At 42.6% G+C, this 144,179-nt stretch overlaps 1 long non-coding RNA gene across 1 annotated transcript; it reads left to right on the top strand.

Moving 5' to 3' along the window:
* Nucleotides 1-9,503: 9,503 nt before the first annotated feature.
* LOC144311267 (uncharacterized) lies at nt 9,504-55,221 on the top strand. The gene is made up of 3 exons (XR_013376825.1): nt 9,504-9,671; nt 12,215-12,678; nt 55,089-55,221. It is a non-coding gene; the product is annotated as an uncharacterized LOC144311267 (long non-coding RNA).
* Nucleotides 55,222-144,179: the final 88,958 nt, after the last annotated feature.

Consider the following 144,179-nt stretch of genomic DNA (forward strand, 5'->3'; position numbering starts at 1 on the left):
TCCATTTCTACCCAGTTTTGTTGAAGAGGAACCTATCATTCTTCTGCTTTTCATAATAAGAAGAAATACTCAATCTCTGCTTATAAAGTAACTCCCTGCATTTTGCCTTCTTTTCCATTGTTACAGATGGACTGGTACTAGGCTGAGGTGCTATTTCTTGCCTCTAGCATAAAATATAAGGGGCACCAAAAGATTCAGTAATCAAGGTAAATGATATTTTAATAGAGATTTTAAAAAATCAAAATCAATGCAAAATATCTCGATGAACAAAATATCCAAAATTTAAACAAAGACATGAACAGTATTGATTTCCTTTTCACCTCAGGCTCCAATAGGGCTCAGCACAACAAAGCATATAGATAAGCATTCAATGCTCTTAGCACCAAGAGGGCCAATGGAAAACAGGACAAATATACCCCCAACCCCTCACTAGTGGAACTTCCAATCCTAGTGGAACAGAGAAACAAAAAAGAAAACATCAAAGGTTAATAGTTGTAATCGGTGAGACAAGTAGGATTTGGTGGTGGTGAAGGTTCAGACAAGATTATCTGGGTATATGACACTCTGCTAACCTTGAAGGATGGGAAAGGGCCACCTGTTGTGGGTTGAATTGCATCCCTTCAAAATTAATATCTTGAAGCTCTAACCTCCCGTCCCTTAGAATGGGCCCTTATTTGGAAATAGTGTTGAAGATGTGATTAGTTAAGATGAGATCATACTGAAGTGTGGTGGGCACCTTAATACAATATGCCTGGCTGCATCCTTACAAAAGGGGAAAATTGAACCCAGACTATCCACATAGGGAGAATGACCTAAGTAGATGAAGACAGTGATCAGGCTGTCTTCTCTAGGCTAAGAAACATTAAAGATTGCTGGCAGACTACCCAAAGGTAAGAGAGAAGCCTGGAACAGATTCTCCCCTCAGAGGAACCTACCTGCTGCACCTTGATCTTGGACTTCCAGCCTCCAGAACTGTGGGACAGTAAATTTTTGTTGTTTAAGACCCCCCAGCCTGTGGTACTGTGTTATGGTGGCCCCAGCAAGCCCAGTATACTAGCCATGCAAATAGCAATGATAACAGACATCTCGAGAAAGTGAATAGTGTAGAAGGCCCTTACTCAGCAATCTTTGTCATTGGCAGGGAGGTGACACCACGATCAAGTAGGATTCTCATGTCCAATTTAAGCTTACTTTTACTTGTCTTCTCTCATACCTGCATCACCTCTCACACAGATTCTCTCTCATCAATAAAACCATAGGAGCCTGGAGAAAATATCTAATGGTGATTAGGCATGATTATTCATGCCTAAATTGGTCTTTCTCACCACAGAAACCCTGCCAGTAGGTGGATAATGAGTGACCAGAAGTTAGAGGTCAGAAGTCAGCAATAGGGGTCCCTGGGACTGGGGGGAACCATGAGAAAGGTCTTCTCTTCCAGTCCCCAAAGTGAAGCATGTGGAGCAGTATTGCAGACAGCAGGATTTGGACCTGAAATTACTCCACAGGGTTCAGGGAGGAATTTTGACAAGACACTGCACATCTTTGGAGCAGGCAGTCTCTTCCGTCTCTACAATGAAACAGAGTTTTTTTTTTTTTTTTTTTCAGCTGTTCTGCAACAGACTTCTGCCTGGGATCCTAGAACCACTGTGTTTTTGATCTCTCTCTTCTCAGCATGGACTGCAGATCCCCAGCCTGGAAGCCCTGCCCTGCCTCTCTCTGAACACTGGGGGTCCAGGGAAGCTGCACCCACCTGTGGGTAGCTCCAAGAACTGCTGCATATGTGGATGTGTGTGTGCACAGCAGAGTGTGGGGAGCAGCAGCGTCTTCTGATCTCCTTGAGGGGGACACCAGAGAGTTGATTTATAGTCTCAGGGGAGATTACCTCATCTTTTGACTTGTAAACAGGTAAAAAAGAAGGGAACTGTAGATTTTCCTTCAGCAACAACTCTCTTGCTCTGCGCCTCCAGTAAACAGTACACCCAGATTGGAAGCATCCCACATAATGTATCATCCCACTTTAGAAGTTTCCTGTAACAACAAATATTATACTTGAATCTGATTCTATTATACTGAACTCCACTCTGGCTCCAAATTCTCTTTCAACAGTGGAATTTTGCATTGTTATCAGTCACATTTCCAGATCCCACACTGGAGTTTGCATTTGGTTTTCAGTTCTACAACTGACCAGCAATGTGATCATAGGCAAGTCATTAAAAACTCTTTGATCCTGAGTTCGGTCTACCATAACTTGGGGACCTTCGGTGTGGCTGTCCTAATTCCTCATGGCTACATTGGGAAACAATAAGGTTATTTTGTAAAAGTATACTGTAAACTATAAAAACCCCATCTAATGTTAGCTTATTCTTGGTGGACATCGATCATAATTGGAGAAGCTCTTTGGGCCCTCTGATTATGTGGGGTGACAGTTTGAAATCCAGTCTGACTTGGATAATTCATCTTTTTTGTTTTCTGGGATCCAATAGTCCACTTTCTCCCAGTAACCTTGCATTTCCTTACTAGTTAACTGGGAAGTCTGTTGTACTCACCTTCCTTTGACCTTTGCCTCATTTTTCTTTTGCCTCTCCCCAGATAATTCTGGGAACAAATAATAGAGGTCATATAATTTTGGTGACCATCTGATTTATCAATGCTAGATGAAGAGGAGGAGTCAAGCAGTATACTCAGTGCCAAGTTAGAAGTTAAGGAAAGCTTACTTTATCAAAAAGCTTCTCAGTGTCCATGCATGGTCCACACATACATCTGAAGGTCCTGAGAGCTCACAAGAAGGGTAGATGAGGTGGGCAGGGCTGAGCTGGAGGCAAAGGTCACACTATTAGACTTCTTCCTCTTCCTTTATATTCTGAAACTTATTGTGGGATGTGTTATTTAGAGATGGCAAAGGAGGGAGCACCTGCAAAATGTTGTAATGAGAGAAAAACATTGAACATGTAACTCTAAGTATAAGATACTTTTAGTCAAGATTGGAGACACCCAGAGGCTGCTTCTATGATGCCAGCATATTGGCCATGAATCTTTAAGTTAAACTTTTCACCTTCATGTACCTCTAGTGGGAGTGGACTTGTGGAGGCATTCTGGGGAGCAATCAGGCATGGCTTCATCAAATTAAGTATACACATACCCTCTGACCCATTCATTCCAGTGCAAGAGATATATTGCAAAGGGGGCATGCATGCTCACAACAGTTATTTGTGGTGATGGTGAGGAGTTAAATGCATCTTGGGCATCCATTCCTGAGAGAATGGGAAGGTAACATGTGGTAGATGTATGCCATGGAAGCCTCTGCAGCAATTAGAAGCCGTTGATTATAACAACATAGATGAATCTTAAAAACAGAGCTCATGAAAAGTAAGAACGAGAATGAGATCTATAACACAACATTTACACAAATTAAAAATGAATGCATACAAAACAGTACCCATTTGCATTAATACATACAAATAAACTGATATAGATTGAACCATTAGAATGACTGACTATAGGGATGGGATTGGGGAAGTGAATATGTGAATAGAAGAGAATAGATACATAAAAAAAGAGAGGGGGTTTAATGGAAAAATATAAGAAGTACAATTTACTCAATCTTCTCCACCTGAGGTCCAAATTAAATAAATGAGCAAAAATATGAAATCTGCTAAGTTTCTAAGTTAGTTTGGGCTCTGCAGTTTGTATAGTTCTCAATGACCCAAGGGGACCTCTATTAAAATATGAGAATATTTGTTGAATTAAATAAAACAAAAAAGAACAATCTGTTCTATATTGATTTCTAAGTTGAGTCTTACACAAATCCCTGTTGGTCCCCATGGCTGCTCAACCTTTCTTATATTTTTCTCTTGGATAACCCCTAGTGTTACTCCTGGTGAGCTTTCTTAAAACTCACAACTCTAACCTCTGTTCTGTCTTCTCCCTTACTCTCACATGAGCTCATCTATACCTTCCTGGAGGTCAGTATCATCTGTTCCAGTTAGGGCTTTTGATTGCAAACAACAGAAACTAGCCATTTTGTCTTTAGTAAGACAAGAGATTTATAAGGATGTGGAGACCAACAGAATCCACAGGAGGATGGAGGAGCAAGCTTGGAAAATAATCAGAACTCAAATCTGGTCTAGAGGCTTGGCTGCAGGAGGTATATGATTGGATGCTCCCAGGGCTGCTGCTTCTGACACTATTGCCATCTCTGCAGGGCACTAGTGCTGGACAGCTGACCAGCCATTAGGGACTGTGGTAGCTAGTTCCCCAAATGGCTCCTGATGATCTTCACCCCTTGGTTCTCACACCGCTGGCAGTCCCTGTCTTAACTGGATAGGGCCCTCCTGTGTCTCCAGTGGGATATAATGGAGATGACAGTGTGTGAATCCCCAGAGACATCATGGTTTTGCCTTTCTTTTGGATTATTTATTCTGGGGAAAACCAACTGCCATGCCATAAGGTCACTCAAGAAGCCCTTTGGAGCAGTCCTTGTAGAGAGGAAATGAGGCCTCCTGCTAATAGTCAGTGAGGAACTATGGCTCCCTGTTAATAGTCCTGTGAGTCAACTTCCTTGGGAGTAGATCCTAAACCCCAGTCAAGCCTTCAGGTGATGCCGTCCCAGCCAAAATCTTGCCTAAAATCTCATGAGAGATCTTAAGCCAGAACCATCCAGCTAAGCTACTTCTGAATTCCCAACTAACAGAAACCGAGAGAATAGATATTTGTTGCTCTAAGCTACTAAATTTTGGGTTAATTTGTTATGCAGCAATAGGTAACTAATATACCTCCCCTTAACTTTTAAGTCACATTCACCTCATTGAAAGATCTAGAAGGAGCTTCTGATTGAACATAAGTCATGGGTCATACCTTGGCTTTCAGGGCCTGGTGGGGTAGGGTGAGGTGAAGTGAGGCTGTTTCCCCTCTACCTCTTTAGAGAGGCACTGTCTCAACCACCGCTACACACTGTGGGAAGCCCCCTAACTGGAAAGATCACTGGACTTTGCATAACAAAAATGAAGGAGAATTCACTACCTCTCTGTATCTGAATTCCCAGTGTCTATTCTTCTAATCAGTATCCATCAGGATCATCTTCCTCCCTCTTCCTCTTTTTTTCTTGTCCTTAGGGGAGATGTATCACTCCTTCTCTCCAAAATTATGCTTGAATTCTGCTTGGCTCTGGGACCCCCTCCCCCCATGCCTGATTTTCCACTCAGTGGTTACCGCCTTCTTGGCTTACATTTTAAAATGTTTGCTCTGTGTGCAAGCACACTAGTTTTAATTTCCCTTTGTGTGTAAACATCCTGTTCTGGATTACCTTTCCTTATCTTTCCTCCCCCAGTAAGAACAGTCTCAGTTTGGCTCCAGGGCTTTGTACACACCTTTTCATAATGTTTCATAGTGAACCCCTCCCGCCAGCACATCTTGTCTGGGTGGCAGGGCCTGTGGTGGGGAGTGAGTCATTCTTGAATGACCACAAATCCAAGGTGCATATGCTCCAGGGAGGTGGGAACTGGTCATGGTCAACTGACTGCTCACCAATCTCAGGTGCCCTGCTCACTCCCATCATTCAAATTCAAAGAGAAGTTTTTGAAGCATAGGTGGGGCTACCGTAGTCTCTCTATTATAAGATTCTGAGAAATTTATTCAAGGGAAACTTCTTAAGGAAAGAAATATGCCTTGTTGCCGTTATATCTCAGTGTTTAGCACAATGCCTCAAACAGAACATGCTAAACAAATTGCAGGGATAATTGAGTGAAGAAATGGATGTATGGAATATATGGAAGATGGAGTCACTCTGACCTCATGTATGCATGATTGAAATGGTTTTCCCCAAACAGGTCCTTGAGAGAGGGTGAAATAAAACCTGGCACTGGGGAGGAGTAATGCTGTAACATCAGGTGCCTGGAGGAAGAGTGAGAAGAGGCAGTCCCAGGGCTGAAAGTCCACTGAGATCAGGGGCTTCTGCTCTGTCCTCTGGGAAGATTCATAATCCTTTCATAGCAACTCAAGAATGTGGATACAGGACCTTTCACTGGAGCCTCACTGCTTGGCTGAGACAAGGTAGAGCAACAAAGGAGAGACAGACTGAAGACCATGAGATGGCCTGCTTCCAGATACAGCAGATTCACCTTAAGTGTCTGGTTCACTGCTAGATGACTTCCTGCATGAGCAGAAGCTGCTTCCAGCCAGTACCTGCCAGGAGCACAGGTGTAGGTTCAGGCCTCATTTCCTGGAACCCAGATCTTGGTGGCTGAGACAGAGACTGAAGTCCTACCCATGTGCGTGCTGGTTCTTTCCTGTGGTTGACCCTAGGATTATCTTGTCTGGGGGAGACATTTCTACCCATATAGCAGTAGTCTTTCAGTTGCCAACGCACAGGAAAGCAACACTACTTGTGACATTTCTGAGAGAGAGGCATTTTAGAGCTCTGGATCGTTTTGTGATGATGAATGCTGGCAGGGTCAGAAAGAACTTGAGCCTGGAGGTTAGGACATAGAATTGGGCATGGGTTAAACTTCCTTTCCCCTCTCTCTTTATTTTTCTATTTATTAAACACATTTTTTAAACTTTATTTTTTAAATTTACTTAAAAATTTTTGTCTTTTGCTACTCTTTTTCTCCTTCATCTTTTTTGTTGGGGGTAAGGACACATTTCACAGATATTAACGCGGTTAGTGTGGGGACCCTACCAGGTATATCACACTGAGACTGGCATAGGGCTAGTGGTGCTTGGAGGGCATCTGTTCCTAATAAAATAGTAAAACCCATGATGATACTATCTCTCTTCCCTCTTTGCTCTTCTCATTACCTCTGCTTCCTCACTACCCATCCCTTTACCTTGGACATTTGAGCTTCCATTCCTACCACTCCATCAGAAACATCAGAAATCTACCCTGTGTGCCGAATGTCTTTCCTCACTTCCCTCTCTGTGTTGGTGATGTCTCAGATCTTGCTCTCTATTGGCTTCTATGACCGTGTCTTCTCTTCCAGCACTTCTGACCACTCTCAGTGCTTTCTTCAACTTCTCCTGTTGTCTCTGTTCCCTTAAATGCAGGCCTCCCCTGAAGTTTGGTTTTCAGCCATCTCATCCTGTCTCTGAAGTTCATCTACTTCAGGTGTTTTATGTATCACTCCATGTAGCTGATTGCTAAATCTGTTGAGTCTGGAATTCGCTTCTAAGACCTGGACCCACATTTCTCGTTATCCAAAGGGCATCACCACATGAATATGTTTGTGCAGCACCAAGTCCTTCAGTGTGGCTGGAACGTGGAAGAGTGGGTGGGGGACATCGTGGGGAGGGGAAGGAGGAGGAAGGGCAAGAGAATGAGTAGACAGTAAGAAGTTATGAAGGGCCATACATGCCATGCCAGATGATCAGTCCAGAGCTCACATACCTATAATTGAATCTGCTCTATTTAGTGCAAGCAGTAAGGATTTTAATATAGGCTTTTAGGTGCTACAAAATTATTGGGAGAAATAACAAGTCTTAGAAGCACTCAGCTGTTGGCATGATTAGGAAAACTGCCTCCCCAATTCAGAAAGCTGTTAAATCAGGAAGCACCTCCCAAATTAGAAAGCTATTGATTGCAGTATAGCCTTACCTCTGTCTAATCAGCACCCACAACTGGATGCTCTGCACCCTGCCTGTCTCTTTCTGCTCGCCTCAGTTCTGAAACAAAGGCTCACTTGAGGTGTTCTGATTTGTGGAATCTAAATTCTACCCAGAGCCCCACCTATAAGAGATCCTGGGAAATTTATGGTTTTATTTCCAACCTCTGCCTTCTATACCATGTTGGGATAAATGCTGAGCAAGCCAGTCTATAGTCTCTGCCATGTTGTGTGCATTAGGCCAGTATCTTTCTATTGCAGGTGGCAAGAATCCAACTTTATCTGACTTTGATTTTAAAAAGAAACATCATTGACTTGTAATGAATGCCAAGGAAGGGCAAGGGTTAGTCTGGCTTCAGAGGCAAAAAGCCCCTAGAACTTCCTTTAACTCTGTATGCTGCCTCTGCTTTCTTTTCACTCTATTGGTTCTGTCCTCCCCACCAAAGATGAACTTTCTCTCAGTGAGCCTATAGATGTGGCCATAATGTTCCTAGGCTCCCACCTTTTATCAGGTCACCATGGCAGAGAGAGTGTACAGCTTTTCTTGGTTCTAACTGTAAAAATATCCCCAAAAGACTGACTCTCCTGCTTGAGTCACATCCCCACACCATGTGTGACGGAAGCAGAATTCTATGATTGGTGGCCCCCTTTAAAGCCTCATTTTGGAGATGAGCAAGATGCATATACCCAAAGGAGGGGCTAATAGCATAGTTCTAGCCACTGGGAGAATGATTAGGGGTCAGGAAGCTGCTCAGTTTGTGTCTACCACACTGTGATACACTTTTTTTTTTTTTTAAGTCCTGAATGTGATAGAGAAGTAATGGAAAATCTCAAGCAGTAAAGTGCTATAATGAAATATTTCTCTTTATCCAATTGCTAAAGGGACTAAATGAATTAATGAGTGTAAATCATCTAGTAGGTCCTTGTCTTGGTTTGGATCCCCTGAGAAGCTATCTTTGAAACATGGATTCAAGTGCAATTCATTTATTCGGGAAATGCAAGGATACGAGTAGAGGAGTGCAGGAAAGAAGGCAGACGGTAAAGGCTGTTATTAAAGCCACAACCACCGTGGTTGCCTGGAGCTTAAGCCCATGAGGAAACTCTTGGAAGCAGTACAAAACACATGTCTCAGGATTATCCCACCTGAGGGGTGAAGGAGTTGAGATATTTATATATTAACTCCTGAGAGTCATTGGCTAAGGTCTGCTCCCAGGGGGGTTATTCCTCGGCTCTGCTAGGCTGCTGCCCACGTGGGCAGAGTAGTCTTCTGTGGTCCCAGCCTAAGCACAGAAGGTCCAACAGGCATAGGCAGAGCCTGCGGTGTTTAATATGTTTTAGCTCCTCCCCAGACCCCTACCTCCTTGCTATTAGTTTAAAAGTCCCTTGAGTGTAGGAACCACATCTTATTTATTCTCAAATTTTCACATTACCTAGCACACCATTTAACACATAGTTATGGGCAGTAAATATTCTTTGCTTAATTAATGATATTTGACGGTATCCTTTTCCTGATGATCTATTAGTTTTGCCTCCTTGTATCTTGGACTTTCTGGGATAGGATAGATTTTCTGTCATTACATTTATATCCATTAAATATAATTGAACATGATCTGATTTTTATACTTTTGTGATATTTCTCATATAATTGCATTCTTAAATAAATAAAATCTCTGTTAGACCACTGTTCCTGTATATATATCTCAGCCTTATCTCTATAAGAAGCTATCTCTAAAGGGGGGAAATTTGGAGACTCCTGGTGTGTAGCTTCTTATTAGTTTCCTTGCCTGAATCAGCCTAGCCATCTGCCAGCAATAATAACCTGCCCCCTGTGTGCTCAACCTTATCCAATCCTTGAGCCTTGAGAACCAGGCTTTGTGATGTATTGAGAACTCCCCTCCCTTGAGGGTGAGGGGAAGCATTCTATTTTCCAGGTTAGACCACCTGTCTTCAAAAAGGAATGATCAGACCTTCAGGCACCAGCTAAGCAACCATCTCAACCTCCTCTTTTCCACATTATTATGCATGGGGCCAGTTTCCTCCCAGGACCCTTGTCTTGGAGGGTGGCTCTAATCCCAGGTCAGTAATCCTGGACCCTAATTAACCTTAGTCACATAATATTTTGGGACTCCTCGTCCCCTGGTTACTGTGTTCTAGTTTTGAGAGTCTAGTATCTACCCTAACTCAGAATCCATGTCACCTTTACTGCCTCTCCCAAGAATTGTCCCTGCCTATAAGCCTGGCACTGTGCTTGTCTGTTCCACCAGACAGGACTCCTTAGAACCTGACGATGGAGTTTATTGTATCCTCTCACACTTGGGTGGTCATGGCTGGTCCTAGTCAGTCCATTCAACCCTCAGCTCTTGCCAGCTTTTGCTAGATTTCCATTCACTATTTCTTCTATTCCCCTTGTAGTGGTCTTCCAGCGTGCTTGGAGCTGAAGTTCTTTATTCTGGGACATTATCAGAGCAGACTCTTTTTGTTGCCATTTCCTAGAGTTGGGATTCTGTCTTGTTTTTCTTACCCTTTCTTCATCCTTGTAGATAGGAAAACCCAAGAGATGGAATTCGAAAATGAGCATCCAGCAGCGGGTTGTTAAGAACAACTGGCGTGAATCACAGGGTATGCAGACCAAGTTCAGATCTAGATGTCTCTGCTATGTCCTTTATAGCTTTCCTAACATGTTAATTCCTGAAGAATACCATCTCCACTTGGGGTTGGGGGCAAATAGCGATGGAGCTGTGTCCTAGCACTCAGTGTGGAACAGTTCCCTGTATCCTTGTTCCTTCTTGGATTCTCCTGTCACTCAGTTTCTGATACTGCCTCTCTTCACATTTCGTCCCCTGAATCTTTTCTTGAAACTTGCTTTGTCCCTTCCTCCCTCCCTTCCTTATTTAATTTTTATTTTTTTAAGTGATCAACCCTAGTCCCACTGTTTGTTTTCTCATAATCTTGGTTCCTGTTTCTCTTTGAGTTTCCTTACTCTAGCTCTGAGCTACAATACAGTCCTTGCTATTTCCAGAAAAGTTCAATTACCTTAGTGGTTTTGTTTGTTTCTCAAAGCGTGCACGTATTTCTTGAAAAGCTTCCCAAGAATCAAGTGACATCTCTAAAAACCCAGAACATGGTGCCTCAAGCAGATTCTTTGCAAAGTCACCATCAGAGTCTCCAGAGCTTTGGTTAATAAATACCAAATCCAGGAGACCTAAATAATTATTTCTGGGATTGTATACTTGATCTTGAAATGGTCCTAGCTACTGTCTTACTTGGAGTTTGAGAAGGGAGAAAGGAGGAACAGTCATACAATTTCCATTTAAATTGAGAATCTTTTCCCTGGAAACCCAGAGGCCTCTCTGCTGGCCTCCTGCTGTTTGCTTCCTTTTATGCATCCTATTCGGAGGTGGCATGATTATTCCCTAAACATATTACTGCAGCTCTTCCGGCAGATTCTCTCTTCTAGGAATGTCACGAATGAATTACCATGCGGTGTTGGCATGGGGCCTCAGCCAGCAGGAGCCAATTATTTTAAAAATTTTCAAGCAAATCAGATCAGCATTTCACAAGTTACTGGCCAAGAAGCTTCAGAAAGTCGTGCATCATTCCTTTGCTATAATATGTGTTGCTGACCTAAATGTGTACGAGTCGCATCATCCCAGGGTCCATACTCCTGGCTCTGGGGGTTTCGTTAGGACACCAGCTCACACCCATTTGCAGTAATATAATTGGGTAATTTCACTTATCAAAACTGTAAATGGATGTTTGATCCGATCAGATCATTAAATTTTCTAATTAGGCAGCATAGACTCCCTTGTGCCAGATGGATTGAGCCACACCTATTTGTGACACAACTTAATCACACTTTGCCTTGCTGTCAAGGCCGTGTTTCAGGGAGGAAATATGTTCTCTTGGCTAGATTAAACATACGCCGTCCAAACCTGGCATCTCCAGCTAAGAGGAAAAGACTTCGCTGAATTGGAACATGTAAGAATATATGTCGTGGTTGGGATACGTTAGCAACCAGCAAATGGGAAGATTCTGCTATGTCTGATTTGAATTTTTAACAAAACCATTTGTTTATGGAAAGAATGGACTCTGCCTTCATTAGTTAGCACATCAGATGGATATTCGAAAATATTTAGTCTTAGAGATAAAAGAGTAAGCACAAGAATGATGTATTGCAGTGCCAGTTTTTGTTGTTTGTGTCTTTGAACTGTCAGGATGTTTGGAGATGGTTCTGTCTCTGAAAGACAGGTGCTCCCAAAAAGCACGGGGGTTTAAAACGTCGCTTAGACAACGACTCCAGGGCTTTATGCCTCTTGCCATCACGTTTCTCTTGCTGCCTAATCTAAATCCTAAGTTTTATTCTGTTTCTTCGTAGTCTGTTATTGAGAGACAGCGAGCAAGCGAGCGAGCTCCCTCGGTCACCAATACCCACACACAGTAGATCTTTTACTCACTGGGAAGTGCAGTGTAAGGACCCAACAGATAAACATTTTTGAAAAACTCATAGTGAATACTTGAGGAATTTTAGTCCATACTTTTGTTTAAACCCTGTTGTGTACTTTGATTTTTCTGGATGTTATGTTATAAAAGGGTCTGGGGTATGTTATATCATTTTGCAGAATGATCTCCTCTCACTGGAGTTGCTCAGTCTGGATCTGTTCTGATCTCCCAGCATACATCTCTGAATATGGACCACCACGTCAAGAGGGTTTTGTTGTTGTATTTCCTTTTCTCCGATAGTAGGAAAATGTTCTCCTGTGGATTGGGGTACTAATTCAGGTTAATCTCAGCTGTTTCCTAGCCTATGGGCAGAAATTCATCATATTAATACTAAAACTTAACTGTTGATAGTCACTATATAATTTAAAATGCAAGGGTAGATTTGTAGTTTCTTGCTCCTGGCTGTCTCCGGGAATCCTCCAGAGATTACCTTAAATGTGTCAGACATTAGCCCTGGTCCTCACTGGCCAAGCTAGCCTGCCTAGCACTCCTAGACCGTTGGTGACAGCTGCAATGCCTTGTTCTGATCGTCCACACCACGGCTCCTTATTCCAGATCACTGGAGTCCTCGTGCTACAGAGCTGTAAGTATATCACTGCCACCTGAGAGCTGTTTAACCTCTGGGTCACCCGGGCAATAATGCTTTTTTTTTTTAGAAGAAAGAGGGTAATATTATTTCTTCCTATGTTTTTCTCAAATGGGGGCTTTGATGGGTTGTTGTTTGGGTCCCCTTGTTAGAGCTCCTCAGCCCAGCTCTGTTCTCTGCCTCAAGTCCTTTCACTTTTGTGCAGCCTGGGCCGGCGCTGTCCCTTTCCTTGAGCTGGGTTGAATCCCCTTTGCTCCACCTTGGGGTGGCCCTGCAGGAGCTCCACAGAAGGCAGAGGATGCCCTTGGTGCTGTCAACGCCACGGCAGCTCCACAGTCTACCAGGAGGTGGACTGTTACACTCAGTAGGAAGAGTGCTGTGATCCAGACAGATGGCATGTCCCAGCTGGTGGCTCGGATCCCGAAGTGCTACCGAATTCTGTGAATCAGTCCTTTCAGTTCATAGACACTGTCCCCTTTCTCCTGGAGGGCACACACAGCACCATGGTGGCCGGGATGGGCTGAGTTCCCACAACAGCTGCAAGATACATCTGCAGCCACCAATTCCCCTCCTTCCTTTAGTCCTAGAGCTATGTCTGGCTCGCAGTGACAGCCTCCTCTCTCCTGGGCCCCATCTTCTTTCTCACTTCTGTTGGGAAACCCCCAATGCCTTGGTATCTGATGATCTCTTGCCTTCCGTAGATGGGGGTCCAGTTGTTGTTCCTAAGAGACTCTATTGCCCCTGTTTAAATCAAGTGACCTGAGCAGGAGAGAGGAAAAAGCATTGATAATTTCTACATACCTGACACACTGGGCATCATCCCTGCTCTCACCAGTGTCGTCACAGACCAAGGTTTTCTGCCTTCATCTAGCAGAAAGAAACTTGTGTTTTTGCAGGCTGCCTTTTCACAAGAGTTGTGCTGTTATAGGCCACAGAGTGGTGCAAAGACTTTTTGACAGTTTTTATTTGACATTTAAATTTTTAAAGCAGTTTTGTTGGGATGTAATTGACATTCACACATATTTAAATTACATAAATTGCACATATTTAAAGTGTATAGTTTGAAAGCTTTTGACATGTATATATCCATGAAACCATAGCCACAAATCAAGATAATGAACATATATATCACCCCCAGAAGTTACTTCCATGCCCCTTTGTACTCTTATTATTATTTTGAAATTATCTGTTCACTGTATCTGTTAAGAGTTCATTCCTTTTCATTGCAGAGTAATATTCCAAAGTATGAATATACCACAGCTTGTTTATTTCATCATATATTGATGAATGTTTTAGTTCTTTCCAGTTCCAGGGTATTATAAGTAACATTGTTGTGAATATTCAGGTGCAAGTCTTTGTATGGATATACACATTCATTTAAATTGGATGAATACCTAGGAGTGGAATGGCTGGGTCAAATGGAAGGTGTACATTTAATTTTTAAAGAAATTACCAAACTGTTTTCCAACGTGATTGCACTACTTTACAATCCTACCCACAGTGATTGAGAGTTTCAGTTCTCACACATCTTCACCAACACTTGGTGTGATTAGTCTTTTTAATATTAGTCATCTTAACGGATAGATGGTGAATGTTGCCCTGGTATAAATTTGCATTTTTCTAAAATACAATGACATCAAGCATGTTTGATATTTATATGTATTATTGTTTGTGCATGTTTGATATTTATATGTATTAATTGATGAAGTGTCATTTAACTCTTTTGACATTCGTTCATTCATTTATTTCTTTGGGAGAGAGAGAGGGAGAGCAGAGCAAACTGGGGAAGGGGTAGGGAGAGAGCGAGAGACAAAATCTGAAGCAGGCTTCACACCCAGCAGGGAGCCCAATTTAGGACTCAATCTCACATTCCTGAGATCATGATCTGAGCCAAAATCAAAAGTTGGATGCTCAGTTGACTGAACCACCCAGGCCCCCCCTTACTTAGTTTGAGAGATCTTTATATATTCTGGATATAGGCTCTTTATCAGATAATATGTTTTGCAAATATTTTCTTCCAGTCCGGTTTGTCTTTTCATTTTCTTAACAGTATCTTTTGAAAAGCAGATGTTTTTAATTAGAATTAAGTCCAAATAATTTTTCCCATTTTGGATCATGTTTTCAATGTCATATCTAAGAAATCTTTGTCTAACTAAAGATTGCAAATATTATCACCTATATTCTGTTCTAGAAATACTGTAGTTTCAGGTTTATATTGAAATTTATATTGCATTTTGACTTAAATTTTTTTTAAATAGTGGAAAGTATGTACTGAAGTTCTTTTTTGGTGGTATAGAGGGCATATAAATATGCAATTAATCTAGTAATTTTGTTAAAAATGTGTTAAAAAGACGACCTTTTCTCCACAGAATTATCTTTTTACCGTTGTCAAAAATCGGGTGTTTATTTACACATGTGTCTGTTTCTGAGTTGTACCTTCAGTTTCATTGATTTGTTCATATTGGCACCGATATCTAATTGTCTTGAAATCAGGTAGTGTTAGTTCTCACACTTTGTTTCTCTTTTTTCAAAGTTGTTCTATTTTAAGTCCTTTGCATTTCCATAAGAATTTTAGAACCAGTTTGCTGGGATTTTGTCCGGATTGCATGAACCAATTTGGATAGAATTAACATCACAATAATATTGAGTTGTTTGACCCCTAATCATAGTATTATCTATCCATATAGTTAGGTCTTTATTTTCTCTTAACAGTATATTATTATTTTCTATGTATGGGTATTATATATCTTTTGTTAGAGTTCTTTCTATGTATTTATTTTAATTCTATTGCACATGATATAAAAATTTCAATTAATTCTAGAAGTTCTTTTGGGGCATATTCCACTGTTTTCTACATAGACAATCATATTATCTGCGAAAAAGGACAGTATTATCTCCTTTCTAGTCTGGGTGCTTTTTATCTCTTTTACTTATTGCAATAGCTAGAGCTTCCAGTACAATGTTGAATAGAAGTAGTAAGAGTAAATATCCTTGTCTGATCTCAAAGGAGTAAGCATCCAGCCTTTTACTGTTAAGTATGATACTAGCTATTGGTTTTTCATAGTGTCATTATGGACTGAAGAATTTTCTTTTATTTCCAGTTTGCTAAGAGTTTTTTAGGTTTTCTCAATTGCTTCATCCATTGAAATGATCATATAAGGTTTTCTTCCCCTTATTTATTTAATATGGTGAATTTATTTCAAATGTTAAACCAAGCTTGCCTTTCTGGGATAAACCTCACTTGATCATGCCCTATTAATTTTTTTTATGTCTTGTTGGATATGGTTTGCTAATTTATTTAAATTTTTTGCATTTATGTTCATGAGGGATATTGGTCTATAGTTTTCTTCATAAGTCTTTATTTAATTTTGTTATCAGAGTACTGCTGACCTCAGAATGAGTTGGAAAGTGTTTCCTTCTCTCCATTTTCTGGAAACATTTGGTACAATTCATAGGTGAAGTCATCTGGGTCTTTATTTTCTTTATTGAAATGTTTTTAGTTGCAAATTTAATTTCTTTAATAGATATAGGGCAATTCAGGTTATAGCTTCTTGAGTAAACTTTGGTAGATTGTGTCTTTCAAAACTGTCCTTTTCATTTAAGTTTCATTTATTGTCATAGAGGAGTTCCTAATATTCCTTTTATTATCTGTAGAATTTGTAGTGATGCTATTTGTTTCATTCCTGATATTGTTAATTTGATTATCTTTTTTTTCCTCATCAATTTGGCTGGAGGCTTTATTGATTTTTTTTCCTACTGTTTCTGTTTTCTCATTCATTGATTTTTATTCTGATATTATATATTTCCTTTATTCTGCTTACTATAAATGTAATTTGCTCTCCTTTTCTACTTTCTTAAGATAGACGTGGAAGCCATTGATTTGAGCCCTTTACTTTTTCGTAATACAGCCATTCAGTGCTATAAATTTCACCCAAGTACTACTTTAGCTGTGCCCTACAAATTTTAGTATGTTGTGTTTTTTTCATTCGGTTCAAAATAATTTTAATTTTTCTTTTTTGACCCAGTATATTATTTAGTTCAGACCACTGTATTTAATGTGATTATTGATATTATTAAAATAAAAATCTGTCCTCTTGCTAATGTTTTCTCTGTGTACCATCTGTTTTTGTTATTGTTGTTCCCTTTTTCCACTTTTTTTATAACTTATTTTAGGCTGAATGTTTTTTGTAATTCCATTATATCTCATTTTTAGCTTATTAGTTGTAAGTTATTGTTTTGTTATTTTAGTGTTTGCCTTAGGGTTCAGAATATGCATTTTCAGGTAATGCAATCTAGCTTCAAGTGATATTATAAAACATCACTTGTGAGAACCTTAAAGTAGTATACTTCTATTTCTTCCCTCCCATTCTTTGGGCTATTGTCATAAATTTTACTTTTATCTATGCTATAAATATACAACATTGTTATGATTTGGATTAAAACAGTTACCCTTTAGATTTAAATAATTAGAAATTTTGCATATTTACCTATTTCCAAAGCTCCTCTTTCTTTTGTATCAATCAAGATTTCTATCTGGTATCATTTTCCTTATTTCTGCCTGAACATTTCTTGTAGTGTGAGTCTGCAGATGATAAATTCTTCTAGCTTTGTATTTCTGAAAAAGCCCTTAACTTTGGTTAAACCAAAAGCCTTTGGTTTTGAAAGACAGTTTCACTGGGTATAGAATTCTAGGTGACAGGTTTTTTTCTTTCATTGTTTTCAAGATGCTCCACTCTCTTCTCCCTTGTGTTGATTCTGATGAGAAATCTGTCATTTTTACCTTTGCTTCTTTGTATCTAGAGTGTTTCCCTACCCCCCACCTCCAGGTTACTTTAAAGACTTTCTCTTTAGAACTGATTTTGAACAATTTGATTACAATGTGCCCTGATGTACATTTCTTATATTTGCTGTGCTTGCAGTTTATTGAGCTGTTTGTATTTGTGGGTCTATAGTTTTCATCAAATTTGGGGGGAAAATTGGCTATTATTTTTCCAAATATTTTTCCTTTATCTCCCTCCTTCAGGGACTCCAGTTAAATGTACAATAGACTATTGGAAATTATCTCACAGCTCACTTTGTAAAATTATTTTTTCTCCATGTGTTTCATTTTGGATAGTATCTATTTCTATATCTTTATGTTTACTAATCTTTTCTTCTGCAATTTCTAAACTCTGTTAATCCAGATAGTTTATATCTCAAACATCATAGTTTTCATCTGTAGAAGTTTTATTTGAGTCTTTTTAATATCTCCCATGTTTCTACTTAACTTTTTGAACATATGGAAGTAACTTATAAGAACTGTTTTAATGTTATTTTCTGCTGGTCTAACATCTGTGTCTGTTCTGGATTGGTTTCGGTTGATTGATTTTTCTACTCATTATGGGTCATATTTTCCTACCTCTTCTAATGTCTATTAGTTTTTGATGCCAGACATTGTGAATTATACCTTGTTAAGTGCTGGCTGGATATTTATTTATGTATTCTTATAAATATTCTTGATTGTTTTTCTGGGACAAAGTTCAGTTACTTGGAAATGCTTGCATCCTTTTTAGTCTTTTCAGATTTATTAGACAACACCAGAAATATATATAGTCTACATTTAATTTTGCTAATTCTGGTGTTTCTTACTCCATTTTTACCAGAAGTTGAAGTCTTTTTACAGATTTTTAATTTCAGGAAAATGTTTGAAAACCTATAGGAAAAATCATACCATCTAAGGTGTCAGTATTTGGGAGTCAACGCTGTCTAGTTAATATTTTCTTCCTCTTGCTTCTCTGGATAACTTTGCTGTCTTCTAATATTGTTCTTATGTAATGAGTAGATTTATCTAGAGATGATAATCCACATTCTCACTCTTTTACAGAACTTTGCCTTCTACATTCTTTTAGTTTGTATATAGGATTCATATAATTTTTCAATTTTTTTATGGATCTTGGACAAGGTGTAGACTTCAGCAACACTGAGTGATAAAATTTTGAGAGAGCCCATGTCCATATACTCCAGTTTGTTACTCTCTAACATACTATTTTATTTTATTTATTTTTTAACATACTATTTTAAAACCAAATGGCTTTTAAGATATTTTATTATATTCTTAGATTATGTGAGTCAGTAATTCATACAGAGCACAGTGGAGTTGGCTTTTCTGTCTTTTATGATGTCCAGCATCTGGGCTCAGAAGACTCAGTGGCTGGCTGTGACTCAGTGGGTGAGGGGTAGAAACATCTAGAGACATCTTCACTGACATGTTTAGCAGCTGATATTGCCTGTCATCTCAAAATTCAAATGGGGCTGTCAACTGGAGCATCTACATGTGGTTTCTCCCTATAGTTTGGGCTTTCTCAGAATGGCCTCAGGGTAGTTGGACTTCTTACACTGTGTCCCTGTGTACAAGGTCAAAACTGTGTTACTTTTTATGACCCAGCCTGGAAAAACACAAATTATTATTTCTGTTTTATCCTATTGGCTAGAAGAGTCACAAGCCCACCTAGATCCATGGGAAGGGAATTAGGTTCCATCTCTTGATAGCATATCAGCAAGGTTACATTGTAGAAGTGGATGTGAGATACTGTTTCAGTCACTTTTGGAAAATATTATCTGGCATAGCCTGCCTCTGACCACAAAAATTTATATCCATCTTCACATGCATTCAGGCATTCCTTGCCCCAAGACCTTCAAAGTTTCATCCCATTGTGCCGTTAGTCCAAAGGCCAAAATCTTATCAATTAAGTACTGTCCAGGTGACAATGGGGGCTTCTCTGCTGCAATTCTTTTAGTATAGTTCTTCTTGCTTTAAGGATTTGTGAATTATAAATACAGTTATCTGCCTCCTCTCCCCACACCCAGGTGAGACAAGTATAGGATAATAGCTACTATAGTCCATTCTAAAAGAGGAAAAGTGAAAGGCACATAGCAAGCATGGGTTCATAGCAATTCAAGCCAAGCACATATTGTTAATTCCTTAGTTAGGACTCAGTCCTACTCCCTGGAGTCATCCTCTAGGACTATTGGCTTTGCCTTCTGGGCCCTTGGTTCCATCCTCTGTGTCATCCTTTTCTATACAGAAGCTTCCATGTTTGCAGCAAAGTAGGCTTCTTAGCCTGCTTGATGCCCACAAAAGATTAGGGATTCAAAAGCTTCTGTTCATTTTGTACTTTCTCCTTCTCTCTGTCTAAGCTGCTATAATTCTTTTAAAAGTTTTGTGGACTTATTGTATATTAATGTATTTCATCAGATAAAACTCATACTCACACATGTCTTTGAGTTTGAGATGAGCGCTTTCTTTTTTTTTACCTTGGGATGTGTCTGAGTCTGCTATCAGACAACATCCTTGAGTCTTAGAAACCCTGTTGTTTAACAGAGAAGAACTGCAAGGAATGCCCTTAAGATACTCAGAAGTCCTTTTGTTTATTTGAAAGAGCCTATGATACATCAGTTTTGATCTTTCTAAGGTCCTCAGAAAGAATTTTACAGTCACAGCCTTGGCTTGATATTTACCCTGAGATGTTTTCATATTTTAGCACCCTGGATTTGATCTTCACCCTAAGGCCATTTCTGCTTTTGAAAATTTTCTTCTGTGAGAGAATGGAGATGATAGTTTTATTTTCAAACCCAAGAAATCCTAGATCCTTTCTATTTCCTTTAAATTTTCTTTAGCACTGAATGATTCCATTTATGTGGGTAAAAGAATTCAGACTCTAGCAGTCTGCTTGGAAATCGCCTTAGCCAAATCCACCTGTTCGTTAAGTTTATTTTTATTTTCCATGTCATTACAAAAACAATTGTATTGTAAAAACAACATTGCCAAACTTTCTGCCACAATATAACAAGGGTCATCTTTTTCCACCCTGCCTCCCAGTCTTGGTCTTTTTCTCAATAGCTCCTCAAGGCTGTTTTATCTCTATTGAGCAAAGCAATCACAGGACTTCCCAGATTCAAGGGGAAGAGAGTTATGGGGATAAGGCAAAGTCACACTATAGAACAGCAAGTGAGATAGGAGGCACTGGTGCAGCCACCTTTGAAAAATATAATCAGCTACATGACCTATAACAGTTTCAATCCTTGTGGACAAGGGGGGTTTGCCATAAGGCACAAAAAGGCCACAAGAAGACACTATCATGGGATGAGATTAGTGAAATCTACTCCAAATTGTGAGCAAAAATAGCATGATTGGGCTTGTCCTTCCTGCATCTTCTAAGGATACTGCCTCTCATAAGATAGGGTTGTTTTGGTGGTGAAGGCATAGAAGGAACACTGAAGGACGTGGCAAGAGGTAGAGGCAAGATGAGCCCCAGAGTGGCTAAGATAGCAAGCTAGAACAACCTTTACTCCCTTCTTTATTATTCAGTACCTCAGGGAGTCCAGAACTATTGAATAAAGGGTCCTGCATTAGTAGCTCAGTTCAGTAGAGATGTTTCATCACCCCACATTTGCCCCCTACTCCTCTTTCATATTTCACTGCCCACTTTATTAATATTTCATCAGCACCAACCTTCTGCCATTTACTGTGCTTGGTACTGAGGTCTATGAAAAATATGGTTCTTAGCCTAAATTAGCTCAGAGTGATGGGTAGATAAAAGCCTGTTAACGAGCAATTTGAATATACCTTGGTAAATTCTCGGGGAGACTTTGTGGAAAGCAGCTAAGGGAAGGTAGAAAGGTCAAAAATATTTAATTGCAGGGTACATGGCCAGAGTATTGTTGATATCTGAGTTAATTCATGAAAAATAAAAATTATTTTGCAGGTAGAAAAGTAGACACTATAAATAATGTTGTTGGCAGAAGGAATAACAGTGTAAAAGCAGAGTTGCGAAAGAGCATGGCTTGTTTTAAAAAGAACAAGAAATTCAGTATGACTGGACCAGAGGAGTTCTAGTGGAAAGGGAGAGATGATGCTGAGGGAGGCTGGGGTTAGACTGCCCTGGACCTTGTGCAGCACTTTATCAATTTGGTGTTTATGTTATGTTACAGGCATTGAGCAGCCAGAGAAGGACTCTAAGCAGGAAGTGAGCAGGATGACAGTGATGGCGATATGGGAGTAGAGGGAAAGATTGGGTGACAGAAAGACTCAGGAAGCTGTTGCAATAGCTCAGGAGGGAGAAAAGCAAGTCCTGCACCAGGACAGAGACAGCATGGTTTCAGGGAAGGCAGCAGGTTCACAAGCTTGTTTGGAAACACCTGGAAACCAACTGAATATGAGAGGTAAAGTCATCAGGCTTCTAGCTTAGGAAACTCAGTGAACAGTGGTTCTATTAATTGAAATAGAAGATGTAGAGAAAAAAACAAGTTTCTAGAAAGATGGGATAACAGTTTTGTGCCTTCTAGGTGTGTGGTGTGTTTAGAATATTTGAAAAGAGATGTCCAAGATGTAATTGGAGCTATTCCTAGGGTTGGGAGAGAGGTTGTAGATGAAGGGGAAGTTGAAATCATGGGTGTCTCATGTTTTGAATTATGAAGGTCTGAGGACATGGGATTTGTTATTGCCAAAATTGAGTATGGCAACTATTGACAAGGCTTTGCTCAGTCGAAAACTGAGGAGCATTTCATCATTTGAAAAGATCCAGCATTTCTTCCTGGAGAGCACCAAGAGAGGGCTTGAGGACCGCCCAGTAATATGGGGGTCAGCAGATGATTGGTGAACTGAATTGGGCCAAAAGCCAAGTCCCCTGGTGATCTGTCCCTGACTCCGCTTCTGAAGTATTATTTATTAAAAGTACCCCAATTACTTCCTAAGGGAAGAGATGGCTCAGATAGAAGACACATACATGCTAAGGATGGATGAAAGAGTCCAGCAATGAATGAAAGGAGAAAATGGTTTATCAGAAACCTTTAGCTAAGAATAATAATGACCACTGAGCACAAAACATAGTTGTGAGTTTACTGGCAGCCAAGGAAAGGAGGAAAACATGATGGGTTTATTAATTATCCCTTGAGTTCCACCTTGAATTAAATACTAGGGAAACAGATTGTCTCATTTATCAGGAGGGATGATCTGCTTCCCTAGCATTTAATTCAAGGAGGAACTCAAGGAACAGTAATATGAAGAGTACTTTCAAAATCTATCTCATAAAAGACCAAATATCATTCTTTATATTGTTCTTTGATTGAAGCTACCCTCATAATGCTAAATCCTATTTTTCTGAAGACGTTTTTATGGAGAAACAATGTAGTATTATTTACCCCTTGCAAATCTTTTCTTTTGCATCCTCTGCAGAAAGGCCAGTCAACTGATAGAAATGGGGAAATTAGGCTCCAGGGACAGTGGTCCTTGGAGAACAGTACAGATTAGTGGATAAGAATAAAATTCCAGGAAAAGTGGAGTAAAAGCATTCTAGGAAGAAACAATTTCTGAGACTATAGCCCTTCCCCAAATCAGGAAGCAAGGCCAATGGCTCCAAGTGTTATCTGTGGCTTGGAGCTTCTCAGAGCTTTGTAGGAAAAAAAATGGAAAAGCTGTGAGAGGATTAATTGCTTGATGCAGAATCAAGGAAAGGGTGTTTCCAGCAAGGCTTTGTCAGCCAAGAGTCCCTGTGGGTCAGGCGCTCTGCCCAGCATGAAAGCACTGTGGAAAGCCCAGCTCTGCAACACGGGTGTGCTCCAGCCACTCTTGGGTTTTCATTCAGTTCCTAAATTCAAGATGGAGGAGGCCTGCCTCTGGGGCACAAGTGCCATATATGTCTTATGTCCTGTACCAAGTCCAGTTGATAATGGCTGCCTCAACACTGTGTTTCCTACACCCAGTAGAAATGTCTGCCAGGGATGTGGGATCAGAATAATTAATAGAATTAATTCCTATACTTAATATAATAATATTCATATATTAATGGACTTACAACTAATGGATATAATTTTTTTTTTTTTAAAGATTTTATTTATTTATTCATGATAGTCACAGAGAGAGAGAGAGAGGGGCAGAGGGAGAAGCGGGCTCCATGCACCGGGAGCCCGATGTGGGATTTGATCCCGGGTCTCCAGGATCGCGCCCTGAGCCAAAGGCAGGCGCCAAACCGCTGCGCCACCCAGGGATCCCTAATGGATATAATTAACATTAGCATATTTGTCATCCTTGATGTTGGTACAATAGCAAAGGGGTGTTAGCAACAATTGCACATGGACTAGTTAGTACTTTCTATGAACTTAATTGTGTCTCTACCCCCCACCCCCAGAATATGTTGAAGCCTAACTTCCAATATGACTGTATTTAGAGACTGGGCCTTTAAGGAGGTAATTAATCGATAGGACTGGTGTCCTTATAAGACATGCAGAGAAAAGACACGTGAAGGCACAGCGAGAAGGTGGTAGTCTACATGCTGAAAAGAGCAGCCTCGTTTGAAACCAAACCCTGGCAACTTGATCTTGCTTGGACTTATGGCCTCCAGAACTGAGAAATAGATTTCTGTTGTTTATGCCACCAGTATGTGGTAGTCTGTCATGAAGTCCCAGGAGACGAAAGCAGTGAGCATCCAGCAGCAATTTATATTGCCAGAAAAGAGCAACAGAAAAGTAAGACGTGTAAGTAACCCTTGATTCCCCCTCTGCAACTCCACCCATACCTTTTGAATCAAAGGAGAGAATTGGATTGCCTGGGGTTGCTATTAATTGGCCTACTGGTTGTAATCCTAGTGTGTTACCTGGAAGGAACCACCTGTTACTCCATTGTAGACACAATTCTAGTGTGTTACCTGGAAGGAACCACCTGTTACTCCATTGTAGACACAATCCTAGTGTGTTACCTGGAAGGAACCACCTGTTACTCCATTGTAGAAACCCAAAATTTAGAATATGGGTTAAAATGTGTAGACTCCAGCAAGGTTTTACAAACTCAAACACTCTCAGTATCCAGACAGATAAGGTAAATGAGTGAAGCCAAAGATGTGTGTGGCATGAGACTTAGTGGGGATTGTGATGATGTGGAAAGTGAAGGTCTTAGCCTAAAGCCATTCAAAGCTACGTTTTAAAAAACATACTGTGTGTGGGATGTGTGTACATGTATTCATATAATGTGTGTGTGAACGTGGTGTGCATGTGGTGCATGTGTATGAGCATGTGGTGTATGTATATGTGGTGTAAATGTATTTATGTGTATAGATGGGTGTTTGTGGTATGTATTTGGTATGTGTGTGATATGTATACGTGCTGTGTATGTGTGTTTGGTGTGTGCATTTGTATGTGTAGCATATATGTGTTTGTGTATATGGTGTGTGAGAGAGAGAGAGAGCTGGGGCAGAGGAGACCCTGAACCACATCTGTGGCTGAATTCAGCTGATAGGCAGGCAACCAATTTGCTATATTCAAATATAGGAAACAGTAGCTGGTATCGCCCTTGTGTAACACCTCCCAATATGTCAGCATATTTTGCAATGAGAGTGAGATGAATGTTGCAGGTGCAAATGCTTGCGGGGTTGATGATGGGGAATACCATACACCTTCACTACCATATGAAGAGGAGGCAAAGGTGATGTTCAGGGTGAGCAGTAAGGGGGTTGAACTGTCATCTTCTCCCGTGGAGGTCAGCCCAGCTCTGCAAGGTGGCAGAGACTTCTTCTAAACAGAGTCGAGATCATTCCAAAGGACTGCTTACATTTGTTCATAAGGTTGAGCAGATTTTCAACAGGAATTTGAAGAGTTCTAACCAACCATCTAATGTAATAGTAAGATGGCACTGACTTGGAAGATTCCAAGTTCCTGCATTTGCTTTAATATTCCTGCTGAACACACTTAATTCTGGCCAGGACCTGGTCTCCCTGGGCCCATCAGGATGAGCTGGCTATGGAAGGACTCTGCAAGTAATGAAATGGATTGCCCTGTTGAATGGAGATATTCAATCGGGTCCATCTGGATCCTGAATAGCCTCTGCTGAATATGACCATTTGAATTTAGCACAGTTGATATTGAGCTGTTCTTTCTGAGAGTAATTGGCCACCTGGTTCATGGCCATGCCTCTCATGTCAGGGAGACTGTGTCATCAGTGCATTAAAAACTACTTGTCTCCCAGTCTGGCAGTCAGCATCCTGAGTACCTAAGAGCCGAATTACACTTAGTAAGTGTTGCTTACAAATCTGGAAAGCCAGGACCCAGCCCTGCTGTAGGTCATCTCAGGTTAATATTTGCTCATTTAGAACCCCCTTCGTACCCAGAAACACTTAACTTAGCACTGTGGCCTTTGGGGAAGTGACACCCGTCTCATTTTCCTATGTGAACCAGGAAGAGAAAGTGTCAGCTGTGAGGGAAAAATACCCACTAAATGTATACAAGCCGCCAGGCTGAATCATGAGGCCAAATGTATTTCTGAACTTGGCATTATTTTAAAGGCTGAAGTTCAGAATTGCATCAGATAAAAGTTTGTTTAATTCTCAATTAGGAATTGTTTTTATGCAGTGTCAGTGGCATCGGGACTTTTATGAGCTGCGCTATTGATTGAAATGATGCCCTCATTGGGTGCTGATTGAGTGATCTTTTGATTCCCTCCCTATTAACATGCTAATGGTTAGGGGTACAGCCCTTCTCAAAGGCGCCTGTTATTCCAAGGATGGATGTCTCTGACCTCCTACTGTTCTCCCAAGAGGCTGGGAGAGGAGGGGTGTCTCGACCTCTTCAATGGCCTCATTAGCATATTGTAGCTCAACTCCCAAGGGTGATAAATTTAAAGAACATGGAACACAATTAGGAAGATTTTTAAAAGGTTACAAATGGTGGGCGGGTTCTGAGAATGTCTGGATCTCCATGTCAAGGGCATCTAAGTCAGTCCTGAGAACAGCTGGAGCCCAAAGGCCAGCGCCTCTATGTGCGCCGAATTTACATAAGCTTTGAAGATATTTTTAGCTTCCTGCACTCACTCCTCTTAATATTCTCCTGCTTCTCTGTCTCACAAAAGGGAAGGCTGCAAGCTTAGGATTCTGAGCTTTTGGTCTTCAGAAGTTCTGATGTTGTTTTCTTTTTCAGATCTTCTGGGGATAAGTAGAAGCAGAAATTGATGCAGACGCCATAAGCCTGCTGTACTTAAAGCCCTTATGTATGGGCACCAGGGGATGGTGGGGTCACTCCTTTATGGGGGGATGTCTGTTCACTTGGGATTACTTATTTTAAAATGAGATTAGCTGAGATGATATACATTTAAGTGCCTGGCACAGTACTAATAAATTTATTGTTTCTCTTCTTCCCTCCCCATGAAATGGTCTAATTGGGCCTCTGAATCAAGGTTATGGTGAAGGCCAAAGGAATCTTGGGAAGATAAATATCCATTAATATTCATCATTCATTCATGCATTCAACAAGCATTTCTTGAGAAGTGACATCTTGCCAGGCATTGAGTTAGGTAGAAACCAAAGTGATAAAATAAGACCTAGTCCCTTTCTGCAGTCTGGGAGTCTGAGTTCATGGGTCTGCTTGCACACGCATATGTGTATATGTGCGTGTGCATACCCATATGTACTAGGGTCTACAGGGGGCTTGTATAATCTGTTACCTCATCAAGATAATAGGTTCATAGTGTTTATTCATACCTCCTATCCATGAAGATCAAAAGAGAACCAGAGGTTTCTAGGGTTGAGAGAACACAGCTCTGCCTTAAGAGCCCTGGGCATTGATCCTGATCCTGTCTCTGACCAGCTATGTATTTTGGACAAATTACTGCACCCCATGATCTCTGGACCAGTGGTAGGATGTAATAGGCTAGCTTTGGGAGATAAGCAGGAGAGGGCATGCCCTGCACCAATGTGTTCTCATTGTTCATTTTGTGGGTTGAATCCAACAAAATATGGACAAAATTCTGCCCCAGGCCCTGAGCTGGAGCAGGGCATGGGATGATCTCAAGCTTCTTACAGCTCTAGCACTCAAGAATTCACTAACACAAAACCTCCTGCCACTCTGCCCTATGAACTTTGCAGTCTACCATGGCCAAAAATTACATGTGTAAAAGAATATAATATATAAACCTTTAGAAAGAGAGGGATGTTATTTCTAGGAAAGTGATTGCAGGCTCTTTGAGAAACTAGTTCGTGAAGCATCAAGTTACAAAGTTTGGGTGAACCACTGATAGAATCTTCCCTGGAGCATCCAGTGATCTGGTTTTCCCATCTCCACAAAGTCAGGTCATGGGTCCTCATTCCTGCTGATTTCTCTTCTTATGTGCCTTTGGCCATTGGACATGCAGTGTGCAAATGCATGTCCCTTGATGAAGGAGACAGATGCAGGCACTCCAGGAAATGCTCCATTTCTTACCTGCACCAGCTCCCTCCAAGACCATCCTTAGGCTGTCCTCTGCGCTGAATTTGGGAAGCCAACCTTTCCAGGGGCCTTTGGGCAAAAGTCTGCCCCAGGAGCCTGGACTCATGGCAGGTACTGTCGTTCTGATTTGTAACAATGATAGGAAGTCCAGGTCTTGTCTTGAACATGGCAAAGACTGCCTCAGGAAGACATGGCTCCCAAAGCCCTGTTGTTCATACCGTCATGGCTCAGGAAATATAGTCCAGATAAGACAGTCCTTGGGGGTGGCCAGTAGAGGGGTCTGGTGGGGACTGAATCTGTCCAGTCTACTTGCCAGACTATGCATTCAAGTGCAGTCTGCTAGCAAGGGGTGCTTTACCTAATTTGCACAAGGGAGTTGTATAGGATAGCCCTCTCTTACTCTCAGTAAGTGAGAATATAAAGATTCTTAGTAGAGAGTCCACTGGTTACCTCCCACTCCAAAGCCCACGTTCCATACCTTTTCCCAGGCCCAGATTGGACAGGACACAGGAAAGAATTGGAGGCTCCACCAAAGCAATTGGCAGAGGGCAAGGCTTAAGTCCCAGCCCCCTGCAGAGCTGTCATGGTCCCTGATCCAAGAGGGGGCAGCTCTACACACAGTCACACTAACAGATATACCAGCGTGCACACAGAGACACACAAACATACACTCAGACCAATGGACACACAGGAACACAATCAGGATACACTCAAATCCTTGCTCTTTCTGTGGTAGACACTGGGATGCAGCACTCAGGTCTTCCTTAGTAACAAAAGACTCAATTCCCCAGCTACTATGAGTGCTACCAGCCCCAGCCTTTTGTGGATGGTCTTGCCAAAGTCACATTTCCTTCCAAGGGCAACTTGAGCCCAGTGACTGAGGGCAGTGCTAATAAACACCTGGCCTCCTCGTCCCAGCTTGGAATAACATCACAGGCCATCCCAGCTCTAAGGTAATGCATGTGACGACATCACACGTCACATAACCCTTGTTATTTAAACCTTCATTTGCTGGCCTTGTCTTCCCAATGTCTTCATTCTTCTGTGTGCTCTTCATCCTGACCCATTGGCCTTTTCACACCATCATATCCCCAAGGCCTGGTACAGTGCCAGGCACATGGTACACGCGCAATAATCTAGTGTTCAGTGCTTGAATGAATAAGGAAGCTGGATGGCTGAGTACCAGGAAGGGGTTATAGAGGAGATGGCTGTAGGGAGGTCAGAGGAGGTCACCTTGAAAGTCTCTTCCAACCCAGCTATGATCCATGATTCTGAGAATTGATAGGCAGATTTTTCCCAGAATAAGAGGAAGATCTCCCCTCCATACATCTCCACTCACTTCCTTCCCTCTCTTCACCATCTCTTTTTGCCTCTTACCTTCTCCCTGTCCCTGACCCTCAATCCACATATCTTGTGACTCCCATGTCCTGTGGACTGCATTCCCACATATCTCATGACAATTTTTTTGTTCCCACCTCCCTGGGTCAGCTCCTCCTAACAGCCCTTTAAGGATAAGCTGTCTGGGCCTCTAGCTGACCCTCTCCCATCCATTTCCCACACTCCCTAAGGACAGCCTTGACCATCCCCTCTCCTGCCCAGACCCTCCTCCCCTATGTGGCACACAGCCCTCCAAGACCTTTCCAGCTCCACTTCTCCACATTCCACTTGCACCCAGCATAGCCAGTTCCTCATACACATCCGCATCCCTACCCCTTCCCATTTATGTTCCCTATGTCCAGAAAGCCCTCTCACAACTGCCTTGCCCGTGTGGTTACTGCCCTTCCCCTCTATGATTTCGATCAGCATGGTCTCACCCAGGCCCCAGGTCTGGCAGATGCTCCCAGCCTCCTTCTATCCCACCAGTCTACACTCTATTGTGCCTATCACCTGCTGGGGTAGGGGCCAATTTCTCTGAGTGTGCTAAGCACCTGGCATATAGAAGAATCCTAGTAAATGTGGAACAAATGAATGAGTGAATAATTATATAAATGTGTTCCCACCATTACTCTCTTCTGACATTCCTCAGGGTGGAACAAGTCAGCAGGATGGTGGCCTGCACCATACTATGTATGGAAGGACAGCAGGAGGATGGGGAAAACAGTTTTGCTGTCCTGGATTTCTTTTCATTGAGGGGAAACCAAGAATGTTTAAAGGAATCTCATTTTCCCTTGACTTCTTCCTAACCCTGCCTCTGAATAGTGACCCCAGGATCCACCACTGATCTCGTTTTCTGAGCTGGAGTTGTGGAAAGGGGGCATCAAGGCAAAAAGCCATTGGAATTCCAACATTCCTCTCCCCTTCCCTCCTGCCCACTCCCATCTCCTCTCTGGACCAGTTGCTGAGTACTCACCCTCTGACTTGCATGACAAGAATTCCATCATCTTAGTCACTCCAATTTCAGCCTGATGACTGTAGATCATTTCAGACATTCTCTGAGCTCAATTTGCAATGCCCACCAGGGAGGACATCACTGAATTATTATGTAGCATATTCCTTCCCTGAGCTTTTTGTGGAAGACCAATTAAGCTTTCACTCCAGAAGCCATAGAACTTCCAACATGCCCAGAAAGGAAGGCCAGGCTCTACCAGGGACATTCAGATGTGCACTCCCAGAGAAGCACAGATGATCTAGGACCCCCTTAGAGTTACAGAAAGAACCTCAAGAACTCCTCTTGTCCATCACCTGGTCTCAACCTTCCTCACTTTCCCACTCAAGATTTTTGTTCTGTTCATATTCTATTAATTGGATTTTTACTTATACCCCATAGATTATTCATGCAATTGCTTTTGTCTTTGTTTTCTTATAAAAGTCACTTAGGGCAGCAACTATCCTAGAAAAAATAGTGTACTAAAAATGTAGATTTATGATTCTTCCTTTTTTTTTCTTCTTTCTGAGATATATTACATGGCCTGCTGTTACTCAGGAACCATTTATTTTTGGAGGAATTAATTAATTCCCAGGTATTACTGGTTAAATACCCACTACCCACCCACAGGATCTATTTTTTCTGAAGAAGGGAGAAGATTAAAGAACAGACTTCATTCAAAGGCTTGTACCTTAACGGTGGAATTGCAGACACTGGCATACCTAGGATAATTTGGAGCTAAGTGGACTTGTATTAACTCTACATAGATGACCAAGTCAAAGTCTTAGAACAGTAGAGCTGAAAGAGAAGGTTGATATTACCTAATCCCTTTTTTTCTTTTTGCAAATTAGGAAACTGAGGCCCAAAGAGACAATTACTTGGTCACTTTAGTGTGGTCAGCACTAAATCCCTGTCCTTTGAGTCCCACCCCAATGCTCTTTCCACCATAAGAATTGTTACCTTTTTTTGAGCACATTCTACATACAACGCACCATTCTAATCTTTACAAATTAACTTCTCTTGAGCACATACTACATGCAAAGCATCATTCTAATCCTTACAAATATGTATTAACTTCTTTAATCTTGGCAGTCCTGCCAGGAAAGTGCTATTCTTACATATTCCTATTTTATAGAAGAGACAATGGAGGCCCAGAGAAGTTAAGAAAATCTCCCAAGGTCACAAGCGAGGAGCTTGCAGCATGTCTGCTCTTGCTTAATCCACTGTACTCACACAATTGCCTCAGCCATGTTTCAGCAACTGCTTTGAAGCCCTGTTGTGGCACCAGCTTTGCACCCTGTACCATTCTTTTTCATGCATCTGTGCCTTCTCACGACTAAAAATGCATCCCACATTTCCCACCCCACCCCTGCATTAAAGGCCACCAAGACCTCATAGCAAAGCCTCATTCCACACAGAAGGTGCCACTGTTCTCTGACAGACCCGCCTGCCTGCATCCCTCTCATGTGGCTGCTTGTCACCAGGGCTGTTATTAAAGCCAGAAATAGGATCCCGAACTCTGTCGTCCTCCTCCAGACTTCTCGCCCAGGAAGTTCCCACATGTCTGTGATACCACAGCACTCCCCTCTCCTCCTATGATGTCATCCACACAGCCCAGCACCCTGCCCTCCCCACGTTCCCACCTGCCCCAGGCAGGAGACACAGACAATCTCACACACCCAAGAGAAGTGTTAATCGTGAGACTCAAGAAAAATAAAATCTTTCTCTGGTTGGGGTCAGACACTGTATCCCCCATCTGCCTCTGCCCTAAGGGACAATCCATTCTGGCTCTGCATGTTGGTGTAGCCTCTCCCCAGGAGAGACGTGGGGCCTTCTCACCCCACCCCCATCTCCTCTCCATAATGGAACCAGAGCCAAGACCCTTCCCTTCCCCTCTGAAAACTCCCACATCTACATGACATCTCAACTCAGCTGTGTGCTTGGTGTATGTGGCTTTGTGTATGTGTGTGGCCAGGGTGGGGACCTGTGAGGACTTCTAGGGACACACAGTTGATTCATCATTGGGAACTCAGTTAAAAAAAAAACTAAGTTCCTGGCCACAGAATAGATGCAGCTGGCAGCAGGTCCAGCTAGATCTATTGCCTTTCTCTCCACCTCCAGAGCAGTGAGGGCCTAGGTGTGGTCCAGGCATCAAGAATGCAGAAAAATGGGCAAGGGCCCAGGGCTGTATTTGATACAAAAAATGCACATTGGCTTGATTATACCTTTTGGAAATGAGATCCACAGAGGCAGATAGGACTTCATATTGTGTGGACTAGCTGCATTTATCAAGTGTCACTTTGGTACTAGTCATTGAGCTAGGTGCTGAGCCTACCATAAGGGAAAAGGGATCACAAGATTTAGCCATATTGTAACTCAAATGAGAGAGAAAATGACCTCTATTGTCTATAACTAATCTGGTCATCTTTCCCAGAAAATATGGGAAGGGTGGGAAAAAGTAGTTAAATATCCAATATAACTTAGAACTTGAGCTCATTCAATAATGCAATAGTCCTATTAGGAAATGGCAGTCTTCCAAACACAAATGATGTTCAGTCTCCTATTGGCTATTTAGCGCCTGTCTCCCACCCCACCACCCCTGCCCCAAGATGGAGAAAGGATGGAGGGGGTTTTATGCAACCTTATGATGGAGGGGAGGTTGCAGGGCACCCTGGTTCCTTTGGTCTCCAGAGCTATGCCTTTCTCCTCCTGGCATTGTGAGTCAAGTCTGAGCTTGTGTAATTCATGATCTAGTCTCTTTCTTTGGATTGGGTCAGAGCCAATGTCTCTCTCCCTTCCCTGGTGGACTTAGTTCACTTAGTCTTTGCTGGTTGTATGGGATGCCCAATGTCAAGCTGTCACTCCCATTGCTGAGAGCTTACCCATAGCTTTCTCCCATATCTGTGGTGACCTACTATCAGAAACTCCACAGAAGCCCTCTGACTACTTCTAGTCCTGGTTTCACCACACAGGAACCAAGGGAAAGCCCAACTTTAGGACTTCTGCTTCTTATGCTGTGGTCTGCTCCAGCCTGCAAGGTGGCTTTCATGTCTGTCTTGTTTGATGTCAGTAAACCCCTACATGAAAGAGACAGTGTCTTACTTTTCTTTTTATTAGAAGAATCCATTTCAGCTCTGGGCATATAGTAAGAACTCAATAAATTTTTATTGAATGAATGAAGCATATTTAGCTGGACTTCACACTATGAGAGCTGCACACTCAGCATCCTTCGGAGAAAATTAGTATCTCAGAGGGAGATGTTGTTAGAATAATTGAAATAGGAGTTAACTATACTTACTGTTGAAAAATTGCTGTGAACCAAGAGCATTGCAAACACAGTTCTTCAACAAAATTCCATAATAATATTTTGAAGTAAGTGGGTGGGTTATTACTATTATTTTTTTTAATTATTTATTTTGTTTAGAGAGTGAGTGCATGAGTGGGGATGAGGAGGGGTGAGGGAAGAGAGAATCTTAACCAGGCTCCATGCCCAATGCTGAGCCTGAAATGGAGCTCAGTCTCACAACCCTGGGATCATGACTGGAGCCAAAACCAAGAGTTGGACACTTAACTGACTAAGCTACCCAGGCGCCCTATTATCATTATTTTATAGGTGTGGAAACAGATGTTAAGTAACTTGCCCAAGGTCACACAGCTGAAAGCTAGCAGAGCTTGGACTTGAAACCTGTATCTGAAGCACTGAGCTCTCTTCTTTCAGCCTAGAAGCTTCGTCCTTTTGCTCTTAGGACTTCAGGAAGCATTGAAACTGAAAAACCCAAAGAACAAGAAAACTCTGATCTAATGGAGCCCAAGAATAAGCAAGAGCTCAATTTCCAGTTTAGACAGTAAAGAAGACACAAGTATATAAAGAGGAACTTCTGTAAAAACCCAATGCCGTAAGGAAGGTCAAATAATTAATATATTCCAGCAGCTTCCATCTTATGAGACAAGTGAGACCTATGTGCTACTGTGTCCCTTCAAATGTGGACAGGCTGAGAACTCAGGATAATGGATCTTTGAACATGGCTAATGCAGGATGGAAAAAGCATCTTTCTCCTCTGGGGCTGGCAATGTAATTTCATACTAAATTTACTGTGGTTTATGTAATTCTTTTCATTCACACCAGAAGGAGTTTCTTTGCTGCTTCCCTTTTCAGAAACTTGGAGACCATATATCTTTGCAAAGTGGATTTTTAAAAATAAAACAGAAGAAAAGATTAAACCAGAGAAGCTCCCAAGTTTCCTGCCTTCTGCCTGGCCCAGCTTCCCGTGCTTCTTCCTTTCCAGAATTGATGTGGTAAATGTTACGGCAGTAGCACTGGCTCTGAAAAGCCCAGGCCTTCCAAGAAAGCAACCTTCCTGGAGGAATTCTATGGCACTCCCTCCCCTGCAGTGATTGGAGGGCCAGAGGTAGTGGGGGAGAGAGACAAAAAGAGAATTGCCTCATCAGTGACTGTCAGGAGAATGGGACCATGTGACGTGGAGTCCTGGATGAGTCCCTCCTCTTTTTCTACTGTCTCCTGAGCCACCTGATTCCTTCAAAAGCCCTTGCCTGGCAGGCTCCAAAACACCCAAGTTCCTCCATCTCCTGGAATAGTTCACCACCATTTGCTCCTTCATGAAGGCACGCCAGAGCCAGGATACCAAACAGAGGAGGAGCGGGCCACACTCTGAATAGGGCATCAGAGTCCTGACAACATTTGTTCTTTTAAAATTCTCACTCCTTGGCAGCCCGGGTGGCTCAGCGGTTTAGCACCACCTTGGGTCCAGGGCCTGATCCTGGAGACCTTGGTTCGAGTCCCGTGTCAGGCTTCCTGCATGGAGCCTGCCTCTCCCTCTGCTTGTGTCTCTGCCTCTCTCTCTCTCATGAATAAATAAATAAAATCTTTATAAATAAATAAATAAATAAATAAATAAATAAATAAATAAATAAATAAATAAAATTCTCACTCCTATGGTCCTAAAACTGGGAATGCTGATTTGAGCTGAATTTATAATAAAATCCTCCTTCAAATCCCACAAAGCCCTATAGGATCTTCCTCCTGCCTTTTTTTTCTACCTCATTTCCTGCTAGCCCATCTCCTATTATCACCTACCACACTGGGGCACAGGGGTGTCCTTTCTGCTGCTTTGCCACATCATGCTCTTTCCTGTCTTTGTGGTAAATGTCCCCTTGGAATGCTCTTCCCCACACTCTTCATTTGGCTGGCCACTTCTCAAGCTTCAGGTGGGATCTAATTGTCCTTTCGTGGAAGATGTCCTCCCCCCATCACCTTCTCTGAAGCAGGTCCCACCTGTCTTCCTCTGTTCCCTCACCTTTCACATTTCCTTCATGGCACTTTGCACAATGGGTCATGATCTTCTTTATGTGTGATTTGCCTATTATCTGATTCCTCCACTGGATTGTTCTGGAATGTTCTCCAAGGACAGAGGCCATGTCTTTCTTGTCGCTGTTAAATCTCCAGTGCCCATACTCAGCAAACATTCATCAAATGAATGACTGAATTTCATTTGTCTGTTGTTGACATGACTGTCTCACCTATGGACTGCAAGCTTTTTTTTTAAAGGATTTATTTGAGAGAGAGTGTGTATGCATGAGTGGGGGAGGGGCAGAGGGGCAGGCAGTTCTTCCTGAGCCGGGAGCCTGATGCAGGGCTCCATCCCAGGACCCTGAGATCATGACCTGAGCTGAAGGAAGACACTTAACCAGCTGAGCCACCCAGGTGCCCCTGGTCTTTGAGTTTCTTAAAGGCAGGGGCTTTCTTTCCTCTCTGCACACTTGATGCATGCACAGTGCCTAGAGTAGAGAAGCCCCTCCGCATGTTTGTGAATGAATGAAATGGTCCCCCTCATTCCATATCAGATTTTTTTCTGCTTATAACTCCTGCAGATGAGTCCATCTGATCAACAGAGACTGGGCAGGCAGTGCAGGCTGGGTAGACAGCAGGCCACATGTGAGTGTCCAATTACCAAGTGATATCAACTCCAGATGAGTTGGAAAGAAGAGGATCATCAGAAACAGCCCATTGAATATTTCTCTGGCATTTATAATCATTGTTGTGCAGCTGCACATAGTCCCTCTCTCATGCCTGCTCCGGGAGCTGAGATGGGCTATTGGGTTTCCCTGCTCATTGCTGGAGGACTTGGAGAGCTTTTAGTATCACCACAGCCCCTCAGCCCCTCCGCCCTGCGCAGCCCCTCAGCTCTTCCAGCGGTAGACCCTGCAGTGCTGCAAGCCCTGGGGGGTAACCATGTCTTGCCCAGGTAGAATCCAGCATTGTCTTCCTGTGACTTTACTCATTGGTTCCCCACTGCCCCACTCAGGACCACCTTCTAAGGATGGCCCTGAAGATACTGGAGATGGGTATTGGGCCTTTCTGCACCCCAGCCAATTGTTTGTTCTACCCCAGGGACACTATCCCATTTCTTTGTCATTACTGTTCTTCTTTCCCACGGGCCCCAGGCCTCAGCCTGTTCTCCCCTCTTCAAGGGGGCCTCTGCCCACCCTAGCTGGCGTGTCTTGTCCCAAACGCAGTCAGGTAAAAAGGGAGACCTAGTCCCTCAAATTCCATCTGTTGTGTTTAATGTATCTTCCCCACCCCTGGCAATGCAGAAGAAAGGAGGAGTTACTGTGCTTTATTGGCCAGGGGTGACCAAGAAACCAAAAATGGTGTCACTGTAGAATCCTATCTTCTTACGTGTCAAATGGTCCCTGGCCTGTGACTCTGCCCCCCATGCCAAGATGGTACCCGGGAGCCTTCCTGAGCATTACTGCTTACTATCTTACAATACTTTCCCTTCTTCTAACTTTTCCCTCTCAGCTCCTCACCCTTGGGAGATGTGGCCATTGGGTGTGCCCCAGTCTCAGGTGAGTAGTTTGCTTCTCCAGGCAGCTAACTTCCAGCCTTCATCTTAAGGAATGGCCCTACTGATGGGATTTTCTTGGTGCCCCAGCCCTCCTCTCAGGTGAGGTTAGCAGCTCTAGCCCCCAAATGATTCTCATATTGCCATGGCCATGGGTTCTTCCTGGAACAGATTCCCTCTGGCCACACTCCAGCCCATCTGTGTCAGGAATGACTGTACTGATGCTGTGAGATAGTCTTGTTATGGCAGATGACATAGTGCTCAAACCATCTCCTCATAGGTTTGTTTCTTTCTTATAAAGTACCTCCTTTTTTTTTTTCTTCCAATTGAGCTATAATAGGTTTCTTTAGTGGTCTGCTCAGGCTGCCATAACAAAATAACATAGCTGGGGAGGCTTAACCAAGAGACATTTAACTGTTCTGGAAGATCAGAAGTCCAAAACTGAGGTGCCAGCCAGTTCAGTTCCTGGGGAAGGCCCTTTTCCTGGGTTACAGACAGCTGTCTTCTCACTGTATCTTTACATGGTGGAAGGGAGAGAGAGAGATATCTTCATGTAGGGCACTAATCCAATCATGAGGACCCTACCCCCATGACCTCATCTAATCACCCCCAAAATCCCCATCTCTGATATCATCACATTGGAGATGATTAGGGCTTCAGCATAAATTTGAGGGGGCCACAGCGCCATCCATAGCAGTTTCCCAAAGAAAATGTCTGCATAGATGAAGCAAAGTGTTGTTATTAGCTAGAGGAGTCTCCCCTCAGGAGAGCCCTGTTCCAGCAGAGAAGAAAACTCCTTTTGCCAGGCCCTGGCCAGAGTCCCGAAGTCCACCTGGCTCTCTGGCTTCTCAGTGGTCCTACTTGAGTCCCAGACCTTAGCCTCCAATGGGAGAAATGGCAGATCCAACCTCACCTACAGCAGCTGGAAAAAAGGAACAAAAAAAGAGAACTTTTACCCGGCTGTGAAGAGTATCACGATCCTGAAATCATGACCTGAGCCAAAATAAAGAGTCAGTGCTCAACCAACTGAGCCACCCAAGCACACTGAAAATCTCACCCTTTAAAACATGATTCAGTGCCTTTGAATCCGACCAATGCAGATCGGGGGGTGGGGGCACCTTGGGAGCCCAGACTCTGCATCTATTTAGAGGAGTGTTACCCGACTTCCCATTTGGTCATTTTCACTTTCCTTAACCTGTAGTAGCACAATAAACACATATTTGTAAACTCAAGATTGCCTTAGATCTTTTAGCAGCTGCATCCCACTGTTGGTTTATTCTGAGTTCATGTATGTTCCACCAAACCCCAATTCGTTTTCCCATGAATTGCTTTCAAGTCAGCTCTTCTCCACCCTTAAACTTGTATAAATGATCATTTGCACCTACATTTGGGAGTTTACATTTATTTCTGCTAAAGGTTATCATGTTGGTTTTGGCCCATCGTTGAAATTATTCTGAATTGTAATTTGCTGCACACAACACAAACTATTTCTGCCTTCTTCACTTAGATTTTCACTGCAGTGTCTCAAGAGTCGCTGTTCAAACTAAAAATGTCCTACTTAGCATTCATCCAGCTGCCTCCCTCACTTCTTCCAAAGCTAAACTCTCGCAGGAAGGCTTCCAAGATTAAAAGAGGGTAGAAATGAAGCTCTTTCCTTCTAGGACAAGGGGAAACTCCACAGAGCTCTCCTCTGAGTGGCCTGGGGCTACTTGTGGCTTTCAAAGGGAAAGCTCCATTCTTGGAAATAAAGAGCACAGAATGTGGCACGGCATAATGTTGAATGTGCTGCTTCTGGGGGGAGGGAAAGGCCTTGTGCCTTCCAATGCCAGGTACCCCAGTGGCCTGAAAGACAAATTTATCCCTGCTTCTATGCTAGCCCTCCTGGGCCAGTAGCCTCTTCCAGAGAGGGAAAGAAATTCTCCACGAGCCATCTTTGTGAGCTCCCAGTCTCCAAGCCCACAATCCGAAGAAGCAGCTGAAACCAAAGAACAATTAGGATATTCTGGTTTAAGAAAGACAGTATAGTTTGGAGGTCAAGTACTCAAAGCTGTGGGTTCAAACACTGGCTCTGCTACTCATTCATGGTTTAGCCCCTCAGCAAATGCTTCTGCTTTATAACCCTCTGAGTTTTCTTCTCTGTAAAATGAGACATTTTACAGTTCCATACCTCCAAAGGACAAAATGAAATAACAACTGTAAAGCATCTCATCTAGGGCCCATCCCAAGGGAGGCGCACAATAAATGATAGTACCCATCACTGTTTATGACACTCTTTCCTTGGCTCATCTCTGATTAGAAACATGTGGGAAGTCTCTGTTATTGGCACCAATTTCCCACTTGCAAGCATGCTGGCCACAGTGTATATTTAAAACAGACAGAAGTTTTATTAAAAGCATAAAAGATCAATAAGCATTATGTTCTGAAGCCAGTGAATTAGTGATGTTAACTGAGCAGCCTTTCGGTGTCTAAGTAGTAGCTTGAGTCGAATTTTGTTTCAGTTATCTATTGCTGTGTAAAACACTAGACCAAATTTAGTGGCTTAAACAGCAAGGATTTACTATTTCTCCATGATTCTGTGGATCGGCCTGGCTCAACTGGGCAGTTCTACTCCACATGGTGTTGGCCAGGACCACTCATGCAGCTGCCTTCCACTGGGAGCTGGGATGGGCTGGAACATCCTTGGTGGCTTCACTCACACCTGGTGCTTCAGCTGGGGTGGCTGGAACAGCTTGGTCTAGTGGGACCATTCTTGCTCTCCATATGGCCTCTCTTCATTTGGTGGTTTAGCATGACTTACACTACATGTTGGCTGCATCTCAGGGGGGCGAAAATAGAAGCTGCAAAGCATCTTAAGGTCTGGGATTAGAAGTCATGCAGCATCACTTCTGCTGCATTGTGTGGATCAGAGAAATATCAGAATGAGCCTAGATTTAAGGGAAGAGAAAATAGATTCTACTTCCTGATGGGAAGAGCAGCACACATATATGGAAATGGAAGGGATTGTAGGTAGACATTTTTGCAAACAATCTACCACCTTCTCTTGCTCCAGTTTCTACCCCTTCATATGGACCTGCAAGCAAGTGCTTCTTGGAATAACCTGCTGCCAGCTCTGGCCTTGGCTGCCTCCATCTTCCCAGTCCCACTGGTGATTCCTCCTGTTTATGTTCGTTGGTCCTCCCAGCACCATTTGCCTCCTCCCCGTGGTTTCTCATGCTCGTGTAGGCTGAGAATAATGGTGGCCATTATTTCCAGGCATATTCTTCCAAGCTGGTGCTTTTCCAACATATTTTTAAAGGAAATATATTGACCTGACAGTGCTTGAGATCATGACGGAATGATATTGGAGACAGTGATGGAAAATACAGGCACATACAGAAGGTTGCAAGAGGTGGTACCTGTCTGTGTACCTTTGACCTTCTCTTGTGGAAAAGTATACATATACAGTGCTAGGCCAAGGACTCTTCCCCCCCTTACTCCTTGACACTCAGCCTCTGTTTCCTGTCCCGGGAGAGTCTCAGGCAAGAAGAAAAAATGTGCCTCCTCACAGTCCCAGGACCTGGGATCAAGAGATCCATTGTCGTACCTCCAGTGTGTAGAGTGGCTGAAGCTTCATGCCTCTTCCTAAATGGGCTTGCTTCCATCACTCCACAAGGAGTATGCAGTTCCTTTCTCCATAGGCTGTTTCCAATAATAATTTTTTATTACTATGTAATTTAATAAGTATAATTAAGAATAATTTTTATGATGGTAAGAAATAATAAAACAATACCATTTCCCTAACTTTCTGTGTGCCAGGCACTGTGCTAGGTGTTTTCTATGCAATATTATTGAAAACACACATTCCTAGTAATTTGCCAAGGTGACATAGCTCATGGACAGGAAGTAGCCAAACTCGTCTGCGAATCCAGGTCAGGATAGCCTTAGAGGCAATTTCGTTTTCACCAGACTAAGCTGGGATATTCATTTCATGCAGAAGTTCCCTCACCAGTGCCAAATGGCCACTTTCATCCCAGGTAAGACAGGGCCTGCAACTACTGCCAACTCAGCACACACAGTGGCAAAGAGGCATGGTGGGAGATGCTCTGGGCCCAGGCTCTAACTAAACAGAGCACGGTTTCCCTGGTAGAAGGTTTGGAGCCAGGAACACAGAGGAGGGAGAGAAGAGCAATGACAAGGCAAGCAGAATGCCTTGGGGATGGGGTGGATTAGTCAGGGTTCTTTAGAGAGAACTAGTGGGATATTTATAAAAGGAGACTTATTATGAGGAATTGGCTCATGTGATTATGAGGCTGAGAAGTCCCACGACTTGCCATCTGCACACTGGAGACCCAGGGAAGCCAGTGGTGTAACTCAGTCTGAGTTGGAAGGCCTGAGAGCCAAGGGAGCTGATGTCAGTCCCAGGCTGAGGGCAAGAGAAGATGAGATTAGATGCCCCAGCTCAAGTAGTGAGGCAGAGAAAAGAGGAGTAAGTCCCTCCTTTCTCCACTGTTTGTTCTGTTCAGACCTTTGATGGATAGGATGGTGCCCATTCACGTTGGGGAGGGCCGTCTGCTTGACGAGTCCACTGTTAACCAATGCTCATCTCAACAAAAACATCCTCACAGATACACTCAGAAATAGTGTTTAATCTGGGCACCCCATAGCCAGTCAAGCTGACACACAGAATTAACTATCCCCCCTGGGGGCTTTGGGTAAATTAGGAGGCACAGACGCCTCCTAGAGCTCCCTCTGGCTCCTCTTATTGCCACCCTCCTCAGCTGTGGAAGGAGGTGGCATTATCTTCCCAGTGTCTCTGTAGGGGCTTCAGAGCCCCTCCTCCTCCTCCTTTCCTGGAGCCTCCAGTCACTGTGCTTCTGGGAAGCTCCCTGGGCTGGAGTCTGGGTCTGGGCTGTAAAGAGACCACCATTGAAATCAGCCTCATCTACTGCTGAGTCTTCCAAACCATCAGAGCCTTCTGTGCGACTCTGATCCTGGCTTCTCAGGCAGCTGCCATCAAAATAAGTGTTTGTGTTTAACTCACCACAAGGGCAGCAACTCTGAAATGAAGCAGACCCAGCTAGTTTGCAATCCACTTTGCATGGCAAACTACACTTCTACACTTTTGCTTTGGTGGATCCTGACACTAAATTTCCCTGTTATAATCCTTTTGGGTTTTCCTTTGTGGGGGAGGGGTCCACTCAGTCTAAAGAACGCTAACAAATGGATCATCGATGCCCACCCAGAAAGCAATCTCCCTGGGATCCCTAGAGTCTGTGTCGCCAATCCAATCTCTCTTTTGGTTTCTAACTACTTACTGCTGAATGCAACACATATACAGAAAGTGACTTAAAAACGTCTAGCTTAATTATTTATCACAAAGGAAACATCCACAGAACCACCATCCAAATAAAAATGGAACAATTTTTGTCCCCCCAGAGATAGCTACTAACAAGGTTTTTATGGTAATCATTTGCATTTCTTTAGTTTTATCACCTAATCAGACATCTTTTGATAACTACAGTTTTTAGAGTGACAAATGAAGTCTTACCATATACATTTATATGAGGCTTGTTTAATGTTATGTTTATGATAGATCTATTGTAGCATTCATTTATTTTCATTGCGGTATCAATTTTTTTTGTATGAAAATACCACAAATTAGTTAACCATTCTACTATTGGTGGATATTTGGGTTGTTCCTAGTTTGAAGTTATTATGAACACAACTGTCCGTTACTGGACACGCCTCTTGGTGTCCCTGCAGACTTGCTGGGTCATAGCGTATATGTATGCTTGGCTTTGGAAGAATGCCAAAGTGTTCTCCCAAGAAATTATAACCACCTTCACTCCCAAAGGGTTCCCTTTGTCCACATCTTTGCAAGTACTTACTATGGTCATTTCTTTAAATATGAGCCATTCTGGGCAGTATTCTGTTTGACTTCAAATGGCCTATTTTTCCATTTCACTGATCACTAATGAGGTTAACTCCCTGTTCATGTATTCAATGGGCAATATAATACCCTTTTTTGTCATGTTCCTATTGGCGATCCTTGCCCATTTTCCAATAGGATTTGTCCATTTGTCCTTACCAATTCGTAAGGTATTTTTTACATTGTGGATAAGGCATTTGTCAGTTATGTGTGTTGTGGAGGCTTTGCTCACGTATGGTTGCTTTCTCACTTTCTTGATCATGTCTTCTGTTAAACAGATGTTCTTAATTTAATGTCCAATTCATCAATCTTTTCCTTTATTCTTAGTGCCTTTTTTGTGTTTTGCTCTAGTAAGACACAAAGTCATGAAAATATCCTATATTTTCTTCAAGAAGCCCTATAGTTTTATTTTCATCTGTACAGTATGTGTCTTTCACATCCACTTGGTAATGTACAGTGTGAGGTAGGGAATCAAGTTTAAATTGTTTTCACATTCAATTAATATAGGAAATTATTTCTTGAAAAAAACTTTCCCTCTGCAATGGCACTTTTGTCAAAAGTGAATGAAGTGCCACTCTATTTGTGGGTTTTGGGCTAGAGATCTATCCTGTTCCATGGGTCTATTGGTTTGTCCTTGCATTAATTCCTCACTATTAGCTAGTATGGTTTCATAAGTCTTTTATTTAACTTTTAAATTTGAGTATAGTTGACATACAGTATTACATTAATTTCAGGTGTACAATACAGTGATTCAGCTTCTCCAAACATTGTGCTATACTCACCGGCGGTATAGCTACCATAAATCTTGCTTTAAGGTAGAGTGGTTCTTCCCACCTTGTTCTTTTTCTATAAGTGTCTTAATCTTTCCTATTTCTTACAAATTTTAGAACTGGCTTGTCAAAATCTCCAGAAAAATCCTTTGAATTTTGATCTAGATTCCCCTGATTCTTCACATAAATTTGGAAGGAATGGACATCTTTTTTTTTTAACCCTTTATTTTTTTATTATTTTTTTAATAATAAATTTATTTTTTATTGGTGTTCAATTTACCAACATACAGAATAACACCCAGTGCTCATCCCGTCAAGTGCCCCCCTCAGTGCCCGTCACCCACTCACCCCCACCCCCCGCCCTCCTCCCCTTCCACCACCCCTAGTTCGTTTCCCAGAGTTAGGAGTCTTTATGTTCTGTCTCCCTTTCTGATATTTCCCACACATTTCTTCTCCCTTCCCTTCTATTCCCTTTCACTATTATTTATGTTCCCCAAATGAATGAGAACATACACTGTTTGTCCTTCTCCGATTGACTTACTTCACTCAGCATAATACCCTCCAGTTCCATCCACGTTGAAGCAAATGGTGGGTATTTGTCGTTTCTAATGGCTGAGGAATATTCCATTGTATACATAAACCACATCTTCTTTATCCATTCATCTTTCGATGGACACCGAGGCTCCTGCCATAGTTTGGCTATTGTGTACATTACTGCTAGAAACATCGGGGTGCAGGTGTCCCGGCGTTTCACTGCATCTGAATCTTTGGGTTAAATCCCCAGCAGTGCAATTGCTGGGTCGTAGGGCAGGTCTATTTTTAACTCTTTGAGGAACCTCCACACAGTTTTCCAGAGGGGCTGCACCAGTTCACATTCCCACCACAGTGTAAGAGGGTTCCCTTTTCTACGCATCCTCTCCAACATTTGTGGTTTCCTGCCTTGCTAATTTTCCCCATTCTCACTGGTGTGAGGGGATATCTCATTGTGGTTTTGATTTGTATTTCCCTGATGGCAAGTGATGCAGAGCATTTTCTCATGTGCATGTTGGCCATGTCTATGTCTTCCTCTGTGAGATTTCTCTTTGTCTTTTGCCCATTTCATGATTGGATTGTTTGTTTCTTTGCTGTTGAGTTTAATAAGTTCTTTATAGATCTTGGAAACTAGCCCTTTATCTGATACGTCATTTGCAAATCTCTTCTCCCATTCTGTAGGTTGTCTTTTAGTTTTGTTGACTGTATCCTTTGCTGTGCAAAAGCTTATCTTGATGAAGTCCCAATAGTTCATTTTTGCTTTTGTTTCTTTTGCATTCGTGGATGAATCTTGCAAGAAATTACTGTGGCTGAGTTCAAAAGGGTGTTGCCTGTGTTCTCCTCTAGGATTTTGATGGAATCTTGTCTCACATTTAGATCTTCCATCCATTTTGAGTTTATCTTTGTGTATGGTGAAAGAGAGTGGTCTAGTTTCATTCTTCTGCATGTGGATGTCCAATTTTCCCAGCACCATCTATTGAAGATACTGTCTTCCAGTGGATATTCTTTCCTCCTTTATCGAATATTAGTTGACCATAAAGTTCAGGGTCCACTTCTGCGTTCTCTATTCTGTTCCATTGATCTATGTGTCTGTTTTTGTGCCAGTACCACACTGTCTTGATGACCACAGCTTTGTAGTCCAACCTGAAATCTGGCATTGCGATGCCCCCAGATATGGTTTTCTTTTTTAAAATTCCCCTGGCTAAAAATAAATAATAAATAAATAAATAAATAAATAAATAAATAAATAAATAAAATAAAATAAAATAAAATTCCCCTGGCTACTTCGGTGTCTTTTCTGATTCCACACAAATCTTAAAATAATTTGTTCTAGCTCTCTGAAGAAAGTCCATGGTATTTTGATAGGGATTGCATTAAACATGTACATTGCCCTGGGTAACATTGACATTTTCTCAATATTAATTCTGCCAATCCATGAGCATGGAATATTTTTCCATCTCTTTGTGTCTTCCTCAATTTCTTTCAGGAGTGTTCTATAGTTTTTAGGGTATAGATCCTTTACCTCTTTGGTTAGGTTTATTCCTAGGTATCTTATGCTTTTGGGTGCAATTGTAAATGGGATTGACTCCTTAATTTCTCTTCCTTCAGTCTCATTGTTAGTGTATAGAAATGCCACTGATTTCTGGGCACTGATTTTGTATCCTGCCACGCTACCAAATTGCTGTATGAGTTCTAGCAATCTTGGTGGAGGCTTTTGGGTTTTCTATGTAGAGTATCATGTCATCGGCGAAGAAGGAGAGTTTGACTTCTTCTTTGCCAATTTGAATGCCTTTAATGTCTTTTTTGTTGTCTGATTGCTGAGGCTAGGACTTCCAGTACTATGTTGAATAGCAGTGGTGAGAGTGGACATCCCTGTCTTGTTCCTGATCTTAGGGGAAAGGCTCCCAGTGCTTCCCCATTGAGAATGATATTTGCTGTGGGCTTTTCATAGGTGGCTTTTAAGGTGTCGAGGAATGTTCCCTCTATCCCTACGCTCTGAAGAGTTTTGATCAGGAATGGATGCTGTATTTTGTCAAATGCTTTCTCTGCATCTAATGAGAGGACCATATGGTTCTTGGTTTTTCTCTTGCTGATATGATGAATACATTGATTGTTTTACGAGTGTTAGGAATGGACATCTTTATAAAGTTAAGTCTTCCAGTTAATGAGCATGGTAGATCACACCCTTTTAATTATTTAGGTCTCCTTTCATTTCCTTTAATAATATTTCAGAGATCTTGGCATAAATGTTTCAAATAACTTTTGTTAGGTTTATTCCTAGACACTTGATTTTTTTTAAATGATCTGTAAATGTGAATCTTTTTTAAAAATTTTATTTTCTAACTACTTCCTTTTGCTAGATAGAAATCAATTGATTTTTGTGCTTTGACCTTGTATCTGTAAACCTTCTAAGAATTTGTAAGTTCTTATGATTTTCTAGATACACAAGAAGACTTATTTTTTCCTTTCTAATTCCTATGCTTTTTTTTCCCCTTGCCTTACTATTCTGGCCAGGACCTCCAGTCAACATTGGCTAGGAGTGCTGTTGGTCAGCTAATTGTGTTGTTTAAATCTTTCAATCTCTACATCTAAAGGAAAGTTTTCAGCATTTCATCATTAAGTCACAGGTTTGTTACTGGCTTGTAGATTTACTTTATCAGGCTAATAAGTTCTCTTCTTTTCCTACTTTGCTAAGTTATTATTTATTTTAATGATGAGTGGATGCTTTTGTAGCTTTCAACTCATCTATCAAGATGATCATACTAATCTATTCTTCTGTTCATATGAATTAGGTTGATTGAAGTTTGAATGTTAAACTAACCTTGCTTTCCTGGAATAAATCCAATTTGCTCTGATGCATTATTCTTTTATACATTGCTGATTCCATCTGCTCATATTTTCTTTGGGATTTTGTTTCTATATTCTGAGTGTAGTAGTGGACTATAGTTTTCCTTTCTCATGTTCTTATCAAGTTGGTATTAAAATTATGTTGTCTGCATAAAACAAGCCAGGAAACATTGCTTTTCTTTATTCTCTGGAAGAATCTGTATAGCATTGTCATTTTTTCTTTATTAAACATTTGGCAAATTCACCATCGAAGCTACTTGGGTCTGGGAACATTTTCTCTGCAGGAGAATTTCAATTACATTTTTAATTTCTTAAACAATTATGTAATTCTCAACTGTTTTCTTGTGTCAATTTTTGTTTAAGTTGTGTTTCTCCTAAAATTTTTCCATTTCATCAGATTTTCAAGCTTTTTTGGCATAAAGCTATTCATACTAATCCTCATAACCTCTCTTTAATGTTTATATGATATGTAGGACATCATGTTTATTCCTGACATTGGTAACTTCTCTTTCTTTTTTTCTTAAAACTTTGTCCAGGATTTATTAAATGTGTAACTCTTTTCAAAGAACCAGCTTTTGGTTCTGTTTGTCCTCTGTATTTTAGGTTTGTTTCAATTCCATTAATTTGTATAATTTTCATTTATCTTCCTTTATTATTTTCCTCTTCTTTCTCAGGTTTTAATTTCCTGAGGTGTTTTTCTAATATGTCAAAATGATTACTTGTATCACTGATTTCTCTTATTCCTTTCTCTTTTTTTTCCCAATAATTGAATTTAAGATATAAAATTTTAAGCATTTTTTTAAAAATTTTTATTTATTTATGATAGTTACAGAGAGAGAGAGAGGCAGAGACACAGGCAGAGGGAGAAGCAGGCTCCATGCACCGGGAGCCCGACGTGGGATTCGATCCCGGGTCTCCAGGATCGCGCCCTGGGCCAAAGGCAGGCGCCAAACCGCTGCGCCACCCAGGGATCCCTTTAAGCATTTTTTTAACTGCATTCTACAAGTCTTGGCTATGTCATATTCTTGTTATCTTGCAATTAAAATATTTTCTAATTTTGTGATTAGTTTTTGACCAAAGATTATTTGAACATGTATTTGAAAAATGCATATAGCAAGTTTTGTTACTTTTTCACAGTTGATTTCTGGCTTTACTCTTCTGTGGTAAGAGTATGGATTCACAATTTCTTTTTTTTTTTTTTAATTTTTATTTATTTATGATAGTCACACACAGAGAGAGAGAGAGGCAAAGACACAGGCAGAGGGAGAAGCAGGCTCCATGCACCGGGAGCCCGACGTGGGATTTGATCCCGGGTCTCCAGGATCGCGCCCTGGGCCAAAGGCAGGCGCCAAACCGCTGCGCCACCCAGGGATCCCCTGGATTCACAATTTCAGTTTTTGAAATTTACTGAGATTTGTTTTGTAACCTAGCATATGATCAATATTGTAAGTATTTCACAAACTCTGGCTAATTATTTGTATTCTTCAACTTGGGGATATAGTGTTCTATTTGTCCGCTGGATTAAATCTACACTTTGTGTTGTTAAAATATCACATATTCTTATTGATTTGCAGGGGTTGCTTTTGGATCAATTACCGAAAGAAATGACTTAAAATCTTCAACTCTGATTTATCTGTTTTTCCTCTTAGTTTCTTTTTTTTAATTTATTTTTTTGTTTTTTAAATTTTAATTAATTTATCGTATATTTTTTATTGGAATCCGATTTGCCAACATACAGCATAACACCCAGTGCTTATCCCATCAAGTGCTCCCCTCAGTGCCCATCACCCAGTTACCTCATCTTCCTGTCCACCTCCCCTTCTACTACCCCTTTTTCATTTCCCAGAGTTAGAAGTCTCTCATGTTTTGTCAGCCTCTCTGATTTTTCCCACTGATTTTTCTCTCTTTTCCCCTATAATCCCTTTCACTATTTTTTATATTCCCCATATGAGTAAAACTATATAATGATTGAATAAAGAAGATGTAATATATATATTATATATATATATATATTATGGAATATTAATCAGCCATTGGAAATGACAAATACCCACCATTTGCTTCAACGTGGATGGAACTGGAGGGTATTATGCTGAGTGAAGTAAGTCAATCGGAGAAGGACAATCCTCTTAGTTACTTTAATTATTTTGAGGCCAGATGCTTATATGTTTTGAATTGGCTACTTTCTATCTGATGAATCGAAACTTTGATCATTATGAAATTTTTCTCTTTTTCCTAATAATTTCTTCAGCCATATTATTTGGTAATAATAATAATAATAATATAGCTCCTCTAGCTTCTTCTTGGTTAAAATTTGCATAGGTTACTTTTTTCCTTTTTCTTTCAATCTTTCTGTAGATTCTCTTTTAGATGTATCTTTTATAAGCAGCAAATCATTGAAATTTTAAAAATCCATTCCAACAGAGCTTTGTCTCTTAGTTGGAGTATCTGGCATATGTACATGTAATGCAGTGGTCACCGGATTTGGGTTTAAATCTACTATTTTACCATATGTTTTCTATTTCCCTGCCTGCTCTACCTTTTGGGCTTCCTATTTTCTTGCCTACTTTTGGGTAGGTTTTGAAGGCATAATTAAGAAGAAAACACTGTAATCTAAAGTGTACAGTTCCATGGATTGTGACAACAGTTTACACCCATGTAACTTCCACCTAAATCAAGATAGAGAACATTTCTATCATCCCAGGATGCTCCTTCTTATCTCTTAGTTGTCAGTCTCTTGTTCCCACTCCCATGCTACCTACATTGGGAAGGGGAAATGAAAAAATTTCTGTCAACATAATTCTGTTTGTACTTGAGTTTTACTTGAATGCCATTCTTCTGTGTCTGGCTACTTTAACTTAACACAAGTGTTTTTGAGATTTATTCGTGTTTGGGGGGTATTGGCAGCTTGTTTCTGTTGCCGAGCAATATCCCATTGTATGACTATGTCCTACTTTATTCATTCTCATGTTGATGAACATTTGGGTTGCTCCCTGTTTGGAGTTACTAGGAATAAACCTGCTATTAACATTTGTCTACAAGTGTTTTTGTGAACATATGACTTTATTTGTCTTGGATAATTACTTAGAATGTCTAGGTCATAGAATATGCATATATTTAACTGTATAAGAAACTGCTAAATAGTTTTCAAAAGTGGTTGAAGTGTTTTATATTCATTTTATATTCCCACCAGCAATACATGAAAGTTCCCGTGGCTCCACATTCTTATCAATGTTTGATATTGTCACTTTTCAATTTTAGCCATTCTAGTGGGTATACATTGGTATCTCATTAAAACCACTGGTGGTTTTAATCTGCATATCTCTCACTGCTAATGCTGTTGAATATCTTTTCATATGATTACTGGCCATTTGTGTACCTTCTTTGCTGTCAGGACTCTTCAAGTCCTTGGCTTGATTTCTAAACTGGGTTGTTTGTCATTTAATTTTTGAGTTGTAGAAGTTTTTTTTTAATAGAGTCTTTATACAAGTCCCTTGTCATGTATACATAAAATATATAATATGCATATATGCACACATATATACATGTAGTATGAGTGATTTCTCTCAATTTGTGGCTTGCCTTTACATTTTTATTTTTTCTTTTTTTAAATTTCCAGTATAATTAATATACAGTGCCATTACTAGTTTTAGGTGTACAATATTATGATGCAGCAATTCTATTCATTATTTAGTGCTCATCAAGATAAATATACTCTTAATCTGCTTCACCTCTTTTACCAGTCGCTCCGCTCACTTCCCCTCTGGTAACCATCGGTTTGTTCTCTATAGTTTTGTTTTTGGTTTTTCTCTCTCTTTTTTTCCTGTGTTCATTTGTTTTGTTTCCTAAATTCTCTATATAAGTGAAATCATATGGTATTTGTCTTTCTCTGATTTAATTTCACTTAGCATTATACTTTCTAGATCCATCCATGCTGTGGCAAATAGAGAGATTTCATTCTTTTTTATGGCTGAGTAATATTGATTATATATATGAATGCCACTTCTTTATCCATTCATTTAAGGATGAACACTTGGGTTGCTTTCATAATTGGGCTATTGTAAGTAATGCTGCAATAAACATAAGAGTGCATGGATCTTTTTGAATTAGTGTCTTCATATTCTTTGGGTAAATATCCAGTAGTGAAATTATTGGATCATATGGTAATTCTATTTTTAATTTTTTGAAAGAAACTCCATATTGTTACTATAATGGCTGCACCAGTTTGCATTCCCACCAATAGTGGTTCCTCTTTCTCTATCCTTGTCAACACTTGTTTTTTGTGTTTTCTATTTTAGCCATTCTGACAGATGTGAGGTGATAGCTCATTGTAGTTTTGATCTGCATTTCCCTGATGATGAATGATGTTGAGCATCTTTTCATGTATCTGTTGCCCTCTGTGTCTTGTCTCTTCATGTCTTCTGCCCATTTTTTTTTTCTTCTGCCCATTTTTAAATTGGATTTTTTGGGGAGGTTTTTTTTTTTTTTTTGGTGTTGAGTTGTATAAATTCTTTCTATATTTTGGATACCAACCCTTTATTAAATATATCATTTGCAAATATCTTCTCTCATTCAGGAGGTTGTCTTTTAGTTTTGTTGATTGTTTTCTTGCTGTGCAGAAGCTCTTTATTTTGATGTAGTTAAAATAGTTTATCTTTGATTTTGTTTCCTTTGTCTCAGGAGACATATCTAGGAGGATGTTGCTATGGCCAATGTCATAGAAATTACTGCCTATGCTCTCTTTTAGGATTCTTATGGGTTCAGATCTCACATTTAGGTCAATACATAATTCATAATACAATATGAACTTATTTTTGTGTATGATATAAAAGAGTAGCCCAATTTCATTCTTTTGCATGTAGCCGTCTGCTTTTCCTGGCAACATTTATTGAAAAGACAAAAATTAACTTGTCAAAAATTAATTGACTATATAGTAGTGGGTTTATTTCTGAACGTTTTATTCTGTTCTCTTCATATATGTATCTATTTTTGTGCCCATACTATATTGTTTTGATTACTACATCTTTGTAGTATATCTTGAAATCTGGAATTGTGATACCTCATTTTGTTCTTTTTCAAGATTGCTTGGCTAGTCATGGTCTTATGTGGTTCCATATGAATCTTAGACTTGTTTGTTCTAGTTCTGTAAAAAATGCTGTTGGTATTTTTATAGGGATTGCATTAAATCTGTAGATTGGGTAGTGTGGACATTTTTAAGGATATTTGTTCTCTTGATCCATGAACATGGAATATCTTTCATTTGTTTGTATCATCTTCAATTTCTTTCATCAGTGTTTTATAGTTTTATAGTTTTCAGTCTTTCACTTCCAAGGAGTTTAAGTTTATTCCTGGGTACCTTATTATTTTGATATAACTGTAATGGGACTGTTATCTTAATTTCTCTTTCTGCTACTTCATTATTAGTGTATAGAAATGCAATGGATTTTTGTATATAAATTTTGCATCTTGTAATCTCGTATTTTTTGTGGAGTCTTTAGCGTTTTTTATATATAGTATAATGTCTTCTGCAAATAATGAAAGCTTTCCCTTTTATTACCAATTTGGATGCCTTTTATTTCCTTTTCTTGTCTGATTACTATAGCTAGGACTTCCAAGTACTATGTTGAATGAAAGTGGTGGAGGGGGGACATCCTTGTCTTATTCCTGACCTTAGGGGAAAAGCTCTCTTTTTTTAACCATTGGGTATGATGTTAGCTGTGGGTTTTTCTTATATGGCTTTATTATGTTGAGGTATGTTCCCTCTAAACTTTACTACTTTGTTGAGGGTTTTATCATGAATTGATGTTGTATTTTGTCAAATGCTTTTTTTTATCTACTGAAATGAACCTTTAATTTTCTTTATTGAAATTTTTAATTAGCAGGAGGAGAAAGTCAAATTTGTCCTTTCTTTCATGGTATTGCTTTTAAGTCTTGTCTAAGAAATCTACCTACAACCAGATCACAAAAATATTGTCCTGTGTTTTCCTTTAGAAGCTTTATAGTTTTCGCTTTTATATTTAAGTCTATGATCTAAGATTAAATTTTGTGCATTACACAAATTAAATTTTTTATGAATCAATGTAAAATATTTTTTCTGAATGAATAGTCAGATGCTCCAGTATCATATGTTGAAAAGACTATACTTGCATTTCTGTCAAAAGTCAGTCAAATGAAAACGTATGGGTCTATTTCTGGACTGTGTATTCTGTTCTACTGATTTTCCTGTGTATTATAGTACTAATAGAAGTTTGTCTTGGTTACTGTCAATTTATCTTGAAAACAGTTTACTGTGTAGATTATTGTTGCTTAAATCTTAGAAAGAAGCAAGTCCTCCTCCATTAAGAAGTGGAGCCTATTTCTCCATCTCTTGAATTCTTGTACCTGTAGCCACTTTGACAAATATCATATGGCAAAAGTGTTTCTGTGTAACTTCTGAGACAAGGTCAGAAGTCTTGCAGCTTTTGGCTTGGTCCCTGAGTGAAAATGCTCACTCTGGTTAAGCCAGACAACATGTAAGCAATCTGAATGTCCTGACAACCCTGCAGTGACCAAGCCCAAGCTAGCCATGCAGAGGCTATGTGCAAGAAGAGGTGTCTGACAAGCTACAGCTACTCCAGCTATCTCCACCCAGACTCCACACAGGTGATTGGAGTAATCTTCAGACAACTTCAGCCCTAGCTACACCTGACTACAACTTCAAGAAAGATCCTGAGCAAGAATAGCTTAGCAGAGCCTCTGTAATCCACAGAGCTGTGAAAGATACTAAACTGTTATTTGGAAGGATCTAGGTTTGGCATAGTTTGTAAAATAGTAATTGATACCTAGGACAGTAGAGGATTAAAAAGAATGTGGGTTTGAGGGTAAGAAAGACCTAGACTCAAATTCTGCTTGTGACTTTGTGTAAACACAAATTAAGTTATGAGGCTTAAGGCTAAGTAATTTATATAAAATATATTTCATTTAATATTTCCTTAAGCACCTACTGAAGACAGGAAGTATGCTGAGGAGATACAAACATTAATACACTGCAGTTCCTCCTCAAGGAATTTACAGAACAGTAGGGAAAATAGACATGTTCAAGAAAAAGGTAGCTGATGAAATCACCTTCTGTCAGTAGCAGTTGCTATATGGTGAATTGTAAGAAAAATAACTTTGCTAATCTGGATTCACACTAGACTGATATGCACAAAACATCAGATAATGAGTATGTCATAGCCCATCTGGCTTTCCTTTTGTACTAGCTGCTGGGAAGGTCAGAACTGAAGGTGAGATTCAATCTTGGGAGTTTGTTTCCTCTCTCCTCCTTCAACATGATTTCCAATTTTCTATTTCTAATTTGGAAGTGTCTCATCGTAGTGTCTCAAATTCTTTTGAGGAGTGAGTTGGAGTGAAATTATGAATAAAATGTATATCAGAAAGCTGATTGATTCAAGTTGAAATCATAGCTTAGGATCCACCTGAATTGTTCCAGTTATTTTTGTTGTTGGGACAGTTCTTGAGTATGTTCTTACTAGGACCATGACCATTACAACTATTTATACTACTACTGCTAATAGCCTTAGCTGACATTTGTGGAGCATGGTGTACTAGTCACTGTGCTAAGTGCTTAAATGAACCACTTTTGCAATAATCCTGCAATATAGATGTTATTTTCATTTTTGCAACAATCTTGCAATATAGATGTTATTATCATCCCAGTTTTAGAGACAAGGAGGCTGAGACCAGGAGAAGTCAAGTTGCTTGTCCAGGTGACACTGATTGCCATGTCAGAGGCAACTCCACTCCAGAGCCCATGGGTTGCAGCATTAGGCTTTTGGTGCATATGGGTCCATGGAAAAGGTGGCTGAATAGACTTTCATGATGACCCAATCTCACCTAACCCTCCTCTTTACTCAAAGGCTTTACCTGGCAAGGCCCAGGGATTCTTAGAGTCTCACAGGGAATGAGCAGCCAAGAACCTTCCCATATTCACTGTTTCCTGCACATGGAATCCCGTCTTCATAAACATTTATACTCCTGGACCCTGAATCGAAGGCAAGTATTCATAAGATAGATTGCATTTGTATTCATAGTAACCAGAGGAAACTAGACAATAGACAAAGAGAGAAGTTAAATTCTGGCAATTGTTTCAAAATATTTGATAAATTAGCAATAATGTTCAAAGCACACATCCCTGGCATCATCAAAACCACCTTCCTTAAAAATTCAAAGCAATATATCTCTGATAGAGAAATAAAAGGACAGTATAGTGGGAAAGAGAGAGAGAGCGGATCAGAAGCAGAAAGGGAACTAACATATATTACATATCAGCATGTGACAGACTTCTTATATGCATTATCTCATGCAGTCATTTCTCATCCAGCCATGTGAAGTAGGTATTATGGCAAAATGACTAATTTGATGAATCTGATGGCTTCTACTACTCAATGTGGAACCTTGTCAGGTGTGTATCCTCTGTGGACTCCAGTTTCCTCATTTGCAGACATACTTCATTGTATTGCACTTCACAGATACTGTGTTTTTGTTTTCTGTTTTTTACAAATGGAAGGTTTGTGGCAACTCTGGATCAACCAAGTCTACTGGTATCATTTTTCCAACAGCATTTGCTCACTTTGTGTATCTGTGTCACATTTCAGTAATTCTCACAATATTTCAAACTTTTTCATTATTATTCTATTTGTTATGACAATCTGTGATCAGTGATCATGGCTAGCTGAAAGCTCAGATAATGGTTAGTCTTTATATTTAATAATAAAGTATTTTAATTAAAGTATATAGTTTTTTTAGACAGAACACTTGTACAATTACTAGACTATGGTATAGTGTAAACATAACTTTTATATATACTTCATTTGATTCCCTTTATTAATATAGTTGCTTTATTGTGGTGGTCTGGAACTGAACCCATAATATCTCCAAGGTATACCTGTATGAAATGACAACAGAACCTTCCAATAGCATTGCTGTGAGAATTAAATAAGATAATACATATGCTGCACTCTGTAGGGACATGATAAATGCTAAGTACTATAATTTTACTGATTGCTGAATCTCAGCAGGGAAAATGGGGTGCACCCTCATTCTTGGTGTGGTGGACACAGAAGAACTGGCAGGAGAACTGTAGGGCCTGAGGGAGGGATTGCAGCTGGTGGTGTTGGGCCCTGGGTGGCTGGCACCTCACAAGTGATGAGTGGGCTGTCATATTCTAAATCGAAAGTGATTTTGGTAACATTTAATAGTGGTTTTCTCTTTTTAAAAAGTCTGTGCTTGTCAAATAAATTATATGTGTGTCAATCCTCTAGCAGCTTCATCTAGAATTTGTGCTGATTTTGTCTCTGTGATTAGTTGAAATGTTATTAGTTTGATTTTGTGTACCAATTCCAATTTTGGAACTTCTACAGATTTGTTACAAAGTCCCCCCTCCCCCGCCTTTTTTTGGCTCTCAATTGTCATCCAGAGGCAACTGAGCTAACTCAATATTTAGTTATATTTCTGGCTACTAGGGTGTTTAATGGTTAAGTGAAAGTCGTGTGGGGTGTCTAATTTGCTATCTAGTTTCCAGGTCCTAGGACACTCCTGGGCCTCATTTCCTTGGCTCCCTGCAGGAGTGGAGATTGGCTGCCTCACCTGCACCCACAGGCCAGCATGAAGGAATGGACATGAGTCTACCCATGAGTGCAGATGTCTGTTTTGTCCTGCTTGACCTGCCCTGACTCAATGACTTTGGGCACATCGCTTTCCTTCTCTGAGCTTCCATTGGTCTTCCTTTCTGTAAAACAGGAAGGTTAGAATTCCTGATTTAACATATTCCTTAAACTCTACAACTTAGGGTTTTGGTGTTCATTTGTAGAAGAGCCTGGCCAAGATGGGCAAGCTGTCTGCTCCATCAGACATATTTGGAAGGAGAAAATGTGCAGCTTGAATGGTGGTGGAGAAATGTCTTGGAGAATGAGCAGGGCTTGGCATTACAGTCAGATGGCACAGGCCGGGAGTGAGTGGGAGGTGGGCCTGGGAAGGCACTCAGTAGGAAGAGCAGTTGGGGAGGGACAGAAGGAAGGAAGAGAGTAAAGTAGAGAGGATACCAGTAGAATGCTCCAGCATCCTGGGAAGGTATCTTGGATTGACCTGCAGCATGAGAAATGGTGCAGACACTGAGGGACCTTGAGAGGAAGAGGTGATGTGGCCTTGAATCAAAGGGCAGAGGTGAGGCTGATGGGTGGTCATGAGAGGCAAGACCATGTAATTCAGCTCAGCATGGCTTTGAGCAAGTGGCTTCTTCCTTCCATTTCTGTGTCTATACAATGAAGCAAATGTTGCTCTAGCACTCCACTGTCCACTTTGGGAGAGCTTGGGGCCATTGCCAGGTAAATGAGGTGATGCACTGAGTGAATGGCACATTACCTGGCTTTGGAGAATTTTTAATAAATGGCCTCTATTTCTGTTATCTGGGAAGAACAAGCCCATAATAAGAGAGGAGAGAGATAATTGAAACTATGTCTGAAAAAAAAAAAAGAAACTATGTCTGGAGTCTGAAAGAGGGACCTAAGGCACCCTTGGAGTGCAGCTTTACTGGAGTCAGGGAATAGAACATTTTTCTACGGGTCAGAAGCACAGCCTGGGGTAGGTGCTGTGGATCCTGAGACCCCCAGGCCAGGAGAGGAACAGCAGCCATGCCCAGTCCTGAATTTCCTGCCTGCCAGTGTTTGGGGAGCAGGAGAACAGTGAACTCCGATCTAAAGAGAATAAAACATATGAATATGTTGCACACCTGAATGGGTAGCGTAAGATGCATATCCTCATATCAGTTATTCTGATATATGGTGTTTCTGTGTATAAAGGAGGAACAAATAAATCCAGAAATGATGAACTTCACCAAGAAAGAATAAAATTTCAATTTGAGTTTTATACAAAAAAGAAACAAAAAAGGCAAATCCCTAAAAAATAACTATGTGGCCCATTCTTTCATATCTGATCTTGGTGCCTCAGGTTTAGGCAGTCAGGGCCTCAGAGGAGCAGATTTTTTTCTCACTAGAGCAATAAGCTAAGGTCTAAACTGTCCCCTGTGTGTGGGGTGGAACTGATGTGTCCCAGTCTGCAGGCTCACTTGAGGTAATCTCCCTCACCCACTAGTGCTGGGCTTCCCTGCCAGTGTCCGCCTTAATTACACTAGGACCTCAGGATACAAACACACTCTGCTCAGGCCCTTAGTGTCCAGGCTGAGCCTGTGGGTTCAAATAATAACATATCAGGAAGAAAGCTAAATCCTGCTGGATGGACAGAGGACAGCTGGGGATGCAGGAGGGAGCTTGAGTAAAAAAATAAAAATAAAAAAAAAAAAAGACTGAACATGACGAGACTTATTTTGGAAGGAAGGAGGTAACTACAGTGCATAGAGAGAGAAGAGCAAGCTGGGACAAGGGGAAGTTCCCTTCTCACTCGGGAGGCCCAGAGAGAAGGGTTGTATACAAGCATTGGAACTAATATGAGGTCTGAGAAGCCAGAGACACCACAATGGATCTTAGCCTTACTGAGTATCCCCTTGGCTCCAGGTCCTGGGGATCATGAAGACATAGACCTTTTGTCCTAGGAGGTTACCTCTGTTTGATGATTTCAGACTGTGCCTCTTGGGGCCCTAGAGTTCCCTTGATGTGTCCCTGGAGCTCTTGTGAAGGTGGAGGAGAAAGGGCAAGGGGTGGTAAGCTTTTGGGAGAAGAGAGGCTGGAGTAAGGCCCCCCTCCACCTGGATTCAACCGAACTGCTACATTATCTTTTCAGTATATTATGGCTTTAGATACATTTTATTTGGGGTAAAGTTCCCCTTTTTTTCTTTTTTCTTTTTACTTTTTTTTAAAGAAAAAAAGATTTTAAAATCAGTCTGGCAATATGGAAATATGATAAAAACCCAGCAAAAGGCCTTTCTCTTCAACTGTTTCAAGGCAGGTGGCCAGCTGGCCCTCAATAGGACAAAGACCATCAGCTAAGGCATGGGGTGCCCCTGGCTGATGCATTCAGCTAGAGAACACCACTGAGGACCCAGGATGATGCTGTGTGGTTGGAAGGGACTCTGGGGGCTGCTGGCTGTTCTCCAAAGCAGGTCCAGGTTTCTGTCCATCAGAAGGAAAGAATGCTAGAAATTGTTGAGCAACAGCAATCTTGAGGAATTTCCAACACTCTTACCTGCTCCACATACTTCATCAAGGGCCTTGTGCTAATTTCTCCACGTTCATTTTCTACTTCACTCCTTGCATTTGACATTCAAGTACCACCAAACTGGGGTTCCCACTCACACTATACCATTTTTAAATTACTTACTTAATTAACTTACTTGCTGTCTATTCTTAATACCTGGAATTCCCTTTACTACTCTCTGTTCTGGTATTTTATTCCAGCTCAGACATTGCCTCTTCCAAGAAGCTTTCCATTTTTCCTTATATAAAGTTCTTTGGGTTCTACTCCTTTGCCTTGAATTAAATTTGAATTTATTACCCACCTGTCTACTGGAATCTCTTTACCCCTTTAAAATCGAAGTGAAGTTAATTTATCCTCACATTCCATGACCTGTAGGAAGCTAAAGCCATTCCCAAGATGTTTGCCAACTCTTGGGAGAGTAGGAGAGAAGTGAGTTGTGATATTAAGTTACTATTTCTCTAGCTTCTGGCTTATACATCTCCTTAGTTTATGCTGCTTATTTATGTTCTAATCATGTGCCTGAAACTTCCAGTTTATGGATATTGACCCACACTCGAAACTCAACAACCTTCCCTGATTTCCAAAAGATACAAGATATGAAACCCTAGAAAAGACAAGTCTAATTTATAGTGTCAGAAAACAAGTCAGTGCTTGTCTAGGGCTGGGAGTGGTTACAAGAGCTGTAAGGAGACTTTTGGGGATGATGGAAATGATCTTTATCTCGATTGTGGTAATGGTTACAACAGACATATAAATTTATCAGACCTAAAATGTATACTGTATATTGAGCACTGCACCAGCTCTTCTGGATACAGTGGTCAAACGGAAAATAATTCCTGCCTTTCAGAGGCTCATAGTATAGTGTGGGAGACAAACAGCTAAACAGATAACCTTAGAGATATGATTAATGCTATAATAGAGACATAGGGACCACTGGAAGTTCTGTGGAGCTGGTGCTTAATCTCTTTGGGAACTTAGGGAAGGCTCCCTGGAAGACTTTATTTTTTTAAATAAACTTTTTTGAGGTATAATTTGCATACAATAAAATGCATCCACTTTATATGTTTTGATGAGTTTCAATAAATTCATAAGTCTAACTATTACTACAATCAAGATCATTCCCATATCTCTTCCTTCCCATCTTGCTTCCTCCCTACTCCTTTCCAGGTACTTTTGGTGAGTTGCAGAACCTTGTCTTACCCTGACCACAAGCTAAATTACTCCTAAACTCTCAACACTTTTGATACCAGTGTGTGTGTTTTCCGTACCAAGCAATTCTCCAATTCTCTGTGGACATCAAGTGAATGTCTAATATTCAATTCAGTTCTGACACTAAGTCCCTGGAGTTAGTACTGACCCTGTAAATTAAGGGCTTAGTCCTACAAGACTGTCTCCTCTTCAGACACCAATCATGAGTAGTGGGTCTCCAGGTTACTCATACTTCTAACTTGGCTACAAACTTGGTAGTGGGGACCCCAATTTGCCCCATAATTTGCTATAATGGCTTATAGAATGCAGGAAAACACTTTCCTTATGCTTACCAGTTTATTATAAAGGGTGCAAATGAACAGGCAGATGAAGGGGTACATTGGGTAAGCCCAGAAGGGTTCCAAGTGTAGGAGCATCTATTCCCATGGAGTTTGGATTGTGCCACCTGCCCTACACATAGATACACTAATTAAGCTGAAAGCTCTCTGAACCCCATTGTTTAGGGGCTTTATGGAGGTTCTGTTACCTAGACATGACTAATTAAATCATTGGTCATTGGTGATTGAACTCAACCTCCAGCATCTCTCCCATTCCCGGCAGTTGGAGGTAGGGGTGGGACTGAAAGTTCCAATCCTTTAATTGCATGGTTGGTGCCTCTGGCAACCAATCCCCAACCTGAAGCTCTCTTAGAGACCCCAGCCACCAGTCTTCTCATTAACATATAAAAAGATACTCACCACTCTGGAGATTTCAAGGGTCTTATTTAAGGAACCAGGGACTAAGACCAAATATTGTACTCCTTTCACTCCTATCAATTTAGAAATTACAATGGTTCTAGGAGTCTGTGTCACAAACTGGGGGCAGAGACCAAATATGTATTTCTTATTATGACACAGCTCGACACATGGCCAGGTCTGTTCATACTACCCACCCTCTAACCACAGTGCTTGAGTCAAGGGGTGGGGCATGAGACCCCAGCAGCACCAAATGCTATCCTTCCTAGGAGTTTATAGACAGAGAAGAGCTCTTTCTTCTAGGGTTCCCAAGCCAGAAAGGTGAAAGCCTGGGCTGTCTGTGGTCATCCAAATCATGGAGGGGGAAGCCAATGTAGAAGAGGAGCCAAGCTTCAAGAGGAAAAGAATGGTGATGACATAATTTGAGTCTCTGGGTGCAGCCATGCCTGAGGTCTTCCTAGGTGTGTGAATCAACCAACTCCCCTTCTTCCTCATCTAGCCTGAGCTGGCAAATCTCATTCAATTTATGACAAGGGAATGGCATTTAATAACCCTGTCCTTAGATTCTGGAAAAGATTCTCACTTGGTGTCCACAGTCCTGTATAGGTGAACACATATCTATTTATGAGAAATCAATGTACATTTGTATGCCAAGGCCAAATTTGAAACTTTTCTTTCAACATCAGATATGGATTTTTGGCTATGCTAAGCAGTAAAACTAAGATGTAATTGCTTACGCTTGCTTTCCTTCATATCCAGTGTTGTTTGATGGACAGCAGCTGAATAAAGCAATCTTTCTGGGCATGTTTTCTCACCACCCTTAGATCTCACTACTAAGTTCCCTGTGGGATGTGCTGGTTACTCTCACATTTCCACCAGGCCTGGGGAAATCTGCCAATTACAGTTAACAGGGCACAGAAGTGAGGTGGGGACAATCTCTCTATGCATGCTAATCCATTTAGCCTCCCAATAGTGGGTTCATCCATCCATTTAATTCAACCATCTATTTATTTATTACTTGTTTCTTAAGTACAGACCTAGCGATAGTCCTGGGCGTTGGGGTATGAGTCAGACACATATCTGTCCTTACAGTCCAGTGGAGAAGGCAGGCAGTGTGGCAAACGCTGGCCTGGAGGAAGTGCTAGGTGCTAAGGAGAACATGAAAGTAGCATCTAACTCAACTTTCCAAAGGAAGTCAGACAGGTGAGTTAAAACATGAAGATGAGTGGGAGTAGACCAGAGAAAGGTGACAGAGTTGGGGGAGATGGAAGTCATAGAGGAGGAGATAGATAACTGTTAACAATAATGGTTCCTAGCAGAATAAATAGCGGGTGTAAAGCCTCCGAGCTAAGAAAGACCTTTAAGAAACAGGATCTCAGCATGGCCACAGCTTTCAGCACATGAGGACAGAGATGAGGCTGCAGTGGCTCATTCTTCTCTGTTCAAAGGAGCAGCCATGCAGCCTTTCTTGGCACCAAGCCTGGGGAGTCCCTACCTTCTCTAGTTCAGGTATCCACCAGGGGGATTCAGGTAGTCCCTCCTTACCAGCAGAGCACCACATTCTGAATTTAAAACAACATCTTTAATTCAACTTTATTAAGGCTGTGTCTTCAATTCTCTCACCCTGCAGAAATTTCACCAGTTCATCTATTTGAAATGGATGCTGAGGACAGGAGGGTAAAAGAATATTGCTATGGGAGCTGGAGCAAGTTAGGGAAAGTCTGGGACCAGTTCCTGTTAGAAGACCCCCCCGCCCCTTTGGCAGTAAAGAAGAAAATTAACTGAGGGGATCAAAATCATGAGTTCATGCGCCAAAAGGTCAAGGTCTAGTGCTTATTTAAGAACATGGGCTTTGGAATTAAACATTCTTGTGTTCAGATCTAGGCTCTTCCTCTGATTGTCTCTGTGGCTGTGGTCAACTTTCTTATTCTTTTTGAGTTTTTAGTTCATGCTGAGATGGGAATATGTGGTGATGAGAGCATCAAATGTGGTACTCGATACACAGTGGGCATCTAATAAATGACAGATACTATTTTTGTATGATGCTGGTACTGTCGGGTTGCTGTGAGAATTGAAAGATTTCCTGCATGTAAAGTATTCAGCCCATAAATAGCACAAATGTTAACTATTACAGTTATTGTTGTTACCAGAGATAGCTGTCAATGGAGAATTCCTGGAGCCTCCAGTATTACTGTAAAAACAGAGATGTGAAATAGACTGTGGCACATAGACCAAGGTAGGGATGACAAATGGGTTCATCTCATATGCCAACTGACCAAGTTGGTAGCAGCTGCCGGGAATGTGCACCTACTACACATCAGAGGCCATGTCTAACTCAGCAGGGAAGAGCACCGTGATCAATTAATGATCTGTCTCTTTCAGGTGGCGGAGGGGGGTCATACCAGCATGCATGCTGAGCATTTCCTTTCTTAGACTGAAGCATCATTCTAGACCATTGATTTGGGAGCTTGTAACAAAGGGGCTAGGTCTGACCTTGTCCGTGCATGCCAATCCCCACTTTCTCCATGCTTTACTCCCAGCACATAATTGAGACATGGCCAGAGCCCAGCCCCAGCTGCCTTTTCCTCGGGAAACTTTGGCTGGCATAAATTGAGACCTGTAAATCCACCATGTGGATGACACAGGCTGTGTGCCCAGCCCCGGCTCCACAAGCAACAGAAGAGGAGGGAGTTGCTTAGTGACATGACACAAAGGGTGTCTTTGATTCATCGCCCAGATCTATCCGCAAGCCTATGGCCAGCAGTGAGTAACGGTTACAAATGGCCAATATAACCCCTTTAAAAATGTCACTTTGCTATAAAATGTAAATGTTTAACATTTAAACGTGAACACTGACTCCTACAATGCCTAATGCAGTAGGGCTTTTTTTTTCATTCTTTAAGAAAATCTTCATCCTTCCATGGTGAGAGATTTCAATACAAGATTTACATCCTTGGGCTTGTTAGACTGGTGCCATCTCTTGCCCCAGATAGGGCAGCAAAGGAGCAGAGATTTGCAGGGGACTTTCTACCTTGCCTGTTAATACAGAGTATTAGACTTAGAGTGCAATTCTGTCCCCAGAATTCTCCTCAGCCACTGCCCAGAGGTGCTATGAACTCTAAACATGAGAGGTTTCATTTTATTTCCAATTATCCTGGACTTCAAAATACAAGACTGTGTCACTGAAGGTCAAGAAAGACCAAAAACAGCAATAGAGAATATTCACTGTGAGCTGCTCATCACCTATTCTGTCTCATGGGTCTGGGACCCAGAGGCTCCAGGTTAATCAAAGGTGTGGGCGATGGTTCTTGGGACTGATTCCTTTTCTCCTAAGGCAATTCTAATGAGGGTCATCCCAGCAGCAACTCTAGGCCTCCTACTGGTTGGGCTTTGGACAAGGAAGGACCTCGGACAACAAGTCACACTTGAGAGATCTGAGCAGGCCCAGATCAGGTGTGGAAGGCAGATAGGTCACGGGAAGCACACTGGACATAGGGATATGGGGATACTGATGGCAGCATCCTTCCAATTTCATCCGACTAGAGCATGTTGTTGGATTTTTCTTAGGTGTCTTGGTTACAGTAAGCATTTGTTGCTCACTTATTTAATTAATTAAACATTATAGTAAACCCAGTGTTGGCCCAAAAGGTTAGGTCTAGCGTTCCAGCAACTAAACTTTACAACCTCATGCCAGTATCTTAACCTCTCTGTACATAGTTTTATGTTATTCTTTTCATATTCTCTGGCAGTAACTACGGTAAAGGTGGTTATCCTTAATTTACCAATTAGAAGCAGAGACTGGACAGTTTGCAGAATATTTTGATATCACAGTGAGTCAGTGATGATGCCAAGATGAAAATTTTGCCTTTTGGTTCCCAGTCTAATTGTTTTACACTTCACCACATTGTGGCATGACCCTAGAGGAGGCACATGTGTACATCAGGGCCAGCACTCAGGTGCAGCAGGTGGGGATCCCGGGGCGTTTGTTAGGCCCTGAGTATGGGTGCCTCTTAAAAGTTCGTGCCCTAGGTGCCTTGCTTTCTCCTCCCTCCTCCCAGCCCCAGGGATCATGTGAACATGTAGAAGCCTGAAGGAAAGGATAGTGTTCCAAAGGAGGATTCTGCAGGTAAGCTCAGAAGAGTTCATTTTCTCTAGGCTGGTACCTGGCTGTCAGTACTCTCCTGAAACAGAAAATTGGGAAGGAATTACTTTTGCAGGGAAGCCAAAAGAAAACAACAAAAAATACATGCACCCAAACACTGAGGCATAGTGTTCTCTATCTTTCCTAACAGAGTAACCGGTGACACTTGTCAGTAACACTTGGTCAGATCTGTCTCTCTCAGAAGATGCATGGGCCAGAAGACCGGGTTCCTGCATAACTGATCAGAGTAGTTTGACACTGCCCAGGGTCCTTGTATTAGGACACTTTTGATCCCAATGTTAGAAACCCAACAGAAACCATCTTTGGTAGTTTCCCATCACTTGGGAATTTGTTGGATGAATACTGAAATGCTGTATACAACTAAAAAGGAAAGGGGCCCCAGGAATCATTCTAATTAGGGACTTAAGTGACCTTAAGGGTTTTTCTATCTCTAGCTTCCACTTCTTCTCTCTCTTTTTTGATAAAGTTATTTCCTCTGTAATGAGGGAAAAAAAGTCACAGAGTCCTTAAGACTCATATCCTGGATCTCATCAACAAAGGAGTGACCTTTGTCCCTTATATCCAGTTGAGAGAATCCCAGGGAGGACTCTGATTGACCTAACTTGGTCAGGTGCTTATGTTTGGATGGAGTAGTGGACTCAGAATTAGGGTCAAATAGAATCAATAAAGCCTTTGGTGCTTTATTTTTATGTACAGGACATCTGTACATAAAAGCTCTCAAGAGAGTGGAGGTCCTTCTGAACTGGGCAACCAACCCAACAGTGCTTTCGATAGCCATACCCATGACCAGCAATGGTAAAATGTTGGATGCTCTATTTTGTGGCAATCTAGCAAAGCAAGGCTTGCAAAGCTAAAGTAGGTGGAGAGGGTTACCTACAAGAGGCACATATTTTGTGGTCTCTTCTGAGAGTTTCTATATTATTTCCCTGGATGTCTTTAAATCACCTGGACGCTTCAATAGGAGCTGGTCTGCTGAGTCAAGCACACTCGTCAAACAGCCATAATAACCCTTCCCATGAACTCCAAGATCCTTTATTAGAGAAATAATATAAATCTCTGACCTATTTCTAGAGATGATGTTGTGAAACTCAGCAATTCTCAAGGGAATTTCTTGGCTCTAAAGCCCAGCACCTGCTGAGGCTATCCCCTAGAGTTTGCCGCCTCCCCAGCAGAGTGACAGTACTTGTTTTAGGGTTAGTAAAACTCCTCATCACCTGGGCTGGAGTTTTCTATGCTGTTTTCAAAGAAGTGACAACACAGACCTACCCAGGAGATCCACAGGCACTTCCAGACAGATGCCTACTATTGGTTATCTTAGATAAAAGTAGAGGATCAAAGAAAGTAGGAATATGTCCTCCAAAAATTGGGTTCCTACCATTCAGTAGATGGGAAGAAGAAACTCCTCTTTGGAGGTATGTGTTCAATGAACCCAAAGAGGGAATATTTAAGGTAGCACAGTTTGCTGGAAATAACATAGATCTACTTTTTAAAAAAAGTTATTTAAATTTTAAAAGCAAAAATAGTTGTAGGCAAACTCAGGTAAAAGAAAATTCACCAATAATTCCATGATAGTATTGTTTCTGTGTTGACTTTCTAGTCTCTCACATAACTATTTGTAAATGGCATACATCTGATCCACATGATAGTGGGTATGAAGTGACTGTACTATTATGTCAATGACCTGCTACCAAGGGCATGTTTGTGGTATTACACAGAATGTGTAATGGAAAGCCATCTCCAGATTGAAACTTGATAAGGAAGTTTCAGTTCTTACTAAAGGAAGTTTAGGTATTTCCTTCCTCTGGGAACACTTACAGAGACTAGGGGGAATAGAGATGCTTTAATAGTGCCTAGGTCATGAAGGAAAGCCATTTTTGGGATTAACAGAAAGGACAGACACCCAGCATTTTACAAATCATTTTGTAGAGAAACCAAATCTTCCAAGTAAATCAACTGGTTCTTAAAAACTCTACTTTGAAATGGCTTAAGCAAAGACTAGAATTTTCTCTAATAAGAAATGTGGTCCCCCACAGAGTCAGGCAGTATGGGATATGTGGAAGGGGATCTACAGAGCATGAACTAAGCAAGGTTCAGATAGAGCAAGACAGATCTTGTTTTATTACTTTAATGTTTTGAAGAAGAACGTTTTGTAGCTTTTTGGTGTGTATGTATCTATCAAAAGCAATTTTGGTTTAAAGTTTAAAAATGTTTTTCAGTCTTAATAACATTGTTTGTTAAAGACCACTTCTGCCATCATCTTGCACTTATTTCACATGACTTGTATTAGGGTATCCAAACCAGGTAAACGGCAGCATGCACTCCACTAATCCTGACTGAGCAAACTGGTTGAGCAAAACTTCATTCAAATGTGATGGGTTACATGTTATGTTCTTCTGGGCTGCTCAGAGAGCATGTAGAGGCTGGATGTACTTTGAGAAATATTTACCTAAGGCCATAAACCTTAAAAATCTGTTGTACTAAATGTCACAGACACTACAGCTGCTTATATATTTTTTTGCATCATTAATTTCCACCTTTCATCACTGATACGAGCAGAGGGCCCAGAAAAGATGAATTTCATAGTGACTATATGTATATATACAGATAAACACACAAATGTATGTATGACTATATGAAAATCGCCAGCTATGGAGAGAAAAAGAAACAAGAATCACAACCATTTAGTGCCATTTAGATCTGTCTCCAGTTGGAGATAAAGAACATCTGTTAGGGCTGGAATGTGTAAGATGGCTTCTTCACTTACATGACTGGTAGTGTACACATTTATACATACATAATTTATATAAGTAACTAATATATGTGTATATGCCAACATATGCATGTACATATGCATAGTATACTTCACAAATATAATTTTAACCATTATATAATGTTTTGGCTGGTAAATTTTTGGGGGGTGGGGTTGGGGAAGAGGAGCAGAAGAGGAGAGAGAATCTTAAGCAGGCTCCATACCCAGTGCAGACCCTGGTGTGGAGTTATATCTCACAACCCTGAGATCATGACCTGAGCTGAAATTGAGAATTGGAGGCTTAACCAACTGAGCCACCCAGGCACCTTTCCCCCACCTCTTTATTTTAAGAGAGAGAGTTTATCTGGTAAATTTAATGTGAGTTGACTGTTCTCTTCTTAGATCCTTGTATCGGTTTTTTTGTTGTGTTGTTGTTGAAATGAAATTAATATTTTTCAGCATTTAGCTCTTTATCTCCTTTGAATTATTCTCTAAGGCCTCATGTCCTAAAGTAGAAATTTGTATTTCAAGGTCTTTGGTCTGCTGCTAAGTTGGCAATGTGATCTTGATCAAGTTATTTCACTTCTTTTGGTTTCTAAGTTGAAGGGGTTGAGATTTATGGTCCTTTCTAGATCTAAAATGTTTTAATCTCAGATATATCAGTAGGGGCTGCCATGTTGTGCAATTCCAGGATACCAGTAGTACCTATAGGTTCCTCCTAGAATTGTACGGGCACCGCCAGGCAGACATATACAATGGCCCTGAGAATATGGCTTTTTTCTTCATAAAAGTAGTGTCTATGACATTGCTGATGCACACCGAATTTTACTGCAGATCAGTGCTATCTTCAACACAACAAACACCCATTCCAAGTAAGTTACTGATCTGTTTCTTCCAGGCCCTGCTTGTTTTCATCTTTTCCCCCCAGCTAGTTAATCATCTTCTTCTGAAGGCAGAAGTCTGGGACCTAACCCATTGTCCTCCCACCTTCCTCACCACTTGCACTCCCTTCAGACCTACCAGTGTTCTAGGAAAACCAACAGACAACACAGATCTAAAGCAATGCCTCTTAAAAAAATATAAACAAACAAACAAACAAATAAATAAACAAAGCAATGCCTCTTAAGCTTAAAATATATATATATATCCTGGAGAGCTTATTAAAACATAGATTCATGGGCTTCTATTCCAGAGATTATGATTCAGTAAGTCTGGGGTATAGCTTCAGAATTGCATTTTTACCAACCTCCCAGTTGATGATGATGATATCAATGATACAACATTTTTAGTAGAAGTAGTCTAAAGCAGTATAAATCAGTAGAGTGACCTTTTGAATTTAATTTCTGCTTCTTTTCTTTCTTACTGGCTCCCTTTCAGGGTTGGCCTTATCTCTATGGAGTAGGAGCAGAGTATTTTTCTGTTCCTGAGGTCGGCTTTGCTTAAAGATTTCAACAAGCGCAAATATGTATAATGGTATCCAACCTCCTCACAACTGGGGGGATCCATCCTGCTGGACTCACTCTAGCCATCCACCTGTCAGTGCTTTAGGCTAATAGCTCCTTGTTGAGGCAGTTTCCTGAGGTTTCTGCTAATCCTGCTATTTGAAAAGAGCCAAAGCCCCCATGACAGCAATTTTAAAGCTAGTTGCTTCTGGGTTTATTAAGTTAGACTTTGCAAGGAATATGGAGGCAGCAGTATCTAATGTTGAAGAAATGGCCCTGGCGGAAATGAGCCAATTCCCAAAGGGTAGCCCCATACTGATCTCTGTCTCTGTCTCTGCTGGGTGACCCACTTTTCTCTCCTATGGCTATATCTGGTCTATTCCAAATGCTGCCAGAGAAAATATTAATCTTTTTCTAGTCTGAACCCGGGTCGAGAAACCTCCTTATTCAGGTGTAGTAACTCCTATTGATTGCCTAGCTTGTATTCATTTCCCATCTCATCCTCTTCCTCTATCCCAAGAAGAAACATGATTTTATTCGTATTTGCATTCTCATATATCTAGTCATATGCCTCAAAGGAGCCTTGCCCCACTCCCAGACCCAGTCTTGATTATCCAAAGCTAGTCATGGTGGCCTTATTTCCCATATTAGTTTTTGGTTGAGGCATCAGCATGTGACACAATTATGGCCAGTGAGATTTGAAAGCGAGTCTTCTGGAGACTTCTGGGAAACAGTTTCTCTCACAAGAAAGACACATAGAGAGACACATTCCTTTACACATTGATATATCAAATGTGATAACTGAACCGAACTGCTTGTGACCATGTCTTGTGACCGTGGGAGAGGCTGACATGAGGAGAAAGCAGACATACTGAATATGGAAGAGAACCAAAATGACAGAACTTAAGTTCCTGAACCACTGAATCCTTCTACCTTACCTTTCCTCTTAGATAAGAAGAATATTTTATTACTTGTTACTTTGAATCTGGGCTCTCTACCACTTTTAGCTGAAGGCTATATATATATTTTTTTTTAAGAGAAAAAATGTTAACATATGAGAAAACAAAACAAGATGAAAAATAAATCATACACCTACAGGCAAGAGCTTTATAGAGTTCATATTTCTGATTCAAAGGCTAAAGGCACAATTCATAGACATCTAATTCTGCTGGTCTTTCCTCAGTCATCTAGACCACAGACCCAGGAGGAAATAGGTTAGGGCAGTGTCAGACTGTGGGGGTTCAGCTCCTCTTAGATCCAGCTTCGTAGTCCTTTCTCAGGGGCACACTTTCAGCCTAGCAGTAGGTTTTGCTCATAAGGATCTCTACTGTAGCTGCCCCTGCAACCTGAAGACATCAAGCCTGTACATCTCTGGCTCCTGAAGATTCCTCTCCTTGGGCTTCAGGTCAACTGCACTGATCCTAAAGAGAGCTCCTTTGTTCTTCTGAAAGTCTCTGTAAACATTTGAAGACTTGCTATAACCTGTTTCTTCCATATTCAGATTGACTGAAGCATACATAAGAAAAGCAACTGCTCCCCTTTCCTAAGGAAAGTCAAACCCAGATCATCCAAGGTAGAACCTGTCCACAGAGCTGCATCTGTGTGTGAGGAGAGATCACTGTGCTTCACATCTCTGACTTGGGCACCACAACATCTGCTTTCTCACTAACCTGGTTGCCACCACTACACCCTGGGCTGACAGGAAGGTATGGCTCTCCCACTAAATGAAGACAGGTCCCATTTCTAATTACCCATAGCACCTCTGAAATCAAGCTAGAGCATAAAGCTCAAAGAGAACAAAAAGGAAGCTGAAAAAAACATGATATTAGAAAACCAGTTTGTGAGGCATAGTTTATTCATCTTCATTTTGGGTTCCTGCCCTTAAACTCTTGACATATCAGTGGAAGATATACATATACACTCAATTATAGTGTTGGGAATCTCAGATAGAGTCATAGACTTCTAGTATTCACTGAACAGAACCAAGGAAATCTTTCCCCTCACCCCCAATATTCTAAATGGTAGGAGTCAACACAATATGAATTCTTTCCCAGAAGCCTCTTCCACCAGATTCCTCAAAGTTGAAATACATACCTGAACCACCAAAAGAGAGAAGGAGGAGATTTGATTTGGGTTGCAACCCCCCACATATGTGTAAATCAAGGCTGCAATAGGATTACGTACAAAATAAAGGAGCAGAAAGGGCTGTAAACTTATTGGGGGTAAAAGTTTTAAGGCTTAGAAACAAAGAGACAATTTTTATGTCTTTTGGTGTTGTTTTGTTGCAAAGGAAATGATATTTGGACTATATTCTTGAAGGATAACAGTTTATAGACAAATAGTTTATATCAACTAGTTTCTGAGCTTCTTGAATAAAGGACTTTAACCACTTTGCCCATGATGAGTTAATTAATGAATGGCAGAAGATTTATAGAAACTGGAGAGAAACCATGGGATAAGTTAGTATATTTATAATCATATTTTACTGCAAAAGTCAGCAAGATGCCAGGGTTAAATTGTAGGGGTAGTCTTGGGTAAAATCAGATAATCCATAAATTAAATTCTTATTTATAAATCCAGAGAATAGGAGAAAAGAGAGCTTAACTAGCTTTAGAAATCAGTATAATCGTGATACCTAAACTGACAAACATTGAACAAGACAAAATTGTAGACCAATTTTATTGAAAGCATACATGCAAAATTTCCAAGTATAACATTAACAACTTAAATTCAGTAGTTTATTAAGTAAACTACTTAAAGTAAAAACTGCTGATAAAATATAGCTTATCTCAGAAATTCATAATTTCCAGCATTAGAAAATCTATCAATAAAATTTGCATTAATAGAAGAGTGAAAACATGATTATTTCAATGAGTGTGGGGAAAAAATGGTAAAAGTTCAAAGTAAGTCATTTTTTAAAAACTTTTAGCAAACTAGAAATAAAACAGAATTTCTATTTACAAGCTGTTAACCTAATATAACTTAAACTTTAGCCAATTTGTAAAAATTCACTAATTTTTTACTTATCGTCTAAGAATGTGTGATAAAAAGCTGAGTATTTGTCTTTAGAAGCATGTAAATCATCATTCTGCTTTTCAAATGTTCCACTTAAATTGTCAACCAAGTGTTATTTCTAGCCATGGCTGTATTAAAGGATACAGAACTTATAATTCATGTTTCCACACATGTAATAAATCATTTAAAATTATGAAAAGAGTTCAATAAGTGTGCTGGATAAAGCATCAAAATACAGAGATCAGTACAATTTGTACATATTAGCGACCAATCAATTAATGAAAGGTAATAAAGGGGCCCTGAGTGGCTCAGTTGGTTGAGCCACTGACTCTTGATTTCAGCCCAGGTCATAATCTCAGGGTCCTGGGATCAAGACCCACATAGGGCTCCCTGCTCAGTGGGGAGTCTGCTTACCCCTCTCCTGCTCCCTCTGTTCCTCCCCCTACTTGAGCACATGCATACTCTCTTTCTCAAATAAATAAATCTTTTAAAAAAGGTAACAGAATAATCTCATTGTTAACAGCAAAACAACTATAAAGTTACCTAGAAATAAATATGACAAAAGAGGGATAAGATCTATGGAGAAATATTTATAATTGTCATTGAAAGACAAAAAAGAAAAAAAAAGAAAAAAAAAAGAAAGACAAAAAAGAAGACTTGAGTAAGAGAAGAGACATGATTCTGTTGTTATGGGTCAAATGGAACTCTCCAAAAAAAAAAAAAAATGTGTTGAAGTCCTTATCCCAAGTACCTTAGGATGTCAGTATAAAGGGTCATTACAGGTGTAATTAAGATGAAGGCATACTGGGGGGAAAAAAGGAGAGCATCCTGGGTAGGGTGGGCCTTTAATTTAATCTCATTGGTTTGCTTGGAGTGAGGGGAACTTGACATGTGATAGACGTGGAATGACTAATATGGGTGAATATGTGATTTACTTAGTAAATGAGGTTAAGACAATTGATTTACCTGAAAATTGACATATGCATACAACCTAAACTGTATTATTCAAAGCCATTAGGAGAAAATATGGTAGGTTTATTTTTATTTTTTTAAGACCTTTGTATGAGGAGGGATTTTATTAGCATACATATACACATGTTTGTTTTTTTTGGAAAAAAGATAAATTTGGCTATAAAATTTAAAACTTCTCTATGACAAAAGATGCTACAAATTTTTAAAATATGAGCAGACTAGGAGAAAATATTTATGACACTTAAAATAAGTAGAATAGTGTCCAACATATAAAGAATTTTTACTAATCAATAATAAGATAGTCAAATCTGCAGAAGTCATTGATTTACTGGAATATACAATTTTTAGAAGAAATATATGAATTGAAGCTAAAGTCAGTAGCAATCAGGGAAATTTTTTAAAAGGTGCCATTTCCCCATCAGATTATAAAAATTTTAAAGTATGAAGTTATAAAACTTTGGGCTAAGTGAGATGTATTAGTTTTCTGTTATTCCCATAATGAATCACCACCAATTTAGTGGCTTAAATCAACACCAAATTATTATCCTACAGTTCTGGAGGTTGCAAGTCTAATATAGTTCTCACTGGACTAAAATCAAGGTGTTGGCAGGTTTGCATTTTAAGGTTTTAAGGGAACAGTGTCCTTTTAGAGGAGATGGTTGCATTTTCTAGTCCTAAATCCTCTCTGAATTTTGCGTAGCTTCTCCATTTCAGAACTAGCATCTCAAAGTCTCATGCTGACATTTCTCTCTGAACCCAGCCAGAAAGATTCTCCTCTTTTAAGGACTCATGTAATTAGATTCGGTCCACCTGGACCATCCAGGCTTTCTCCCCATCTTAAAGATGGCTGATTAGCAACCTTCATTGCATCTGCGACCTTATTTTGGTTTCAGTGTGTGTGTCTCAAAATCAAGATAATGAACATTACCATCGCCTCCCAAAGGCCTCTTGTGCTCTTTTGTAACACTTTTCTTCTACTCCTCCCACTCCTGCCCTTCCCCTCTCTGGACAACCACTGATCTGCTTTTAGTCACTGTGGCTTAGCTTGTATTTCTAGAATTTTATATAGATAGGATCACGAAGTAAGTAATGTTTCTTGTCTGATTTCTTTCATATGAAACTATTTTGTGATGCATTATGGGTGAATCAATAATTCATTCCTTTATAATGTTGAATAGTTTTCCATGGAATACCACAATTGGCTTATGCATTCTTATGTTGATGGACATTTGGGTTGTTTCCATTTTTTGGCCACCATAAATAAAGCTTCCGTGATTACCTGTGTACAGGCTGTTGTAGGGACATAAGCTTTGGTCTCTCTTAGGTAAATACCTAGAAGCAAAATAACTAGATCATATGGTAGGTATATGATTAACTTTCTAAAAAGTTTTTATTTTAATTCCAGTTAGTTAGCGTACAGTGTTATATTAGTTTCAGGTGTATAATGTAGTGATTCTAAAAGTCCCATACAACACCTGGTGCTCATCATGACAAGTGCCCTCCTTAAGCCCCATCATCTATTAAACTCATCTCCCACTCACCTCCCCTCTGATAACCATCAGTTCTCTATACTTAAGAATCTGTTTCTTGGTTTGTCTCTTTTATTTTTGCTCATCTGTTCAGTTTCTTAAGTTCCACATATGAAGGAAATCATAAGGTATTTGTCTTTCTCTGACTGACTTATTTCGCATAGTATAATACCCTCTTGTTCCATCCATGTCGTTGCAAATGACACGATTTCATTTCTTTATGGCTGAGTAATAATAATTCATTATATATTATATATATATATATATATATATATATATATATATATATATATATCCCAAATCTTCTTTATCCACTCATCAATCATTAGGCAATTGGGCTGCTTCCATATCTTGGCTATTGTAAATAATGCTGCTATAAATATGAGAGTGCATGTATCCCTTTGAATTTGTGTTTTTGTATTTTTGGGGTACTCAATAGTGTGATTGCTGGATTGTAGGGTAGTTTTATTTTTAACTTTTTGAGGAATCTCCATACTGTTTTCCATAGTGGCCACACCAGTTTGCATTCCCACCAACAGTGCACAAGGGTTCCTTTTTCTCCGCTTCCCCACCAACACTTGTTTCTTGTGTTTTTGATTTTAGCCATTCTGACAAGTGTGAGGTAATACCACATTGCAGTTTTGATTAGCATTTTCCTGATAAGTTATGATGAGCCATGGGTCTGTTGGCCATTTGGATGTCTTTGGAAAAATGTCTGTTTATGTCTTCTGCCCATTTTTAATTGGATTATTTGTTTTTTGGTGTTGAGTTTTATAAGTTCTTTAGATGTTTTGGATACTAAACCTTTATCTGATATGTCATTTGCATGTATCTTTTCCCATTCCCTAGATTACCTTTCAGTTTTGTTGATTGTTCCCTTGCTGTGCAGAAGCTTTTTATTTTGATGTAATCATGATAGTTTATGTTTTAATTAAATAGTTTATGTTTGCTTTTGTTTCCTTTGCCTCAGGAGACCTATCTAGAAAGAAGTTGCTTTGGCCAATGTCAGAGAAGTTACTGCCTATGCTCCCTTCTAGGATTTTTATGGTTTAAGGTCTCACATTTAGGTTTTTAAACCATTTTGAAATTATTTTTGTCCAATTTCATTCTTTTGCATGTAGCTGCATTTTCCCAACACCATTTGTTGAAGAGACTATCTTTTTCCCATTGGATATTCTTTTATATGGCTAACTTTTTAAGAAATTTCCAAACAGTCTTCCAAAATGATTGTATAATTTTACATTCACAACAGAAGTGTGTGGGGGATCCCTGGGTGGCTCAGCGGTTTAGCGCCTGCCTTTGGCCCAGGGTGTGATCCTGGAGTCCTGGGATCAAGTCCCAAGTCGGGCTCCCGGCATGGAGCCTGCTTCTCCCTCCTCCTGTGTCTCTGCCTCTCTCTCTCTCTCTATGTCTATCATCAATAAATAAATAAATAAATAAATAAATAAATAAATAAATCTTAAAAAAAAAACAACAACAACAGAAGTGTGTGAGAAATCCAGTTCCTCCACATCCTTACAAAGACTTGATTTACATAGTATGATCGGTCTTTTTGTTTTCTTTCTTTATTTTTATTTTTTTTTAAGATTTTATTTATTTATTCATGAGAGGCACAGAGAGAGAGAAAGAGGCAGAGACACAGGCAGAGGGAGAAGCAGGCTCCATGCCAGGAGCCTGACGTGGGACTTGATCCTGGGCTGAAGGGGGCGCTAAACCGCTGAGCCACCCGGGCTGCCCCGGTCAGTCTTTTTAATTTTAGCCATTCAAATAGATGTGAATATCACTGTAGTTTTAATTTGTATTTCCCTAATGACCAATATGTTGTCTTGAATCTTTTGAAATCTATTAAAATTTGCTTTATGGTCCAGAATACAATCTATCTTCATAAATGTTCCATGTGCACTTGAAAGGAATGTGTATTCTACTTTTGTTGGCTGGAGTGTTCTATAAAAGCTAGGTTGAGGTGATTAATCGTACTAAATTTCTTTTATTCTATCAACTATTGGAAAGTGTATGATATTTCCCATGACATTTGCAGATTTGCCTATAATTGTTTCAGTTTTGGTTATATTTTAACATTATGTTATTAGGCACATACATGATACAATTATGTCCTGTATATAAGTTAACCCATTTATAATGATAAAATGACCTTTTTTTGTTTTTTACCTCTGTTAATATTCTTGGCAGTGAAGTCTACTTTGTCTATTAATATAGCTATTTGATTTCTCACACTAATTGTGTTCACATGATAATATCTTTTCTGTAAGATAATAATGAATAAGTAATAGGTTATTTTAAATCTATTTGTCTCATAATATTTAAAGACATTTTCTAGTAAACAGCATAGTATTTGGTCTTGCTTTTTTATCCGACCTAAATCTCTCTGCATTTTTTGGGGAGGAGGGTGTAGGTGACACATAATGTTATGTTAGTTGCAGATGTACAACATAGTGATTCCATGTTTCTTTTTTTTTAAGATTTTATTTATTTATTCATGACAGACACAGAGGGGGCCAGAGACATAGGCAGAGAGAGAAGCAGGCTCCCTGTGGGGAGTCTGATGCGGGACTTGATCCCAGGACTCCAGGATCACAACCTGAGCCCAAGGCAGATGCTCAACTACTGAGCCACCCAGGTGCTCAGTTTCTAATTCCATATTTCTATACATTATGCTCTGCTCAGTATAGGTGTAGCCACTATCTGTCACTATATAATGCTATTACAATATCAATGACTACATTCTCCATGCTCTACTCTCTGCCTTTCACTTGGAGTTTTTAGACCTTACTTAATGTGATTATTAATACAGTTAAGTTTAAATCTACTATCCTGGTATTTGTTTTCTCTTTGTGTCATCTGTTAAGTTTTTTTCTTTTTCTTCTTTTAAAGACTTCTTTTGATTTAATTAAGTATTTTTTACTACTCTATTTTATATCTTTTACTGGCTTTTTAAGTTATAACTATTTGTTTTATTATTGTAGTGGTTGCTTTGAGATTAATAATACACACTTCTAACTTAGCTTAGTATACCTGCATGTGATAGCATAGCACTTCCCATATAGTATAAGAGCCTTCCAATGCTATACTTCCATTTCTCCCTTCCAAAATTTTGTGCTATTTTGTCATATGTTTCACCTCTGTTTATGGTGTAAACTGCTCACTATATTATCATTGCTATTGTTGTTGTTTAAACAGTCAATTATATTTAAAAATTTTTAAAATTCTGGTATAATTAACATCCAGTACTATATTAGTTTGAGATATACAGTATAATAATTCAATAATTGTATACATTGCTCAGTTAATTACCTTTTAAAGAGATTTTCATAATAAGGAAAATATCCTCTGGGTTTACAAACAAGGTTATTTTTTCTGTCATTCTTCATTCCCTTATGTAGATCCACATTTCCATTTTCCTTCTTCTTGAAAGATAACCTTTAATGTTTATTGTAATGCATATGTAATGCATGTTGATAAATTCTTTCATCTTTTGAATGACTGGAAATGTTTTTATTTTGCCTTCATGTTGGAAAGATATTTTCACTCAGTGCTTTAAAGATATTGCTCCAATGTCTTCTCACTTGCATTGTTTTCTTCAAAATACTTGATGTATTTATATCTGTTCTTTTGTACACAAGTATCTTTTCCCTCTGGCTGCTTTTATGATTCTCCTTTTATCAATAGTTTTGCACAACTGGATTATGATGCACTTTGGTCTATTGTCTTTATGTTTCCTATGCTTGAGTTTCCTTGGATCCATAGTTCAGAGTTTTTTAATCAAATTTGGAAAAAAAATTGACGATTATTTCTTCAAATATTTTTTTAAGATTTTATTTATTTATTTGACACAAGAGAGAGACACAGAGAGCACAAGGAGGGGGAGTGGCAGGCAGAGGGAGAAGCAGAAGCAGGCCCTCCAAGGAGCAGGGAGCCTAACACAGGGCTCGATACTAGGATATCGGGATAATGACCTGAGCCAAAGCCAGATGCTTAACCAACTGAGCCACCCAGGCACCCTCTTCAAATATTTTTTATCCCATCCCTCTCCTTTGGAGACTTTGCTTCTATCAATTACATGTATATCAGACTACTTGGAGTTGGCCTACAGCTCACTAATGCCTTGTTCACATTATTACAGTCTTTTTTCTATTTGTGCTCCATTTTAATAGTTTTTATTGCTAGTTTTTAAGTACACTAATATTTTGTTCTGCAATTTCTAATTTGCTATTAACCTCATTTGGTGTATTTTTTATCTAATACCTTGAAGTGTTCACCCACACAGGTTTGATTTGGGTCTTAAAATATTCCCATGTCTTTATTCCACATATTTAGTATCTCCTATGGCTTTTTTTTTTTCTTATTCTGGCTTTTTGAACATATGGAACACAATTAAAAATGTTTTAACATTCTTTTCTACTAATGCTAACATTTATGTCAGTCCTGGCTTAGCTCCAATTGATTGAAATACCTCCTCAAATATGAGCCAGATTTTTCTCCTGATTCTCATGCTTGATAACTATTTCTAATAGACTTTATTTTTTAGAGAAATTTTAGGTTCATAGAAAAATTGAGAGGAAAAATACAGAAATTTCTCCTATACCATCTACCCTGATGGATGCAGTCTCCCCCATTATCAGCACCCTCCACCAGAGGGTACACAGCATAATCACCCAAAGTCTAGTTTACTTTTATCAGGTTCACTCTTAGTATTATACATTTTATGGGTTTGGACAAATGTACAATGGCATATATCCATCATATGGTATCACAAAGAGTAGTTTCATTGCCCTAAAGACCCTTTGTGCACTGATTACTTATCTCTTCCCCTCACATCAATCCCTGGCAACCACTGATCTGTCTGCTGTCCTAATAGTTTTCTCTTTTCAGAATGTTACATTTTTGAAATCATACAGTATGTAGCTATTTCAGACTGGCTTTCTTACCTAATATGAATTTAGAGTTCTTTCATTTCCTTTGAAATGATAGCTCATTTCTTTTTAATGCTGAATAATATTCCATTGTCTGGATGTACCATAGTTTATCAGTTACCTACTGAAAGACATCTTGGTTGCTTCCAAGTTTTGGCAGTTATGAATAAAGCTGCTATAATTCCCACAATAGCCAAAATATAGAAAGAGCCTAGATGTCCATTGACAGATCAATGGATAAAGGTCACACACACACACACACACACACACACACACAAGAATATTACTCAGCTATCAAAAAGAATGAAATCTTGCCATTTGCAATGACATGGATGGAACTAGAGGGTATTATGCTGAGCAAAATAAGTCAATCAAGAAAGACAGTTATCATTTGATCTCACTCATATGTGGAATTTAAGAAACAAAACAGATGAACATAGGGTAAGGAAGGAAAACTAGAATAAGACAAAAACAAAGAGGTAATCATATGAGACTGTTAACTATGGGAAACACATTGAAGGTTGCTGAAGGTGAGGTGGGTGGGAGAATGAGGTAATTAGATGATGAGCATTAAGGAGGGTACTTGATGTAATGAACGCTGGGTGTTGTACGCAACTGATGAATCCCTAAATTTATCTCTGAAACTAATAGTACAGTGTATGTTAATTAAGTTGAATTTAAAATAAAAAAAAAATTTTTAGAAAGCTGCTATAAATATCCAAGTGCCAGATTTTTGTGTGGACATAAGTTTTCAACTCCTTTGAGTAATTATCAAGCTGCATAATTGCTGGATCATATGATAAGATCATGTTTAATTTTGTAAGACACCACCAAAGTGTCTTCCAAAGTGGCAGTACCATTTTGCATTTCTACCAGCAATGATTGAAAATTCCTATTTCTCCACATTCTTGCCAATGTTGGGTGTTGTCAGTGTTCTGGACTTTGGTCATTCTAAAAGGTGTACAGTGGTATCTCCTTATTGTTTTACTTTGCCTTTCCCTGATGACACAAGATATGGATGCCTGATGACTTTTTATTGAAAGCCGGACATTGTGAATTCTACTCTGTTGGGTGCCAAATGGTTTCAGATCTCTATAAGTGTTCTGATCTTTTCCCCCTTAGGTTGCAGTTCAGGTACTTGGACACAGATTAATGTTTTCTGCTCTTGCTTTTAAGATTTGTTAGAACAGGAGCAACATTTAATTTAAAGATAGTTACTCCCCAATACTGAAGCAAGACTCTTCTGAATATTTAACCCAGTGGCCCATGAATCATAAGACTTTCCAGCATGGCTGGGGGGAGCTGATACTTTTATAAGCCTTGTATGATCACTGGACACTATTCCTCCTAATCCTTTGGGGGTTCTTTGCTTGGCCCGTGATAGTTTCCTCACAAGTATATACTTATCACCTCTATGCTGAGGACTCAGGTGGGCCCTCCGCAGATCTCCAGAGTTCTCTCTCTGTGCATTGTGTTCTTCTCTTGTGCTCTGCCCTGTGAACTCTGGTTGCCAGGACTCTCTGCTTCACCTCCTCAAATCAGAAAGTTCTTTGCTTGAGTCATCTTGCAGTAGCTTGGAATGCTTTCAAGGCAGTAAACTGAGGCAATCTTTGGGTTCAACTCATTTGTTTCCTGTCTCTCAGGGATGACTCCCTTCATTGCCTGATGTGTAATGTCTTAAAAATTACTGTTTCATACAATTTTTCTCGTATTTCGTTGTTTCAGGAGAATAGGTAAACCCAGTCCATGGTACTTTATCTTGGCTGGAAGCACAAGACTCTTTGTTTGACTTTTAATAGGAAAAAAAATGTAGTCAATTTAAATGAACGAACAGTATGTAATTGGGTAGGTGAAATGTAGCATGTTGGAAATCATACAATATCAGTTAAATGGGATGAAAGATATCCATTTTTATCAATATAAAAGTATAAAAATGAAAAAAATCAAGCTACGGCATGATATTTATGTATGATCCCATATAGGTAAATTTAAAACCACATAAAACAATATTTCTATTATTATGGGTCTAAATATATCTTTGGCAACTATGACAAGTGAATTGAAAGGATATGTATCAAATGAATCGTGGGGGATACTACTGGAATGGTCCACAAAGGGTACTGTTTTCTTCTCTTCAACAACAACAACAATGAAAAGACTTCAAGAAAATATGACATAATACTCCCACCTCCTTTGGGAAGTGGACTATGCAGACCAAGAGTCCAGCTACATAAAAAAGTGAAGTGTTATGCCACAGAAAAAGTGTGTTTGTTAAGTGGGATGGGAGATTTGCCCAAGAGTTGAGAATTTGGTTAGAAATGGGTCAAGGGTCTTGTTTTGAAGGAGCATTTATGTGGAACCGTACTTTGTTTTGTTTTACAGTGTATATAGCAAATCAGTAAGAAGAGTAACATTTAGTAAAAATGCTATTTATCTCCCACTGATAAAGTACCAATTGTCCTCGTCTAATAGTAGTCTCTTTAAAATCTGAGGTGGAGAGGGTGGCATCTGGGTGGCTCAGTTGGTTAAGCACCTACCTTCAGCTTAGGTCATGATCACAGGGTCCTGGGATCGAGCCCCGCTCAAGCTCCCTGGTCAGCGGGGAATCTCTTTCTCCTTCTCCCTCTGCCACTCCCCCTGTTCATGCTCTCTCTGTTTCTCTCGAATAAATAAATACAATCTTAAGAAATAAATAAAATAAAATAAAATAAAATAAAATAAAATAAAATAAAATAAAATAAAAAATAGATGGCTTTGGAGAGGTTGGTGGAGATGTGGCTGAAGGCTGCCCAAGCTGTCCTTTAGCATTGCCACTGACTATAGGTGAAGTGTCTGGAGCACGGAAGACAGGAGGCACCAGAGTCCTACATGACTAGAATTTTCATTTCCAATGAGTAAGAGCTATTTGAGGATTTGACAGTAGCAACAGCAGAATACTTCATTCTTTTGGTGCTTGGTTCCCTTCCCTACAGCTCACAGGGAGACAGACTTGAGTGACGCACCCAACACAGAGTGGGCAAGAAATGCCCCCAGACAGGGGGAGGGAACCCAGAGGAAACAAGGTTATGTTGACCTCATCACAGATCATTTGAGTTGTGGGCATTCCAAAGGGTAAGAGGAGGGAAGGCTTCTAACTGAAGCTAAATATTTTTTTTATTCCTTGTTTTCTAACCACAGTGCAAAGTTTTATGCTGAGGTTGGTGGTATCTAATTAGACAATGTGAGCCCAAGGCTAAGCCTGAAACTGATCCCTAACAACCAGCATCATCTTGGTGAAATGTAGAAACCACCAGCTAGTGAGAAGAGTTTTATTTTTATAAGCTACCCCACAATTTCAGGAACTGAGATCATTGAGATTGTAATGAATTAACTAATTCCATCTATATTGATTAAGTGCCCACTCCCACCACTCTGCATCTGGGAAGTATTATGACTTTATGGTAAAGAAAGTGTTTGAACATTTGGTAACATGAGCTGACACTTCTCAGTGTTTTGCCAAGGAGGTGTCAGTATGGATCAAGAAGCTGGTGAAAGTTGTGCCAAGTTTTTGGGTAACATGCCCTGTTTTTCACCTTAGAGCCTTTGCCTAGGGTTTCCCAACAGCTTTCTTAGAAAAATTATCTTTGTAGAAAGACAGAGTTGTGAGCAGAAGCAGCTACAGGATTCCATAAGGCCCACTCTCCCTTCAAAAGTCAGATACCTACCTTGCCACGTTCATGCCAGTGTGGGGGGCAGAAATAGGGCCATCCAGATTTCTATCGCCCATCAGGATTTCTCTGCCCCTCTACCCTCTCATTCTTTGATAACTCTGAAATCTTTCTTATACCCTCCTAAACAGTTCTGGGAGTCCACAGAGGATGTCTCACCAGTTTTACAAAGCTTCCACAGGCTTGACCTCTTAATCCCTCTGAGGTGGGTCAGACATTTTCTTCACGGCCTTCATCTAGGGCTGCTGCTGGAGTCCACTTGCATCCATGCAGGATAAAGGCCTCTACAGCTTCCACTAGCCCAAGGTGGAAGTAGCCCCATGTCCTATGCTACTATGCTGCCCATACCCCTCTAAGCCCAGTGCAGATTTTAGTGAGCTGTATTTCATCCTTTTCCTCCTCCTCCTCCTTATCCTCCTCCTCCTCATCATCATCATTATCATCATCACTGTCTTCCTGGCTTCTTTTCTTACAAGCTCCATATCCCAGAGTTCAGGCATGAATTACAGGGAATATGTACAGACCTGGGCTCAGAATCACTCTACTTTCCTGACTCCACAAGAATCATTTCCTCATGTCCCCTGAGTCTCCTTGCTGTAGGATGAAGTCTTCCCCAAGAGGCTCTTGGTTTCTCATAAGCAGACCCCTGGTGGCCCTGAGGACCCTTCAGGATGCCTAGGTAGGCCCACATCCTGAGTGGAACATAAAGGAACATGACGCTCAATTATTAAAATCCTTTAACAAGAATGGTACTCACTGCAGAGGGGAGGTGAGATTGAGGAAAAGAATGATAGCTGAACTTGATAAGAAATAGTTGAAGTTGAAGGAAAGGTCAGGGCCAGGCCAGGCTGAGGTGGGAAAGGAGAGAGCCACTGGATGAGGAAGCTGACAGGGCTGATTCCAGAAGCCAATCATAGAGTGTGAAGATTTCAGTAGACTTATATCCCCATTTCCTCCTCTTCCTTGTTCTCTGTCTACAGAAGATGTCCTCGCTGTGCCCATCAAGTCTGACCCTTTCCCCTTACCTACCACATTCTCTCTCCTTCAGACTCCTCCTTCCAATACAAATTTCCATTGCTTCTGGGCCTCCCAAAAGCTTGACATTATGGAAGAAAGCTAGTTGATTAATCCTCTCTATAGTGTTAATGACTAAAGAAGCCCTAAAATATTTCCCTCTGGAAGGAGGCATGGGGGGAAGTGGCTCCAGGGGGAGCCAGTTTGGGCCAGTGGAGCTCCTGAGCAGATGCTTAGGAGCTCAGTCCTGCCCATCATGAGCCCCATCCTCCAGCAGGACCCACCCTCAGACTCTGAGAGCCCTGCTCCCCAATATGGGCATCCATGCTGAGAGCAGTTTTCGGGGATTATACAAAGCTGATCGCACTCTCCAGGAAAGCCTATAAATGTTGTTATTTATTTCCTTAAATAACACCTCTCATATATCCTAAGTGCTTTGGAAATATGCAGAAACAACACAGCAGGTTCTGGAGGCCCAAGTGATTCTTTATTATTAAAATTTTTTTTATTCCTATCAGCTCCTTATAATAATCCGTTAGAAGCCAAAAATGCAGTCAGCCTCCTTGATGAATTAGCCACATTACTTGCTATACTATGTGGAATGCCATGTTCGTTAAGTAGTAGGCCTGCTTAAGTTTGTGGGGTTGACCACAGTGCTGTGTAGAGCTTACGGATCTGGGGAAAACTGAATGTTAAATCTACTTCTTAATGGCCATGATGCTTCTGCCTAAATAGAGGAAATAGCCTCTTTCCCTTTTGAGGCTCCTCCCCTGGGATCAGCCTTGAGTGACTGGAACATGACCCCCTTCATTCTCTTGGAGAGTATCTGGTGGTGATGATTTTTAAAATCTTTCCTAAAAGTATGAGAAAGACAAGAAGGAAGTGACTACCTCTAGAAAGCCTTTCTTACCCACTCAATGGAGCTAAATGGGGATGACATGGTCTACCTCACAGAATGGGCTTGTAAGGATGACTATGTAAATAGTCAAGCACAGAACTTGGCATAGAGAGGGTACTCAAAAATGTTTGCGGGGCACCTGCATGCTCAGTCAGTTAAACGTCTGCCTTCAGCTCAGGTCATGATCTCAGGATCCTGGGATCGAGTCCCACATTGGGCTCCCTGCTCAGAGTAGTCTGCTTTTCTATCTCCTCCCAACCACCACCCCTCCTGCTTATGATTTCTCTCTGTCAAATAAGTAAATAAAATCTTTTTTTAAAATGTCGGTTTGTCTTTTGTCTCACCTTCCCCTACAAGAATCCCCACTAAGTTGTTACTGCAGCATCATCAGGCCTCTACCTACCTTGAAAACCAAGCCTCTGGATCCCTTTATATTCCACTTTCTTGAATGTTCTCCTATCAGGGAACCTGGGACCTGACTTGGATATTTGAGGACATTTTGCAAGGTGCTAGTGCAAAAGAACTCACAGATTTGATGTGCAGAGGTGGATGGAGAATGATGTATCTCCATAGCTGTCACATGGCAAAGAGAGGGAGCATGCACACATGGGCCATGTGGAGTGTTCCACCAATGACTGGTGGCAGATGTTGCCAATGATCGCTGATATTGATGTTGTAAGGAGGTATAGTGAGTTTCAGGATGGTGTGGGCAGGTCTGGTAGATAAGTATGAACCCATGGAATGGGAATAGGAATCTAAGTGGATTTTGAAGGGAAGGAAGAGGAGAAGACAAGAAGGAAAAGGAGCAAAAAGGGGAGGAGAATAAGAAGTGCTAATGTTGTTTTAGCCCCTTCTATAAACCAGGTTCTGAGTCCAACCCTCCAAACACTTGATCTCATTTAAACCACATGAGGTAGGTGCTTAATATTATAGATAAGGAAACCGAGCTTAAGTAACTTGCTCAAAGTCACTAGCTTATAAGTGAGAAAGTACTTAGAATTCAAATCTAAGTTTTGGATTCCAGAGCCCATGTTTTAATCCATATATGTGTTTAATGCCAGATAAGAAGGTAGCAGGAGCTCCTTTTAAGACAGGACCTTAAAAGGTGGCTAGGATTTCAGCAGGTGAAGGGAGAAGGGATGCTTCAGGTGGAGGCAAAGGCAGAGAGGTGAAAAAATCCAAGGTGTGATTGCTTGTGATAGAAGATCTGTTTTAGTTAGGATGCAGATAGCTTCTTGCCTCTAATGGCTATGATCTTTGACATTTTAGGTTTCTCCGGAGTGGAAATAATATCAACAGACTATCATGAGGATTGAATGAGATGACAGAGACTCTGGTGCTCAATAAATATTTGCTAAATGTCTACCATGTATCAGGCAAAGAAACAGATCTGTCTGAACAGGACTAACCTAGTCTTCACCCTATGAAATTTATATTCTAGTAGAAAAGAATAACATGAAATTATTGATTATACAGTTAAATTATAATAGCGATAAGGGCTTCAAGGGAAGTATGAAGCAAGGAAGCTGGGTTCAGAAAAATGAGTAGGAATTACCAAGGCAGAATGAGTCTGTGTATGTCAGTCCATGTGTGTCTAGGTCATATTAGGGATTATTGTGAACAGTAGAAAGCCATGAAGGTTCTAGGAGGGGAGTGAATGAGTGTATGTGATGTGACCAGTTATTGTTACTGGTAAGCAAGAGAAGATTGCCAGCCTTGTTGATAGGGAAACACTGAAAGTGTTTGAATGCAAAATGATGCCTTCAGAAGAGCAATTTTTTAAAATATATTTATTAGGGTGCACAAGAGAGCTCATGAGAGGGGAGGGCAGAGAGAGAAGCAGACCTCTGCTAAGCCAGCAGCCCAGTGTGGGACTCTGGGATCATGACCTGAGCCAAAGGCAGACACTTAACCAACTGAGCCACCCAGGTGCCCCAATAGAACAATTTTTAATCAACTTATTCCTAGCACCATTACACTAGTCATTGGTAGGGAAAAGGGTCAGCTTGGAAGCCCTTGTCACAGCATGAGCTGCTGAAGGTCTGACCTAGGCTGCTGGCAGTAGAGATCTGTAGGAAAAAACTAATGCAAGATACATTTTTAAGGAAACAATGACATGATTTTGAGCTCAGTTGGAGGTTGTGGGTGAAGGAAAGGGAAGAGTAAAAGCCTGAAGGAAGTTTCAGACCCAGATAATTGTAAGAATGAGCATGTCACAGCCAGGAATAGACTAGTCAGAAGGAAGAGCTGACTTGAGGAAGAAGATGAGTAACTTCCACTTTCCACACATTGACTCTGAGATGACAGCCCGTCCTGGGAGGAGCGGAGTGCCTTGCACCTGCATCTGAGAAAGATTTGCTCAATTGATTAGCTCTGTAAGCAGGAATGGGAGCTGCAGAGAGAAGGTGGCTGGGGGACAGACTTTGGCAGTCACCCTGTGCCAGAGGGGTAGGTGAGAGCCAAGGGGTGACATCGTCAGTTGGAGACAGAGAGAGGAGAGGCTGAATCACAGATCATCAAGGGCCCCCCTCCTATGGTGGGGGTGGGAGCAGGTAGGGGCAGAAAGCCGAGATGCAAGCAGAGATGTGGGCGGGGCAGGAAATCAGGAAAGTCTGGTGGAATGTGGAAGGTGACAGGATGCTGTCTGAGCCCACAGAGGTTGGGCAGAGAGAGGCAGGGGGGGTTGGAGGCTGAGCCTCCTGGAGGTCCCTCATGGGTCTGGCCCTGCTTCCCTGCTCAAAGCCATTGTGATGACTTGTGGTAAGAAGTACCATACTGTCTGGGTGGTGACACAGGGCTGGCTGCATCATTTCTGGGGCCCAATGCAAAGTAAAAGTGTGGGGCTCCTTGTTCAAAACAAGGAGAAAAGTACTATTAAAAAATTCTCAAATAGAAAACTTTTCTCTCACCCTGTCATGGTGTTTTTTTATCTGCTACTTAATGCTGCACTGCCTCAGGCACAGGGGCGCTCCTGGCCAGGGCCGACCCTCACAGGTGCCAGGAGGCCCACATGGCAGCGAGTAGGCATGCAGGCACATGAGAGGACTTCAGTCCTACATTTAAGCAGAAGGCTTTACCAAGAAGCTAGAAAAAGGCTAGAATGATCCAAGACTAACATGAAAGAGTGGTTAGATCCTCAGAAGGTGGTGGGATGCCAGTGCAGGTGAGCCCTGAAGGCTGTGCCATGTCCTCCTGTAGCAGTGTTTCTCCTCCTCACCCAGCGTGAAACTCAGCCCTACTCAAGAGCCAAATTTGAGCTAGGTAAACCCCAAATAACTAAGTCGAGTTTTGGGATTACACAGTGTAAATGCCCCAGAAGACGATCCAAACTCCGAGTCTGCAGATAGTAGTGACGCGTGGGCTGGCTTGTGCTGTGTGCTTCAGAGAGTTCCATGTAGCAGGGTCCTGGTCCCCAGGGTCATGCACAGATTTTGGAATGGGAGAAGGGAATAACTACATGCCACAGCAAGGCTCTAACACACAGGAGAGCAGTGGGAGGAAGAAGCCGGGGGACACAGGGGTGGCCAGCATGGGTGGCACTTGGTACCAGGCAAGAGCACAGTCTCTGGGGTTCAAATCTCAGCTCTACCACTTCCTGGCTGTGCCTGCAGGCAATTTACTCAACCTCTCTGCACCCCCAGCTCCTCTCCTGTAAGCCAGATATGGCAGTCACACCCACATCATGGGGTTGTTGTGAGGATTAAAGAATTCGTAGTTATAAAGCACTAAGAACCATGCCCTCTACATCATAGCATCGTATTTTATAAAATGACTTGGTAAATACTGGAACTAGTGTCAGACTTAATCACTTTGAGGGGAGCATAGCCCAGGTAGCCAAAAGTAATGAAAAGAATTCCCCACCTATAACTTTTCTCTCTCAAGAAACACTAATGAGATTATAATTGGTCATTTCCAACAATGTGTATACTCTCAGTGGTCTTATCCCCATAGCACTCTGCATCCTTTCGTTCCACACCTCTCTCCACCACGTCGCACCTTAGCCTCTGCCCATGGATGTCTTCCTCTCTCTTTCCCTCTGTGGTGGCCTGGAGAGCATGCCTCTGTCATCCACCAAGAGTCCTGGCTGCTGCACATTGAAATCCATAGCCCCCTTGGCATCAAGGCCATGCTTCCCTGGGCTGCTCCCCACTGCTGCTGGTGTAGGCTGGGATACTCAGACAGACCCTTTCCTGGAGGATGGGACACCCCTTTGTCAGCTGACCTTGGCTTACGGACTCTCTCTGGCTTGGCTGGACAGCAACGCAAGCTAGAGTAGGCTACTTCCCACCTTCTTTCTTTCTCCTTTCCTGAGGCCAGACCTGTAGAGTCTGACAGTTCTCCCTGGCTCACCCAGCTGCCTCCGTATTTCCTCTCACCACGGGCATTCCCTTGATGAAGCCCACACATGTTTGATGCCACCTTGGCCTTTGCTTCTCAGAGGACCTCTGGACCTCCTGTCCCCTCTTTCTTCATCCTGTAGACCAACCCAGCCTCCAGGGCTGAGTCCTTCCTGGCATTTCCTCAGCAACCAGCATCACCAAGGTGCAGGAACTGGTAGAGGCTCATGGAGACAGCTCTGGGAGGAGGAGTGGGAAACTGAGCAAAAGGTGGGGGCTCTTACTCAGGTGATGATGGAAGACTTTACTGGGAATATCTACATATTGATGAAGTTTTATTCCAGAACTAATAACACCAAAGAGCATTTTCAGTCTTTCTGTGTGTCAGGCACTGAGCTGAGAGCTTGACTTCCGCTATTTCACTTCATCCCTGCCACAGTCTTGTGGACAGTTATTATCCACATTTTACAGATGAGGAAAGCAAGGCAGATTCTTTATTGCTTAAGAGGCCATAGCTAATGCAGAAGTTGGAGAGCCAGCTTGGGAGTGGGCTTATCTGACTTCAGGGCCCGTGATCGTGGAGAGTATTTTGGCCTGGAACAGAGGCCCTGTCAGGCTCCAGGGCCCTGAGACTAGAAGCGACACGGAAGGGTAGGCAGCCAGACCAAAGCCTGGGCATGGCCCACCCCACCCAGTGGGGCCAGTGGCCTCCCAGTGATGGAGATGCACCTGGGCGTGGCAACGGCCTTGCACCAACAAGGAAAGCATCAGCTTTAGGGAAAGGGGTACAAAGAACAGGGAAGGGAAGAGAAAGGGACAGTGGGATCTGCTGCGGAACATTGAATATCATCCTGAATTAGATCATAAAAAACAAGTGCTTTTTAAAAGCAATTGTGATCTGTAGGGGGGTGTGCGGTCAAGCTGCCTAGTGATTCAGAGGCTGTCTGCCTCACTGCCTGTGCGTGGGGGCATGGGGACTGCGTCGGAAACAATGGTCTGGCCTCTGTTGTCTACAAGAGGGCAAAGTGACCCAGCCACGGCTTTGGTCCCCCAGCCTGATGTGCTCAGCAACTGAGGAACTGTTGGGCCCAAATCTCAGCAGACCACTCACAAGCTGTGTGACCTCAGAGGAGTCACTAACCCTCTCTTAGCCATAGTCCTTCCCTGTAACATAGAAATAATTGCAGCACCTTGGCATTCACTTGTTGTAAGGCCTAAATGAAATCATCTCCCTCTGCGCAGGGTCTGGCGCACACGGAGTGCTCAGGCATGCTGTTTTTATTATTTATTATTTGTTTTCATTAACACCTGCCTGAAATAATAATAGCCAAGAGCTTCAAAGTGGAAGGAAAGAAAGTCTAGCCTCCTTCCAGAGAGTAGCTGAGGTTGCTCTGCAATGTTGAGTGTCCTCTGTTCCTCTGGGGCCTCCCTGGTGGTTCAGTGCAGCTATGGGATGGGTTCAGGCCAGCAGCGTGTGGGCAGACCCCAGGCACACTGTCAGAACCTCCCACTTGTGACCCTCTGCCTCCTCTTCCCATCTTCTGGTGACCCTGGTGGGGATGGTCAGGGCCTGGGGCGCACACTCCCACCTGCCGGGCCGACCCCTGCAGACAACTAGGTGACGGAGAAGAACCCTATCCTGTTGAGCTGCTGGGAATGTGAGGCTGTTTGCACACACTGACTTCTCCACTCAGCCAAACCTTGGTGAGTTAAGAAGTCTATGGCTCTAGACCATCTGGAAGTTTAGTTGAAATATGGAGTGACAGGGAACGGTCACTAAAGTCCTCAGCTCAGACATTCAAAGGTGGCACACTGCGCTCTAGTATTGGGTTAAGAAAATGCCCCACACCTTCCTGGGGATCTATGATCCAGCAGTCCTAGAAGAGTCCTCGGAGGTGCCTGGGAATACTACCCGGACTCTCTCAATCTCCTGGGCCTCAAGCCTAAGGCCAGCCAGCCCTGCAGTGACTTTCCAATTTCCGCTGGGTCAGCACTATGGGGAGAGAGAGTCAGTGAAGCTCCAGGTCATGTGAGTGTACCCGAGTGGTGAGTGTATCTGTGCCAGTAAGTGGGGGCTGCATCTAAGCTGCTTTACAAATATTTATTTATAGATTTTTTTTTCTTAAACAGCTGTTGCAAAGGGTATAGTCAGGGAGAGCCACAACTAATCTCCATATTTCTGAGAGTCCAGAGGCAGGGTGCCAGAAGCCCTTTCAGCAATGGCTGGGGTCTGTTCTCTCTCTTTTTTTCCCTTCATCCTGAAGCATCTTCACAAGTGCTGGCCCAGGGAATGTACTTGCCACCACCCACTGGACAATGTCAGAGATGAAAGGTACCTCCCCAGGTGGTAGGCTCCCTGGAAGTGAAGACAGGGAGAAGGGAAGAAAGGAGGAAGTGAAGTGGGGAAAGAGAGTAGAGTGCTCACCCTTTACCCATATTCCCTCTGGACCACATTCAAGTTACTGGGGCCCTAGAGCAAACAGACCTCAACTGCTGTTCAACTTACCCTGGCCTCTTCCTTGGGTCCATCCTTCACCACCAGAGTACACACCCCTAGGCCTAAGGGTTGATCAAAGTGTGGCCAGAGAGGGGGTGGAATACTCATGGGTGGCATTTGAACTTGTGGTCTGGGGAATCCACTCCTATGTGCTTGAAACCCTTGGTGGTGTGGGATGGAGCCAGGGTTGTAAAGAAAAAAGTGCTGACAGGGGGACTCTGTACTTCTGCTTTAGGCTTTGCGAATTTTAGGGAAGGGAGTGCATAAAGAATAGGGTTGAGCATCTATCTGCAGGCTATCCACCCTCTGTCAACTTTCTTGTCTGACTATGGTCCTGATGTCAAGTCAGGGCAAAGGCACTGGTCTGAAGCTGCCGGTTAACTAACACAGATGGGCAAGGACCAGGCCCACACACCCGCCAGCTTGCATGCATTTATCAGCTGTTCTGGCTGGTGAGGACTCCTAACTGGGTTTCAGGGTCAGGAGCTGCAAGGCATTTGAGGCTAGCTCTCCTAGTCTGCAGGGCTGGACTCAGCTCCCCCAGCTTTGCTAAACAGGCACCTTAGTGACCTACCAGTGGCCCTGGGTTTGGAAACTCAAGCTTCTAGATCCCAAAAGGTAGCCTGTTAATTTTGCTTTTTGGATTGCAGGAAGGAGAAATTCAAACAGGGTTCCTCAAGTATTATGGGGTTTGTGGTAAGAATGTCCATGGGAATAAAAAATGAGAACCCTAGCCATGAAGCCAGGCCTTCCAGGTGCTTTTGAGAACCTTCACTCTGGAGAAGCTAAACATACAAGTTGTGGACAAAGCAAACTGTAAGGTGAGCCAGGCCTGTGGGATGCTGAGGCTAGAAGGCCCTCCAGAGCCCACCAGAGCACAGTCACCAAGGTGTCTCAGCACCTCTCTCTGCATTTGCCCCTCTTTATGTCCATCCACTTCTCTTCCTGCTACCACCAAGCTTCCCTGCTCTTTGTTCTGTTTTACTTCTATCTCATAGCTGCTGCTTGCCCATACTTTGCCCACTCATGGCTCATCATGCTCTTAGACTCTCAGACTCTTAACCTTATGACCCTCAGCTTCAGTGCTCACTGCTAACTGCCCAATTCTTTCCATATCACTCCAAGTCATTAATATTAGGGGAGAATTTATCATGAGTTGGCCATTGGCCAGTCTATAGGTTGGCTACCCCTAGGTCAGATGCCTATTACTCAGCTATAGTCAGCTGAGATGTTGCTTGGATGCTGTGGGAGCATGGGTTCCTGAGGCAGACCAAACACCATAACTGATCTGTCCAGAAAAGAGAGGAAGAGACTCTGGGGATGAAGGGCCCTTCTCAGGGCTCCCTGACTTGCTCCCCTGTTCTCTTGTCTCCCACACAGCCTCTCCACCCCCATCTGTCTGTCTATGAGGGCTCTGAGTCATCTTCCTTCCATCATGGAAGTCCCTCCTTAGGGAGCACTGATGGTTCACATCAGATCCAAGTCTCTGAGTCTGTCCGTAGTCTTTCCATTCTCCTCCTGGTCTTTCCATTTTCCTCTGAATATAAGCCACTCAGTTCATTTAATTTCTTTTTTAAACAACAAAATCAACAAAACTCCAGTAAATATTTAATGAGTAGCTTCTATAGGAAAGTCTGTCTACTCAGCACTGGAATTTAATTTGAAGCCAGCAGAAAATCAGAGCATTTGAATATTTATCACAATTAAGTATTACTCTTTACTTTCATATACATCATCTTTGTTCTTATTAACAGCATAGTAGAGTCAGTAGGGAAGATATTACCATTTACTCATTTTGTGAATGAAGAGACTAAAGTTCAGGTAAGCCCACTGACCTGCCTGAGGCCCCACAGTGGGTAGTAAAGGACTTAATACTAGGACTTGGGTTGTAGTGCTTCCCTCACGGAGCCCTATAGCATTCCTTGCCCTATGGGATGAATGCCCCCTTATGACTAGGACCTTTTCCTGTGCTGCTCATATCATTGCATGCATGGTTTGCCATGACATTCCTGGTTTTGATCCCAGATCTCTAAGAGGTATCATCTCTTCTTGGTGGATGGATATGGTACCTGATGTATCTTTTCCTAGTGCTGATTTCCTAGGAGGGACCATAACTTCTTTCCAGTACCCAGAAAATGACCTTCCTTTCTGTCCATGTGTTCTTCAGGCCAGCTCTTTCCTGACCATTGTCCTGGACTCAGGCTCTACCAGCTTGGGTCCCCAGGGAACTGCCACTGTTAATCTATTCAAAAGCTGTTCATCACCTCAGACCCTGCTTGCTGGGAGCCCTATTTGTAAGCTCCGGGGCTACTGAGTTGGTCTAGTCTTACAATCTGAGCAGCAGGGAGGTCAAGACTCCACATGGTTTTATACCAGGGGTCCAGGCTGTGTATATGGCCCAAGGCTGGTCATTTGCATCATGGGATTTCCTCTCCTCCTAAAGTTGAAGGAGAAACGTAGCAGATCAAGAGCCAGACAGAATCTGAGCCAGATTCTGGGACAGAAGATAGGAAAAGAAGAGTCTACTGAAAATTTTTTTTAATTTCTTTATAGGATTAGGAGGAGAATTTAAAGGAAGAAGCTGGAGCTCAGCCTGCCTTAGAATAGTGGAAAGCAGGTAGAGAGGTTCCCCATTAAGAAGTCTGGTAGGGGGGATCCCTGGGTGGCGCGGCAGTTTAGTGCCTGCCTTTGGCCCAGGGCGCGATCCTGGAGACCCGGGATCGAATCCCACGTCGGGCTCCCGGTGCATGGAGCCTGCTTCTCCCTCTGCCTGTGTCTCTGCCCCTCTCTCTCTCTCTCTCTCTCTCTGTCAAAAATAAAAAAAAGAAAAAAAAAGAAAAAAAAAGAAGTCTGGTAGGAAGCTGGGAAAGCTATGGTTCTAGCTGATTGCTGTTCTAATGGCAGGTAGAGAGAGCCATGAAGAAAAGAGTGTGAGCTGTTTGTGTGTGTGTGTGTATGTGTGTGTGTGTGTGCGCGCGTGTATGCACTTGTGTGTACAGGCGAGGGATTGCTGGTACCTTTGAGTTTCCTGAGCATTGGCTGATATTCCAGACATCCATGTGCTATCAGGGGTTCCTTTTAACTCCGTAAGTCTCTTTCCTGGCCTTCGTGAGGGTAAGGGTGAGGTTGATGTCTTTCTTGTATAACTGTTCAAGGTCAATGTTCCCATTGGCGGGAGGTTCTGCTCCATGCAGTCATCCTGGGACCCAGGTTTCTTCCATATTTTTGGCCAGTATCTTCTGAAGCAGTGGTTCCTAAACTTGGCTGCACATCAAGTCCAGTGAGGTCCAAATTTGAGGATGGCTGTTGTAGGGCATTGCTCTAGTCCAGTTGGTTGGAGCTGAATCACAGGTACACACAGGCCTGAAAATCACACATGGAGCTTCCTCTGACATTTTGTTAGTGAGAGTTTGATCATGGCATATAAACCTTCAATTATAATACTGTGTGAAAAGTGCTATGATCCTACTAGAATCTAGACCCTGAGGAGCCTCTAAATCAGCTGCGGGAAATCGGAGAAGCCTTCTCGGAGGCCATGATCCTTTGTAGCTACATGTGACTTCGGGTTAGCTTGTTTTGTTTAACTTCTAGCCTTGGCCTCTTCATCCAAAAAATAGAGCTAATCACTGAAATTGCCATAAAGAGGTGTCAGGATTATGTACAGTGAGTCTTGCAGAGTACTTAGCACAGTGCCTGCCCCTAGTTAGCACCAAGTAAATACAAACTGCTCTGTTACTGTTACTTTCTGGGGTAGGCAAGGACTGTGGACATTGGAAACCTCTATGGGGCTGAGACACAACCTGGTCTAGAGCTGGCTTTTAGCATCTTGCCCTGGTCAGTGAATATGAAGTAGGCTGCTTGGTATAGCTGCCTGGCAAAAGCTGGTGGTGGTAAGGTGTGTGTGTGTGTGTGTGTGTGTGTGTGTGTGTGTGTGTGTTGAGGTGCAAGCAGTTGTAGGGGTATCAGAACTCAACTATTTAGGAAGGGAGGGAGCACAGTGTTTGTTGCCTTTGCCCAGAATCTGATAAAGACTGTCTAGCTTGTCTGCGGCCCCTCTCCTTGCCTGACTCCCAGGATTGCATGAATGCTCCCAAAGAGGGGTGGAGAGCAAAGGGGGTGCATGCACAGGGCATCTTGAGCCCGTGCTGCCCCCACATCTGGGCAGGCACAGCAGAAGCCAGCTGGCATTTTCTAGCTCTGGCTTCATTTTCAATGAGACTCAGTGCTGAACTACTAAATCTTTGTTCGTTCTCTCTCTCTCTCTCTCTCTCTCTCTCTCTCTCTCTCTCCCTTGTTGCCCCAGACAAATGTGTCTCTATGTTTTCTATGATATCTGTGCTGTTCTCTCCTTGTGGAACTGCTAGGTCTAGTAGTAGCTTTTAATTCTCAGCTTTCTCTCAGTTCTAAGATATCTCTCCCTTTCTCCACTGAAATGAAAGCTAAAAAAAAAAAATCAAGATTACATATTATGTAGAGAATAGGAAGGCTCAGGCAAATAGAGGGCAGAGTTCAGGGGTCACTGTACATTCCCTGAGCTCTAAGGGATAGCAACAGGAACCCTGGGAGCCCCCAGCACCTGGGGTAGGGGATGCAGAACTGATCTACCCTGCTGAGCAGCTAGAAATTTCTATTGGGAGGTCTGCAGGTGTCAGTTCAAGGGGGAGTATCCAAAAGAATGTGGGGCACCTGTTGTAATGGTCATACTGTCTAGCTCATTTTGCTACTCTCTGGGTCTGCACAGACCTGGTCTTAGAGTGATTTTTAGTCCTTACAGATTTTCAGAGCCATTGAGAGACCTCAGACCGTGCTTCTGCCTCTGACAGATAAGAAGATGGTTTCCCTTCTGCCTCCTTTCTTCTTCCTCCCCAAAGTGCCTCCCTAACTACAATTGTCATGGTGCTAGTAATAGCCACAGATGCATTAGTGGCCCTCCTCTGGGTCACAACCCCTCTCCCCAGCTCTCTCCCCATCTCCAGCACCTGCCTGTTAGCCCCTCTCTGATAGTAGGCTTCCAACATTCACAAACCAGGGGAGGAGAAATTCGGGGGTGGGGTGAGGAGCGAGATCATTTATCTCCGTCTGTCACAGCACTCTCTAAACCAAATACAGAAATACAAATTGTGTTTCCTCTCACCATCTGTGGTCACAGCAGCCAGCTCTGCGAGGAGGGAAAGCAAAGGAGGAGAGAGGCAGACGGGCACAGCCGGGCTGGGCTGGGTGAGGGGCCACCGCCTGCCTGCCGTGGGTTCCTTGTTCATGCAGCATCAGCATCAGGACAGCAGAGGGATCACATACCCCTTAGAAAATCACCCTTGTTAGAAATCTCTGTTGGGTAGGCAGGGAGTTGTGTATAAAGACGTGAGCCTGCATGGAGCTTAGAGTCTGATCCAGAAGACAAGCACACAACAGCAGCATGTGTCCATGGGAAGTGCCTGGTCTTATGGCATCTCGGGGAGGGGCTTGGACTGGAGAAGCAGTCAGAGGAATTTGCTCAAAGGAAGTGGCCACCATGCTGGGGCTGGAGAGGTGGGGAGCCAGGAAAAGATAGCTAGGCAGAGGTACATGGTTAAAAGGCCTCTGAACACATGGGAGTGGGATTTCTTGGCTTGTGAGAGTGGGGGGACTGTTAGGGGGTGTTGCAGCAGTCTGGCAAGAGAGGGTGGGGGCTGGAGCAGGTGGACAGCCTGGAACCAAAAGAGGAGAGGAAGGTGAGAGACCCTCGGGAGGCTAAACCAGGAGGACTTGATGAGTGACCAGTTGTAAGGGGTAAGAGAGGGATGCCCAAGTGGATGGTGTGGATGACTGTGGATGGAAAAGCCATTCTTTGAGAGCTATGGTGTGGGTAAATTTGGGCACAGTCATGGGTCACAGGTGAACATTTCAGTTTTGGCTGCATTAAGACTGTGTTACCTACAGAGAGCCTGGTGGAGTGAGTCAGTGCGTAGTTAGGTGAATACAAGCCAAGATCCCTTGGTCAAAAAGCAGTGGGGTCAGTTCATGTGTACCTGTGAATTTGTAATGCTGGCGTAGGTCTCTCTTGATAGTCCCTGAAATACTGGGTTGGGTCAGGTGCCTCTTCTGGTGGTCCCACACCTCCCTCCTTCCCCTGCCTTAACACACCCTTCCTCATGGCTAGAAGGCTGAAGTTTGGGTTTTAGTGGTCTGTTTTCTATACCAGAGAGCAAGGTGCACAGAGACAAGGGCCATGTCGTCTTGTTTGCTGTATCCCCATCACCTGTCACATAAAGTTCTCAATGAAGGAATGTGTGAATGAAGGATCTTGTTAATGAGGTATACACCTCCAAGGGACAGAAATTATGTTAACGCTACCACCATTCTTTCTCTAACTGTACTTCTTCAAGAATTTCTTGACTAGTATGTATCCCCTCCCCTGATCATTTAAATCTGTTCTCCACTCAACAGTCAGAACTTTTAAAGTTATAAGAAGAGTCCCATGACTCCCCTCCTCGGAACTCTGTGAGGTGTTCACAGACCTGAGGATAAAAACAAAACTCTCCAGCAAAGCACATCAGGCTCTCCCTGCCCAGCCCCACCTGCCACTCCAGTCTTGGACCATGCCATGGCCCTTGACTCACCTTGCACCCACCACATGGGGCATCCTTCCGGCCTCCAAACATTTGCACACGCTGTTCTCTCTGCCTGCAAAATAGCCTCCCTCTCTTCTGGCTAGGTTCACCTTTCAGGTCTTTGCTGTTCCCACATTCTAAATTCAACGCCATCCTCCTTTTTCTGTCTCCTAGTACTCTGTTCTTTTCTTTCATAAGCCATCGGAGAGGTGAAAAATAGCATGCATCTGTTTACCTGTTTGAAGTCTGCCCCTATCCTGCACTGCGAGCTCCCTGCGTGTCTGATATCTGTGACAGGCACATACCAGATGTACTACCCAATGAATGAAATGAATGAACAAACAAATGAATGAATGAATGCATTAGTTCGGGTGTAGTGAGGAAAAGAGGCCAGGTCAGCCATTTTGTACTATGGGGACAGTAGACCTGACCAGTGCAGGTACTTGGAGGAGGTGAAGACCCATCTGTCACTCATTCACTCATGCAGTTCTCCATTCATGTACTTAAACATTTATTGAGTCCCAACTGCATGCCTAGAGCTGCTCTAGACAGTGGTCACTCAACCAGGAACAGAACACACAAGGTGCTTGGCCCTTTGAAGCTTATAATCTAATATCTAGAGGAGAGATACAGGCAATGGACAAGCAACCTAAATTACTGAGGGTTGGGGTTAACATGCCTAAGGAAAACACAGGCTGTTGGGCTGAAGATCATTGTGTCAGGAGTGTCAGAGGTAGGAGCCTTGCTGGCTGAAACATTTGGGGACCATGCAGAAGGCACTCTAGGGGCAGCAGATCTCCCGTCTGCTCCTGCCACCCCGCTCAGTAAGCTCTGACAGGTCCCCTCTGGAGGACAGATTGTGGACAGAAGGTGGAGCTGCAATGTACCTCAGCCGGCTGTTTCCTGAGTCCATGGCCTTGGTCCTTTCTGCTGGGGCTGGGGATAAACTGTGAGGGAGAGCAACACCTTCTTACACGCCAGTCTCTTCCCTGCACCCCCTTTTACCTGTTTGGTGACATAGGAAGAACTAATATATTTAGGTGCCCGTAAGGGCAAAAACATTCTCCAGATCAGAGGCAGGTACTTTGTGAGTTTTGACAACAGAACCAGAGCGGACAGAAGGGCAGACAGATCTGCTGGGCAGACTGCAGAGCATCATGCACCTGCCCTCCATTCTTCCTTTCCCGTTGCATCCACCTGTCCCCACTGCCCTGTGCAGGCTTCTGTGCCACCTCCCTCAGCGGGGACAGGAGAGCTGAAGAGGAGCCGAGGGAGGCGGGATGGTATGAGGAATAAGAGCAGCTCACTGGCCAGCAAGGACAGTCAGCCACCTCCTGGCCATCACTGTCGGGTCTGGGAAGGGAGCACAGCATGGTGGGGATCACTGGAGCACATCTCAAGCTACCTAGCCCCTCTGGGCTACAGTTTCCTCCCTGGAAAACCTCAGTGATGATACAAATACCAAGTGTTCATTGAGTCCTTTCAAGGACTGATGCCACTCTAAGGATGTTATATGAGTGATCACAGTGGGTTCTCAGAGCAGCCCCAGGTCATGGGGCCAGTCCTCCCTGTAACTCTATGAGGGGATCAGGTCTCATAGAGTTTAAGACATGTGTCTAGTGTCACCTAGTTGGCAGGCAGAAGGAGTTGGGATAGGGATCTAGAGCCTGTACTCTTAACATAGAATGCCTCCCTCATTGGGGTTTGTGAGGGAGAATTGAACTGAGCCACTGCAAGTCAAAGGCCTGGTGAACAGGTAAAGACTCCTTCCTTGCATTGACCCGGGTCAAGAGTATTTCCCCCTCTGCCCTCCAATACTGCCCAAATTTTCTTCCTTATAGCTTCATTCCTTGGCTTTGGCCATTGCTGGCTCAGCAATAAGGATCCTGAAACATTTTTACTCATGGACTCCCTGAAAGAAATTAGAAAAACTATGTGTTGCCTCGCATATTTTAAAGTTGACGTTTAAAATTTTAAGTTTATATAGTTCCATAAGGTGATATTTCCAGGTTATTTTAAATATTGCCATTTTATAATAAAATGGCTACTTCACTCTGTCTCATGTGTCAGAAAGAAACTAAGCACCAAAGCACTTTTATCATCTACCCTCATCTACTTAAAAACAACAACAATAACAACAAAACCCAACATGTCTTTAGCAGCCAGGAATTTTATTTTTTTCTCCTTAAGTTCCATTTTGCTTCCAGGTAGAATGTTACTTTAATATTATATTCTTATGCCTTAAAGACTTTCACTGATTATCCTATCATATATACATTAAAACTAATTTTTACAAATTTCTTTGACCATAAGGCTCTAGATTGCAGTGTTCTTCTTTGCAATGAAATATTATTATAATAGTATTGTAGAATCAATCAGAATAACATACACAGATAAAAATTTTAGTGAAAATATTAAATACATGAAGCAAAATAGTTTGGGAAATTCTCTCTTAATGAGACACAGAGGGCTCCTTTTTATAACTAATTTATGTGTCCATTGGTGAATATTAATGATTTAACACTAATATCAGAAGGAGAGGTGTTGAGTCACAAGTAAGCTGGAGACTTACCGTAGCATACTTATTAATGATTGTTGTAACAGCATTATTTACAATAAGATCTACAATATATTTTCATCAAATTAATCTAAATCTCATAAGCTCTTGGTAGGAAGGAATAAATGAACAGAGAAGAGGCTGTTAACAGGAAGGAGATTCTGGCCAAGTGAAAAATGAATATGGATACTCCTCTAATATGTGCTCCAATGACTTGAGGGTATAGTATTGAGCAGTTGGAAGGAGTATGGGACTTTTCACCCCCACCTCCTTGCAATCATGCAAAATATGTAACTGAGACGTGGATGAGCCATGGGTGAATAGGCATTCCTCACTAACGTCTCTCTCTCACTACTGAGATCTGTGAAAATGCAGACTGTGTGCGGCTTCCCAGCCAGCTTTTTATCAATCCTAAACATTCACATTTTAAGCTATCTAGTGCCTTGCCATGAATTTGTTGCCTGGATGAAATAAAGCTGCCTTAATATTTCTTGCTGATGCTCTCACTGCTCATAGCTGGTGGGCTCATCCCTCAGGAGTTGGGTAAGAATTTTAAACTAAAACTCATCCTTCCCATCAGCCCATGAATTCAGAGCATCCCACAATGCTCTTATCCTTATCCTTATCTCTTATCCTTATCTCTTATCCTTAAGAGAAGCAAGTGTACAAGGACAGATGAGTGCACCCCCAAAATTTATGGGAGTCTTGAATTTAAGGGGATTTCATGGACACTTACTGGAGCAGATAGGTATTGGGAATGACCTTTCAAATCAGCATTTCATTCTCTCATTTAGGAAGGATGGAAATATAACAACTACATTATGGGTTCTCTTTTATACATAGGATTGGGAATGCAGTTAATCTCTGCTGTGTGATGCACTTGTGTGAAATTCAGAAGGTAGAAGTGAGACAAAAGTGTTCTTCCTCCTAAGGCATCTGATGGACTCCCTTGGTCAGAAAGGTCAGGATTTTCCTGAAGTGGATTCCATGTTTACTCTCCAGCTTTTGTGTGTCAAGAAAGTTATGGCACTGGCAGTTGCCTGGTCTCCCTCTCTAATTCTTGGGTCATAGCTTAGGGATCCCACACTCAGTTTCCTGGTGTGCAGGGTCTTTTGGGCCATAATGGAGCTCCCATCCTAGATAAGCATTGTTCCAGGGTCAGCTCAGAGAAGTTCCCTGAGTAAAAGTTCCCTATTGCTCTAGAAATCATTCCAAGGGACCCAGTCTAGAATCTGCACTTACAGCCTTTCTACAAATTTTTTCAAGTCTCCTTGCTCTAAATCCCTTCTTGCTTAAAATACCTTTCTAGGTTCTGTTTCCTACACTAAACCCTGACAGGTATATTGATATTTTGAATTATGTCTTTTTTTGATGCTCTGGAGCTTTTTTAGTTTTGCACAAATCATGCATTATAGTGGGGTTTAGAACAGCAGAGAGGAATGCTTTTCTTTTATAAAATGGGGGAAATGTGATTATGAAACGGGATGTGGAAAGGTAGAAACAGCATAACATCTTAACAGGAGGTATGTTCCAGGGCAGATTGTTCTGGGAAAGAAGGTGTTGGATGTTGCGGAAATGGAAATTGGTTCCCTTCAATATATCCATGTTCACAATCCCTTTGGAAGATCTCCATATACTTATAGATGTGCTCTAGTTTGGAGACTTGATGCTCTCTAAGTAACTCTCTAGACATTTTTATAGGGCTCTCAGCTGTCAGTCATGAGCCCTTCAGTGTACATGAGTGGGCTAATGCAGTTTTTGAGGGGCAAATGGCTGTGGTTTAAGTTAGGGGTTTCAAGGGAGCAGGGAGTGATGGTAGAGTAGGACTATACAGATATACCATGGAGAAATCAGAAGGTGAGTAGTGGCAGACAGAGAGGCTCTAATGCAGCTTTGATCGGAATTGTATTTGATGACGTCTATCCAGTGCTCAGGACATACTAGTGCTCCATGAGAGTGTGTTCAGTGAATGAAGGAACAGTTCTGAAGACTGGAGGATGCACTTAGTGGTGTGAGGCCAAGACATTTAATGAGAGACAGCCTAGTGTACTGGAAATGCTGGCTTTGGGCCCCAAGGTTGGCTTACAAGTTGTGTGGCATCGAGTTGTTGCTTAACTTCACAGAACTTTTCCTTCCGTAGAGAAAAAGGAGATGGCAGAGATATCAGAATCGTGGGGTTGTTGTGAAGAGTAAATGAAACAACGTAGGTGGAAGAAATACTTAGTCATTGGAAGGCACAATATAAATAATATAATCTTGTTCAAAAATGTGTATCTTATCGTGTACCTTCTGTTTTTAAAGTATATGTGCTATTTGAAGTTAGTAGAGAATGTTGATGTATAATTGTTTAGGCAGAGTCTTATTTTTATAGAAAGCAAGATTGAACAAAAAAAGCAATTCTTTGTCTCCACTGAGAAAAAAAAAAGAAGAAAGAAAGAAAGAAAGAAGAAAGAAAGAAAGAAAGAAAGAAAGAAAGAAAGAAAGAAAGAGAAAGAAAAGCACAAGTTGGCTAAAGCTAGAGCAAGGAGGATTGAGGTACAGAAAAAAAAATCTTGACCTGAATGTTACAGAGCCTGGGGCAGGTGACAAAGAAACCTGCTGGCTTTCTTCCCAGACAGCCAGGATGAACCAGAGGACCTCTCAGCAGCATTTTTACCCCCAGGCTCCTTGCACAAGGGTCTGGCTCTGTCCCCTGCTGGTGGTCGGAGCTGGATCCTTAGTCCTCGCTCACCTCCTTCATCGCTCACTGTTCTAATGCGTGGCACTCCCTCCTCTCCAATGACCAGTGTCATTAAACTACTCAGTGTTTGACGCAGGGTGGACATCAGAGCTCTTGGCATTCTGTGGAGAAATAGACACAAATGATTGATGGCTTTAAAAGTTTATAAAAGTCGTGTTTTGCTTGCTTCCTGTTTGAGCCAGGGAGTGGCCTAGGCTCCATCTGTCCAGCTTTGAGGGAAACAGAGGCAGAGTGGTAGCCCCTAAAGTACACACTCTCCACCCTCTCCTGGCCCACCCAGTGGAAAAACAGACAGACAGATAGACAGGCATGTGGGCACGCCACCACCTGTCATTTCAACTTATTTGCATCTTGAAAAAACAACTGAGTAATGTTAAAATTAGAGCGCACTAAAGACAGTTGGGATTTGAGGAAATTAGTTGAATGCTTCCTCGGTAATTGTCGGTGAGGATGTGAAGGGTTTGCTGTACCTGAGAGAAGCTGATAATAAACAACTCAGGGAGCCAGAAATAAACACCCAGCTCTTCTCTTTCTTCTGTCTCCCAGAGGCACCTTTGTAGGCCTGTGTCTTTCTTTTCCCCACTCTTTGGGGTTTTTTTTCCCAAAGGCAGAAGCAAATGTGGCCACTGATGCCCACTAGCCTCTGACATGAGGGGGACCTGGGCTGGCAACAGATGCTGTAGCATTTACCGATCGTCCCAGCCTGGGGGCTTCCATCCTGGGCTGGAAGAGCCAGATGTGGGCCCTGCCCCGAGTGGTAAGGTAAGCATGTAAATAGGAGTCAAGAGAGAAAGTGATCAGAGAGGCTAGGACAAAACCAAAGGGACTTCCTACTGGCAGTGTCCTCTGAACTGAGCTCGGGAGGGCGAGGATGGTTTGGGCATCACAGTCTTAAGCATAACACAGGGCGAGCCAATGAGTAGCATTGTTTGGGGGGATCCTCAGTTGCATAAAATAGAAACAAGGCTAGAATAAAAGAGGAGGAATATTAAAGCATGGGGGCCTTGGATGCCTGGCTAAATCATGATATGGATTTATTACCAGGCAGTTGGGAGGTGTTGAAGCATCCAGAACACAAGTGAGTGATGTAAAACTGGCCTTTGGGAGGGATCCCATGGTGTCAAGGCCTGGGAGGGCTTGAAGTGGAAGAGAAGAAAGGCAGGGAGAAAAGAGGTGATGACAGCCTGGCACAGGGTGTGGCGTTGGACACTGGGTAATCTGTCCAAGGATGAGGCAGGCAGTCTTGGCTGCTGCTGTTAGGGCACCTCCGGCAACTGGCAGATCCCAGTTGCCCACAGCATAAAGTGTCTACTTCTGAGCCAGTTCTCCAAGCCTCCCATAATCATCTCCAGCCAACCCTCCACTTCTTCCCTCTCTGTATTTCAGCATAGAGCTCCCCCAATACGCATCGCTTCAGGGCCATCATGTACTTTCTCCCCTCTGAGCTCTGAGCTAACTGCATCCCCTGCCTTCTGTCGCACCCCACTTTCTTTGCTCCAGGACGATCCCGTTTGAACATTAAGACAGATAAGTAAGACATCCAACATCCCCAAGGCATGAGGTCTTAAATCCTGGTTCTGGAATCCTCTGGAGAAAGGAATATAGAATGTATGCATGTGTAGAGCATGAGAAGGGCAGACTAGAAAGCTGAGTTCACCCCATGGCAGCAGAACCTGAAGAGTAAGGCTTGCATTTGCTTCGCCTTCTCCCTTGCCCTGCACCCATTCCAAACAGATTGTTCATAATGTGGTGCTGACAGGAGCTGCAGCTCATCGCTGTTGGGTTTCAGCAAATGATAAAGTGACAGGAAGATTGTACCACGTTCTCCAAAAAGGCCCCCTGGGGACGATATTGAGTGAGGGTGATTGATTTGGTTAGATTGTGATGTGTTATTTAGGGAGAAGACAGAGGAGTGAGGAGAATGAGGGAAAAGAGAAGAAGAGGGGAGGAAGGGAGTAAAGAGGGAAGAGCCCCCTCTCCTCGCATGGATGCAGGCTCTGTTGGGGTTCCCAAGAGACCTTGGGGAAACAGGGAATCCATGGCTCTCTTTGTGAGTGGTAGTAATTGTTCTGGGAGGTTCCAGTGGAGGGAGCTATCTGTATGAAACTTGCTGCCCTGAGAGACTTAGGGGTCAGGTGAGCTCCAGCCTCAAATGGGAAATAAAGCGCACTGAGGGGAAGCTGGCTGAGGGAAGGAAAGGTCTAGCAAGTACCCACTCTGCGTGGGCTAGCAGAGCAGGTGCCTGGCCCAGGGCAGCATCTGCAGAGAGCACACCATGGTGGGGAGGGAATCAGGTCTTCTTGGAAGCTCTGGACCTCTTCCTCTGGCCATGATAGAGTGTGTTCAAAACTGCTCTAGTCAGGATTCAGCCAGGAGGGTAGAGGGGAGGGAGAGAGAACCCACTTTTCCTGCTGAAAAGTGAGGCCTAAGAAAGGAAGGGGCAGGTGGGTTACCAATGCCCACTCTCTGAGTGGCCCCAGATCCGGGCTTTTATTAGGTACATCTCTTCCCCTCCCAACCCATACGTCACGAACTGTTTTCTGAAGAGAGGCAGCTGATACAAAAGTCTTGCTCAGGGGATAGTGAGAGAAAACGAATGTCCTATTTTGTCCCCACTGTGGGTCTGAAACAGAGGTTGTGTCTTAAGTCATCTGGGGAGAGACTTCGGTTCACAAGAAAGAAAAGATCACTGCACAGAGTTGACTTGAGATCCTGGAAGGGATGGGGGTGGTTCTGGGAACACTTCCTTGGGGTGGAATCACCAAGCATGCCTGGCTGTAAGGACTGGGTCAGGGATGGCAGAGGGTGGGACCAAATGGTCCTGTCTTGCAGGAGTAAGGTTCTTTTTGTGTCTCCTCTAGATTCTTAAATCTCCTTCTTGACAGCAACATCAGCCCTCAGGTCTCTCTGGTGAGGGAGAGAGAATGATGTCATTTTGTAAGGGGGAAACTTTGTTTACCACAGACCTACTTCTAGGTGATAGTGATGACAGAGGATATCAAGACCTGAAAAGGGCCGAGGTTAAACTCCTGGCCCAGGGGGGATGTGGACCACACTCCAAAAAAAAGGTCTGGATGATGGGAGGATGTACTGAGGGAGAGAAATGAAGGAAGTAAAGCAAGAAGGCCAGAACAGGTTGGAGATTTGGGGGGAAAGAGTTGGAAAAGGGAGATATAGAAAAATGAAAAAAGCCATCCCTTCTTTAAGACACTTTAGTACTATCTGCAGAGAATTGCTATAATAAATATAAATCTGTTATGGCTACAAATGTGCATGGTGCCCCCTAAAGTTGTGCAGTGCACAACCTGCATAACTGTATGTTGCAACTCTGCTGCTGTTGAATATTGTAGGACCTTGTAGAGACAGATTAGTAAACAGGAATTTTTAGAATGCTTTTCTCTGTGTGAAGTGATATATGTTCCCTTTACCATCTCCTCAAGAACCTTTAGGGGAAAAAAAATACACTGCTTTTTCACAGCTTTTGGAGTTAGATTTGTTTTTCTTTTTAATGTGGCACTGTATGAAACCAGGCCTTAAGGCTGCAGCAGTATGGCTCAGATATATTTGGATGACACTCATTCGCACACGCAGCTAACAGGATGTGCACTCCAGGACTGATGACGACAGGGCCTCAGTGTCACAGTAATCACTCTCAAAAGTCCAAGGTCCCTCTTCTGTCAGGGAGGCAACAGGGCAAAGGGAGAGCTTCTGGGTCTATCCTATAGGATTTCTTATCCACCATTTCAATGTCTAGAGCTAAATCATAGGGAACAGAAGTCACAACGAGGTTCTCAGGCCCACTGGGAAAGTTGTTCCAAGACCAGGTTGTTAATACAAGGATAGAGAATCTGAGTTACGGAGCCAAAGTGAGTGCTGGGGGTCTTGAAAACAGAAAAGCTGCAAACCGGGAGGGTCTGAGGTGCTTGCAGGATTCTGGAGCCATTTGCCGAAGCCTGTGGTGATCTTCTGAACAATCCCAGCATGGACATGTGTGAGTTGGGCTCATTTAAAGAGGCTTTGCAGGGACAGACATGCAGAGAAGAACAGCAGGGCTGTGCATGGCCCCTCACCCCACTGGGCCTGCCTTGCTGCCGCAGAACCCCATGGAGGTTTGCTGGGGGGCAGGCTGGCTAGAATAGTCTAAGAGGAAAGGCAGCAGTGCTTGGGGTTGGCTGAGAGCATCAGCCTGCTGGAGGCTGGCCCAAGTTATAGTCCCTGAGGTCCTGCAACCTTTCACCCTTGGCCTCCCATTCTCTTGCATCAGGCGAGAAAGAAGGGGGGCACTGGGGAAGGGGTCAGAACCATGAATCTCACCAGCTGGCTAAGCGGGATTATTGTCGCATAATAAATCCAGGGCCAGGCATGTTTATGAGGCTCTCAGAAGCTGCAGGAACAATATCATTTAGAAAACATTTACGCTCACTAGGAGAAGGCAATCCCTCCCCCCCCTTTATTTATGAGGCATGCCGGGTAATTAAGTGAGAGCTGGGAAGGGAGGAGGTTGGGAGAAGATCACCCCTAAATAATCCTGCCTGGTGAAGCCACCATCTGGGCTGTTGTGCCAGAGAGATGGTCCCCATATGGCCAGATAGTTTATGAGCAGTGCATGGATCTGAGGGCTGAGTAAGAAATAGCCAAGAAATGTAAATGGACCCATATAGGCATGGTCTGAGCTCCTGGAAGGCAGATCCCTGGCACCCAGCACAGTGCCTGGCATACGAGAGCTGCTGAATGGATGTTGTTGAATAAATTCATTGACCCATTTATTCAAAACAATTTAATGAGTGCAACCATGTGCCAGATACTGTGCTTGCTATGTGCTGCTTTATAACAACGAGAAATAGCAGACAAAGCCTCTGCCTCCATGGAGCTTCCAGTCCAACACAGGAATCAGGCACTGAAGAAATAATGACTCCTGTGATCATTTCCCTGTGGTTGACTTGCCTTTCCCCACCAACTTTGGTTATGGAAAAGGTGGGGGGGGGGGGGATAAAAAAATAGGGGTAATTAGGTGTAGTGCCTTGCAAGGTCAAGTTATTGCCAGGGAGCTTGAGAATTAACTCAAAGTCAGAACAAAGGATCATTCTTTTTTTTTTTTTTTTTTTTAAGATTTTATTTATTTATTCAAGAGAGACACAGAGAGGGAGGCAGAGACACAGGCAGAGGGAGAAGCAGGCTCCGTGCAGGGAGCCTGACGTGGGACTCAATCCCGGGTCTCCAGGATCATGCCCTGGGCGGAAGGCGGCGCTAAACCGCTGAGCCACCCTGGCCGCCCCAAGGATCATTCTTGTAGCATAAAAATGTTCAGAAGTTTTGTTAGCAGAAGGGCTGTGAGTCGTGTGTAGATTCAGAGAAGGCCTCTAGCTGGTTAAGCCTCATAGGACTTGATCTCTGATATGTCTGCCTGTTTGTTTGCTTTTATATCTCAGAGTGACCAAGAAAAGGGCAACCCGAGGTCAGAGCCTATTGCCACCCAGAGTCATCAGCTGGCTGGATGTTCTTGTTCCCATCCCCCACCTTACAACTAACTCAAAATGTCTTCCTCCTCATCCCCCCACCTCACCTGCAACAGAAACTGGGGAGCTAATCCTCACTAGGACCTCACTTGGGACCTGAAGATTCCGAGGCATCGGGGAAGGGCCTCGCCACCTGAAGGGCTGGAGCCACATGGCTGAGTGATCTAGTCTTTTGATTTTCAGGATGGCGCTCCAGTTGAGCAGCCACAAAAGTACTCTACTATATTTCAAAATATATTTCTCCATGTATATAGAACATTTAGCTGTAAGAGCACTCATTACACCTGTGAAGTCTACACCCACAGGAAACACTCTTTGCCTATTCTCACAACGTGTCCTTGGGAGGACAGGTCTGTGTCTGCACGTCATGGATGTGCTGGTTACCAAGAACCAGTGAGTAGAACTCAGAACCTTGGTTCAATGTGAGTGACTTGGAGACCAGGGATGCCTCCTCCAGGATGGCCTTCCCTGGCCCCCTCTGTGTGCATATCCAGAAGTGAAGTGTACACCGCCTCCTCCCTTGGACCTGGCTGGACTCACTAATTTCCTTGATCCACGGAAGGGAGCACACATGATCTCGGGACTTCAGCTAAGTCATAGAAGCCTTCCAGCTTTCTGCTGTGCCTCTTTGAATCTTGCTTTTGAACCTCCCCTCAGGAGGACCCATCTTGAAAGCTGTGCTGTGAAAAGCCAAAGCCACATGCAGAGGTCTTAAGAGGATGAAACACGCTGTGCAGCTTGTCAGGAGGTACCAGCCATGGGAGTAAGAAAGCCATCTGAGAAGTGGGTCCTGCCCCACATGATACCCACAAGGTTTAGAATTCTAGAATTTCCAAAGAATACAATTGCCAGCTCAATTAAATGGTTGTTTCAAGTCACTGTGTTTTAGGGCAATGAGTTGTGCAGCAATAGAAAACTGGAAAGAGACCCATAAAGTAGGAGGTCCTTTCTGCTGAGTCCTGACCCATTCGGGCAGCTAGCAAGCTCTGTGCAGACTCAGTTCGGCCTGAGGCTCCTCAGTGGTGAAGAAATTTCATCAGAGCCATTCCCAGGATTGGAACAACAGAGGCCAAGTCCTCTGGCTCATACCCTGCCTGGCTCTGGCCATTAATGTTCCTTCAAGCTCACCCCAAGCCTCCACTCCCTTGTCCTTGCAGCCGACATGCTCAAAGCCCTAGGCCAGGTTGTCCTGGCACTTGGGTGCCTCCAGCCTCTACTGCTGAGTGAGCCCTGGAGGAGGGCAGGAGGTCCCATGAGTACCGGGATGCCAGGCTCAGTGGAAGGAAGTGTGACAGGAGCAAGAGGAGGTTGGCCATCTCAGCAGGCCAGGGCCAAAGGAGGTAGGGGGCACCAAAATTCACTCAGTAAGGTATGGCTTCAGAGAAAGTGTTTTACGCCGTTAAGTAATACCAAATTGGGCTTTATGAGTGAAGTAGAGTCTATCTTTAAGACTTAAAAAAGACATTTACTGCCAATTTCTGCTTAGTGCTTTACTTATGCTATTAAGCTTCCATTTCATGCACGGATGAATTATGCAGAGAGCGCTCTCGCTTAGTTTCAGCTGGTGAACAGTGGCCGGACTAGCGCCTCCCTGTTACCGGGTGTCAGTGAACAAAAGGATGCTGGATGCAGTTCTATCGGATTAACAAATTAGCTCTGCTGCGATTACCTACGTGTAGCCACACTGTCAGGGAGACTCTCAAAGCTCCAGGGTTGAGAGGTAGAGCAGCCATTCAAGGTGGCAGCTCTGGGGGCCACCCCAGCTTCACTGGCTCCTCAGTAAGCTCCCAGGAACTGTGTTGTTTTTAAGGTACATAAGAAGCAGAGACAAGGGGTCCCTCTCTCAGAAGCATCCTCCATCCTCAGTTTCACGGTATCTAAGTAGCAGCAGATCAACTGCAAGCAGGAGGGCAGATCCCATCCGGAACCTCTAATTCCTTAAGGAACCACTTCGAGCCATGCCACAGAAGCCTGGGACACGTGTGTGCCCTTCTGTGCTTTCAGAGCTACACACCTAGACCTTCTACGTCCCTTACAACTGGCCAGCTTGTTGTCCTCAGCTTTAAAGTAATGTTGTGGGATGGACAAGGTGTTTGACCATTCACCCATCTTACTCAACACTTCCCCTAGATCCTTCTTTATCTCACTAGCTCCGACTTTAGGAAAAAGTAACTCTCTGATCCAGTTTTAGTGGCTCCAAATCTCTCCTCCCCCCGCCCCCCTTCCAGGGCTTGTTGCACCATGTGAAATTCTGTTATTTGAGAATTCACGCTCTGAGTGAAGGTGTTGCCTCTGCAGGAATCCTCTGTGAAATTGTAAATGACCCCAACTGTGGAACCATGTGAAGGCTGATTAGCCATGAATGTTCTAGTCCTTACCATCAGCAGGGGCTCCCACTTGCTTAAAGCCCCATAGAAACATGTCACTCGTGTATTTCCCTGATTCATAGCATTCAAGCTGCCCTCTCAACCTCCACCAGCTTTGCCCTCTGTTTCCCAAACAGTGCCGAATACTTCTGGCTTCTGATCTCATGATGCTCTTTCCCTGTTCTTGCCTCTACCTCACATCTCGGATTTACCCTTTGCTTTCTTTCCCAACCACAGTTCAGAGATTTCCCCCAGGTGCTCTGCTCTAGGCCATCCTGGGATAAACAGCCAGCTGGTCCCTGGGGAGGTGCACTCCTGAATGCTTCCCACATTTGCCAGGTCCTTCACAGAGCAGGAGTGCCAACACCTAAGGATTGATTAGTGGGGCTCTGAGGGAAGGGTGGAGGACTGTGGGAAAGGCTTTGATGAGCATGAAGCCCTAAAAGACAGAGCTCCAGGGGCCGTTTCGGGGGGGTTGAGCACTCAGCACTGGGTCGGCTAGGCTGGGAGAGAAAGCAAAGGAAGAGAACTCAAAGGCAACTTCCCCCTCTGCACAGAGTTGCAGACAAGCAGCCCATTTTATTGTCATCCTGGCTCACAGACCATGGTTCCTATTTATTTGAGAATCCCAGGACAGTCCCTGAATCAGAGAGGGTCAGAGTTGGAAGGGATTTTTTTCTTGCAAGACCAGAGAGGTAAAGGGCTTTGACCAAGACCCCAGAGCCATTGAGTGGCAAAGCTGGACTCTGTCAAGAGTGCCCTCTTCCCTGTTTGTTCTCCAGCTGCTGGCCTCTTCGAACAGCATCACTTCCAGGGAGTAATTCATGTGGAATTCAAAGTCCCCAGTGGCTCTCAGAAATGACAGTGACTACACAGGAGAGTGGCCTGGGCTGCCTACTCAGACCACACCTAGATGGCAGAAGGAACTGGATGCTGCCAATGGCTATAAACCAGTTTATCTAACAGTAGGGATAGGGACAGTTCCTTTATTCTCTGTGTGATTTCTGTCTTGTTCAAAACAGTGCATCAAACATTTCCAACTAGGCAAGCCCTAGGAATCTGAGCTGGATTATTAGCATTTATCCATCTACCTAATAAATGTTTTGGGGCATCAACAGTGTGGCCGGCTCTGTATTGGGTAGTGAGGATCCAACAGTGAACAAGACAGAAAAAGTGCCTGCCCTCAAAGACCTTGCAGTCTAATAAAGGATCGAGATAAATCAGCTATTATGCAGATTAACTAGTGCTATGATACAGAGAAATTCAGAATGTTCTATAGGAGAGCGTGACCCATATAATTTATTGTCCAAGATACTTAGGAGAATGTGCTATTAATGATTATGTGAGTACAGCATATGCAAACCAGGCCCATTCAGGACAAACTGGGACATCTGGTCACCCTTGTTATGGAAATAAAGAGGAGGATCTGAAAAACAAGAAGACAAGGGGAGGAAATGAGGGAAGGCTTTCTGGAAGAGGGGACCTAGAAGCTGACTTGAAATAACTTTACTGCAATGAGGATTCCCATAGTATATAATGAGAAGGAAATTTTAAGTATCGGAGATTCGGAATCTAGCTTTATTCATTCTATCCACTGGACATGCAACTACTTTTAATTCATCAAACATCATCCCCTCGCCCAAGGCATCCTGAGCCCACAGTCAGATGGTCTCTTGATAAGCATTCCCCACATTCATCCTCAGGGAGTAAAGTTATTTCCAAAAAAGTACCAGGCACAAGCCCCAACTGCAGACACTCCAGGGTGACTTGAATCTCCTTTTATCCAAGACCAGGAGTGGTCAGAACAAAACTTCTTTTCTAAGTACCAATGTCAATTGTTCAACAGAGTTTTTACCCTTGGCTGAATCAATACTTCTCTGTAATTTTTTTTTCTGATGTGACTTCTCACCTCTTTCTCTTTCCTTTCTTGGGTGGCTCTTAGGTTCCTTGTCTCCAAGAAATTTCCCAGATGTTTTCCCCAGTGTTGCATCCCCTGTCGCTCATGTCCTGACCCATTACCATGTTAGCATTCTCCAAACCCACACTTCATTCGTGAGACATCCTCATCCATAGCAAAACAAGAAGAAAATTGAAATACTGATGGGGAGAAAGGGTCCATTTGCTGAAGTGGCCTGCTAGGTTTCAAACAGAATTATTGATCAGTTAAGCTCCGGGAAGAGGCACAACTGGCTAGGGAGCTGCTGGTCACAGCTCCAATATAATGAAGCACTGAAATAAGAGTCATCTCAGATGCCACAGCAGGTTAGTGTCTGGTGGAGAAAGCCAGGGGCCAGTGGAGGAGGGTGATGAGAGGATAATTATAACAACAGCCACGAGCTCTCCCTGCCTTGTGTAAACTTAGCCAGAGCCATAATGCCTCATACCTTCTTTGATCTAGGAGGTCTAGGATGTTGGGAAGAGTCAGAAATAAGCAATCTTAACCCATGTAACTGTCTCACCAAACCTAAGACAATTTTAAATTTGCTGTTTATAATTAGTCTTGCCCTGACAGTTAGCTTTGTAAATAAGTGAGGTAGGGCCCCACAGCATTTCATGGTCAGTTCCTTCCCACAGTTTAAATGAAGAACAAATAAACAAAGTGTTGGTGAAGTGGAATTTGCTATAAGGGACAGCTTTTTAATTCAACCACTGCAGCTGGGTGTGGGGGCAGATGGGATGGTGGGAGGAGAGATGGTGGAACTGATTCAAGGGGAGACAGAGAAAACATAGAGGAAGGGGTTTTTGAATACCATGGGATGTCTTTTATGTACATCATTAAACTCAGAAAAACCCAAACCAAACTTTAGGGAGACCCTAAAAGCCCTCCTACCACCAAAGAGGACATTCTAAGCAAAAAAGATTTTTCAGAGGCCTTTACATTTAGGAGTTGTTTGTTCTAAGAGCCTGTGGTATGGAGGTCTGTGTACTAACAATTAGGAATGGAAATTGAAGGTGAAAGAGGAGAGTGGTATGATTGATGGATTCTATTTGGCCAGAGCAGTTATCTTAAATGTATTCAATATTGAGCAGCTGCAGACAGACACTGAGAAATCCCCACGACTCTGCCATGATCTTTAATGCCCAAAAGAGGCCTTTCTGGTGGATGCCAGACTAAGGTACAGAGAACATGAGAGGGCACCAGACTTAGAATCAGGGGAAGGAAAGGAGGCTGTAGGTCAGGCCAGGTAGGGGACCATCCCTGCCTCTTCTTCTTCCTCCCCCCCCATCCTCAGGAAGAGAAATTAGCCATTAACACCAGCCCTACAGAGCCATTCTATCCGAATATTCTCTGTAATTGGCTGTTTTGAACTTCATTTCTGTGTACAGTTTATATTCAAATACAACATTCAATTCTTCTCAACTAATCCCTCCGAGTGTCCTAATAAAGTATCTTCTAGGGATCCCTGGGTGGCTCAGCGGTTTAGCGCCTGCCTTTGGCCCAGGGCACAATCCTAGAGTCCCGGGATCGAGTCCCACATCAGGGTCCCTGCATTGAGCCTGCTTCTCCCTCCTCCTGTGTCTCTGCCTCTCTCTCTCTCTCTCTCATAAATAAATAAAAATAAATAAATAAATAAATAAATAAATAAATCTTTAAAAAAAAGTATCTTCTACAATCATGAGGAGAAGGTATACTCGAATGAAATAAACCGGATTTTTATTCCACTTGCAGGGTAGTGCCCAAACAGTATCTACTCTGATGAGAAGGGACCACTCCTTGCAAATATGCTTTGCACATTTATGGCAAATGGATTTTGCCTTTGGTTCTGTGTCAAAAGCTCTGATTCTATCTATCTATCTATCTATCTATCTATCTATCTATCTATCTATCTAAGAGAGTATGAGCCAAAGAGAGAGAACACAAGTAGGGGAAGGGGGAGAAAGAGAGAAGCAGACTCCCCACTGAGCAGGAAGCCTAACATGGGGCTAGATCCCAGGATCCTGGGATCATGACCTGAGCTGAAAGCAGGCACTTAACCGATTGAGCCACCCAGGTGCCCCTGCCACTTTTTAAATTACCAGCACTAAGTAGGATTACAATGAGGAGCAGCTGGCAGTGCCACAACCTCAGGGAGAGAGGTCAACATCAGCATGAGTCCCTGATGCTGGGTTTCCCCAGCCAGCATGGAGACTCAGCAGGAACCGGCTGCTGGGTCCCTAAGCCATCATCTTGTGTCCAACACGGGTCAGATGAGGTGATTGTGGCCTGAAATATGAAGGATTTAAACAATTCAGACCATCAGTTTTGGTTTATTGCCCAGACTTGTGTTTTTTTGTGGAAGGGTTGATGGCTTTGGTTTATGAGAGCCAATGAAAGCATGACAGATTCCTGGAGGCCCTTGAAAACTCATTCTCATGTCTTCCTCTCACCATCCACCCATCCTCTTATACTCTTCTCTCCCCCTCCACCACTCCCCACCCTAGACACATACAAAATACAAGAATTCTCTCTCTTGCTATAACAACTGGACCATTATGAGCTAGAAAACAGGTGTGTTCCAGGCAAACATACGGAAGGAGTGGGAGAAGGATTTCTAAAGGATGGGAGTCCTCAGGCTACATGAGTCCCTCTGTAGCATGTCGGAACTGAGAGAATCCTTGGAAACCATCTAGTGGGGCAGTTTCCTTTTACAGCAGAGGAAGTTGAGATCCAAAGATGAACATTAGTAACTTAGGTGGTCTATGACTTCTTAGTTGTCCTTGTAAAAAAAAATGGATCTCACCCAAAGCCTCCCCAAACCCCTCCATCTCTAGCCTCAACCCTACTCAGGATGTTGTTCTTCATACCTGTGGTCAGCACATGCCTGAAGAAGACAACTGTACCCACCAGCTTCACTCCTTCCAGGCCAAGCCATGCTTTTCCCTGAAGACAAGGAGAAAGGGTACAAACAGTCATAGAGCAGAGGGTTAATCTCCCCAGGTACCTCACTAGAGATCATCTGGCCCTGAATGTCGCTGGGACGGGACACTGAAATCTCAAGTGGTGACATGATCTGAATAGAATCTTACAGCTGGCTAGGAAAAGCTGGCTGGAAACCAGGCCTCATTCCTGAACCTGTCGTCTTTTCGACTCCAGGGTCCCTGCTCCATTGTCTGCTGGAACCTCGGCTCCAGCCCTGTCTCCATTTTAGCCTCATTGCAATGAAACCAGAGCTCCTGGCTTCTATCCGCAGTGGCCCATGAAGGAAAGAAAGGGGAACTGAAGGTTTGTGAACACGATGGCACTAAGCCTCCAACCGAATCTCTCTCCCTTCTGCTTAACACAAACCCAAGCCGGCAGAGGAAAGCCATAGTGAGGTCACTGCATTCCTGGGGGATAAAGAGCATCTTTGTCCACTCCTGCCAGGCCTCTTGCTCCGGGCTGACTCAGGCTGGCAGGCTCCAGCTGAACATTCTCTCCCTGCTGAAAAATGAGCATTCTCAGAATCTCAGGACACACACAGCCATGGAAAAAGGAAGTACATGCAAACTCAGAGAGCTATGCAGGCACAGACACACTTAAGTACACCTCACCAATGGGAGCAAATACTGAAGAATAAACATACCTGACCTAAAGACCAGCCGTATCTCCAGAAAAAGAAGATTCCAAAACTGCTTGAATTCCCCAGGATCTGTGTTCCAGGGCTTGCTAATCTCAAATCTCTTTAGTTTCTTTCTCTGAAAAATGGAAAGAACAATACCTACCTTGAGTGACCATTACGAGAATTTGAGAAAAATATAAAACCTGTAGCCTAGTGTCTATCAGTAAAATGTAGCCTTTGCTGTGCTAATCACTGTTCACAGACACCACTCCTTTCTTGGATTATTTTATCCCCATCCAGAGACATGGGCACATCCCACTCCAGAGCACCACTGACCAACATGAAAGTAGAAGGATGCCATCAAGAGGCATTGACCTACTATGGACTAGTTGCAGCTCTTCTCTACAAAGTAAAGTGGGGCCGAGAGAGAAGTTAAACTTCCCAGGTGGCCAGGACCATTGCATGTAAACTGAAGAATTGTGAGCAGCCACATTGTACAGTATTTATGGGGAGTGCAAGAAGCAGGTGTGCAGGTCCAAGAGGAGACCAAGGGAGACAAGCAGAGAGACACAGAGGTGGAAAAGAGTGCCTTCCTGGGCCCCAGCTACATTCCTTTCTCCGACTGCCACAGGCAGCCTCACGTTTCTCTTGTTTTCCTCAAGCTAGCTTGAGTTGGTTTCTGTTACTTGCAACCAATTAGTCCTCATTAGAGAATGATTGATAATGATTATATGCATGTAAAGATAGGTTTTATCTTTGACTTCTGTTTCCCAAAGCAATTTAAGAATGTGGCATTAAAAGCATGGTGATGCACACAACCCCGGGGCAATGGGCAAACTGTTGCCTAGGCCACTGTCATCAAATATGAGGAAGAGGTTGGTTGGGAGTGAAGACAGAGACACCTGTCTGACTCTCTTCTCTCTACCTGAAGTCTTTTTTAGAACACATGGAGCTTACTGAAAAGTGCATAGCCCTTTAGATCTCTGCCATTTACCTTGGGCTAATAGCCTGAAGTTCAGAAACATTTAATAATCTTACTGTGAACAGTTGTATGTAAAGCACCAGACACAAAGCTGAGTACTCGGTGAGTGGTAGCTATTACTATTACGCATCCCTCTTTGTAACTAGCATCCACAGACTTTCCCAGGACACATCCCTGGAGTTCCTTTAATACTGACTCTCTTGGATATAAGCAGACGGACCCTTGTTATACAGAAGAGTATGGCACCTTTCTTTCTTTTCCTTCCTAGACTGAGAGTTCTGGAAAAGACCCTCCAGCCTTCGGAGGTCCCTACTGGCTCTGCCTAAACCACCTTTGGCTGCTCTTTCCTCCGTCTTTGGGCAACTATATTTGCTAGTCATCAACATTTTACAGGTATCCTCAGAAGATATGAAAATAAACCAAAAATAGGAACATGTTTCTGCTAACCTCAAAAACCTTGCAATAAGTGATATTTTTGTAAGGCAACATAAGCACAGTTAATGCAGCACAAGGGAAATGTCTGCACACCATGAAGGTGCGGAGGAAAGGGATGAGCAAATTGACCAAGGTTTGAAGGCAAGGGATGCAAGGGCTCAAAATGATGGCAGGGAAGAGATAAAAGTTCAAAACTTGTAAGTCCATTCTGCAAGAGAGGATACATTGAAACAATGAAAAGCTCCAGACAGAGAGAGGGTGAGTGTGTGGGCTGGTGATACAGGTTATCATGTCATCTGAGTACTAGAACCATGGGAAGAAATGAGCTCAGAGTATAGTGGTTTTCAAACTTAGCCACATTTGAGAATCACCTGGGAGCTTTAAAAATGCTGACCGATGCCCAGTCCCACTCCCAAAGAATTTGATTTCATTGGTCCAGGGCACTGCCTGGGAATCAGGATCTTTAAGAGCTCCCCAGATGATTCTAATGTGCAGCCAAGTTTGGGCCCCACTGCGGCCCCACAGAGTGAGGGTAAGCGGGATGGGAGAAGACAGCTGTTGTGCATGTTCTCTGTTGATGAGGATGAGCTGGGTGTGAAAAGTTAGGAGGTTTGGGGTCAAGGATGAAGGAGATACTCTCCTAAGTGACCCATCTTTACTCTTCCCTAGAGTCTGATTTCATTCCTACAAGTGACCTAAGCGCAGGCATCTTTCCATCAACTTCTGTTGCCACAGTGCTCAGAACCCCCCAGGCTGACTCTCACCCGGTCAGTGCCCTCAGGAAAGTTTCCAGGGCCTGGGGCCTGATAGACCATTCATTGTGAGCAAAGGGAGGTCAAGCCCAGCTGAGTGGGCGGTACTAGCCTCTGCTGGCTCTTAGCACAAAGAGAGTGTTGGTAACTGCACATTTCCAAAATTCTAATTCCACTTTTTCCTCGTTGATGCTATTCCCGCTGACCAATATCTTGGCACATGACAGGAGAGGGGGCGGGCAAGAAGCAGCAGCGAGAGTCATTTCAAGCCCAAGGGAGCTCTGGAAATCTGTCTGACTCTAACTCCTTCCAAAGTTTGATGAGTGAAATGCAGTGAGCTATAATCTTTATATTTTGAGTCTACGTTTAGATTTTGATTAATCTGTACTTGGCATCCGCTCTGTGTGAAGCACTCTGCTACAGCAGACTGAGGCTGGGGAGGTAGAGAGGGCCCCCTGCACTGTGGAATTTGAAGCAACTGATGGTTCATGGCTACACCCACATGCACACAGACACTCACTTAACCATAAGCCCTGCAGCCGTTGTATATGACATGGCCTGGTCATGCCCTCTTGGACAGGGCTGAGTGGATCAAGACTGAGCCCCTGATCCAAACTGGACCTATCAGAGGCTTTCCCCACAAATTTTAGTAAGGAGAGCTCATGTTCTCCATGTGACTGGACAAGTGAGTGAGGAGTGACAAGTGGCTGTGTTTCCTGCTGGAGGACAGAGAAGCAGAGAAAGATGAATCTCACAGGATGACCATCTCCCATCCGGCACCAGCACCCATCACCATCTCTGCCCTCGGGTTCTACAAAAGATTTATAAAACCTTCCTTATAGGGATGCCTGAGTGGCTCAGCAGTTGAGCATATGCCTTTGGCTCAGGTCATGATCCCGGGGTCCTGGGATTGAGTCCTGCATCAGGATCCCTGCATGGAGCCTGCTTGTCCCTCTGCCTATGTCTCTGCCTCTCTCGGTGTGTATTTCTCATGAATAAATAAGTAAAATCTTTAAAAAAAAAAAACCTTCTTTATAATACTAAATTTTGTTTAAAAAGCTAAGCTGTCTTGAGTTTATTTGTTATTTGGAAATAATAATAAACATTTGCATTTGTATAGTATTTACTATGTGCTAAATACTGTTCTAAGTACTCTACATATATTACTTCATTTAGTTTTCCCAACACTCTTCAGAGTTAGATACTGTTATGATCTCCAGTTTATGGTGAGGAAAGGGAAAGCACAGAGACCGAGATTGTGTGCCCAAGATTATGCAGACCAAATTGTATAAAATGGATAGATAGTTCAATTTTATTTACAACCCTCCTATGCCAACAAGGGACAAGACACTCAGGACACAGTTAATATCAACATGAGACACAGGACAGTGTCTGAAGAGCCACAGTTTAGAAAGGGCATCAGGGCAGCCCCGGTGGCACAGCGGTTTGGCTCCGCCTGAGGCCTGGGGTGTGATCCTGGAGACCCGGGATCGAGTCCCACATCGGGCTCCCTGCATGGAGCCTGCTTCTCCCTCTGCATGTGTCTCTGTCTCTCTCTCTGTGTCTATGAATAAATAAATAAAATCTTTAAAAAAAAAAAAAAAAAGAAAAAAGAAAGGGCATCAGCTGCCAGAGTAGGCCAGGCAAGCTTCCTAGAGAGGGGACAACTAGCCAAACTGAGTGGAGCTGGAAGTGAACCTGGCACAGACAAGAGTGGTCCGGAGGCCATTAGCAGGTCTGGAGATCCACACCGAGGATGTCAGGGGTGGCGGAGACCCAGGGACTCAGAGCTGGGAAATGCCCAATGAGGGTGACATTCAGGAATGTTCTCATCTGCTGGAAGAGCTGATAGAGGCAGACAGCCCAGTGGGAAGGCAGGAGGGCAGGGTTGGGGGCAGCAGGGATGGAGCAGACTCTGAGCCCTGTTTCAGTTTCTTTTCCAGAAATGTTCTAGTTTACCTCAGAGCCTCAAAGATTGTAATTTTGTTCCCTCTTTCTACCTAAAGAACCTGCCTCTGGTTCAGTCCATCTGTTGGTCGGTCCTGAGCATGGAACCACTGTGAGCATAGTATTAGACTGAATTCCAGCTACAAAGATGAGAGGGAGCAGGCCCCACACCAGGCCACCAGGCAAGCTGGCCTGCTTACTGGTTCTAAACTACACCAGGTCGCATGGTTGTGTCCCCATCCTGCTTCCAGAAAAACACTCAATCTGAGAAACACAGAAAGGGACAAAAACCCATGATGCTTCAAAACCCTTTTCTGTGGTGTTTGCTTAATGTGAACCTTCACATGCTCAGGAGGCAAAAGATGGTGGGGAGAAAAGATCCATGACTGAGCCTAAAGCATTAAAGTAAAAAATGGATTTCAATAAAACATGATATAAAAACAAGAAATAACTGTAAATGGAATTGAAAGCAAATGACATAAAACTTCAGCACAAGGCTGCTCATTGCAATTCTGTAAACTTTTCTTCTCGCAGCTGTACTGCCATCAGTATTCAGGGTACTTTTTCTTTCCATCTCTGTGGATTTATCACGTGAAGTGACATATGACAGCTCTCCGGTCTCACACAGCTTCTTCAGAAGCCTCTGAACTTTAGGGGATTGAGGCTGGACTGTTTGGCCTTCCCCAGGGAGAGCAAAGGAGAGATGAAGGCCAGCACCAAGGAAAGGACCCTTCCTGCCTCTGATTGATGGAGCAGAAGGTTGAGGACAGGAGAGGCAGGAAGGGTCCTCAATCTTCTGCTCCATCAATAAAAAGCCATGGCACCCCATTCAGGTCTCCTCCCCAAGGGGCCTCATTTCCCATATGCAAAACAGAAGCCTTGGTTCCAGCCCAGAGTAGGCTCCTGGGGAGAGAGGAATTGAGGGGATGTCCCAGGAGACATTAGCTCCACAGTCATTGGGTCCTGAGGACAGGCAGGGAGCATGTTCCCCAAATGCCACAAGACTGCTAGCATCCCTGCAGCTACAACATGAGCCATCCTCAGCCAGGATGCGTTGTGTAGGGGAATAGAAAAACTGGAAGCCATGGGGCTTGATGTGATGTTCAGCTCCATATATTTTCTTAATATAATCTTCAAATCCTGGTTGGAAATCTTGATCATCATCTGGAACACTTGGTCCTTGTATCTCTCAGAAATCAGCCAGTTGGTGCCGGGCCACTAGCTGCCTCACTTCTGATGATTGGGTTGAAGGGGACTGAAGTCAGATGACCGGTAAAATCTCTTCCCATGTCCCAGAGTCTGTGGCTGCAACTTGGAATTCATATTAAATGTTGCCTCTTGAAGTCATTGATGATAGAAAGATTCCTGTCTTGGAGGAGTCTTATATGTCTTACCTTCTCTCATCCTCATCCTAAACCCAGGAGGTAGGATCACCCCTATTTTATAAAGGAGAAAATCAAGGTCCCTATTTTATAAAGGAGAAAATCACCCCTATTTTATAAAGGAGAAAATCAAGGTCCAGAGAAGTTAGGGGAGCCAGTCTGGTGAGGAAGTGCACTAGTTATAAGCATGGACTACATTCATGAACCTGACTTCAGATCTCATTGCTGCTTCTAGCAGCAAATCCTTGCACAGGTGACTTAACCCCTTATAAGAAATATTGGGATGGTGTCTTAGGCTAAGCACCTGGCACATAATAAGCATTTGGTGAATGGTAGCTGTTGGAGCTGGTGCTTATTCTTGTAGTAAGAAAATGGCCCAGGGTCATACAATGACCAAGAACCCAAAGTGGATCTTGAGCTCAGTCTCTCCATTTCCAAAAATCTGTGTGCCCTTTCCGTTAGCTGACACCCATATTAAGTGTGTGCAGCCAGTGAGCAATAAAAATAACCACTTACTGAGCATCAGCAACTACTAGCTCTTAGATGGGTGCTTTACCAGGTGATTCCATTCAGCCTTCTCTGTATCTGATGTAGGTGCCATTCTCTCTATTTTACGGATGAGGAGACTGAGAGCCCACCTCAGCTTGTCAGTGACAGAGCCAGAATTTGATCCCCAAATTCTCTGACACCAGTTAATCTGTGCACCTCTGCACCCAACACACTACCCCATTCTGGAAATACTTAGAAGTAAAGTCATCAAGGATTTCATCATGTGTGGGCTGTTCCTGAGTCGGGTGGAAGCCAACCTGAAGGAAGAGACTCTGGTGGCTTTGCCAGATCAGGATTGGCATCTGTGGGGGAGAATTGCCCATTTTGGAAGCCAGCTTGCTCCTTAGGGTCCCCCAGTTCACTCAGCCCCTCCATCAACTTGTCACTCCATTGACAGGGATGATGGAAATCTGCTTACCCTTCAGAGCCCAGGGTCTGTGCTAGACCAGAGACTGATTTTTCCCATCTCTCACCTCAATCCATGCCTATCGGAGAATGAAGAGATATATCATGGGTCTTAACAAGAGAGGCAGCCCGGCACTAAGCTCTGGGTGGAACAGGGGAAAAGAGAGGTGAGACCTACCCCACAGGAGAATATGGCTGCATGTGGTTTAATATCATAGTCCAAATCCAACCTTCAGTCACTGCGCATGGAGGACCTGCTTTTTCCTTTGAGGAGCCACCTGCCATCACCGATGCTTTGCTGAGAAGTGAGCCCTGCCCCTTCTGCCGATTTAGTGAAGATGGTAACATCCAGATGCCCAGCCCAGGAGGCCCAAAAGACCCCCGGGTTTGGCCAAGGCTCAGCACCTGCCAGTCCCACTGACGTTTGGGTTCAGTGCAGCCGTCGGGCTTGGAAATGAGAAATGCTGCCCTAGGTCAAAAGAAGTGCTTTTGAAGTCTCAGCTTTCATCTCCCAGTGCCCCCCCCCCCCCCAACCAGAAGTGACAGGGAGGAATAAAATGCAATTTATTCACCAGCCTAGGAGGCTCATTTCCAAGCACAATAGCCATGCCAGGCCGTGGGCCTTCCCCAGATGAGACGAAAGAGAAGAAAGGAAAACCAAAGAAAAAAGAAAAGCATCTGAAGAGAATCAGGCCATTAGAGGAGGGCTTTACAGGATGACCTGCTGGGCCACAAAGGAAGCCAGTGGCTCTGGTGCCTGAGACACCTCTGCCCAGCCCTGTCTGGCATAAGAAAATGGCACCCTTGGGGAAAATGGCCCTTGTATGATGTTAGAAATAAGGCAACGGGTAAGAAATAAGGCCACAAGTAGGAATAAGGTCACCGGTTAGGAATAAGGCCACAGGCACTGGACCTGGAAAGAATTAGGGCAGTCCCAGGGCAGGCCCTCACCCTACCTGAGGTAGGGAGAGTTTAGGGCAGAGGGATATGGACATTTTCAGGCCACTTCTCATGAGACTAGGAGGTTCTTATGGAGCCACTCTCAAGTCTGCAGAGAGCAGTCACTTTCCCTGTCTGAGTCTGTCTGCAACTTTACAAAAAAGAGAAAATACCTCTCCATGCTGTTGGTTTGGGATGAAAGGGAGGAATACCTGAAAAATACCAAAGTGGGACCATTCTAAGGGCATTCAAGACATGTTGCAGCTATCCCCTCTTCTTAGAAAGCCCTACCCCATCTCTGTTTCATTTCCTGGGCAAACTTGGAATCTATTCTTCCTGTGTTGGTTTTAGCTTCTATATGAAGTCTTCCCCAATTCTTCCACTCAGTCATGACTTCATTCATGTTATCATTATGTCTGTTAGAGCATCTATCACACCACACTCATATTTTGGCCAAACAACAAATGTGAAAATCAATATCGGGTCAAAGCCAAATATCACCATCATAAAAACGACCTTCCAGAATTCAGAATAAATCTGAAATATACACCAAATAATTATCATTACAATTATTTAGTTAAAATGTTAGTGGTTACATTTCAGAAATTTGATGTTATAGTTCAGAACAATCAGCTGCATGTATGATCTCGGTACAGGCACTGAACTCTGATGGACGCTCATTTCCAAAAGAGATCAGGAGACCAGGATATTTGGGGTGAGCTTTCGTTGTTCCCAGTACTTTTTTTCTTTCATATGCATGTTTTTATTATATCTTGACAAAGATGGTTTATTATGGATTTGTTGCACATGAGTTTTGAGTTTTTCTCTTCATAGAATCCTAAGATTGACATATTACTCTTACTTCAACCTCTAAAATGTAAGAATTTGGAAATAGGAAAGGCACATGACCTAAATGGCATTTACAAATTAAGCAGTAAATACAGATTTTAATGGTTATTTTGTTTAGTATTATGAATGCTAATACACCAAACAATTCTGCAAAAGATAAGAATTATGATACAATCTAATCTCTATCTTCAGTTTGTATTACTATTTAAATTTTTACAAATATTCCTACATTGAGAAAGATATAAAATTTTTTCCCAAAGGTATCTAGCCAATACACTTTCACTCTCCCTTTATTTAACCCTTTGAAGGCTCTGAATAATGTTTTTGCACATGACAATTAACAGCTTTCAAAATGACCATGAATTGTTGCACCATTTTATTTTTTCAATAATGAATATAGATTTTCCTGAACTGACATTGATAGAATTTCAACATATCAAACCCAGGTGCTTTTTTTTTTTTTTTCAGTTTGATCTTCAAATGTTTGATTACTTCTATATCCATATTTCAAAGAGAATGTTTAAATAAAAACAAATCTTAATGGAATACTCTATATTGCTGATATTGCTATGCTGATTTTATATGTTGTAACCTATGTGATCAGTTATACAAAAGTCTAAAGATGTCAGAAATGAGTGGACATTGAACTCCCAGCCTTCCAAAGGCCTGTGCCTACTTCGGACCCACATGGGTGACTATGGCCAAGGCCCAACCTTAGTGCCCGGTGCTGCCTGCAGCAGCATTACAAGAGCCCTCCTAGCATTGTCTCTGGAGAAGGTGTCCAAAGACACAGCACTGTTCTGTTCTCTTCCTGTCCTCTGTCTTGGACCAGAGCTTCTTTCAACTTCTTTGAATACAATCGATGGCCCCTCCCCACCTCCACCAGGCTGCAGTGACATTTATGATGTCTTTAATAATGTCAAAGGTCTTCTACGCTCCCTAATTGCCTTCTTTTTACTCTGTGCTTCCTCCCCCATTTCCTGGAATGGACCTTGAATAACAGGAGAGCTCACATTGTAACACCCTGCTGTAATGCTCTGGTGCACTGCAGTACCACCACCATCTCTTTACAGCCTTGGTTAGCCATTAAGTATCATGGTTGCTTTCAGGGACACAAAATAACAGTCTTGAAGAACATCAAAACCAAGTGCAGAGCACATAATGCAGATCATTAGCTGAGGGTGTTTGCGATGTACTGATCAGCCAAGATGCACAGAAAGGTCTTGAGAAATTTTCATTGGTTAAGAGCCTACAAGAACTTTCAGAATATAAAATATATATTTAATACCTGAGTACTGGAGTGCTACTATATATATATATAATAGGGAGTGTTAAGCAATGCATGTCTGATAATTATCAGTTTGCATATGTCTTTGTCTCCAACAGACTGGAAACTTTTTTTTAAGATTTTATTTATTCATTTATTTATTTATTTATTTATTTATTTATTCATGAGAGACACACACAGAGAGAGAGAGAGGCAGAGAGACACAGGCAGAGGGAGAAGCAGGCTCCATGCAGGGAGCCCGACGTGGGACTCGATCCTGGATCTCCAGGATCAGGGCCTGGACTGAGGGCAGCACTAAACCACTGAACCACCTGGGCTACCCCCAGACTGGTAACTTTTTGAGTTAAAGGGCCAAGCTTCTATGTTCATATGCCCAGCTTTTAAAGTAGACCCTGTCTTATTGCAGCAGCTTAATCAACATGAGATGAATGATTGAATGAACAAGTGAGGAGATTGCCAAAGGGAAGCACGTTTTCCCCTCTCCAGCCCCCTAGGCACCTGCTCCCAGTTCTGCCCTGGAGATCCAGCTGCCTGGTCGGTGGGCAGGAGCGCTAATGGCTGCAGAGATCCAGAGTGGAAGGAATGTGGCTGGACACAGGAGGAAAGGAACGGGATGCTGATCCTCTCACCCAGTTCATAGTGGAGGGAGTGTGACAGCTGCCTATTCCTGGCTGTTTCTGACTCTATTAAGATAGCTCAGCCTCAGTCTGGGACACACACCCCCTCCTCAGCAAGAACCTCCATCTCCTTGCCACTGGCTCATATTGAGCACTGGACTGGGCTGGAGTCTCAGTCCCCAGGACCATGCTGGTGGCAGGCCCCACCGTGAACACTGGGCGTGCAGGAAGCCAGGAGCTGTGACCTCCTCTCCATGGCTCACAGTGATTAGACACAGAGGTGCAAGCCGTGCTCCCGACCACCACCACCACCGACCTCTACCTCTCCCGGCTGCCCTAGCCTCCCGCCCTGCTCTCCATCTCTCAACGGACTCTCCTGGACCCTCCTATATTTAACTCTCTAAGGCTCATTAACTACAAAATCCCTAACTTTACCACTAGACCAATTCAGAGGAGTTGGTTTTCGGCTGCATTTATTCTTCCTTTTGAGTATTAATTTCCTTTAACACTTGCCCTATTAATCACTTTAACAATGAAATGAAGACAATTATTTTAATGAGGTAATGGGTGATAAAGAGTGGGCGATGCACATTTATTACACAGTGGGCCCAAACGTCTTGTTAAAAGTCAGCCTTGTCAATAATATATCAGGTAGGGATGTGCTTCCGGAGGGTCAGGTTGAGGACTGTGCTGTCTCACCGGCTTAAAGACGCCTGTGGCTGTCAGTGTTGCTGCCTCTTTGCTTTCAGGCCCCATAAAGTGGAGTGCCAGTCACTGAGAGTGACGGGCTGTTATTTCCTCGGGAGTCCGGTGGCAGCTCCTGAGGCTGCTGTGGGGGGTGCTGGCGCCAGCCCTTTCCTTCTGGAAAACAGCCTTCCTTCCTCATTGCCTTCATTACCTTCTCTCCATCCTCTTCTACTCTGTCAGCTTCTGCTTTCCCTCTCTTCCTGCCCCTTCCTTTCTTTCCTGTCCCTACCCCCATCTAGCCAGGGAGGACCACACCTTCCCTTGTTGTCATGTCTTTCATCTACGTCAAGATACCTCTTTAAAGTCTCTGACACCTCCTATTTGTCCTTGTTTATTTTCTTCCTATTGACAAGGAAGTGATTGTCCCCATGGAGTCATGGGGTCACTAGTCACAGGGAGCAGGGGGTATGCTGGTCATGGGTCATGGTGAACAGAGCTGGCACAGAACCCAGGGGTCCTGGCCGCCATCGCCTCTTGTGTCAGGGATGCCTGGATGGCTCAGTTGGTTAAGCGTCCAACTCTTGACTTCAGTTCAGGTCATGATCTCAGGGTCATGAGCTCTGTGCTGGGTGTGGAACCTGCTTAAGATGCTCTCTCTCTCTCTCCCTCTAACCCCCTCCCCCCACTCTGCTCTCTTTCTGTCTCTCTCTCTCTCTCAGAAAACTTGTTACAAGTAAGATTTTATGTTATTGTTCATTTTGCTACTATAACAAAGGGGGGGAGCAGAAAGGGAAAGGAGATTTAAAAAGTAGTTTAAAAAGTAGTCCCTAGGTATTTTAACCTTTTCAATTATGCAGTATACCATATATACTCCAGAAAAGTATACATACAAAAGAGATGAGTGAATCTTGATGATTTATCACAAAGAAAACTTTGTAGTAACCACTTCAGGGGGCAAGAGATAGAGCATGTCCAGCCCCCCAGACATCCTGAATTCCCCCACTCCAGGACTTTATTCCTCTGACTCCCATTTTCCAAAGATTACCATCATCCTGACTTTTATAATAATCATGCCTTTGTTTTGCTTTAAGTGTTTCCTGTCTCCACACCCAACCGTAACTATTATGGTTTATTTTGCTCATCATTTTTAACTTTATATGAACAAAATCATGTGTGCTTTTGTGTTGTAGTTTCTTATTTGAGATCATTATGTGCATTTGTGTGAAGCTGCAGTTTATTTTTGTTGCCCTATAGTATTCCACTGTGTGGGTATAGGCAGTATACATTTCTGTGATGCTGTTGATGGGTATGTGACTGGTTTCTGTTTTGGGGCTATTGTGCTCTGAACACTCTCGAACATGACTCCTTATAAGCGAGAGTTAATAACTAAGTGGGAGTTCATAGGGCACAGGCTATTTGAATTTAGGAGATGATGCCAAACCGTCTCCCAAAGTGGCTATATCATAAATCATAACACATCTACCAATAATGAATGAGAGGGAACTATTTTAGAGTGCTTGCTTATAGCCCAGGAACTATGGGGGGAAAGGAAGGAAAGTACCCATAAAGGGAATCAATACTAAGGTAGACACCATCAGTGCTTCCCCAGATATCTAGGGAGCCTTCCTACCATTTATATGGACCTTTCCCCAGCTCCTGTGATTTTTGCTTTATTTTTACCCTTCCTGACTCTCCCTGAGACCAGCCTTATGGCCATTTGCCCACAGGTGCAGATGGTTAGTACCCCTCACACAACATCTCCTGCCCCATGCTGACCCGTACACCCCATAAGGGGGCATATACCCAGCTCTCTTGTCTCCATCCCAACGATGTCCTACAGGACCAGGCTGAAACCACTGTCCAGGGACTCTGCCTGAAATCACACACGTGGTGACTTTTCTGCCTTCCTGTCCCTTCCTTCCTTCACTTTCTCCTGAGAGCCTTACCTTAATAAATCCCTGTCTCAGGATCTTCTTCTGAGGCACGCAGCCTAGGAAGGGCACCCAGACCTATGCAAACCCAAGTGTGTTATCTCAGACAAAACTTCCCTTCTGTGAGCCTCTGTTTTCTCCTCTCTATTGCAAAAGAGTTGACTTACTGATTCCAAAGACCCAAAGTTCCATTGTGGTATAAAATTACAATGTTGTGGAGGCCACCCCAGCCCAAACATGACCACTAAGAAAGAGGACATCCAACCAAGATCCCAGCTTCTCAGGAAGACCTCTCAAACCCCCTCCCCTCAATCCTTGCATATTCATGGAGAACCCCAGGCCCAGGTGTGTACATGAGCACACACCCATGTGTGCTGATTGGGGGATGAGAGGTGTTAAGCAGATCAGTACGTAAGGAAAAGATGGAAGCAGACTCAGGGAAGCTGACGGGAAAAGAGTGAGAGTTTAACGCGCTGGTGTGCATGGCAGATGTGAGATATTATGCCATAAAGCCAGTCTGTGAAGCTGCCTCCAGCTGTTGTGAGGACAATGAGCACTTTCTGGGTCCCTTGCCATGGCCTGAATGCCATTTGCATAGCAAATGCAGGGATAAAGCGCCTTCACACAGCCAGTGTCTCTCATCCCCACCACAGCCTTCCAAGATTGTGTGTCTGTGCCTTTCAAACTCATGGAAAAACTAAGATCAAAAGGGTTAAGAGACTTACCCAAGGTCACAAAGCCAGTTTGTGAAAGAGTTGAGTCTGAAACCCCAGCTTCATGACTCTAGGTCCCAGAGAAAAAGAGAAGAGGTAGGAAGCAGTACTCAGCAGAGCAAAAGTTAACATTTATTGAGAGTTTCCTATACGACAGGCCCTGTGCCTGTATGACCTCTCTTGGGCCCCACAAGATGGGTGCTCTTATCATATCTGCTTTACAAACAGGGGGTATAAAAGGCTTAGTCACTTGACTAAAGCCACATGGCTGGCCAGTGGATGAGGTGGGATTCAAACTGAGCTAAATCAGCATGCCCACTGTGAACCAGGACCAGAGAGATTTACAAGAGTGCCTGAGGCCCAGAACACAAGATTTGGATTTAGGGCAAAATCAAATGGATACCGTGGAGTAAATATCAGTGGCTTTGCAGATGGCAATTTCAACCCAAAGCCGAAGATGTTTATGTTAGACTCAGAAAATACGTCTCCCCCCACACATATGTGTGGGGTCCTGGGAAACTGAAAGAAAGAAATACTCCTCTGCCTGAGCCAGAAAAATGTGTAATAGGGGGTGAGTGAAGGGTGGATATGGTCTTCACAGGCAGCGGGGGAGGGTATAAGAGGCCCCTCTCTCCATCAGGCCTTCTCTGACACCACCCTGGCAGGGGGGTCAGAGCACGGGTGCCCCACTCGGCCTTTGTGGACAGGGTGGGAACGGGGCCACAGTTTCTCCTATGGTGTTTGGCTAGAGTGGAGTAGTTATTGTCTGAAGGTTTTGTCTCTTGCTGTTCTTTTCCTGATCCTTTTGCTAGAAGGAGCAGATCTTTCTTGAGGCTATTTTGCCGTTCTCACTGGTTATTTCCAGCTTACCAATGTCTTCAGATGCAAGCCTGGAATTTATGAAGTGAAGGAAAGCCTGGAGAGTTCGCCTCCACGTTCCTCAGGTCCCAAGGCTCCTACCCAGTCTGCCTTCTCTCTACCTTTCAGAGCCTTCTCGTGTTTGTTTTATACATCCCGTGTGCAAGTTTTGGTTGTACTATGCCCCTAAAACTTCTATCGAGTTGGCAGCCCCTGGGTCTTCCCAGGGTTTAGCTCTCACCCTCTGAGGCCCACGTGCTGTGCCAAGACCTCCAGGGATTTTTCAGGAAAGGCATGACCTTAGCCAAAGCAGAACTGTGCAGCTGAGCAGACAGTAAAGTTGCAGACAGCCGGAGGTTGTGCTCCCCGAAGGTGGGTCCTAGTTCTGCCTTAAAAGGGGATTACAGGTGGCCTAGTGCTGTTTCTACCGCCCATGTGTAACTCGTTGGTCCTCAGGACAGTAATCCCTCACAGTGGCGTGTTTCCATTTAGCTGGTGAGAAATGGAGGCTTTCGAAGTTAATAAACAGTAGAGTCAGGCAATCTGAGTGCAGAATGCACCACAGAAACCAGCCAGGACAATCTGGTTCCGATACGTGTTGGCTGAATGGTAGCTCACTACTATTATCATTTGTTAAATAATTAGATGGCACAGTACTGAAAAGTGCCTGTCTACTTGAGCAGGAAGCATTGGTTTTGCTCTTAGACAAGGCACTGTAGGATAAAAATGGATCATGGGTAATGAGGAAGTGCTAGCCTGGGGCTGGGCCACTTGCTGGTACCAGCTGCAGAGGGCTAAGTTCCCCTGCACCCTCTCCCAGGCTGGGACCCCCGGGTCTAGGGTTCCATCCCCGCAGCCAAAGCATGACCTCTCTGTGTCTTCCACTCAGGTCTGTGTATGTTCATTATCTTGGGAAGAAGGAGTTCAGAATCTCTTAACCTTGGCAGGTGGCGTCCCAGACTTTCAGCCCCAGGATGTACAGGGACTCCTCTCCTGGCACGGTGCTCTGTTAGGGCCCTGTCTGAAAGTGAGTCTTCTCCGGATGAGGGAAGGTCCCGGCACACACTCATGCTGCCTTTACGAGCACCAGGCAGGGATCCAGCACCCAGCGAACCTCCAGACAGGGTGTGTTTGTCTCCAGTGGTGGGAGCCCAGCCATCTCCCCGCTCCGCCCACACACCCACTCCTACTTTCCCTGGCCCCATGCCCATGCTTGCCCACTCCTCCTCTGTCTCGCACCCAGAGGCAATTCAGAGGCACAGGCATTTTTTTCATGAAGGAAACGGCCCTCTCCGTCTGCCGCCTCCCTGGGTCGATAAGAAAGGGGATGCTCAGCCAGGCCTGGAGTCAGCCAAGGAGATGAGATGTGTCTCTCTGTAGCAGCCGTCATGACGTAACTAGGCTCAGCCTGCCCGGACCTCCTCCCCATTAGGAGAGGCAATAGGTGGACGGCTGGTCTCCCACGGACCGCCTTGCTGTCTGGGCCCTGACCCGGCATCAGCTGATTTCACTGGCAACCACAACTGCTCATGTGCATCAAGAGCTTACTATTTGCCAGGTATTAAGCAGAGCGTTTTATAAGTACTGCTTCACACACCCTTCGTAACAATTTGGTGGCGTCTAGACCATAATGTCCCTTTTATAGATATAGTCAAATTAATAATATCAGATACTTAGTGTGCCATGCACTGTTCTAAGCTATTGATATAGCCTCACAACAACCCTGTGAGGTAGGTACTATGATAATTTCCATTTTGTGGATGAGGAAACGGGCGCCAAGAGAATAACCTGCCCAAAGTCACATGGCAAGTATCTGCTCTAGAGTTCTCCCTCTTTACCACCACACTGTACTGCCTCTCACCGTGCCAGCAGCCGAGATTCCTGGTAACTTGTCCAAGGCTTCACCCATCCACTTATCATCCAAGGGTTAGTGTTTGAACCCTGCTTAGCCCAACTCGATAGCCAATGCTTTTACCAATGCATTGCTGTCTCTCATTTGGATAAGAAATGTGAACTCCCAGCCTAGAAATCAAGGCAAGTAGGCCGGAGAAAAAATACTTTACTGTTAGGCCCTACCCCAGCAGCCCCTGACCTCCTCGCCCCAGGCCCTGCGTGGAGAACAGACCCAAGCAATCGTGCAAGCCAACCCAAGTTCACAAGCCCAGGGTTGAAAGGAAATGTAGCTACAGGCAGAAGAGATTGGAATTAACGTCTAAAATCCCTCCCACGGCCAAGAAACCAACAATCTGGAATACTGTGGGAAGTAAGTCTAAATTCTCGTCCAGGCTCTAATAAGATCGGAGAGTGCACCTCTGCCATTTCCCTCAGCCCTGTTCTATCGCGCTGTTATCTGCACTCTCCGCAGACAGCATGCCTTTGAAGGCATGTCTGGTTCTGTTCACAGGCACCAAGATAAAGACAGTCTCCCTGCCCGCAGTGGCTGGATGTCACTGTCAGGAACTCTTGAATATAACTCCGGTTACTAAAATAAATGATTAGGGAGCTTTCTCTCTCCTACTCTGAGCGCTCCATTAAGCAAATGAAATAGAAGCATTCAGATACACTCCCTTTTTCCTTTCCCTCCTGTGATTAACTGCATAATAAAAATGATATTGCGTGAGCATAAATTTCAGAGAAGCCCATCTAGGTGACATACCATGCTAAGGACAACAGCAAACATAGGTCATATATTTTAGGTGACCTCAGTGTCCTATCTGATCCATCCCCTTTTCCTGTTCTGAGCCCCTCTGGGTCTTCTCGGCCATCCCTTCCCCAACCTACTCTATAGTCTCAATCTTCATTGGAGGCATTGGTGGCTCATGTCTCTGGAAAAGCCAAGTTACCTTCAGACACTGATCCTTACTGGTTCCCAAGCCAGCTAGATACTGGTTGTCACCCTGCAGAAAATTTGAATGAGGCTCTGCCGGAGGCAGCTATTGTCTAAAAATTACCTTCTTCTCTGATAGCAGGAGGAAACATGGCTCAGTTTGCCAGGATACCTGGGCATCAGATGTTTTCCTGTCCCCTTCGGGTCTTCTGACTACTGCCTAGCCCTCCACTCGCTGGGAGTTCTGACCTCTTGATAGTTCAAGTGCCCAAGTTTGGCAAATTCTTTCACTACAGCCTTGCCTTCCTGGGCCTGGCTTCCTGCTTGCCCTGACCTATGGTCTGTCTCTTATGTCTGCTTCACTCTTTGGGTCTCACTCTACCTGGCATGAGGTGAACATGATGTGAGGCAATGTCCCAGCTCCCAGAATCTATGGAGCAAGATGCTTCCCACAATAACTCCCTGTTTCTCTAAACATAAACCATAGGCTCAGTACAGAGAATGCTCCTTATATTTTCTTCTTAGTTATTGGAGAAGAAGGTGCACACCGAAAAGCTTAAACACTTAAACTTACCCACACAGACTTACATATGTAACCGTATACACGCATACACATTCATGCACACTCAGATTTACACAGATGGGCTCACACATGAAAACACATATGTAAACATGACTGCTTACATACATAAATCCACAAAGATTGACGCTAAATACACACACACACTTTCATGTATACATACCCATTAGTAAATAAAACTGAATGAGAATTTGCCTCCTATCTTGTTTATATGTGTAAATTCTGTGTCTAGCATAGTGTCAGGGATAAAATGAGTATTCAATAAATCTGTTTTTAGTAAATGAAAAAGAGGCACATATCTGACCTCCTGTGTAAGCCACATGAGTAGCTAGAGCTTACCCAGTTCTCCAAAGCCCGAGTCAGGGTCCCTGGGACTGTGAAGTCAAGCTGCTGCCTCACAGAGGACACAAAACTCCAGGTGGTATGGCTAGAACGTGTCCTGACTGACTTTTCCCCTGACCCTTTTGAGGTCCTGGTCTGGGTGGAACCCAAATCTTCCTCCACACCTAGGCTGACAGAGAAGCATCTTCCCAGGAAGGCTCTGCCCACCTCTGGCATCCCTGGTCCTTTGCCTTTTACCAGGACCCATCCCCACATTCTCAGACTGCAGGAAATCCTGTTTTGATATTTGCCCAGAGCATTTCCTGTTTTTCTTTATTTCTCAAACTCTATGACAGATTTCTCAGGAGCCATGTCATGCTTACCAGGCTACCCTCCACCTCCCTGCAATATGTCGACTGCATGGAATTAGGGAGCCTTCCTCCCCACCAGGCACGCTGCCTCCCAGCCTCGCTAGTCACCAGGCTGTGAGTCACCAGAAAGAGAAGGAACCTCCACTGCCTCTGGGCTCCTGCCTCCTCCCGCTCCTCACACTTGAACACACGCCTCCTTACCCTCCTAGCATCGCTCCTTCTGCTCACGCTGGAGGTACAGGGCCAGCTGATGTGGGTCATGTGTCAGTTTAGGCAGGGTCTAAGTTTAACTCTCACAGTGGACCTCTGTGACGAGGATTTGTAGCCCCATTTTAGAGATGCTCAAACAAGTCTTGGGAAAGCCCGAGTTCATGTGGCTCCTAAGAGGCAACATTCTAACGTACATCTGTCTAGCTCCTTGCCTTGTCTGGCTGAACTGGGGTCTCTCCTATAGAATGATGTGTTTGGATCCACCTAACTTGAGTAATTCATCATGGAGTCAACTTGAGTTGCAGTCTCCATCAGTAAGGCCAGGCCCTTCCATTCCTGACTGCTCTCACAGACCTGTTGGAAGCAGGCCTGCCTTATTCAGTTGTGCAGTTAACAGCCTGCACAGAAAGGCCCAGTCGGTGCGTGGACAAAGCCCCAATTGGCTCCAAGGGGGTGTCTCTTTCTAATGCACACAGAAGCTCAGTAGAGACTGGGATGTTCCAGTTTCTAGAAACAAGTAAAGTTTGATGCCCTGCAAAGCTATCAGGGAGAGGAGTCTTACGGCGGCCCCAGCTCCAGGGACTCCAAGCAGCCCGCAGAAGCCCCCATGTTTTGAGGTAGGCTCCAGCTCATTAGGGGCTGGCCCAGTTCTATGTTTCCACATTGAATGAGGGGCTTAGCCATGGGGACAAGGAAGGAGGATGCTGGCTAGCACAGTATTTGGAAGACTGCATTTCTGTAATTTCTTTTTAAATCGTTTATCAGTTAAGAATCTCACTTGCCAGGTGGAGGGTCAGAGGTGTGCCGTCCAGTACCCTTATGGTTCGACCCAGGGAGCAGAACTGAGGAAGAAGTGACAGGTAGGCAGCAGTTTGAAATGAACTCGGTTTTCTGGATAAAATGTGACACACCTGCATCTCTTTCCAGCTTCACCTTCATGTCTATCACCCTCACTCCCTATGGTCCAGCCACATTGGCCTTTCAGGTCTTCTGTCTCCCCTTCCACCTTCTTTGGCTATCTCTTACTTAGACTTCATCATCTTTAGGCCCTAAATTAATGCAGGCACCCCCCAGCCCATTATACACATGTATGAAACCTGTACTTTTTCACTGTATGGTTGGGGTCAGAAATGTCTTCCCAGCTGTGACAGCACTCTTCCTCTGAAGTGGAAAGTCCTCTGCTTAGGGAAACACTTAATGATCAGCTTCAGGCAAAAGGTGAGGACCTCAGGGTATTGACAGGAGCCTTTGCAACAGACAGAGAGGAGCAAAACTGTTCCCTGTGAGATGAGAACAATGCATATTCTCTAAAAGAAGAAGAGAATGTGGAGAGGAGTCAGCCAGGTGCTAGGAGGCTCGGGCCAGCTCTGAGCAGGATATGGGGTAGGATGGGGAGTGGCACTTCTCAGTGCCAGGAAGTCTGGAGGACCTTTTAAGAAAGGGGATGCTTGATGTATGATTTGACCCTGTTTGGGCTGCGATGACATAAACTCCTACTCTGATACCTCCTCCCCACCAAAATCTGTAGGTAGGTCTAACAACCCTGGAGTTATCTTTGTAAGCAGAATTCTCTTTTTTTGCTTTCAGCTCCAGTGAGGTATAATTGACAAATAAAATGATAAGATCTTTAAAGTGTACAACATTATTATTTGATATACATAAACATGAAAAGATTCACCCCATTGAGTTAATTAGCACATCCATTCCCTCACATATTTACGTTTGGGCGGGGCGGGGGGGGGGGGGAGGCAAGAACATTTAAGTTCTACTTTGACTTTGATTATGCAATACCGTGTTATCAGCTATAGTCACCATGTTATACACTAGATCCTCAGACCTTGTTTATCTTGTCCCTGAAAGTTTGTATCCTTTTATCAACCACTCCCTATTTCTCCTAACTTCCAGTCTGCAAAACCATTTTTCTACTCTGTTTTTCTGAGTTCAACTTTTTTTTTCTTTTTTTTAAGATTCCGCATATAGTGATACTATAGTTTTTGTCTTTCCCTCTTTGGCTTATTTCATTAGCATGATGTCCTCCAGGTTCATGCATATTGTCACAAAGCATATGATTTCCTTCAAGGCTGAATGATATTCCATTGTATACGTTTACCACATCTTCTTCTTTAAAAAAAAAAAAAAAGATTTTATTCATTTATTCATGAGAGACAGAGAGAGAGGCAGAGACATAGGCAGGGGGAGAAGCAGGCTCCTCACAGGGAGCCTAAGGCGGGACTCAATCCCAGGACCCTAGGATCACACCCTGAGCCGAAGGCAGACACTTAACCACTGAGCCACCCAGGTGTCCCTTACCATATCTTCTTTATCCACTCATCCACTGACTGACACTTAGGTTGTTTCACTTCTTGGCTATTGTGAATAATGCTGCAATGAATACGGGAGTTCACATACCTCTTTGAGAAGTTTTAATTTCCTTTGGGTATATACCCAGAAGAAGAATTGCTGAATCATATGTGATAGTACTATTTTTAATTTCTTGAGGAGCCTCTGTAGTGTTTCCCAAAGTGGCTGCACCAATTTGCATTCCCACCAACAATATATAAGGGTTTTCTTGTCTCCATATTCTTTTTTTTTTTTTTCCATATTCTTGACAAAGTTTGTTACCTCTTGTCTTTTTGATAATCGCCATCCTAACAGGTATGAGATGATACCTCATTGTGGTTTTGATTTGCATTTCCCTGATAATTAGTCACTTCCAGCACCATTTCATGTACTTGTTGACCATTTATATGTATTCTTTGGAAAAATGTCTATTCAGGTCCTTTGCCCATTTGAAAATTGGGTTATTTGGGGTTTTTTGCCATTGAGTTGAATGAGTTCTTTACATATTTTGGATTTTAACTCCTCATCATATATATGATATTTTCTCCCCATTCTATAGGCTGCCTTTAATTTTGTTGATGGTTTCCTTTGCTGAGCAGAAGTTTTTTAGTTCCATGTAGTCTCACTCATTTATTTTTGTTTTCATTGCCTTTGCTTGGTTCTCAAATCCACAAAATCATTGTAAAGGCCAATGTTGAGAAGCTTGTCCCCTATGTTTTCTTAGGAGTTTATGGTTTCAAGTATTATGTTCAAGTCTTCAATCCACTGTGAGTTGTTGTTTTTGTTTTTGTTTTGTTTTAGTTTCAAGTTTTTGTTTAAATTCCAGCTAATATACAGTATAATATTAGATGTAGGGTTTAGTGATTAATTATTTACATACAACACCTACTGCTCATCACAACACATTTTAAACTGACTTGTGTATGGTATAAGATGAGGTATGGTTTCATTCTTTTTCGTGTTTTTCCAACACCATTTATCGAAAGATTTTCCTTTCCCCATTGTTTATTTTTGGCTCCTTTGTCAAAAATAAATTGACCATATATGCATGGGTTAATTTCTGAGCTCTCTATTCTGTCTCATTGATCTATGTATTTGGTTTTTATGCCAATATCATACTGTTTTGGTAATTATAGCTTTGTACTATAATTGGAAATCAGGAAATGTGATGCCTCCAATTCTGTTTTTTTCCAGGATTGCTCTGGCTATTCAGAATCTTTGTAGTACCATACAAGTTTTAGGATTTTTTTTTTCTATTTCTGTGAAAAGTACCATTGGAATTTTTATAGTGATTGCATTAAATCTATAGCAATTCATTTGTGCCTTCCTCAGTTTCTTTCACCAATGTCTTATAGTTTTCATCGTACAGGTCTTTCACCTCCTTGGTAAATTCATTCCTAGATATGAATGCAATTTTGATGCAATTGTAAATGGATCTTTTTTTTTAATTTCTCGTTCATCATTCAATATTAGCATATAGAAATGCAACAGATTTTTGTATTTTGATTTTGTATCCTGCAACTTTGCTGAATACATTTATTCTAGCAGTTTTTTTTTGGTGGAGTCTTTAGAGTTTTCTATATATACTATCATGTTATCTGCAGATAGTGACAGTTTTACTTCTTCCTTTCCAATGTGGATATCTTTCTTTCTTTTTCTTGCTCTTTTTCTTACTGTTCTGGCTAGCACTTACAATACTATGTTGAATAAAAGTGGGGGAGTAGGCATTCTTGTCTATTCCTGATCTTAATGGAAAAGCCTTAAGCTTTTTGCTGGTGAGTATGATGTTAGCTGTGGGCTTCTCACTTATGACCATTGTCATGTTGAGGTACATTTCCTCTATACCCAGTTGCTTAAAGTGTCCATCCCAGAAGGATGTTCAATTTTGTCAAAGGCTTTTTCTACATCTGTTGAAATGACCATATGATTTTTATCTTTCATTTTGTTAATGTGGTATATCACATTGATTGATTTGTGAATGTTGGACCATCTTTGCATCCCTGGAATAACTCCTACTTGATCATGGTGTATGATCCTTCCAATGTATTGTTGAATTTGGTTTGCCAGTACTTTGTTGAGAATTTTTACATCTGTGTTCATTAGGGATATTAGCCTGTAATTTTCTTTATTTGTGGTGTCCTTGTCTGGCTTTTATAAGATGCTGGTCTTATAAAATGATTTTGGAAGTATTCTATCTGTTGCTTTAGTTTGATTGAGAAGGACTAGCATTGGTTCTTCTTTAAATGGTCAATTGAATTCACTGGTAAAGCCATCTGGTCCTGGGCTTTTTTTGTTTAGAGGGTTTTGTTGTTGTTGTTGTTGTTGTTGTTGTTTACTTTCTGATTCAATCCCTTTACTAGTAATTAATCTGTTCAGAATTTTTTCTTTATGATTCAGTCTCAGTAGGTAGTGTCTTTCTAGGAATTTATCCATTTCTTCTAGGTTGTCCAATTTTTTGGCAGTAGTCTGTTATGATCCTTTATATTTGTGGGATATCAGGATGTCTCCTCTTTGCTTCTTCATATTTATTTATTTGAATCTTCTCTTTTTCTTAGTAAGTCTAGCTGAAGATTTGTCTATTTTGTTTATCTTTTCCAAAAAAAAAAAGCTCTTAGTTGCATTGATCTTTTCTGTTGTGTTTTAGTTTCTAATTTCATTAATTTCTGCTCCAGCATTTGTTATTTCCTTCCATCTACTAACTTTGGGTTTAATTTGTTCTTTTTTCTAGGTCTCTGAGGTGTAAAGCTAAGGGGTTCATTTGAGATCTTCCTTTTTTCTTAATGTAGGTATCTATGGCTATAAACTTCCCTCTTAGAACTGTTTTTGCTATATTCCATATGTCTTAGTATGCTGTATTTTCATTTACTTCAATATTTTTTTAAATTTATCTTTTGACTTTTTTTCTTTGACATCACTTGTTCAGGAGCATGTTGTTTTATCTCCACATTTTTGTGAGTTTTCCAGTTTTCTTCTTGTAATTGATTTCTAGTTTCATACCTTCATGGTCAGAAATGATGCCTGATACGATTTCAGTCTTCTTAAATTTTCTAAGACTTGTTTTATGGTCTAACATATTATCTATCCTGGAAAATGTTCCATATGTGCTTGAGAAAAATTTATATTCTGCTGCTGTTGGATGGAATGTTCTGTATTTATCTGTTAGATCCATCTAATCTAACACGTAGTTTAAGTTCAATGTTTCCCTATTGATTTTCTGTCTGGATGATCTATCCATTGTTGAAAGCAGGGTACTAAAGCCTCCTACTGTTATTGTATTGCTATCTGTTTCTCCCTTCAGATTTGTTAATATTTACTTTATGTATTTAGGTATTTCTATGTGAGTATGTAAATATTTATAAATGTTACATCCTTTTGATGAATTGACCTCTCTCATTATACAATGACCTTCTCTGTCTCTTGTTACAGTCTTTGGTTAAAATCCACTTTGTTGATATGAATATGGCTCTCCCTGCTTTCTTTTGGTTTCTATTTGCATGAGATCTTTTTCCATCTGTTCACTTTCAATCTATGTGTGCTTTTAAGACCTGAAGTGAGTCTCTTATAGGCATCATATAATGGGTCTTTTTTTTTTTTAATCTCTCCAGCCACTCTATATCTTTTGATTGGAGAATTTAGTCCATTTACATTTAAAGTAAGTATTGATAGTCATGGATTTATTACTGGCATTTTATTCATTGTTTTCTGGTAGGTTGTTTTATAATTCCCTCATTCCTTTCTTTCTCTCTTGCTGTCTTCCTTTGTGATTTGATGTTTTCTGTAGAGGTATGCTTTGGTTCCTTTCTCTTTATCTTTTGTGTATGTACTATAAGCTTTTGCTTTGTGATTACCATGAAGTTTACATAAAACATTTTATATTTATAACAGTCTATTTTAGGCCAACAGCTTAACTTTGAATGTACACAAAAACTCTACATTTTTACACTTCCCCCAACCACATCTTTTGCTTTTCATGTCAGAATTTACATCTTTGTACATTAGTATCCTTTAACAAATTACTGTAGTATAAGTAGGGTTTTCTTGGAAATTGAGAATGAGATTGAGTTTCACATCTGGATAATACAGTAAGGAACAACAACAGCAATTATAAAAGAATTAGGTGATCCATGAACTGAGGATGCAGAACTTTGGCTCCAAAGCTGACCATAGGAACTTGAGACACCCCCCCAACACACACACACACACACAAGGAATCCTGGAGAAAGTGATCTGGGGATGTGAGCTGATTCTATATAGACTATGGGCATTTGCAGCTGACATGGGATTTATAAGCATACTAATGATAATTGCAATTAAATATTTGTGTCATCACATATTAAGTATTTGATTCTCCCCTTTGGAATTACAGGACAGAAATTGTGTGTGTCCTGTTTTTACTGGTCAGTCCATAGCATGTTATCATATGCTTGATGTAAACAGTAGTCAATTACTATTTATTGGATGGATGGGTGGATGGATGGATGAAAATCACATCATTAAAAGGTGATGCCACTAGGTGAGGCAATAGACAAGATGTTGTGGAAATTCTTTAGAACCATTTGAAAGAGAGGCACTTGGGTGACTCGGTTGGCATCTGACTCTTGATTTTGGCTTGGGTCATGGTTTTACGATTGTGGGATAGAGCCACACATCGGCTCTGAATTCAGCATGGAATCTGCTTGTCCCTCTTCCTCTCCTCCTCCCTCAGCTTGTGCTCTCTCTCTCTCTCTCTCAAATAAATGAATTAATAAAATCTTTAAAAAAAAAAACTTGAGAGACTAAGGGAGATAAAATGGAAGATTCCATCTGATACATGGGGCAGTGGGATTCCAGCAGATATTCTAATGTGGACATAGGAAGGAGAGTGGGGCTAGGGCCCTTCAAGAGCAAGAAGGTATCATTTTCTTGTACCCCTTTCAGGGGAGGGGGCAAAATTATCCTGTATTACAAGTAGGTAAGTAGACCCTTCATAATGAAATTCCTGGGCATTTGAAACCTCCTTCCAAAATTTGGGATCTTTTTAATGGCTAATTAATACTAGCTATATTTTTTCAAGTTCTGATTTTGTGGCAAGTACAGTGCTAAGTATTTTACGTGGACTAGTTCATTTATTCATCGCAACAAAAGTCCTGAAGGTAGATGATACTACTGCTACTCAGCAAACAAGAAAGCTGGGGCTCAGTGTGGTTAACTTGCCCAAAATCAGGTACCAAGGCTAGAACACAGGTTAGTTTGGTTTCAAACCCATGCTCTCCACCCCTTAAGGATTCCTAGACCTTTACCAGCATCCTTTCTTTTATCACGTATTCACCCAAGACACTACATGCCACTCTCCACTG

Source organism: Canis aureus, chromosome 3 (genome assembly GCF_053574225.1).
Source record: "Canis aureus isolate CA01 chromosome 3, VMU_Caureus_v.1.0, whole genome shotgun sequence".
NCBI lineage: Eukaryota > Metazoa > Chordata > Mammalia > Carnivora > Canidae > Canis > Canis aureus.